Source organism: Rattus norvegicus, chromosome 8, assembly GCF_021556685.1.
Source record: "Rattus norvegicus strain SHRSP/BbbUtx chromosome 8, alternate assembly SHRSP_T2T, whole genome shotgun sequence".
NCBI lineage: Eukaryota > Metazoa > Chordata > Mammalia > Rodentia > Muridae > Rattus > Rattus norvegicus.
The window spans coordinates 129,628,451-129,755,000 of NC_141541.1; the positions used below are offsets into that span (position 1 = coordinate 129,628,451).

At 46.0% G+C, this 126,550-nt stretch overlaps 2 protein-coding genes and 1 long non-coding RNA gene across 14 annotated transcripts in view; 1 reads left to right on the plus strand and 2 right to left on the minus strand.

Moving 5' to 3' along the window:
* The window catches only part of Ano10 (anoctamin 10), a 120,743-nt gene extending 64,190 nt beyond the window's left edge, over positions 1 to 56,553 (minus strand). Inside the window, exons 1-12 of one of the 7 annotated variants that reach the window (XM_087561619.1) lie at positions 56,494 to 56,553; positions 55,584 to 55,641; positions 33,969 to 34,121; positions 29,341 to 29,538; positions 28,050 to 28,184; positions 18,768 to 18,887; positions 16,496 to 17,065; positions 15,126 to 15,181; positions 14,562 to 14,636; positions 12,949 to 13,131; positions 8,751 to 8,942; positions 5,162 to 5,290 (exon numbers count right to left, since the gene is read on the minus strand). In XM_087561619.1, the coding sequence (XP_087417745.1) occupies positions 5,162 to 5,290; positions 8,751 to 8,942; positions 12,949 to 13,131; positions 14,562 to 14,636; positions 15,126 to 15,181; positions 16,496 to 17,065; positions 18,768 to 18,887; positions 28,050 to 28,184; positions 29,341 to 29,538; positions 33,969 to 34,107 (1,797 nt within the window). In that variant the 5' untranslated portion in view covers positions 34,108 to 34,121; positions 55,584 to 55,641; positions 56,494 to 56,553. Of the gene's footprint in view, positions 1 to 5,161; positions 5,291 to 8,750; positions 8,943 to 12,948; positions 13,132 to 14,561; positions 14,637 to 15,125; positions 15,182 to 16,495; positions 17,066 to 18,767; positions 18,888 to 28,049; positions 28,185 to 29,340; positions 29,539 to 33,968; positions 34,122 to 51,130; positions 51,244 to 53,608; positions 53,959 to 55,583; positions 55,846 to 56,493 lie in introns of those variants that run through there. The other 6 variants (NM_001447084.1, XM_087561618.1, NM_001447083.1 and 3 more) reach the window with 6 other exon arrangements.
* A 2,125-nt stretch (positions 56,554 to 58,678) lies between these two features.
* Positions 58,679 to 93,416, minus strand: LOC102552874 (uncharacterized). Of its 2 annotated transcripts, XR_015628161.1 has the most exons (5): positions 93,218 to 93,416; positions 88,248 to 88,444; positions 88,013 to 88,040; positions 85,911 to 85,999; positions 83,592 to 83,719 (listed from the first exon to the last, which is right to left on the minus strand). It is a non-coding gene; the product is annotated as an uncharacterized LOC102552874 (long non-coding RNA). The 2 variants fall into 2 exon arrangements; XR_015628162.1 differs by lacking the exons at positions 83,592 to 83,719; positions 85,911 to 85,999; positions 88,013 to 88,040 and adding exons at positions 58,679 to 59,009; positions 61,394 to 61,588.
* A 156-nt stretch (positions 93,417 to 93,572) lies between these two features.
* Abhd5 (abhydrolase domain containing 5, lysophosphatidic acid acyltransferase) lies at positions 93,573 to 119,649 on the plus strand. 5 transcript variants are annotated; one of them, XR_015626760.1, is made up of 8 exons: positions 93,573 to 93,680; positions 103,004 to 103,089; positions 106,309 to 106,681; positions 107,685 to 107,855; positions 113,977 to 114,131; positions 115,999 to 116,110; positions 116,981 to 117,167; positions 117,654 to 119,649. XR_015626760.1 is itself a non-coding variant. In XM_087562572.1 (8 exons), exons 3-8 carry the CDS (start codon positions 103,080 to 103,082, stop codon positions 117,741 to 117,743), a joined length of 927 nt encoding a protein of 308 aa, XP_087418698.1. In that variant the 5' UTR covers positions 93,573 to 93,680; positions 95,483 to 95,597; positions 103,004 to 103,079; the 3' UTR covers positions 117,744 to 119,649.
* The last annotated feature ends 6,901 nt before the right edge of the window (positions 119,650 to 126,550 follow it).

Here is a 126,550-nt window from a genome sequence, read left to right on the forward strand (position 1 = left end):
CACCACCCTGTTTCAAAATGTTGGGGGGAAATCTAGCTCATGATTCCATCCAAAAGGACCCAGATTGAAGAGCCAGACCCCACAACACATGCAAAACAAACAAACAAAAAACAAATAACAAAAAGCAAAACAAAAAACAACAACAACAACAACAACAACAAAAACTTGGAATGTGGAAACCATGAACAGTACAGATGGCAGTTGGTTCTTCCTGGTCAAGCTTGCAATTAAATTATCAGAATTTAATACAGTCCACCACCACGAGTTTGTGCTTCTGAAAAGAACAGCATCAGCTGACAAATACCAAGTAGCTACTGCAGGTACTGCCATTTACCACAACGAGCAGAAGATGCATTTGAACTCACTAAAAGATGAAGAACTACAGTGTTGTGGGTGTTCAGGAGCTGCCCAGTGTGGGTGCTGAGAACTGAACTTGGGTCCTCTGCAAGAGCAGTGATGCGATCTTAGCCTCTGAGCCATCTTACTAGCTCCCACCTAACATGTTTTAATTTTATAGTATATCTTACAAATAATAGAATTTTAAGATTTTTGCCTAGAGGTTTTCTTAGCGTGCTTTCAAAAAGTACAGTCAGCAAGCTTATCAATTACAACTCTAAAATTCATGCTCAAATAACTCACAAAGAGCTTGGAGAGGGAAAACCTGTGACTCATTTGCCCTTGTACAAATTCTTAGTAAGAACTGTTTCATCACTTGAAACCATTCAGGCAGTGACTAGGCACACACCTGTCAGCCCTGGGAAGCTCCATCTTGGAGGGAAACAATGGAAATTAGACAGCTGTGTGAGTCCTGCTAACTGCGTGAAGGGTCCTTCAGTGGAACAGGAACCAGGGCAGGTGGAAGACTAAGGGGAAAGGCCTTGCTATCCACTGAGAGCCTGTCCCACCACAGAGGACAAACATGGAAGAATAGCACCAAGAGCAGACTGTGGATGTGCCATTACGTTCTCATGGCTGCTGACAGAATGCCTGAGGTAAAGGAGTTAACAGAGGAGTTTGATTTAGCTCATGGTTAGAGGGTTCAGTTCATGGCTGCCTCACTCCATGTGCTTGGGCAGAACATCCTGGCAGCAGGAACATGAGGTAGAAGCTATTCTCCACTTCTTGGTGAACAAGAAGCAGAGAGAAGGATCACACACAGGAAGAAACCAGAACATCCCATCACATGACCCCAGGAACCTATTTGCACTAAATTGGTCTCATCTCCAACCTTTCACCACTGCCCAATAAAGCCATTTCATTACAAACCTACTGTTTACAGCAGGGTCCTCCTGATCTCCTTATGTCTAGGGACACCCTCATAGACACACCCAGGAGTGTGGGTCACTAAACCCAGTTAATAAGGTTTAAGAATTACTCTGGGGCAGACGAGACAGCAGGAGCACAATGAGCCTGGTGGGGACCGGTTGTAAGAGTCCAGCTGAGGCGGCTAAACTGCACACTAGAGTCTGAAACCTGGAACTCTGCTTTCTTTAAAAACAGCAGAAACATTGTAAGGATATGTTTTGGTTTTAATACCAGGTCTGGGGATACAGGGCTGCTTCTCAGCAGCTGACAGGATTTGCCTCAGAGTCTTCAGCTGCATCCCCTAGTGTGCGATGCTTGGGATTCTGGGAATTTTTCAGAAGGTGTAAATGCCAGGGTCTGGAAAGCTGGGGTGGGTGGTTGATTGTTTGTATGGAGGTGGCTGCAGTTTGTTAAGTAGCCATACACAAAGAAGAAGGAAGGAAGAAGGGAGAAGAGAGAAGGAAGGAGGAAGAAGGAAGGAGGAGGAGGAGGAAGAAGAAGAAGAAGAGGAGGAGAAATAATCAGATATCCTCATTCTGAAGTCCAGACTTGCCCCAAGGAACTCAATGCCCTAATCAGCAGGAAGCAGTCTAACGCTGATGCTGCCCCCACTCACACCCCTGAATATCAGGGAGCTCTTCCCTCTCCTCTCTATCCTTTTCCTCGTCTCTGGTATTTGGGGTTGAAGGGATGGAAAGTGGGTAGAGAAGGGTGGAAGAAGGAAGAACCCATAAAGTAGCAAAGAACAGCCACAGCACACTTAGCCATGCGGCACGTGGCATGTGGCATGTGGCATGTGGCTGACGCTGAGCACAGCACAGATGAAAAGCGGGGACCTTGGCTCCGCCAATGCTGAGAACTCAGAGAGTCAGAATCAGCAACAAGGAGGGTGGGTAGGGGCCGGGAAGGATGGACTCAGGCATGGAGGCAAACCCAGCAAGAAAGGAGAAGAAAGAGGAGGAGGAGGAAACTACAATGAGAAGCAAACTGTGACACAATCAACCATGAAGACATGAGGCTGGGAGATGCGCCCATGGCCGGCACAGGCACTAATGCTGAGAGGTGAGATTCACGGAGGCCAGAGAAGGGAACCTGAGGTGCCCACTCATCTGCACTCTGCCTCCGACATCTCTGCCGTGCGTGAGGACTGCTGAAGAGCTGATGGTGACACGGATGGCATCACACCAGTCAGATCACACCTGCCACAAGGACTGTCACAAGGACTCTGTGTTCACTCTCTCACACAAGCATTCCGCCTCGGGTCTCACCATTACACGTGGGAGCCCTGCTCACCCCAAACACTTGTCCCTGCAGTGCAGGCTGATGTACCTCGATCCTGCAGAGGACAGGGTGAGTGCACTAGGAGGTGGCTCAGTGACAGACTCCACAGTAACCACAGTACACAGCAGTCTGTCACTGTGGCCCACCACACCCTAGAGAAGGGGGACACATTCAACAAAAATTCTAAAGTGAATCCTGAACAGTTGTCTTCAGTGAGCTTACAATTTTATGTCAGAAACTAGGAAAACCCCATCCACTCTCATGGCTACAGTACTGCATACAGATGACCCGCAGTTCCATTTCTAACCAGTAGGGGGCGAGTGCATCTTATAACTTACTCCCCCCCCCCCACACACCCACAAGAAACCATTTTTAAAGGATATTGTAATTAAACATGAACAGAGACAATGAACTTACTAGTCACTAGAAGCTAAAATGCAGGCAAGCTCCCAGCATGAATCGTTGGCTCACTTGTGCCTCAGGGGAACCTCCAGTGTAGAGGGGAAATGGCTAGCATTCGGCATGTCTGACACAACCTGACAGAAGCACACGAGATAACGGGACATCATTCCACACATGAACTTGGACTGTGTGACCACTGCTGTCTTCAGGAGCTTCACTTTTACTGTGATCCTGCACTTACAGAGGTGGCCCTCTGCTAGGACCGACATCAGAGACGACAGGATGTCTCAGAAATGAGGTGGCTTCTCAGGGAACTGTGAACATCAATTTGATCTGTGGGCTGACATTCATGGTATTCCAATATCGAACTTTAACCCATAAAACTGTCACACCCAGCGTGCTCTCCCCTCATGTCCATTCCCAATAAATCTATTGTACAAAGCCGTGTCGAGCCATGACTCTAAGGGCAGCACTAGGTGGCAGTAAACACACAGCTGCCAGCAGCATTCACTTTGGGCCCTTACTTCATTGGAGGGTGCAGCAAATGCAACTCTTAAAAGAAACCCAAGCATCAGACAGAAGTAAAAGCACCAAGTTATCTGGGGTTGGAGGTGTGAGGCCAGGGGACAAGCACAGTGGAGGACTTTCTAAAAGGTCTTTGTTCTGTGACAAATCTTAATCATATACATACACTTAGATGCTAACGACTTTGAGGAGAAATGTAACATTTTAAATTGCTTTTTTCCATCAATATGTTAAATTTTTATTTAAAACATAATTTATGTATTTTTATAATTTACTGTGGCTTTTTGAATTAGCAAAATTTTACGTAGAGACCATGAATAAATACATTAAAGAAAAACATGCTATTATCTGTGAAAAGGACATTTTCAAAAGCTAATAATAGCCAATGGTGAAGCTCCCTTGTAATCCCAGCTCCTGTACGTAGAGGAAAGAGGATCAGGGTTCAAGGCATCCTCAGCTACATGGATACTTTGAGGATAGCCTGGGCTACATGGGACCCTGTCTCAAAGAACCAAACACTCATTCTGTCCCCGCTGAATGGCCACTATGAGCCCAGGCAGCGTTCAGGTCTTTCCTTTGCCCTCTTTTCTATAGGTAATAAACCTCACAAATGGCTCTTCAAAATCCCGTTTTATACCCCAAATTCAACATTGATATACTGGCTCTCACCAGGGCCATCTTTCTCCCTCCTACTCAGTGGTGTCAAAAAATTATTCTCCTGAATGCACACTGTATACATGGCATCCACAGTGATCACATGTGCACACGGTGAGCACACACACACAGTGAGCGCACACACAGTGAACACACACATTCTCTCTCTCTCTCTCTCTCTCACACACACACACACACATTGAGCTCACACAGCAAGCACACACAGTGAACTCACACACACAGTGAGCGCACACACATTCTCTCTCTCTCTCTCACACACACACACACACACACACACACACACACACACACACACACACTGAGCTCACACAACATAGGACAGAAGAGAGGGGACCATCAGGATGGATCTTTAGCCTCCGAGTGGGACAATTGACCCAGAAGCCTTGGGTGTGCTGCTCTATAGTCTTTACCAAGTTCTGTTTCTGAACACTTCCACAAGTCTAACTAGTCACGAAATGGCACAATGCTCTTTGGTGTCAAATATCAGCAGCAGCGAGGGTAGCTCTGAGGATTTCTTGTTCATGTTTGGTCCCTGCTTAATTTTCCAGACACAGTGGGACCCCATAGTTCAAAAATGATAAACAGACACACATGGACAGAGTACCTGTGTCTTGTGTGTGAGACTAAGTGCCCTTCTACAAGTTACCAGAGTCTGAGGGTGTTACAGTGAATGCCACTGTAGCAGACCAGGTATAAAGCAAGAAGGGACATTTCCCAAGAACAAGCAGGAAACACATGTCAAGTCTGCAGATGTCTATTCCAAATGGAGATTCCAACAGTGTCTGGAAGCCCTCTTCCTGTGAGCTGGGTAGGGAGCAGCAGCACACAGGCCTTCATTCTCTAGTCTATTGTCCTAATGTAACATGCTTTCTTACTGCTCCAACATGCTTTCTTACCGCTCGGCACGTGTGTTACTACAGACCACAGCAGTTCTGGAGGACAGCAGAGGAGAAAGATAAACACTTTCACTTACCTCCACAGCCACCACGATCAGAACAAGGTCTGTTTTGGATTCTGGAAAGACTGCATTCACTTGTGGTGACATTCCGATCAGAGCACAGTTAGTGACCACAGATATAACACTCATTGTTTCAAAAGCCAACTGAAAGGGAAAAAGGTGAGGCATTAAGAGTAGCAAAAGTCACATCCCATCTCCATGTTATCTGAACCCCGAGGACAAGCCCTTCCCTAGGTTCTACACAATCTACATTTTAAACCTCCGTCCATCTTGGTAGTGTTTTCTTTGCTTAGGAAAGCTGTATGCTAGCGGGCACTTTAGATCCTTTTGGCTTGACGACCCCTAAGCAGTGTGGCCAAGCCTTCGAGTGTGGATGCCTGTAGCAGGCACTGTCCGTGACTCGTCTCTGCTTGTTTCTCAAGGGCGTGTAAAGACCATCACAGGAAAGCACTTTGCTCCCAAAGCAGGCAGTGATGTTTGGAAAGAAGTTAATTTACAAAACTGTACCACTTTGATAAGCCCCACGTTCCAGAAGGCTCATTATCAATGTGGTCCCTTCCTGGGGACAAGAACCAAAATCCTCTCAAAGAACTCAAAGGGCACTAGCAAATCCAGAAGCCAGGCTTCGGTGGGACTTACAGAACACTGACTGGGTCCCACGAGGAGGTCAATGTGTCCCATGGTGGTCGCTGGGTAACCGTGGAGAACCCCTGTGCTATTTTGTTTCTGTTTTCACTTAAAGCTCTTGATGGCTGCTGCCTGATAACTGAAGCCAGTCATTCTAAGGAGCACAAGGACTGCTCTCTGTCACTTCTTCCAACAGGCACGGATGAAAGAGCTGCCCAGGCCTTGCACTGATTTGCTGCGTTGCTGTACTTTTTGTTACTTTAGCAATTTTCTGGTTGATTCTCTGGGTTCTCCCAAGAACACCAATCTGAAACCAGATTTCCTCCAAACAGCTGTACCAGACCCTTCTGTTTCGTGTGTACATTCCTTTGCCTTCTCTGATTAACCAGCCTGAGCCGACTGAAACACACCCCTCTCCATTGGTTTGTTTCAGCTCCTTGGCCTTATGTCACTTGACGGTTGAACTAAAACTGATCTATAGCCTATACTGTGACTGTATATCTTTATGGTATCTAAGTTCGCACAGGGTCTGTGCATCTTTACATAAGTCCTCACATCTCCATGTCATTCTCACACAATAAACGTGCCTGGGAAACACAGTACTACGTCGCAGTGTAAGAACACTGGCACGCACACCCATCTCAGCTTTGCTTGTGCCCATCTGTGTACATATACTGTTCCACAGTTTTAGAACACAAATGGCTTCATGCTCTCTGCTATACATGAGGGATACTATTTGTTTCTTAATTCTCTCTGTGTCTGGTCTTACCATTATATTAATTCTGGTTCTTTAAGTATTGAGGGCTAGACTGACCCCAGATTTTCCCTGAGGTCCCAGTGTATGGGGAGGGAACGTAGCTCCTTCTCTAAGCCAGGAATAGTTAGGCAGAGCCAGTAATGGCCTGGGGCAGGGTCCTTAGGAGAGCTGCAGCTTTGGGTCCTGAGAACCCGACTCCTCCCACCCTCAAAGACTGGACTTATCGGTACCAGGGCTGCCGTGGGTTAGGTCTGTGACGCTACTGGGACCCTTGATCCCTAGGGCAGCTTGGTTAGCCTGTTGCTGACTCTACCCCACTTTGTGACAGTATCTGCTGGATGCATATTTCCCTGGAAACTGGATGTAAGATTCTGAACTTCCGGATAAGCTTGCTCGGCATAAGGCATTATTGAATATCCCTATGTACATGCATATGCAAGCCCCCCAGGCCCACCTGCTTCATCTCCTTCAGCTCTGATGCCCTGGTCCTTCCTCCTCAGAACCTCTCACTGAAGAATGAGCCCCTGGGTTCCGGTCTCATAAGATGATCTGGGAAATACTCCTCTTCCTCCACGGTCTCGAATTGTATAAAATTGGTATGACTTCTTTTTGAGTAGTGAAATCTGTGGTATAGTTATCTGAGCCAGATATTTTCTTCTGGGGATGTGGGCTCTAGACTCAACTTCCTTCACAGTCACAGAGATGTCCCCTCCTCCTCTCCCCCATTCATTGGCTGAGCTGCAGCAGGAGGCTCTGCCTTTGAAGGGAAGGTCCCCTCTACTAGTTGTCAAGCTCCTGTGGCCACACCCAGCCAGCACCCAGCAGCAGGTCCCCAGCACCCAGCGGCAGCAGGTCCCCAGCACCCAGCGGCAGCAGGTCCCCAGCACCCAGCAGCAGGCAGGTCCCCAGCACCCAGCGGCAGCAGGTCCCCAGCACCCAGCGGCAGGCAGGTCCCCAGCACCCAGCGGCAGCAGGTCCCAGCACCCAGCGGCAGCAGGTCCCAAGCACCCAGCGGCAGCAGGTCCCCAGCACCCAGCAGCAGGCAGGTCCCCAGCACCCAGCGGCAGCAGGTCCCCAGCACCCAGCGGCAGGCAGGTCCCCAGCACCCAGCGGCAGGCAGGTCCCAGCACCCAGCGGCAGCAGGTCCCAGCACCCAGCGGCAGCAGGTCCCCAGCACCCAGCGGCAGCAGGTTTGCAGACTCTGACCTCACTCCACTCCTGCTGGGCCCTGCTACTGTCTGTCTCTTCTCACTGACCATGTGTCTGCTTCACTTTCACTGAACTTGCTCTTTCTTCTTTCCTTTCTTCTACTGGCCTTGGGTTTATCTGTATTTTCTAGGGAGCGAACACTGAGATCCTTCCAGCATAAACGCCCAGTGCTGTGCGTTCCTGACGGCCCCTCCCTCATCAGTTGTGCCCCACACGCTTTTCCTCTGGTTTAGTATTTCTCATCTGAGAGCTTCTTTTCATGGGTGTTTGGTGCCGTCTGGTTTTCCCGTGGAGATCCTCTGTTATCTTCCGTCACTAATTACAGTTGCAACTCTTGAATGTGCTGTGTGTCCTGAGATAACTGGTGTCCTGTCCAACACTGCCTGCTGATGGCACCACCGAGCTTTCTCCACTTGTGACTTTCCTCTTCTATCTTGGGGAGGGGAGTATTTTCATCTCTAAGTGCAATGAGGGTTCATCCATTTCTTCTTTCTTGTCCTTTCTTCTGCTTCAAGACTGTTTCTGATGCATATGCCTTTCAGTTTAATGTTTTCTGAGAATGTGTCCCCCTTTTCATGGCAGAGTGCTCCTCTCTGGTACCTTTTCCCTCACAGTATCATAGCCCGCTCTGTTTCCCTCTTTTCTTCTCAGCAATGCTTCCTTTTACTTCCTTTACTCTCCCTGTTTCTACCAACCCATGTGGATTATTCTGTAAACAGTGCATACCCGGGCCACAGTCTCAGCCACTCTGCCAATCTCAGTCTTTAATATGTATCTTTAGGCCATTTGTAGTTAGTGTAACCATTGGTATGTTGGGATTTAAGTCAGACACTTGTTTTCTAGCTGATCCCTGGTTTTACTGTTTGCATTTCTTTCCTGAGTTATCAATATTACTCTTGAGTCTATTTTCTGGTATTTAGGGGTGTTCTGGGTATTACACATTTTCTGTTTTTAGAGTTTTCCTTTCCCCAAACTATGACCAGCTTTTCACATTGGTGAAAACACAGTTACCTGCCACACGCCAATACTGGCCGAAGGCTCTGAGAACGGTCGTTTGAAGACCCTACACATTTTCAAGGCATCTGAGTTGACTTCCGTGAAGTTGTTTAACACAGCAAAAGCAGCTGCTAACGGGTAAACGCAAGAGAAAAGGCTCACGTAGCCAAATTGCAGGAACAACTCCAAGTAATCATCAAAGGTCCCCTGAAATGTAGAGAGACAGCAGGCTTCGCTCAGTGTCCCAGGATAACCACTGCAATGCACACAAAGGGGGTCTTAGCTACTAAGGACTCAGGGTCTACGCCAACACTTTCTTCTCAACCACAAATTCATACAAATTTAAATGTGATTTTGCACTAAGTTGCTGAAATAAGGAATAAATTATTTAGTTGCCCATTTCCACAAATATAAGTCATTGAACTAATGATGTCCACTTTTACCAACATAAGACAAACAATGCCAAATCTAAACATGCTGTTCTTAATGATCCAAGAGCTGTATCCTTGCTAGCCATCTTTAATCCCAGCACTCAGGAGGCAGAGGCAGGCAGATCTTTGAGTTCAAGGACAACCAAAATTATACAGATACACACTCTAGAGGGAGGAGAGGATCCATAGCCACAGGCACTCAAGATGCCCAGACCTTAACTAGAAAGTGACGATGAGCTGGGAAGATGCTACACTGGGTAAAGGAGTCTGATACTAAGCCTGAAGTCCTGAATTTGCTTCCAAAATCCATATGGTGGAAAGAGAGGACCAACTCTTGTAAGTTGTCCTCTGGTCCATAGAAGCAAGCACGCACACACGCTCTACAGTCCTACATCTGACTTTTGCCCACAGGAAGGCTGAGGACGAGCTATCAGCTTGCTGAGTGAGCACCGAAAGACCCAACCAAAACAAAGATAGCACACCTCAGAGGATGGGTAACTCAACCACTGCCAATGCAAGACATGGCCCCATCTCTGTATGTATGAGTGTGTGTGGTGTGAGTGTGAGTGTGAGTGTGTGAGAGTGTGTGTGTGTGTGTGTGTGCGCGCGCACGTGTGTACATGTTAGGGTCCCCTGCTCAGAAAACCCCTTCCTTATTTCACAGTGTGCTGGGTGGCCCCTGGCAAGTGACAGTTCATTTCAAGGAGTCCATCCTCATACCCCACAGGGCTAGGTAGGGATGCAGTTCTAGGTGACTCTAGGTACCCACTGCTCACTGATAGTTAATCTACACTTTGGAGAGACTGAGAACCACCAGGCTTAGTTGGCACCAGGTAAAACCCAAGAGCAGGAAGAGAAAAATACAAATGTAGCCAAGCAAACACAAGCCCAAGGCACCCTTGACCTCTTAGGTGGAGGCCAGCAAAGGCTAACTGATGGCAGCCTTGAGAGTGCCATGTAGAGCGGTTATGGTATGTCAGTCAAAATCGTAACCTCACATTCCTAATTCACTGATAGCCTAAGACAAAGTTCAGGTTCCAGGGGCCCATCCCACCTTGCTCCTCTCTCACCTCGACAGGTTCCCTACGGAGTGTCTGTACCCAGTGCCAAACTGAATGTCAAGGGAAGCAGGCACAGAATGAAGGCAATAGGGTGGGGACTGCGGGATCGCTCGTTCTGAGATATTACATGTAGTGCCTGCTAGATGCCAAACCTATGCTCATGATGAGTAAAATGGGGCCTCAGTCTCATGACTGAGAAGGGAAGAGGGGTAGAATGGTCTCAACACAAAGTAAAGTCTTAGATACTCCTGATGAATATACAGTGCAGTAGCATGGTAAGACAATCAAGAAGGTAATAACCGCAGCAGAGAGAGAGCTCGATAGAGCTCAGTGCTGTTCATGACTCAAAACTCCTACCAAACAAGCATAACAGCCAACAGTGACAAGGTGGAGTCAGGAAGAAGGAAGAAAATGGACATAGCTGTCCATGCAGAAAGTCCAGCAAGACCCACGGGAAAGTGCTGGGAATACTAGGGAAGTTCAGCAGACCTGCTGGGTAAAGACAATGTCTGACACTGTCCGCTTGCAGCAAAGGCAGAGCCAGACCAGTGGCAGGGCACGGCTTTGGAGCACAGCTATGGTGCACGTGCCCACAGAAACCCAGTCACATGAAACAGAAAAACCCCTTTAAAATCTGCCACCACGTGAGCAAGTGGAGGACCCCACCTGCCACAGGACAACCCAGCTCACTGTGGCCAACACAAGCACATCAGCAAAATCACATTCTGAGGAAAGTCACAGAGGCTGATGCTGTGACAAGTGAGGTGAGGGAAGATTCTACACCTGCCTTCATCATCAAGCATTCTGGCCCCAACTCTTAAGTGTTATTGCAAATTCTAAGGCCATCCTTACGTGAGTTCTGTTAGAAATTAAGAATGAAAAACGTTTTGTTGTTCACTGAAATGACAATATATTAAATAAAGTATCTTTAAAAACAATTGCATTTCTCAAATGAGAAAATGTTTTCAGTGCAAGAGCGACGTCCAGGCACAACCCCGGCACGTATCCCTCCTCAGTCTGCTTGGTGGGGTGACTCTCTGGCTAGATGGCAGTGGCTGCTGGCTGGGGCACTGAGGGATTTCCATCCCTCCTCCCACAGCTACAAGGCTACAAAGCACTGGGTACAAGGGAGGGGTAGCAATGGACAGGGGCTCTCTGAGCTGGTCAGGTCAGGACACCCAGGGCTGCCAGAGGCTTCATTTTCCTTGCCTTCTCTGTCTGCAATTCCTCCAGTTTTCTGTAGTGATAAACTCCTTCCAGACTCACAGCAATACTTCAGACTCCTATGGCAGCCAGGGAACAACTGACCTCAGCGAGGAGCACATGGGTAGATGTTGACAGCACAGACTCCGGGCCAAGCAAGCAGAGTCTAGAATCCACTTTCTGGTTTGGTTACTGACCAATAACAGAACTGCACTGTCTATTTCTGCTCAGGATAATTCTAGAGCTTGTGTTGTCACACACAGGAGTGGACTATGGTCACACTGCTGTCTGTCATGCTTCATAAAGGAAGAAGTGTGAAAGCACAGGAGAGATCAGAGTGATGATTCTGGGCCATTCATTCTCAGATGAGGAAGGACTGATTCAGTGAGTGAATGTGAGTGTGAATGAGTGTGTGTATGTGTGTGAGTGTGTGAGTGTGAGCAAGAGTGTGTGAGTATGAGTGTGTAAGTGAGTATGAGTGTATTGAGTGAGAGTATGAGTGTGTAAGTGTGAGTGTGAGCAAATGAGTGGGTTGTGAGTGTGTGAATGAGTGTGAATGTGTATGAGTGTGTTGAGAGTGAGTATGAGTATGTATGTGTGAATATGAGTCAACTAGTGTGAGTGAGTATGAATGTGAGTATAAGTGTGCAAGTGTGTGTGAGTATAAGTGTGCGAGTGTGTGTGTGTGGTCTGCACAACACACAATGAGCCTAGAAAAAGCAACAGAGAGGCCTGGGAGGGTGGTAAATTTGGCAGAGTGAGAGAAGAGTTAGGTTTTTATGAACTAGATATTTTTATTACGAGCAACTAAACCTCTAATAATCCATGTTCATTTCCTCGAAATAACAGGTAAGTCCTCTAGAACTGTCCTGGGGCAGAGCAATGACTCAGCAGCAAGGAAAATATTAGGCTCCATGATCCACTCAATCCCCAAATTCACCCCACCAGGAAGCAGGATCCATGAGACACATCTGTAACTCCAGCACTCCAATTGTGAGACAAGAGGCAGGCACAGGAGGCTCGGAAGCTCTCAGGCAGCTAAGCTGGCCTGGGGTTTGCAGAGCAACAGAAACAAGAAATTCTGCCTTGACTGAGTGGGAGGTAGGAGCTGACTTCCAGAAGCTGTTCTCTGACTCCATGAGCACAGGCTCTCTCACACACAATACGTAAATTAGTAAGCTATACTGGCATTAATCTGATGTCCTAACAGTCATGGGTGAGCAGTTCTGCTGCTTCAGGGGCCATCTCTCCTGTGCACTGCCCCGCACCCTCTCTGTGAAGTGGTCAGGTAATCTCCACCCTCTGGTGTCACAGAGTCAAGTCAGAGGTATCATAATGTGTAGTTCTGTCCTTCTAGTGTCAAAGGGGTTCCTGCTGAGGGACCCACTGCCGAGGTCTTAGAGTGAAGCACACAGCACTTTGGAGACAATGAGCACACCGTGCACACACACACACACACACACACAGTCACACTCACTCACACTCACTAAAGTGTAACTTCGCAACACTGCACCTTACCAGGTAAGTGCCCATTTCCTTCTCCAGGAGGACTTGCTCATACAAGGTCGTGTCAACATCCGACTTCAATGCCCGCACTTTCCTCTTCACCCGCGCACAGTACTTCCGCTGGAGCCAGTAAGGAAGGAGAGATTCTACAACTTGGTTCAGGATCTGGGAGGTGATCAGGAGTGTGGCCAAGCTCTAAGGAGAGGAATGAGCGTCAACTCAGCAACAACAGAACAGAACCACAACATGCACAGTCTTCCAACACTCTAAACACCGCATGATATCACAAACACGAGCATTACAACGCTGGGTGTGAATGGAATGTTTCTAATTCATGAATAATATCAGAAGAAACCTGCTGGGCTAGGTGTGGTGGGACATGACTTTAATTCTGGAAGCAGAGGGAGGCTTGGTCTACACATGGATCCTACATAGTGAGACACTATCTGAGATAGATAGATAGATAGATAGATAGATAGATAGATAGATAGATAGATAGACAGACAGACGGACAGGTGGCCAGCCAATCCAGAATTCTCAGGAAGAGTAAGTTAACCTGACATTGTGACTGTGATCTTTGTCATCTTACCCAACTATAGCCAGGTTTCACAGGGTGGGGATCATGGCTGACTTAAATATTTTACAAGTGTGAGCTGTGGAAATGACTCATCAGTAAAATGCCTGCTGTGTAAGCATGAGGACCTGAGTTCAGATTCCCTGAGTAAAGAGATGGGCATGGTGATTAGTGTCTGCATCCAGTTCTGGGGAGGGAGGCAGAGACAGGAAGATCCTTGGGGCTCAGTGGGCAGCTAGTCCTGCTTAACTGACAAGCCCCAGGTTTAGTGAGAGACTGTATCTCAAAAAAATAAAGTGGAAAATAATCAAGAAAGACACTCAGCATTAGATGTGCCTTTGCATACACACGCATATACAGGAGAAATCAATACTCTGAAGGACTGTAGAGATGGCTACTGGTAAAAAGCATTAGCTGTTCTTCCAGAGGATGAGGTTTCGATTCCCAGCACCCACATGGCAGACACAGCAGCTCTCAGTCATCTGTAATTCCAGCTCCAGGGGATCTGATACCCTTTTCTGTCTCCCCGCCCTCGGCCTTGGTATCTGGTACTTGGCATATAGGCATAGATGTGGCCCAGAAACTCATACAAACAAAATACAAAATTTTTAAGAAAGAAATTAATACTTTGAATTCAATTTATTAGTCACTAGTTTTATATGATCCAGAAACTATGATACCATTAATGCAGGCAGGACTTTCCCAAACATTTCTTACATGAAACAGAGCCACACAGGATCTGCTACTCTCTCAGGTTTAACATGTTATTAATGTAAAAATGAAGTTTGCAAGACCTGATAAAGGTTATCCTAACCACCTACATCAGTGACCACAGATCACAGGCTCTGGACACCTGTGCATGAGAACGGCCTTGGGAGGGGTCGGTTCCGCTGCCTCAAACAGCTCAGTTGCAAGATCATTAGACTTAACTAACTTCTCCACTGAGCAGAAGACATTGAGCTAATGCTTATTATTTAATGGGGAACCAAAATAGACAAAATAAAAGCACGAAGCACCTGCCCCCTCCCCAGCATCCCGTTACCACACTCACCTGGCGCAGAAGCTTCATGTCCTTCAGGACAAAAGCAATGTAGAAGAGCGAGGCGAAGCAATTCAGAAAGTTGAACTGTCAAAGAAGACGACAGTGTAAAGAGCTCTGCAGCACAGCGCAGCAACCGCCCATCCCTCCTAAAACTGCTGCAGACAAGGACTTTGGGTGCTTCCCTGTCCCCTCAGGCCCAAACTCAACTATCAACTCTGGAGGTGAGAGGCGTTCAAAACACAGAGCGAAGGGCAAGAGCAGAGATGGGAGGAACTGCATGGGACCTCACACCCCACAGACCCTGCATGTAGGCTCCCTGCTCTTGTGTACAAAGCCTGCTCTGACCAAGCACCCTCCGCGCCAGCAGCACCTGCAGGGGCCGCAGCCCTCCTTCTCCTTCCATGGAGCTTAAGGCTGCCTGCCCCACGGAGATGCTGGCACCCAGGCGGCCAGAGCAGAAAGACCCTACTACACTGAGTAGCTCAGATCTGGAAGTCACTTTGTGCCCACGGACACCAGGAGGTAGCAGGATGGCACTGCGTAAGAGACCACGGCTTAGAAGATGCCACTTACCACCAACACTTTCAGAACAAGATGATTCTGGTAGGCAGATTCCAGTCTGTGATTCTCTATAATGTGAAGAGGAGAGAAGACTATCTCAGACAAGAAGCAATGTAGGTTGTCATGGAGCGGATTAGTGGGCCTGTGCTCAGAGGCACCAGGCATCTCCAGCTGTCAGTCATAGCCATCCAAAACATCGATAGGGCACATTCTCACCCATTGAAATATCACTGTGATTGGGGATGATTTTTACTAAATATGAGAAAAAGAAATCTGGGAAGTGTTGGCAACCCAACCACCCAAAAGAGGAGACTGTACTGTAATAGTAAAGTGGTTGCAGAGGAAGCCTCACAGCTCTGTATGGGGCCTTGGGCAGGATTAACCTGAATTGAGATTTTAGCCTTGAAATAGAGACATTATATAGTGGCCCCAAGACAACAGAAGCAAGAACAGAAAACATCTTGGAAGACTCCTGCAGTGAGGCCTGGCCTTCACTAGCACACACTACCTGATCTCAGCCCGTCCATGCTGCCTCTGGCTTCTCAGCCTCCTGCCATACTGTAGGGCTGGCTGCTACCTGAGTGGCTGTGGACATTGGAACATATGACCTAGTGTGGAGAAAGCCCCGAAAGAACTGGCTGCTGTTACTAGAGGACAAACAGAAACAACATTGGGTCCTTTAAGTTAAGGCCCAGACCTCTTCCCACAGGATAACACAACACACTGGCTTGAATGGACAAATACTGAATGACCTATGAACTCCACTTTTAAACTCTATCTGGGTTCTCTTTCCCACAGATGTATGCATGCACACCCACCCTTGAGCCTCCATCAATGACGGAGGGATGCAAATCTCAGTTGCTCTGGAGACATTTTATTTTTCCCTCAGCATGAAACAGGATGTTTTGGTGTTGGACAGGTTTTACACAGATATGTCTGAGCTACCCTGACTATACCGTATAGTGTTGGTGCCTGAGTAAATATCAATACCTTCTTATCCATAAAAGCACAGAAGCATAGAGGGGCACCCAGAACCTGGCATGTCACTATGGGGCCACAGTCTGGAGATGAGAGGAGGTCACAGGCAAGCTGTGTCTTAGATCTCCATAGCAAGCCCAGAGGACTGCTATCTATTCTGCTGTCATGTGAGCCCAAACATCTAAGCAACAACTTATTCATATGTGTGCATGTGTGTACAGGTGTGTGTGTGTGTGTGTGAGGCATGATTCTCTCCTTCTGCTATGTAGGTCTCAGGGATAAAACTCAGTCCTCAGAATGGAGGACAGTGCCTTTAACCAGCTGAGCCATTGCTCCCTGACCCTCTGACCTCGAGAAGCACATCTTAAAGGCAAAGAGACATGGGACAAAGTGTGGAGGCTTACCCCAAGACGTTAGGAACTCAGCAGCATATCGATAGAGACGGTTCATGATCTCGATCACAATGGCATAAACAATACTGGGCACGTACAGCAGGAGGCTGGTCCACTCAGACCCACTGTCCTCATGGAGACTCAAGGCCCAGTCCTCCATGTCAAAGTAGATCATCATGACATAGAGGGAGAAGTAGAGGCAGAGGCACACAAATGGCAGAGAGACCAGGTAGGTACGCAGTTGCCTCTTGTAGCTGGAGTAGACGGGCTCCTCCCTGCCAGTGACTGAATTGATGCCAAGGACTCCATGAAACCCTGGCCGGGGTTCCTCAAACTGCCTCTTCATGACCAGTGTCCCCCAGCGATAGGTCATGTTGGCACAGCCACGCTTCCACACCTCCAGGATCACTGTGGACCAGATGAGGTTGAACGAGGCAAAGATGACATACTTGTCGTAGTCTTCCCACACGAACAGGTAGTAGGGCAGCCCAATGACGGCCATGGGAATTAAGGCAAAGGTAAAGTACTCCAGGAACCCAAAGTACAGGGCGATTGTCTCCCCGAAGTAGCCACGAATGCTATCTGCAGGGAAAGAAGGGGGAACTGAGGTACAGGCCACCAAAGATGGCCACACTACTGCAGCATAAGCAGACGTGCACCTCCACTCCCATTCCGTGTGGGGCACCCACTGTCCTGCACGCAGCGCAGCCCCCCACCTGTCAGCACGGCAGCCTTGCATTTCCCAAGTTCACAGCTCAGGCATCAGCTGCCGGAGTGACTCTGTCAGGGGCTTTACCTCAGCTTCTCCCTCACTTCCCCTTCACCTAACAGATACTTTCTTCCCAAATCAAGACAAGGCTGTTCATGCACACTTTCATATAAACATTGGTCAGGAGGCAGCCTGGGCAGCCTGCTGACAAACCAAAGAGGCCGTTCATACAGTACCTCTGCCAACCTTGGTCACATGGGGAATCAATCCCTGGGCCTCAGAGCAGGTACAAGAATAGGATAAGGGGGAAGGGAGGGCGACAAGTGAGAGGAAATAGTTCTTAATTATACAGTGGATTTTATTAGGTATTAGGTTTTAGTTTTTAGTTTAGTTTAGTTTATGTATACATGTATGTCTGAGTGTATGCATATGCACTACATGCATACAGTGCCCACAGAAGTCAGAATGAGGTATCACAGATCCCCTGGGGCTGGAGTTACAGTACAGGTACCCTCAGAGGCAGGAAGAGGACGCCAGATCTCCCTGAAGCTGGAGTTGTAGGTGGTTGTGAGGCATCCAATATGACTAACTGGAACCAGTCAAGTCCCCTGTAAGAGCAGCAAGGCGTCTTAACCTCTGACCATCTCACTAGCATTCCATCTCGCTTCTTGTTCAACATTGTAAACAGTTGTTTGTGGAAATGAAGATCAGAAGTAAAAAAATAAATAAAGAAGGATTCTCTTAAAATAAAAAAGAAATGTCCTTTAAAGAAAAAGAGATGACAGCAACACTTAGTGAAGCTCCAACTTGAATACTGTCTCCATGCTTAAAATCTTAGCAAAGGCCAGGTGTGCTCGCTGGTAGAGCATTTGTCTAGCATGCTCAAGGTGTAATCTCCAGCACTGACAAGAAGGTTTACTCAAACACATAACTAAACCAAAATGTTTGAACATTAATATTGACGTAGCTTTCCATAAAGTAATATTAATATATTCTGCAAAAATTCATCTTATTCAGAGAAAATAGAGAATTTCTCATTGAGTCTGGCTCAACTCAAGCACAGCTTGGCCGCCATTCTGGAGATAGAAAATTTCAAGTACTAAATATTCCCAGTAGGCTGTCCTCACATGAAGATGTGGTTTGTCTTTGCTGGAGAGATCGCTAGGCAATTCAGAGTGCTTGCTGCTCTTTAGAGTGCCCAGGACCTGTGTTCACTCTGCATCCAGTAACTCCGATTCGCCTTAACCTGACCTGATGCCCTCTTCTGGCCTTTGCAGGCGCACATGCACATGCACAGCCTCAACCACACCGCAGTACACACACACACACACACACACACACACACACACACACACACACACACACACACCTAAGCAGACGAGATCTTATTTTAGAGGATATATATTCACAAGGCTACTCTGAGCTTCCTATGTTGTAGATCAGATTTAGCCAAAGCCTACATGAGATTTTAAAAGCAACAAAGCCGTCTTTTTGCCCACGCAGCTGCTAAGCACTGGCAGGAAAGTACTGAGCAGACAGTGGCTTCATCCATGGGACACAGGCAGTGACACATACCTATGGGCTGATACTTCAGAGCAAACCGAGTGTACCAGGTGTCCTCAAGCTTCTTCAGGGCCTCCGTGTCATGCAGTGGAAACACCTGGGTCACGATGCCAGATGTGAGCAATCTCCTCACTGCAAAGGAAAGCGTGAGAACTGCCTAAGACACTAGCGTAGCTTAGGATGCCCTCAGCAACAGTGCAACTTAATGTACAACCAGATGTCAAAACATAGGCTGAAAACTGTGCACAAATATACTGATGCTTAAGTACAGAACACCAATCGCCTTATACGCCTCACAGTGCTTTGATCATTTGAGCTGTGGGATATACAACCTTTTTTAAGATTCATTTATGTGTACACATGAGTGCTCTATTTGCATGTATGTCTGCAGGACAGATGAGAGCATCCGATCCCTTTATAGATGGAACCTCTGGAAGAGTACACAGTACTCTTAACCACTGAGCCAGCTCTCCCACCCCCTCTAAAGCCTTGCGGGGTAACTATGAGTGTAAAGGAATTCTCCTTGTACAGTTGTAGCATCTCCCTGCTGTGATTAAGTCTGGGTTGAAGAAGAATTGTTTCAGGGTTTTTTGCCATTATGAATAATACTGAAATTCTTCTTTTTCAGATTTATCTATTTCATGTGTATGAATGTTCTGCCTGTGCATTGGTATGCACAGAGGTCAAAACAGGGTATTGGAGTCCCTGGGACTGGAGTTACAGATGGTTGTGAGCCACTATGTGGGTGCTTGAAACCCAACACAGGCCTCTAACTGCTGAGCCATCTCTCCAGCCCCCCAAAGATCCTGAAATTATTATGCATACATTAACCCACTTCTTCATTTCTGTCTCACTGTATACACTTAGAATAGGATTTCCAGGACCAATGGAAATTTTTAAATTAATTTTAAACCTGAATACATCTTATAAATTTGCTCTCCTGCCCCAGTACTCTGATCTCTGCTGGCTACTTGTCCTCTCCTGAGGCACATGAGATGCTTCTGTGACAGCGGCGTTCTCACTCATGTCCATCTTTCCAACCCGATGACAATATGTATCCATAAACAGGAACTTCAAACTCACAGCACTCCCTCCTTCTCTATGCAGTTGGGTGACCAGCATGGCTGGAACATTCACACACAATATGGAAAAGAAACACAGTGGACCAAGTGCCTCCTCACCACACTCGATGGACCCAGAATCTCTTATCTGCTATAGGTACTGACGCTAGTATGCCGGATCTTCAGTTCTCAGGCCACACTGGGGGGCTGGGGTACTTTTCCCATGAGTCTTTGGGGTAGTTTCTTACTAAAGAGAATGGCTGCTTATACAATGGAGTCTGCATCAAAAAGGCAGGTCTACTACCTTCACACCCTGATGGGATCTCAGCTCTACTAAGTGGAGGAAAAGAGAACTCCTTACCATGGGTCTTCTTACAATCCATTACTCAGGCTCTATACAGAGGAGGAGAGGACTTAAAAGGCAAGGTGCTGCGAAGGGTCCCCTATCTTAGTGACTGGAAAAGAAACCAACTGAAAGAAAGTACCAGCTCTGAGGTAGAAAGACACATATGGTTTGAGGTCCACAGCATCAGGTGCTGTCAGCACCTTCTGCCAGTTCTGTATGCTAGGATTTCTAAGGACTTTTCTTTGGCTAACATGACTAACCACCCACAACCCGAGTCCTGGCCCTTGGTGTAGCGGTGCACAGCTGCAGCAGGGTCTTCTCCCTCACAGTGTTGTCCACTGCTGCCCCAGTGGTCTGAGCTGGCTTGTAGCACCGAAGTTTCAGGTTCTCCTACACAAGCTGACTTCACTATGGAAGGCGCTCCAGCAGGCTCAAATATATCTGCTTATATATCTTCAAAAATAGGACAGTGAGTGGAACCTTTACAAAGACTTCAAGTCTAAATTACCAGCTTCTCATCACCACCAATGCCAGAGCATGGTTCTGGTTTCAGCTCTAAAAATAGTGGCTGGCTTCTTTACAAACCTCCAGCCTCCTCGTGTCAGCTCCAACTGTAATTACAAGGAAGGACTCTTACCTTGAAAGGAAAATAGGATTGTGCTTGGGCCTAACAAAAGAAGGCAGCAACTCCAGGCAGATCCTTCCTTTCAGAGTGCTGACAATTCATCAATAGCCACTCCATGCTGGAGTGACTTATGAGAGCCACTGGATGGTTGGCAAACCAATTAATATCTCACCCAAGGGAATGAAGGGTGGCCTGGTCTGAGGAGCACAGAGCAGCAAGGCAGTGACACTAACACACAGCTGCCTCTGGCTGCCTGATGCACTCACCTCAAAAGGGAAGCCATCTCAGGACTCGGGGCAGACTCTGTGCAATGGGCAGCTGGCCACTCCTCCTGGATCTGACCAGACAGTAGAAAGCTGAGGAAGGGAGGGTTCCACAGCAATGGATGGTCAGCACAGCCCCGCATTCCCTGTGGCTGCTGATGTATGGTAAGCAGGCTACTTCCATCCAAACAGCAAGAGGGCTGCACCCAGAATCTATGTCTCCTGTGTTTCTCATTTGTTTTCAAACCTGTTTAACATGAAGACTACAAACAAATCCATGTGACCAAACACAGTGTTCATGAGCTTGTGTGCTTGTGTGTGCCATGTATAATCTAATGCACACATATTTCAGTGGTTGAATATCCTTGCATGCATTCCTGGTTGTGGTACTTGGGGTTCTAGGACAGACTCCCCTCTCCACCTTGTGTATCCGCACACAGAGGACGTCCTAAAGAAGATGCTGCTGCCTTCTAAAGCACAGCCTTGGCAGCCTTGTAATGGTAAAGACAGCAGATGTGTTAGAGCACATGCTACCTGCTCTTTTGTTACTGTAACAGAGGACCTGAGCTGGGTTAACTTTATAAGAAACAAGGTTTCTTCACATCACAGTCCTGGAGAATCCAGGCATAGTACCATCTCTCGGCTCTAGTGAGAACTCATGCTGCGTAAAAGGGGCTGTGATGACACTGACAAACAGGAAGCTAGGCTGGGCTTGGGGTACAGCATTCTCCCGGTGAGCCCTACCAGAGAAAGCGTGGAAACTCCAGGTAAACCTGGTCAAGTCTACCTGGTTGGCTGATTGGTACAGAGGAACAGAGAGTGGGGGGGCTTCCAGCAGCTCCAGGACCTTGCTTTTGTGCTACACAGGGGTGTCTGTACTATACTGTACTGGAACACCACCTAGAAGTATCTGGAACATGCCTCAGCCAAGTGAATGAGGAAGACTATGTGTACCCTTTTGGAAATGCATCAATCAACATTCTGTTGATACAGAATGTGGGAAGCTTAGTTACCTAGAATACCAGAGACAACAACACTTACTTGTTCATGAGACAAAATTAAAAACAATATCAAAACCAATCCAGAAACATTAAAAATAAGGTTTACAAAACAAAAATTTACAAATGTAAGACACAAAGCATGAAACAAAGCCTTTAAGGTCAACAGAGGGTAAAACGTCTATGAACTCAGGCAGAGCAGGCAGTCCGTGGCCTTGCTCCAGAGTTCCTGGGACGCAGGGGGGACATGGATGAGCCTCCAGGATTTGGTGCACATCTGTAGCGCCTTGCTAGCTACTACCAGGAGCAAGGCCATCAGCTTTGGTGCTGAGTCAGGGCCAAGCCCTGCAAGAACAGCACTCCCTAGAAACTCCCTACAGAGCACTGCCCCCAGGGGATTCACTGCAGGACAAAGCCTAAGCCTCTCACTATCACTGCCTCTTCCTCCCATGCCCTATTCCTCCAAAACTGCCAACCTGGGGAAGACAGAGCTTCATCTTAAATTAACTCATACTTGTCATCTCAGCATTGGGGAGGCTCAAGTCAGAGGATTGCTGCAAATCTGAGTGCAGCCTGGGCTATAGACTGAGCTCCTGACTCAAAAACACAACACAAAAAACAATAATAAGTACTAATCACAAAAAAAGATAAAGGTATGTGATGAGGAAACTGAGAGGACTGAGAAATCAAAGCAAAAAACTAGCAGACAATAGCAGGAAGTCAGTGTCAGGAAGTCACAGTGTCAGGAGTCACTGTCTCAGTCTCAGGAAGTCTCAGTGTCAGGAAGTCTCAGTGTCAGGAAGTCACAGTGTCAGGAAGTCACAGTGTCAGGAGTCACTGTGTCAGGAAGTCACAGTGTCAGGAAGTCACAGTGTCAGGAAGTCACAGTGTCAGGAAGTCACTGTGTCAGGAGTCACTGTCTCAGTCTCAGGAAGTCTCAGTGTCAGGAAGTCACAGTGTCAGGAAGTCACTGTGTCAGGAGTCACTGTCTCAGTCTCAGGAAGTCTCAGTGTCAGGAAGTCTCAGTGTCAGGAAGTCACAGTGTCAGGAAGTCTCAGTGTCAGGAAGTCACAGTGTCAGGAAGTCTCAGTGTCAGGAAGTCACAGTGTCAGGAAGTCACAGTGTCAGGAAGTCACAGTGTCAGGAAGTCACTGTCTCAGTCTCAGGAAGTCACAGTGTCAGGAAGTCACAGTGTCAGGAAGTCTCAGTGTCAGGAAGTCACAGTGTCAGGAAGTCACAGTGTCAGGAAGTCACAGTGTCAGGAAGTCACTGTCTCAGTCTCAGGAAGTCACAGTGTCAGGAAGTCACAGTGTCAGGAAGTCACAGTGTCAGGAAGTCACGGTGTCAGGAAGTCACAGTGTCAGGAAGTCACAGTGTCAGGAAGTCACAGTGTCAGGAAGTCACTGTCTCAGTCTCAGGAAGTCACAGTGTCAGGAAGTCACAGTGTCAGGAAGTCACGGTGTCAGGAAGTCACGGTGTCAGGAAGTCACAGTGTCAGGAAGTCACGGTGTCAGGAAGTCACAGTGTCAGGAAGTCACAGTGTCAGGAAGTCACAGTGTCAGGAAGTCACTGTCTCAGTCTCAGGAAGTCACAGTGTCAGGAAGTCACAGTGTCAGGAAGTCACGGTGTCAGGAAGTCACGGTGTCAGGAAGTCACAGTGTCAGGAAGTCACAGTGTCAGGAAGTCACGGTGTCAGGAAGTCACAGTGTCAGGAAGTCACGGTGTCAGGAAGTCACAGTGTCAGGAAGTCACGGTGTCAGGAAGTCACAGTGTCAGGAAGTCACGGTGTCAGGAAGTCACAGTGTCAGGAAGTCACAGTGTCAGGAAGTCACAGTGTCAGGAAGTCACTGTCTCAGTCTCAGGAAGTCACAGTGTCAGGAAGTCACAGTGTCAGTGTCAGGAAGTCACGGTGTCAGGAAGTCTCAGTGTCAGGAAGTCTCAATGCTATGAGCATTATGCAAGGAAAAGCTGACATAGTGAAGAGATCCCAGCAAACACTTCTCCAAAATGAAAATGCTAATAGGAGCTGAGAGAACAGAAAGAACAGCAATGCGAGAAAGCATGAAATAACTACAAATTCCAAATCAACAAAGTTACAAAGAGGGAAAGACAGAAATGCAGGTGGGAAAATTTGTATATAAGCCTAGGACTGTCGATGTTGCAGCGGGTACATAAAAGCCCACACATACACAATCCACTAGGACAGTCAATGATCCAGAGGGTGCAGAAGAGCCCCCAACACACACACACACACACACACACACACACACACACACACACACACACACATCACTACAACTATGGAACACAGTCAATACCACCAAGTCATCAAAGGCAGTTGTGAAAATGTTTCCTCAAGTAACAGCAAATCATTCTTATATGGCGACTGGATGATGCCCAAGAAAAGAACTGACAAAAACCAGTCTAGTCTTTCCTGTGGTTGGCAGCGCTTAGGTTGCATGATGTAAAACAGTAGGGTTTGTCAGAGTTGGGCAGCCTTCATCCAAAAGTCCAGGGAACTGGAGGTTCCCAAATGGGTGGGCACAGCTAAGTTGGCCAAGCACTAAGAGCTTGCTCCCTACAAGGAGAGCTATTTCCACACAGGACTTGTTCCCACAGCACTACACCTGTGCCTCCAAGGTAGTACTGAGGTCGGCTGCATGATCCAGTCTACAGAGGACTGCAGAGAAACATATCATGTGTAGTAGCCACTTTGGTAAAGCCTCCAAGAGTATGGCCCTCAGATCCTCTAAGCATTGGGTAGGGAGAGGTTAACATGGAGAGAGGACAGCAAAGTCATGGGAGGGGGCAGGGGACAATGACAAAATACCTCATATTTTTCTCATATGCAAATCTAAATTTAATGTGAAAGCAGAAGGTAGAGGTTTTCAGTTGAGGAGTGGCCAGGAGGAGGGGGTAACGGAAGGTCATGGAGGAGGGAACATGAAGTCAGAAATATACACATATGAAAATATCACAACATCTATTTTCTGTACAACTAAAAATTAATTAAAAAAAATACAAACAGGGGCTGGGGATTTAGCTCAGTGGTAGAGCGCTTACCTAGGAAGCGCAAGGCCCTGGGTTCGGTCCCCAGCTCCGAAAAAAAGAACCAAAAAAAAAAAAAATACAAACAGGTAGTCAAATAAATTAAGAAAATGTTGTATTAAACTATTGGATGTATTTTAATGTCATGTCAAACTTGATTGAATAAATTTTTAAAGTAGGCATTGCCTAGCCTTTTTCATTGAAAAGAGGAAAGGAATAAGACATATCATGAGGTAAAAGTTCTGTCTGAAGCACAGAAAAAGGCAATTTCAACATGAAGTATAACACCAACCCACACTGCCCAATTCAGAGTAGGGCAGACTAAACAGCGCACATCCAAATTACAGTGGGTGGGACAGGAGTGCCTAGTGTGTGTGGAGCCCAGGCCTTGGCCACCAGAGTCACAGAACTGAACGGCATCAACAGGGGAAAAAAGTCTGCAGATTGGGCTGCATGTAAAACAAATTCTAACACCGGATGCAGCTACAATGACCCTCAGCAGTGCCAAAAGCAAAGGGTAAACAGAAGCAGGCGCCTGGAGTGAGTTCAACCTTATCCAACACTAAGCAGTGAACAAACAGTGATCGTAACTGTGAAAGACGCGCTGCACTGGAGTCCTGCCAAAATCTTCATGCAGCTAAAAATAAAACTACAGGGCAGAGAGCAAGCACGTGCACAGCACACCTTACAGACAGCACAGTGCCAGACACATGACGGAATTCCCATAGTTAACAATCTCTAGGATTATGACTGATCAAGAAAAAAAAATACAAACGATTTTTAAAAGTAAATGGCAAAATTAAGTTGTAAGATGAACAGAAATAAACATCAGAAACACAATAAAAATAAATAAAACATTCCTATCATTTAAAAAAGCAGTAAGTGGTATTCATCAGGAGTTGTAAGATAGGTAGAGTCCACCAGCAGGGGGCGAGAACAGGCTCACACTAGAACACCATTGTCCACACGCTGATGACACAGAGCCTGAGCCTCACAACCTGCCAGGCACTGTGGAGTCTGACAAGCTCTTAAACATCCAGTCTAAGCCAGCAGCAGAGTGGGTGCTTTTCTAACCCTAATAAGGATGGCCTCGGGCAAAGACAGTGTGTGACGTGGAGACAACAAGCATAGGAAGCAGCTTGGTGTGTCCGTCCCCAAAGACTCACACACCTGTGATCTGACAGCCACCCCAGGCCATTCCTACTTTCTCTGTGACTGAAGCAATGGAGGAAATGTATTAGATATCCATCGATATAAAGACAGACTCACGGTGGGACAAGTGGCCTAGGAAAGGAACACACTGGAGTTAACTCAGAAGCCAGATGAGCAGAGCATCCTGCAACAACAGTTAGGCATCTATGTGCAGTCCCCATTGTTTGACAAAGTGCTCTCCGGACCGATGCCTCTCAGGAGAGAAATGCTGGGGAGATTGCAGCCTGGGACAGAAAGGAGGTCCAACAAGACCTCAACCAGTCTTCAAACTCAGACGCTGGAAGTTATGTCTCCCTTCTGCTGTGATCCTCCTCCAGGGAGAACAAAGACGAAATGTGCAAACTGCCCCAGGGAGTGTCTTCTTGCCTTATGGTGTACACAAAAACTGCTTGTCTTTCAAGACAGGGCTTCTCTGTGTGTAGCTTTGGCTGTCCTTGAACTCATTCTGTAGACCAGGCAGGACTCGAACTCACAGAGATCCTCCTGCCTCTGCCTCTGCCTCTGGCTCCTGTGCTGGGATTAAAGGTGTGTGCCACCACCACCTGAGCATGGTGTGTTAATACCATAATAAAAGTAAAAGCCCCCATTGATCTAGACACCTAGAATACAGTTTGCAAGACACAAGGACAACTGTTGCAGCTCACTTTGAGGGTGTGTATGGGGAGAAGGTTCCTAAAAAAAAAAAAAAAGTCAAGATAATTTATCCTAAGAAAGTACTGCAATATTTAAAACAAAAGGTCAAAAAAGATTAAATTTTGGAAAAATGCCATCAAACCAAGGCAAATCTGCATCCCACAGACAGATTGGGAGACAGAGTCACATGGGTTCAGAAACAGAGACCAAGGAGCGGGTAGGCAGAGACCCAGCACCTGACACAGTTTTATCACACGCAGACGAAAGGTGAAAGGCCTAGTGTCCAAATGCCAGTGAGAAACTGCCCTATCCAAAGATCCCAAAGGCACACAAAGGGCACACGCACGGGGCAGCCTCCACCTGGCCCCGAGAGCCTGCAGGCGCTCAACAGCACACAGTGGGCAGCCTCCATCTGAACCTTGCTTTGAGCACACAGGCTTCGAAGCACATAGGGTGGCAACTAGGAAATGTCAGTGGTTCTTGAAGCACTGCCCTCCTGCCTGGAGACTGAAACCAGGCCGGGTGTGGTGACACACACTTGTAATCCCAGCTCTTGTGAGGCAGAGGCCAACTTGGTCTACATACTGAAACTCTATGTTGGGAAGAGAGAGTGTGTGAAAAGAACAGAAACCCAGATGCAGGGACCCAGACCTGGGAGGCGGAGACCAGAGCTTAGGCCTTGCTGCTGTTTACACTGGTGCACTTCCACTCTGGAGCCATCGCCCGCCTCAAGGTACCGTTACACAGGGCCTATCCACCTTACCCTTGCTGCTAAGACGTCCTCAGTCACTCTGTGATGTCACTCGGTGAGCCCAAGGGAACAAGAGCAGGACTCTGGGACAAAGCCTCACCTACCCTTTCATGCCCTACCCACACTGAGTTTCACCAGGGTGTGTCCAGTCATAAAGTGAACATTGCTGTCAGCCTAGGTTTACACTCAACTTCAAGCTGACTGGATGCTACAAGGACCCAATGACTCCAAAACGGACAGAGCACGCGACCTAAAGGCACAGCACTCCAGGGGTGTGAACTTGCTGAGCAATCCAGATTCCTGGGCAATAAGGAGTGTTGAGAGTGGGCTCAGAGACGCAAGCCGACAGTGACTTACTCAGTGACTTCCCGGGGTACAATTTGGCCTGCGGGTAGCCGGGGATCATCTTCTCGTCTCTGGCTCTAAGATTCTCAAGTTCGTGTTTGATAATGAACTGACACTCAGCCATGGTGAGGAAGTCATCATTGTTACCTGAAACACAAGACTTTCTGGCTACTTTCTTCATAGCAATATGAAGTTGGTGATGCTTAGCTTTTATGCTTATGGTTATAGAAATGCCATAAACAGAAACAACCTACGGAGTGGTCAAAGTACAAACCTGGAAAATCAACAGGTGGCAAGGATGAGGTACCCCACTGAATTCTAACCCAGCCTTCAGTCGCTTCTATTCTTCTCTGGCCCCAGTCGTCCATCAGCACACACTGTCCCAGCTTTACATAGAGCCAGAGACCAGAGCTGTACTCCTTCACTGTAGGATGTTTTTAATGGGGAGGTAAGATGGTAGGGTGATGTTGTGTGAGCTCGCATACCCTTGCGCTGCGCCAATGCTTCTAACCTTTTGGGAAGGCTGACTTAGAAGGGAAAGCCCTCCAAACTGTCCCATGGCCTCACTACCCATGGGAACCAAGTATCCTGAAGAATAGTCTGCAAGAAAACAGCAGCTCTGACAGACATCTTTTTATTGAGGAAAATGATCACCATGTCACTGAAGGGAACATCCTACAGTAAGTTAGTACCAAGAGGCCTACTTCCATATCTTAACTCCAAAATTCTACCAGGAGCCAGTGTGCTTGAGACGCCTTCCTTCAGAGAGTCCAAGGCCAATTCTCTCCAGAACTCTCTCTCGAGATGCCGGTGAATTCCAGGACACACCCACCATCACACCACATCAGAAGGAGCCAGAAAACTCAGGAAGTGAGGTTCCAAGATACTCAACTCCTATGTTTGCTATTGAGAACATTCATTACTGAAATTAGAATAACGTAAATAAGGCTCACTCTGTGTTCATCTACTCCAGGGAGGGCCATGTTACGGCCCCAGGACCCTGTACACTGTGTTCATCTACTCCAGGGAGGGCCATGTTACGGCCCCAGGACCTTCTACACTGTGTTCATCTACTCCAGGGAGGGCCATGTCATGGCCCCAGGACCCTGCACTGCCTGGCCATTCATTTACTTGTGGTCAAGGGCTACTGCTGTGCCTCAAATGGCAGAACTGAGTAATTAAGTAGGGCGAAGGCCCACAAAGCCTAGATATTAACTATTTGGTGCTATGCAGCACCTGACCTAGGAATCAAACACTGCTCTCCAGCAAACACATTTGGGTTGGAAAAAATTCTGCTGCTTACCGTGGAAACCTTTAAAGTTGTGGCGGGTTCTGTAGGTGAAGGCCCGCATGGCGCCATCTGTACATTCCTTCACCAGGCCTACTGCTTCTGCCCCCAGCAACAGTCGGATGTTCGAGGCACCAACAAGGTATAAATTCTGGTTTTCTAGAGTTTCTTTCTCATACTTATTTAGCAGTGGTCTAAACAACAGCTGGGCACCTGTCAAATACAAGATTGTGCAGTATAGAACAAAACAGACACAAACTCTCAGAAAAACAAAATCTATAAAAATATAATGTTTATATTAGTATAAACAATTTAAGTCTATGATCCAAGTAAAAAGAAATATAAGGAAGTTGGAAATAGAATTCTTGTGTGTGTGTATGTGTGGATATGTGCACATGTGGATCACATACATGTGTACATGTTGATGCCCACTGTCTTCCTCAGTTGTTCTCATTTTCTGAGACATGGCCTCTCATTGAACCTGTAACTCACCAATTTAGCTAGGTTGGCTGGCCAGCAGCTTCCAGCACCATCCAGTATTTATATTCCCTGTTATGGGATTACAGACGAATACCAATGTGCTTAGCTTTTTAATGAGGGTACTAGAGATATAATTCCTCTTTACATGACAATCACTTCCCTCTCCCACTGACCCATCCCCCACACTGATCCTTCCCCCACCACTGACCTATCTCCCTGCCCCCCAATAATGACTATCTCCCCACCCCCACTGACCATTTCCCCCCCACTGACCATCTCCCCCTCACTGACCATCTTCCTGCCCCCCAATAATGACTATCTCCCCACCCCCACTGACCATCTCCCCCCCCACTGACCATCTCCCCCCACACTGACCATCTCCCCACCCCCAATGACCATCTCCCCACCCCCAATGACCATCTCCCCACCCCCACTGACCATCTCCGCCCCACTGACCATCTCCCTGCCCCCCAATAATGACCATCTCCCCACCCCCACTGACCATCTCCCCCCACTGACCATCTCCCCCCACACTGACCATCTCCCCACCCCCAATGACCATCTCCCCACCCCCAATGACCATCTCCCCACCCCCACTGACCATCTCCGCCCCACTGACCATCTCCCTGCCCCCCAATAATGACCATCTCCCCACCCCCACTGACCATCTCCCCCCCAACTGACCATCTCCCCCCACACTGACCATCTCCCCACCCCCAATGACCATCTCCCCACCCCCAATGACCATCTCCCCACCCCTCACTGACCCATCTCCCCACCCCCAATGACCCATCTCCCCACCCCTCACTGACCCATCTCCCCACCCCCAATGACCCATCTCCCCACCCCTCACTGACCCATCTCCCCACCCCCAATGACCCATCTCCCCACCCCTCACTGACCCATCTCCCCACCCCCAATGACCCATCTCCCCACCCCCCACTGACTCATCTCCCTACCCCTCACTGACCCATCTCCACAGCCCTCACTGCCCATCTCCCCACCCCTCACTGCCCATCTCCCCACCCCTCATTGACTCATCTCCCCACCCCTCACTGACCCATCTCCCCACCCCTCACTGACCCATCTCCACAGCCCTCACTGCCCATCTCCCCACCCCTCACTGACTCTTCTCCCCACCCCCCACTGACCCATCTCCACAGCCCTCACTGACCCATCTCCACAGCCCTCATTGACTCATCTCCCCACCCCCCACTGACCCATCTCCACAGCCCTCACTGACCATCTCCACAGCCCTCACTGACCATCTCCACAGCGCCACAGCAGCAACTCTCCACAGAGTTGGAGGTGGAGAGTAAGGCAGGTTCCTCTGCCTGATTCTTCTTGTAGAGTTGGGCTGTGTTCAAGGCTGCTCCTTGCACAAGCTTGTACGTCTTCACCTGGCTGCAGCTTCCCACAAATTCTGCTAGGCTGTGTGTGTCCTTTCCCAGTACACCTCTTATGCATTCAAGTCCCAGCTCTATCTTTTGCATAGAAAACCAAAGTTGACCCTCTGAGTGTGAGGAAGAGACTTGGTGTAACTTCCAGGAGGACATGATGCCAACACCGTGTTTTAAAAAGTACCGCCTGGCAGCTGATTCTTGTCACATGCTTTCATTCACTGAAGTTTCTCTTACCATTGCCTAGTCTACACTTAACAGTTCTATTCTCTGTGCACTGGCTAAGTCTCCCTCTGACACACTGACGTCCATAGTTTTACTAGTGAGCCTTTCTGTAGTTCTGCCCTTTCCACTGCTGGCTAGGTATGTCCAGAATTCCAGACGACAGCCTTTCCTTCAGAAACAGAGAGGATCCCACTGCTTCATTGGATGCTTCTGTGATGTCTGATCCTTTGTACTGGACCTAGCTTTGTTTTCTTTTTCCTGGAAGGTCTGTTGCGCTTAATCCCTAGGGTTCTGGAACTTTCTTTCACTGGTGCAGCTGGTCACAGGGTACGTCCTTTCCCTGCAAGCTGGAATGGGTCCTGAGAGTCTGCTTGCTGATTCTCCTTTTTCCTGCCCTCTCATTGGTGTGTGCCTCTGGGCTGTTCTCTCCTCACCCTCCAGCTTTGCTCTCTGTTCTTGGAGGCCTTGCCACCAAGACTGCTTTTCCCACAGGACTGTCTTCCAACACAGTCTTCACTTGTGGTGGCTTCTCTGCCTCCTCTTCACTGGTTCACTGTCTCCCTTGTGCTAGACACATGGCAGTCTTCCTTCTGTTGGCTCTTGTTTAAGAAAGGGCCCCCAAGGGACTGACATCCTGAGAGCTGAGGTGGGCTCATCCACATGTCCTTTAATGGACAGAGGCCTCAAAAGGTCGCTTCCTGGACAATCGCCTGGTTTCTCTGACTCGTTCTTTCGTCCTGAATGGATGCTCCTGAGAAAGTCAATGTCTCCTGGATTGTGGGAAGCCTTGCTCTTACACTTTGGAAAGTGAATCAGATGTGAGGCTGGGGCTGGGAGAGGAGAAGGGTGTCTTCCTCCCCATGGGCTCTCTATGAAGCGAGAGTGAGCTCCTGGGTGGTGGCTCCTGTGGCTGCTGTGCAGGACCTGCAGGTCCTCCGAGCCCCACCGTCCTCGCAAGCCCCACCGTCCTCGCAAGCCCCACCGTCCTCTCCTTCTGGGGTCTCTAGTGTGCCAGCCTGCTTCTCAGCCATCTCAGATCCTACAAGATTTTGTATTTTTAAAAATGGTCCTTCTGTTTGGCTTTTTTTTTTTTTGTCTTGGTTGGTTGGTTGGTGTTTTTCTTATTTGTTTTGTTTTGTTCACCATGGTTTTAACAGAAGGTGAGAGACAATAAAATCAAAAGTGGTCTAATAAGTACATATCCTTTCCCTGGGGTCCAAAGTGCTCTCTGCTACAACTGCCCAAGTGGGGCAGTGCAATTGTCCCTTTCCCCTCCCTAGTGTCCCTAAAGACACAGGATCAGAGTAAAAGAAGCTGAGGGCTCATGGCAGTCACTCTTAAATCACAGAAGTGTGAAGAGGCTCCAGTCCAACTGAAAATATCTCAGATTCCTGCCAGCAAGTCCTCTTTCCCTTTGGTTCAGTTACTTTTAAAAACATTTTATTTCTACTTTTATCCAAAATTGTTTTTTTTTTTTTTTTTTTTTTTTTTTGGAGCTGAGGACTGAACCCAGGGCCTTGGGCTTGCTAGGCAAGCGCTCTACCACTGAGCTAAATCCCCAAACCCCAAAAATGTATTCTTAAGGCATCATTCTACAGTGACCATCACTGACTTCAGACCTCGGCTGGCATGGCTAGTGACCCTGTGTATTCTAGGGGCCATCTGCTCATCCAAAGCCCTCAGCTTTGTTACTGGCTCAAGCTCCCACTGCTCTTCAACAGAGGACTGAGCCAGTGTTTGCCATTATCTCCAGCATTCCACTAAACCCTAACCCCTTCCTGTATTATAGCAGGCATAATTGTGGTTCACATGTGTGTACTGCATACCTCACATGTATACTGCATACTTCACATATGTGCACTGTACATCTCACATGTGTACTTCACACTTCATATGTATCTACAGCACATCCCACATGTGTGTACTGCACACTTTACGTGTGTACTGCATACCTCACATGTGTGTACTGCATACCTCACATGTATACTGCATACTTCACATGTGTGCACTGTACATCTCACATGTGTAACTTCACACTTCATATGTGTCTACAGCACATCCCACATGTGTGTACTGCACACTTTACATGTGTGTACTGCATACTTCACATGTGTGTACTGTAAACTTCACACATGTATACTACGCACTGCTCTGACAGTTCATCGGCTAACTGGATTGTCACTCAGTGTCTAGAAATTACTGTTTGTTTTCCCCACCTGGACAGTGTTCACATGCAGAGATCAGATATATCCCTTCCATAGCATCATAACAACCCAGCAGGTCCTGTTGACTCACAGGAGATGTATTTATGATGCTCCTATCATGTGCCAAGCTCCCTCTGGACACTGTGTTAGGCATGGCCTTTAGAAACATGTGGAAAGCCACTTACAGGGCTCATGGTCTAGTGTTGATTGGAAAGTCTCTTTTCAACCTCCGACAGGTCATACAGAGCCCAGAGATAGCATGTAAAACATGTTTGCAGACACAGATCAGCCAGCCACTATCATGACCAGGCTGGTAGAGTACATTTTCACTAACCTCCATCTTTCTTTGGGGAAATGATTCTGCTTTTGAGCCATTCTTTGGTTTCTTCTTTGACATCCTGGGCGAGCTCTATGACCACTAGAGGTGTGAAGGAGCTCTCACAAGTATCCACAGTTGATAAAATCCCTTTCATCTTTGACAAACTCACTGAAAATTAAGACAAAAACAAAGTCCAGTTATTCGTGGGGGGGGGGGGTAAATATGCTACCCGCTGCACTATGCTGGCTAAGCAGAGCCACTACAGGAACATCTCAAACTACACACGCCACAGTGATACACTGATGAGAGCATAAGCCTGCTTCTGGCACAGCAGATGAGAGATTCAGACAAACTCTTCTACTGCAGATGACAACACACACATGCACACACACGTACATGCACACACACACACACACACACACACACACTTTTTCATTATTAGTTTTTGAGACAATGTCTCATAGCATAGCTGATATCTCTGACTGGCTTGGAACTTGCTATGTAGATAGACCAGGATAGCCTCACACTCACATTGCTCTATCTGCTAGTGTGCTTCCTGAGTGCTGGGACTATAGGTGTGGACTATATATCTTCACATACACAGTTAGAATGCCACTGAAATGGTGAAATGAAAACGAGAGGCCGACACAGACTCTAGGTTCAGGCCTGACTCCAAAAGGAAAAGTCATCCCTTCCAGGAACTGACCATAACCCCCCAAGTCACCAGCTCCAGGAACTGACCATAACCCCCCAAGTCACCAGCTCTAGGAATTGACCATAAACCCTATGCCCCCAAGATGCCCCCTCTCCAAGTCATCAGTCCCAAGAACTGGGCCATAAGAACAGAACATAAATTCCAGGAACAAAGCCATGAAATCATTCATCCAAAGAACAGGCTGGAGATACCCACAAGGATGAGGAAATGTCTCATCTCAGGATTGGCCTTCCGTGTTGGACAGCCTTATATGGTTTGAGCATCTCATCATGTGGTTAAACGTTCATGACACAGGAATGCAGTCCACTGACTACCTAGACACAAGCCAATCAGAAACCGACCCATGTAGCATCCCCAGAACCCACCAATGAAGTTTTAGATTACTGAACCATAGCTAAAATTTCCCTCATTCCCTATAAAAAGGCCTGCATACCTTTGTCTGTCACTGTCACCATTTTTGTAAGTGGCTGACCCCTGCATGCAAGCTTTTTCCTTTCGTAAAATAAAAACTCCCTTGTCAATTACATATGTGAGTGGTGGTCTCTGTGAGGCGTTTTCAGACTTAATCTTTTTTTTTTTTGCATTGGCTGGGAAGTGCCTGAGACCCTCGTCACACTGAGTGTTTGAGCACTAGTCTGTGAATGCCCTGTCCCTGTGTTGCCTGTGCCCCTGTATGCCTAGACAATCTGAGCCTGTGAATGACTTAAGACAATTTCTGGAGGCCCGGGTGATTTAGGCGGATGCATTAATGGAACCCATGCCAAGTAAGTCGAGAGACGTTTCTGGCCTACCTGAAGGGGACTTGGAGGCCCTGACTGAAAGGAACTTCATCCTCAATCCCACTGGCAGTTCTGACAGAACATAGTTCACTCCTGCCATACAGAACCTACTTGTAGGACAGGCCTTCAGTCCAAATTTTGGTTCTTTTTGTCACACTGTACTGATACACTTCTGTTTGTACTGTCCTTTCGTGTCTCTGGTTGTAACTGTCTTGATTCTAGAAATGGGCCAAACCAGTTCCACCCCCTTGAGTCTTGTGCTATATCATTTCAAAGAGGTCTGTAAATTAGCACCAGACAAGGACTTTATGTGGAAAGGAAAAAGATGTCTTTTACTGAAACAACTGGCCCACCTTCAATGTGAGATGCCCAGAAGAAGGAACCTACAACCACCCCGCCATCTACAGGGTTAAGGATGTTGTCTATGGAAAGCCAGGCCACTGGGATCAGGTTGCCGACATAACCACCTGGCAGACCCTGGTGTAAGAGCCTCCTGCCTGGTTTAAACCCTCCCTTCCTCCCCATGGGGGCTATCATTGCAGAGAAAAGGGAGAAAAGGAGAGAGGGCTAGGCCATCAGTTCCCCTCTCTCCCATCCTGACCCCCTCAGGAGATTGAAAAGGAAGTTCTCTCTCCACCCTTTACTCCTTTTTCACCATCAGGAAACTGCTGTGTGTGGAAATCTAGGCCAGGAGGGAAGAGGCAGGGGGTTGTGGTGGAAAGCAAGAGAAGCTGTGGGGGAAATGGTAAGTCCACCACACACTAAGGAACAGCCTCGAGGTGACTACTACATTTCTCTGTGCACACCCTCCCTTCCCCCCCTCATGCACTGGAAAGGCAGCAGTTTGTTCACTGGCCTTTCCCCACGTGTGACCTCTACAATTGGAAGTTACAAAATCCCAAATCCTCTGAAAAGCCTGCAAAACTTATTGATTGTTAGACTCTGTTCTTTTTCACCCATCAGTTTACTTGGGATGATTGTTACCAATACTCCAGATCCTTTTCACCACTGAAGAGGAGAGAGGATCCTGACCGAGCCTGGAAATTGGTTCTGGGCCCAGACAGGACAACTGCAAACCCCACCATATCAAGAGGAGTTCCCCTTGGCCTGGCCTGATTGAGACTTCAACAAAGCTGCAGATAGGGAGAGATTAAAGGTCTTCCTCCAGACTTTAATGGGAAAGGGGAGGGGGCTCTGGGCAGCTGCGAGGTGGCCCACAAATTTGTTCAAAGTGAGCCAGGTACGGCAGGAACAGGATGAATCACCAGGGGCCTTCCCGAAAAGGCTGCTAGAAAGTTACCGAACTTGCACACCCTTAAACCCAGAGGCCAAGGAAAACCATTTGGCAGTAAATATGGCCTTTGCCAATCAGGCAGTGCCAAACCTTCACCAAGGTCAGGATTACAGAAAGATCAGCATGCTTATTGAAAGAAAGTAGGGCTTCCTATGAGAAAAGTGAATGCCCTGAGCAGAAAACCCCCACAGAAGCAAAGACGCTGGAGCTAAAGGAAATGAACAATTAGGGGAGAAAGGGCTTGACACCTCTCCTCAAGCCTTGAGTAACCTTAAAAGTGGAAGGGAAGTCCATCAAGTTTCTAGTAGACACAGGGGCATAACATTCCGTCCTAAAACAACCTCTGAGGCCATTATCTCAAAGACAGGCCTGGTTCATAGGGTCAATGGGGATGGACCAATGCCCACAAACTATCTGAAGACTGGTCCATTTCAGAAAGGGATGGGTATTCCACTCTTTCGTGGTCATCCCTGAGTGCCTGTACCCCTTGCTGGGAAGAGACTTACTGACTAAAGTGGGAGCCCATATCCACTTCAGTCCAACCAGGGTCTCTGTGACTCATTGGGAAGGAAAAGCCATACATGTCCTCAAATGGCCTTGGTAGATGAATATAAACTATTCACAGACACACATACACACACCCCCAACTCTGGGGAAGGAAGGGAAGCATGGGAGCCTGCTGCAATGTTGGATCCAAGAGATCCCAGAAGCCTGGGCAGAAACAGGGGAATCTGGACTGGCCAAGAACCGATCCCCTAAGCTAGTTCAGCTGAAAGTCAATGCAATGTCAGCCCCCATCAAACAATGCCCAGTGTCCAGGGAAGCCAAGCTGGGTTGTCCCCCACACCAGGTGCTTAATGGACTTAGGCATCCTCATTCCTTCCCAGTTGGCCTTGAACACAGCCCTGCTACTGGCTAAGAAGCCCAGCTCTACTGACTGTAGGCCAGCACAGGGCCTCCGAGAGGTAAACAAACAGGTTGGGGATATCCATCCTACTGTTCTCAACCTGCACACCCTGCTCAGCACCCTGCCCCTGAACAGGTATGCTCTACCACCCTGGATCTTAAGGACACGCTTTTCAGCTTACCACTGGCAGCCAACAGCCAGCCCTGTTTTCCTTTGAGTGGCCCAGATAAAGGCTACAATGTTCTGCTCATCTGGACACAGCTTCCCCAACTGTTCAAAAGCTCCCCTACCATCTTCAACAAGGCTCTCCATGAGGATTTGGGTGAGTACAGCAAGCCCACCCAAATGTCAGTTTGAAGCAGTACGCAGACGACTTCCTAATTGCTGCCAACACCATGGCGGCCTGTAAAGCTGTCAGAAAGGAACGCTCCAAAACATTGGGAAGACTCGGGTAATGAGCATCAACCAAGAAAGCTCAGCTCTGCCAACTCTCGGTAACAGTTACCTAAGATACGTACTCAAGAGGGATGGGGAGGTGGCTGTCAAAAGCAAGAAAAGAGGCAATTCAAAGGATCCCCTGACCCACCAATCACCAGTAAGTAAGGGAACTCCTGAGGTCGGTCACATTTTGTAGGCTCTGGATCCCTGGGGTTGTTGAACTTGCCCACACTCTGTATGAGATGACCATGGAGTAAAAGCTCCACTGGAATGGACTGAGCAAATGGAGGAGGCATTTGGAAAGTCAAAGCTGTCTTATTAGAGGCTCCTGCACTGGCCTTGCCAGATGTCACCAAGCCATTCCACTCATACATCAACGAAAAGTAAGGAATAGCAAAAGGGGACTTTGCCTAGTCTCTCAGGTGCTGGGAAAGACAGGGGCCCATTTGTCAAAATGACTGGACCCAGTGGGGACTGGATGGTCCCCATGCCTCTGGATAATAGTGGCCACTACCTTGCTGGTCAAAGACTCAGACAAGCTAAGTCTAAGCCAGACCCTTGAGATGATTGCCCCCTGTGCTGTTGAAGGGTCCTCAAGCATCCACCTGACAGCTGGCTGACCTATTCCCAGCTCTGCTCCTGAACCCTCCCTAAATTAAGTTTATCACCACCCAGTACCCTTAACCCAGCAATCCTACTCCCTGACTTGGACCAGGATGGTCCTTTACATGACTGCTAAGAGATTCTGAGTCACCTACAGAGACAAGACTGGACTGTAAGGACAGTTAATTCCTTAAAAAGCAGAATTAACATGGTACACAGAAGGCAGCAGCTTTGTCAAAGATGGGGTCCGTGACATGCAGGGGTTACAGTAACCACCGAGGATAGAGCCAAATAGGCAAAAGCTCTACCTTCAGGGATGTCCGCCCAGAAAGCTGAATTAATAGCTCTGACTAAGGCCCTACTGCTAGGTCAAGAAAAGAGACTCTGGAATATCTACCTGGAGAGCCAGTAAAGCCTTTGCGCCAGGCATGTTCATGAAGACATCTACAAGGAAAGAGGCCTGCTCACCTCAGAAGAAAAAAAACTGTCTAAAATAAGAAGCAAGAAGTGTGGCTTCCTAAGAAAGTAGCAGTCATACACTGCCCTAGACACCAAAAGGAAGATGGTGCCATCCCTAGAGGAAACAACTGGGCCCATCTGACAACCCAGGAGGCAGCACTCCAGGTCACCACTACCCTAATGGCCCAGCTGCCCCAGATGGTGGCACACACATCGTCTGAGGTCTCTACTTACACCAACAAGGAATTACAGAGGATCCAAGCCTTCTTGGCAACCTATAAAGAAAAGGACCCCGATGGGAGAATTAGCCTCCCTTCAGATTTCGCTGACAGTTAACCCAGTAGATGCACCAGAGCACCCACCGAGGGAAAGAAAGCTTGAGGACCTACTCCACAGAGTGCACCTTAAAGTCTTTGACTTAAAGCCAGAAACAGAGGAAACCATGGCCCTGTACCCTACCTGCTTTGTAGTCAACAACAAACATGAAGGGACCTCCGGATCAAGGTCCAGGGAGAGAGGAACTCGACCTGGAGTAAACTGGGAGATTGACTTCACAGACACCAAGCCTGGGTTGTATGGGTACAGATACTCGCTGGTGTTGGTTTATTCTTTTGGGATGGACAAATGCCTATCCCAACAAATAAGAGACCTCCTTGGTGGTGGCCAAGAAGCTGTTAGAAGACGTCATCCCGAGGTATGGGCTGCCTGGAGTCAGATAGTGGATCTGCTTTTGTCTCTCAGGTAACCCAAAAGTCAGTCGGGGCTGTGGGGACAAATTGGAAACTCCATTGTGCTTACTGACCCCAAAGTTCAGGTCATGTAGAGAAAATGAATCGTACCTTAAAGGAGACCTTAACTAAATTAACCCTCATGACTGGCAGGGACTGGGTGTACATCTTTCCCTTTGCTCTGTTTTGGGAGTTGGAATTCTCCCTATACTCTAGGATTAACTTCTTTGAAATTATGTACACTAGGGCCCCACCTCTGCTACCCAATGGAAAAAGCAGAAGTTCTAGCTGAATTTGATAATCAAAAGTTCTTTCCTGCCTACAAGTGTAATTTCAGGTACAGGAGCACCTCTGGCCCCAACTGAGCCATTTATGATTAACCCCCCCCCCGACTTCCCACACAGTTTCTGGCCAGAAGACCTGGTAATCATCAAAAGACACTGAAAGGAGACATTAGAGCCCAGATGGAAGGGACCATACCCTGTAATCCTGATCATACCAACAGCAGCCAAGGCCGTTGGGGTCCTGGCTTGGATAAGCCATTCCCATGTAAAACCTGTCAACCACAGTAAACCCAGACAACTATGCACCCAAGGCCAGCACCGGACTGTGGTGAGTTGTACCTACCCATGACACCCACTCAAGCTAAGAATTCAAAATTTCTTGCCTCACATACACCCCACGGAGCCCTAAACAATGGTGGGTCCTGAAAAGTCTCCAGAGGGTTCCATCTACCTGCTCCTTATACTTGCTGTGCTTGGAGATCAGACTTCAGGGGACACAAACCCTCCTGAAGCTGTTACCACCAAACGGATACCTCAAGGCCCCGAGAGAACCCCACAAACTTAGGGGGAAAGGTATAGACTTTAACACTGACGGATCCGGTGAGTACCACCTTTCCTGTTTTTAATCCAGATCTTTGCATCCTGGCCAGATACACGTGGAGGGATCTAGGTTCAAGAGGTAAACCCTGCTCATCATATCAGGAACTCAAGACTCTAGGGCAGCTTGTTGGAAGGACTGCCAAGAACAACCATCCAACTCTATCCAGGCCCAGAGACAAGTGACTACGGGACTTGAGGTGGTACAGAAAGCTTCTTTTGCCATGAATGTAGATGTGAGGCCAAGGCCCCATAGGTACATAATAATCAGGATCTTATCCAGATAGGCAGGACAACAAACTGGTCACTTGGGGGACTGGTGGGCACAACACCGGGGAGAACCTCCATCCATCTCCATCTCAACAACAGAAAAGGGACAAAGGGCAGAGGATAGGATGTTGGAAAGGTTTGGGCTTAGTGGTATATCATGGACACAATAGGAGGCTCCTCTTTCAGTTACAAAACCAAACAGTCCCATCTGGACATCCCCTGCCCCATAGCTATAGGACCAGCAGCACTGGCAATGCCAATGCCTGTCCTAAAAACTACAACATCAGCCTCAGCTTTAGATTCCCCCTCCATTATAAATTCAATCTTGCCCCAGGTCATCACACCCTCCCTAGGGCCTTCCACACCTCTGTCCCGTTTAGACTGCTCAACTTTACCTTTAATTAACTAACCCCACCCAGGCCCCCATACTATACTGGGGGCTACTACAATTACTTTGCACACATCCCTGCAAAGCCCAACAAGTTCTGGGGAAGGACCCCTTTCCTCACCCTCAGCAGTGCCTGGAAAGGGACCATGTGTAATAAGAAAAGGGGAACAACTAATCAGAAACCGACCCATGTAACATCCCTACCACCCACCCACCCATGAAGTTTTAGATTACCCAACCGTAGCTAAAATTCCCCTCGTTCCCTATAAAAAATGTGGGTGCACCTTTGTCATTGTTGCCATTTTTTGTAAGTGGCCGACCCTTGTATGCAGGCTTCTTGCTTTTGCAAAATAAAATTACACTTGTCGATTGCATATATGAGTGGTGGTCTCTGTGTGGCACTTTTGGACTTAACAAAAACAATGGAAGAGGAAACAGCGTTTCCTGAGAGCAGCTGTCAAGCTATGGTAAGGACAGAGAAAGGTGAGCAGAGCTTTGGTCGGCTGGGAGAGGCTCCCGTTACTGATTTCCCATTGCACCGGAGAGACTGGCTGAAATATCTACTTTCCTAATTCCACTAAATCCTCCTAATAGACACATAATTTATTACTTCCCCCTTCTTGTTTTTTATAAGGGAATCAATTTTTATGTATCTATGTGTGTGTGTGTGTGTGTGTGTGTGTGTGTGTGTGTGTGTGTACATGGATGCGGGCAGGTTCAAGAATGTAGCCCGGGCTGGAGAGATGGCTCAGCGGTTAAGAGCACCCGACTGCTCTTCCAGAGGTCATGAGTTCAATTCCCAGCAACCACATGGTGGCTCACAACCATCTGTAAAGAGATCCGATGCCCTCTTCTGGTGTATCTGAAGACAGCTACAGTGTACTTATATATAATAAATAAATAAATCTTAAAAAAAAAAAAAAAAAAAGAATGTAGCCCTTTGGATCCCCCAGTTTGTTACATTGTAGATGCTAGAGTCTGAATACTTTAGCAAAATTAAATGTTTCAAAGATAAGATAACAAAAGCTACAAAACAAAACAAAACCCATAAACAAAAATCTTCAGAAGCCACAAAACAACCAACCTGACCAGGGTCTCCACCCTCCAGTGACAGATCCTGGGGAACTGAATCAAATGAGAGATTCAACAGAACCAGGGAACTCTGGTGAAGGGCCTTGAAGTTTTTATTAGATAGGGACAGAGCAGCAAGGATAAACAGGGGCCCTCATCACTTTCTCCAGATGGGCTGAGAGGCAGAAAGCCTGTCTCACAGCATGGGACTGAATGGGGCTGTTTGTATAATGTCTTTGAGCTAAAAACTGGGGACTGGAAGCTTCTTGAGGCATTCCCTGGGCAGGAGGAGGCGTTCCCTTTTTGTGGAGTAAACAAAAGTGTATATGACGAAGTTCAGGCAGCAGGACACTGAAGGAAGTCTGTATTGTATGTAGACTATACTCAGCTGTGACAAGAGACCAAGGACTGAGAGAGTCCAGCGATGACTGGACAGTTCAGTTGTCTGCAGTTAAGCCACTTGACAGGCACTGAACGAACACTCCCTTTCTTCACCCTTGCACATGTCAGGACTGCATGTCCTAGTTTGCTTGTGTTACGTGGACATAGACTAAACTCTAGCCACTGGTATGTGAGAGATCAAGGACTACAGGCCAGACCACCCTGGGGAGGGGCCAGCCCTCCATGCTTTTCTCTCCTGTCCAGGGATCCTGGTAGAGACACAGAGTAGTCTGTTTCCTAAATCAGAGGAGGGGAGCTGCTCGCCCACCAGAACACCTCCCTTGAGCTGCTACTGAGCATGACCTTACGCACACAGGGAGCTAAGACATATGGCCTCTCACTACTGCACCCCTTTGTTTTGTTTCTGTGGTTGAGTTTTGGTGAAATGCAGTCTTTTCTTACATGCTGTAGTCGTCATTTTCCTCATCGCTGTCATAGACCGACAATCTAGTGAGAAACAAGGAAGAAAAGACTGGTTCTGGCTCAAGTGGAGGAGATACAGTCTATTAAGGTGGAGAAGACATGGGACAGTCCCCTCTACAGAGCAGGAATCTGAATGAGTAAACAGGAGTGAGCTGAGCACCTACATTAGTCAGTCTCTGCTTTTGTGACTTGAGATGACGTGTGACCCACTGTCTCATGCTCTCACTGCCAACCTCAGCCACGATGCCCTGTCTCCCTTCTTATACGGAGCTAGACCCAACTGTTGCTTTCTCCTGGCACCTCTAAGCCGGGATTCTCCAGAGCAAACCTGGCACTTTACTAACTCTTAAGGCTATGTGTGCCTCTGTCTTGTGTGCCTCCCTCCATCTTGTGTGTCTCCACACAGCACTGCCCCACTGGGCCACGGCCTCTTCAACTCAACACACACAGATTGCCTAGTTTGGACTGATCAACCTTTTCTCCCTGTCCTGAAAATAGTGTAGACTTTGTTTGGGTCTAGCCTATAACAGGCCTTTAAAACCATTATCGGGTTTAAATTATACACTCCCCACTAGAGTGGCCTTCTCCATCATATATCCAAATTCTAACTTCCATAACCCATGTGATGGTTGATTTTAAATGTCAATTTGACACAACTTAGGAGCTCTTTACAGAAAAACCTCAGTTGAGGAAGTGTCTGGATACTGTTGGCTTGTGGTTATGATGTTGGGAGGCAGCCTTAATGGTTAATTGGTGTAGAAGATGCAGACCATTGAGGGGGCACCTAGGTTGGGGCATGAAATGTACAAACGTGAAGAAAGATAGCTGAGCTTGAACAGTAAGCAGGCAAGCCGCTTGGGCGCATTTGTTTCTCTCTGCTTTTGGCTATGGATGTCATGTGATCAGCTGCCTTGAGCTCCTGCCTCTGGCTTCCCCTCCATGATGTACTGTAACCTAGAATTATAAACCTAAATAAGCCCTTCCTCCCCTAAATTCCTTTTGGTCAGGGTGTTTTAGCCCAGCAGCAGAAAGAGAGTTAGAACACTGTATCTTAAGATGCTTCAGATGCTGTGTGAAATGTGCTGGGTTCTTCATCCAAGCCTGGACCTGTTGAGCTTCTAAGACCAGACAAGATCTGCTGAGTTAGGAGTGGTTTAGCTGTAAACCAACAGGTTAAGTTCTATGAAGACATCAACTAGTCTTCCGAACAACTAATGGTTTCTTCGGAACAGTTACTCACAAGGCTTGGCCCTCAAAAGGGCCATGGCTTAGCTTCATAGCCTTCGAAATATAAACAATAACCTCAATCCACACAGCACGTGCTTGGTAGAAAGAGATTTTCTAGATGGGAGCAGCACCTGTGGAGTCCAAGGAGATTCAGGACTATGCTTATGAGCTGCTTCAAGTCAACAGTGATACAAAGCACCAGCTCAGCAGCAGCAGGTCTCTGAGGAGTCTGTCAGACACGGACTGCAACCAGAATACTGGCTTCCTGATGTACCTTCAGCTGACTGCAGCAGGTGTCCTAGTGGAGACCAGCAGGAAGGCAGGGAGGCACAGCCCTGTCCTGTGAACTGGGGGACCGTATCTTTCACAGTAGGAGGCCCGGAGCACAGAGCACTGTGGTGCATCTCTGTGGTATCTGCAGTATTGAGGCTGAAGAAAAAGAACCATGAGCTTGAGGCCAGCCTGAGCTGCCTGGTGAGCCGCATGGTGAGTTTAAAGCAGTTGTCTACTAAGGGAATGCAGAGGCTTGGCTTATGGCCTCCACAACATAAATAATACCAATAGACACCTATTATGTGTTTGCTACAACCATGACGTGATAGAGCCTAAAAGCAAAGGTGACAAGATAACAGCAAGAGGAACAGATGACATTCTCTTGCTCAGAGAAGCACCCAGTCTAGTAGCAGGGATCCTGGTATCAAGTCATCACAGAGCGGGCTCAGGGAAGAGGAACCAGGAGGCAGGAAAGGCTGAAAAGGGGACCTGTTTACTCTGTTAATGTGGCTAGGGAGTGACAACTTTCTGTTTGTCACACACAAGACATGACTTCCAGTTGGGGTAAATGAGAACTCTGAAGGAGAGAGCAAAGTGTTCAGAGGACAGACACCAAAGGTCAGCTCACTGAACACTCTCCATTGTCTGATGTGGCGAATAGTCAACCTTATTCATAATCACCAGCTCATAAAATAATCTTGCTGGGGAAAACCAGAACAGGCTTCCCTTCAAAGCAGTACATGAGCACTCCTAGAAACCCATGATGAACACTGCTTACTACCCATTCTCACTTCAGACTCTGTGCCATTCATTATCCAAGGCAGGCCTCAACAGTGTTGGCAAAATATGGCAACCAAGTGTTAATATCCCTCACCTGCGGAGCTCCTAGAAATTAACAGGAAGACAATGATAGCAACAGACAAACCCCACACACTAAACACAAAAACACAGCTGTCAAAAGAATCATACCAACCAGATCTGAAAAGACATTTAAGGTCACTGATAAAACAAATGGTAACAAGATACATCCGTATTTCCAATTTGCCAAAGCAAACCAGCAATAATACATAGTATTTCTACATAATTGTCTAGACAGTAACAACAGTGTTATTTCCATGAATTTACCCCAAGAAGAAAATTAAACAAAATATATCTAAACACTTATTACTGCTTTTAATGAAATTTGTCTCTAAAGGATATTTAAAGCAAATGTGAATATAAAAATCCATTATTTTATTGTATTTATTTATGTACATATACAAAGAAACCTAATATGGTGTTACCGGTATTACAGGACCACTCACAAAAGGAAACAGATAACTAATTTATTAAAAATTATATTAGGGGGCTGGAGAGATGGCTCGGTGGTTAAGAGCACTGACTGCTCTTCCAAAGGGCCTAAGTTCAATTCCCAGCATCTACATGGTGGCTCACAACCATCTGTAATGGGATCTGATTCCCTCTTCTGGTGTGTCTGAAGACAGAGCATTCATATACATAAAATAAATAAACAAATATTTTAAGACATTATACTTAGTTATTAATAGACGCCAACTCCTCTCATGTTCTTAAAAAACTGTACTTATGACTCCCTGTAAAATGTACACTAAATACATAGTAACACCAGAAGATGAACTGAGTTTAAATTCCCAGGACCCACATAAAATCCAGATGTGGACATGCACATCTGTGACCCCAGAGCTATGGAGGACAGAGACAGGGGCATCTCTGGGGTTTGCTGGCCACCATCTTAATTCCAGAGAGAGACTGTCTCAAAGGAATAGGCAGAGAAGGATAAAGTCAGAATCCCAGTTCCTCCTCTGGCCTCAGAAAGGGAGTGCACAGGAATGCACACCTGTCACACATGTGCACATGTCCACAAACACACAATTTTAGTTCTCCTATCACATCACCAGGATTGCTTGGGTACCACTGTGTACAATACAAACCATGTGAGGAGGGAAGGGAAGTAGGCAGGCCCTGGTGATCAGAGCCTGTGCAGACCAGAACAGGTTACCTAGAGAGCAGACCCACTCTTCTACCACAGACCCTCTCCTTCCTCCTCCCATCTACAAGTGCCCTCTACTCAGAGTATTTGTGTCCCCTCTGCAACAGCACTAAAATGTTCTCTCCTGACCCTCGTACTTCTTGGGTGGCCCTGTCTGGGGGGTTCCCATACCTCTCTGTGCTCTGCATGCAGCAGGTATGGGTGTGGCAGACTTACACATTATGGTAACAGGATGCTGGTCTGCCCCTGTCTTACCCGGCTCACCAGCAGCCCTGACAGCTTGAGTAAGAGGTGTGTGGTGAAAGCACTCTTGGCCTAAACTGAGTTCTATAACTCACTTTTGCCAGGGGTTGCAATGGGCATTTGCTCTGCCATTGCCACACAGAAGAAACAGAATGGAGAAGCCAAGATACCAGACAGTGTGGGCATTAGTGTGCAGCAGGCCTGGCCGAGGCAGGGGCGATAGACCAACCTCCAGGGCACCAAGGGGTAGGATGGTTTTCTCCTCTGTGTTCAGGACAACAGTTAGAGTGACCAGAAAGCTGAGTAGCCAAGGTTTCTCAGGGGCCCTGCACAGGCTCCAGAAAGCTGCAGTGGCTGTGTTCTCTTTCACCATGTGTTGAATTACCAACAGAGCACAGAAGCCTACTTGTAGATACACAGGTTTTTCACATTAGCCACTGGATCCTTGGCCCACAAGAGGTAGGTTTGAATGGTGCTTAAGATACAGAGAACAATGTTTACTGGAGGAAGTGGGGTGGGGCAGTTGGGCATGGAAGGGATTTTCTAAGACCAAGGAAAGGATGAGGGTGTTGTGTTCTGGGGAGCGTGCTCTCTGTGAACGTAAGCTAGTCAACGGCATAGTCACAAATGCCCAACTACAAAGGAAACCACACACAAGAGTTGCTATGAACAATCTGATTAAGTTGGAAGTGGTGCCACATATCTGGTCCCGACACTCCGATGGCAAGGTTGAGGCCAGCCTGGCCCACAGAGAGTTCCAGAACAGCCTGAGTAAGGAGTTGACACTTAGCACTCTGCTTTAAGAGAGATTCCTGGAGGAATTCCTATGTAAACCAAGATGTTAAGACACTTAGATTACTTATCAGTTCTATTCTGTGACTTGGTGGTGACATGCTCGATACTAAATGTAATGAAGCTATTCTTGTGGAGAGATAGTTCAGTCCATAGACTGCTTGCCACTCAAGCATGATGACCAAGTTCAATCCCCAGGACTCACATTATTATGCTGGGTATCAAAGCATTAGCTGGTGCTGTGCAGGCAGAGAGAAGTAGGACCTTGGGGGCCCCCAGCCTAGCCTAACTGATGAGTTCTGGACCATGAGAGACCCTGACTTAAAAAACACAAGGTGGAGAGCATCTGAGACACATCCTGAGGTTGACTTCTGTCCTGCATACATAAACACAAGAAAGGGTACCCTTTTGAGTGTATAATTTACTCAAATAACAGCTTGTGTGCTCTGGAAAGAAGAATAAGCATCCTTCCTAAAACACACCATTCAAGCGACGAAATTAAGACAGATGTTGCTACCTAGCAAGCTTGTTCTACTGCACGGCTCTGTACGTGGTCATTCTGCCTGGGAGGATGCCTTTGTTAAATGCTAAGGACACACCACAGCTAAGTACAACATTGCATCCTAATGCGAATATGAGACTGGTGTGCTCTACTAAGATCTCTATTAAGGTCCCTTAACGGAACTGTGTCAGGCTAGTTTCCTGTGTTCAGCAATTGTACTGAGAACATACGAGGGGGGGTTGGGGATTTAGCTCAGTGGTAGAGCGCTTGCCTAGGAAGCGCAAGGCCCTGGGTTCGGTCCCCAGCTCCAAAAAAAGAACCAAAAAAAAAAAAAAAAAAAAAGAACATACGAGGATCAGGGAAGCTGGCACACGAGAACTCTAATGTCTTTGCAGATACTTAAAAAATCTAAGTCATGGGGTTGGGGATTTAGCTCAGTGGTAGAGCGCTTGCCTAGCAAGCGCAAGGCCCTGGGTTCGGTCTCCAGCTCCGAAAAAAAAAAAAAAGAAAAAAAAATCTAAGTCATTTAAAAATAACGCCCCCTAAATCCTTTATTTTCCCCTTTCCAATAAGTATGCATAAAAATTCCAATGCATTCAGAACAATAGCTTCTGACCACATGTGACACTGTTGTGGAGTCTCTGTTGCTCTGATAAGCACCACAAACAAAAGCAACTTGGGGAGGAAAAGGTTTGTTTGGCTTCCATCACTGGGGAAGCCAAGACAGGAACTTAAAGCAGGAACTGAAGCAGAGGCTATGGAGGGTGCTGCTTACCAGCTTGGTCAGCCTGCTTTCTTATACAACTCAGGGCCACCTGGCGAGGGCTGGCACCACTGGCAGTGGGCTGCACCCCCCCCCATTAATCATTAATCAAGAAAATGCCCCCATAGACTTGAGCACATGTCAATTTGAAGGCATTTGTTCAGATGAGGATACTTTGTGTCAAGTTGAAAACAAAAAACAACAACCAGGACAAACGCCCAGCATTCTGAGCTGGCATCTTGTAAAAGCATGGGGTACTGTGTGTAAACACAGAGAACTACAGATAATCCATGTATATACCGTGAGGGACTGGCTCGCAGTAGCTTAGATGGCATTTAAACACTCCAATATAATTGCCTTGATAGGCCCTAATTCTTCACCTCCAAGCATGTATTAAACACATTACTGAAATACTATTATTAGTTTAGAAATGAGCGGCTGGTTGTTCGGTGTGAATTTTCAGGGATCGAGAAAATGATAAATGAGAAAAATGTTAAGTTGGGAAAAGTCACAAATTAATACTGAAATATAACTCCATTGATTATATAATGTGTTTTTATATACACAAAGGAGAGAACTGGCTCCCAATACTTGACCTCTGACCCCTACACACATTCCATGGTATGTGTACACCTAACATTCACACACATAATAATAAGTAAAAGACACTTTTAAATATACAAATTAGGAAGAAAGACAAAGTGTTACTAGAGGCATAGAGTTCGGAGCATTCCTACAGAGCATTTCTACAGGGCATTTATATTTTCAACTTTATCCTCTTTTCTGTGTTCCAACTTTTCTCTTTACACACTCATACTCACACGCACATGTACCTACACTACAGTCTATCCAAATGTGCACGGACTCACACACACGGTACACTTTGTCTATGCCTGCCTGTCCATCCTTCATCTCTCATTTCTCATCAAGAGGACCTAAATTTGGACTCCAGAATGCACCTTAGGTCACGGAGCAGAGTGCTTCTGTAATCCCAACTCCAGGTAACACAGGAGACAGAGCCAGTAGAACCCTAAGAAGCTGTAGGGCTGAATGGCCTAGAGTAGGCAGCACAGCAGCAACAATGAAAAGACAAAGACACTCCATCTCAAAGACTGTGGAAGGCAAGGGCCCACACCAGTGTCCTCTGTCCTGTGCAAGCCTGTGTGTGTCCATATGTATGACTGCACTCACACGTTAACAGGAACACAGAGACAAAATTAAACAAAACAAAACTATATGCCTGGTAAAGTCCCAGCCTCTTTGTCTATGTGCCCTTGGACGTTCATACCAAGTAAAGAGCAAACATCTCCTTCCCAGTTTATCCTGGTTAAGGGATGCATGGTTGCGCTTAACATTGTTTGAAGACAGAAAGAGTCCTTAGAAATATCTAGTCCTCTAAGGTTACTGTGACTTTAAATGGAAATTAGGCAACTCATGGTGCACCTTAAACTTTTAAGACTCCAGGGGGATTCGTTTACACCACCAGGGTTTAAGGGAATGCGATTCAACTGTGGAGTGAGAACGAACTTGAAGAGTACTTCAGTCAAGCCATCTATGCACTGTCTCAGCTATGGGAATAAACAGAGTTTCGAGTGGGGACAGGACTCTGCACCTTCGCCCGAGTCCAGTCGTGCAACACCTATCATGGAAAGTGCACAATGGGCCTGTTCAGGAACCTCAAACCGGATCTGTCCACAACCCTAGTGAGACCGCGAGGAGTGACACAATCAAGGCCACCAGGAGCCCTCCCCGAAGAATCAGAGCAGCCCGGCACCCGGTACCCAAGGCGTCCATCAGAGCGGGCCCTGCCCCAGGCCTGACACAAGTCCAGAGCCGGCCGACATCCCCCTGCCTCCGCTGGCTCTCACACCCTTGTGGATCTCTAGCCCCGCCCAGCGCTGCCGCGTCTCTTTTCCGGGTCCGAGGAATCCCCGGCGGGCCCACCGCAAGGGCTGTGCCCCTCCCCACTCACCGGCCGCCCACGCGGCGTCCTCGGGGGCGGCCCGAGTCGGGAGAACCAGGCCCGTAGCGCTAAGGCGGAGAGGACTGGGTGAGCGACCGGGGCGTGGCGCCTTAGGGGCCGACAGGAGGCGTCAACAACCGGGCAGGGCGGGGCCTTCCGGCTGTCATTCGGTCTGGGGGCGGGATCACAGTGAAAGGGGCGGTGCCTTAGCTGTTGTAAATCCGGAGGAAGGGGAGCGGAGGTGTCAGAGCGAAACTTGACTGGCTGTCGCTCAGGAGAGGGGCGGGGCCGCAGCGGGAGGGGCGGGGTATGAGGGCTGTCCTTTTGGTGGGATGTGGCGGCGCTGGGTGGGCGGGGCCTCGCCAGCTGTCATGAGGCGTGTTGAAGGCGGGGCTGTGGCGAGTGGGGTGGGGCTCTTGGCCTGAGGTCACTCTGGACAGAAAAGGAGCCCGGTCGGGAGGGTGTGGCCTCCTTGGCGGTCTTCGTGGGATGGTGTGGGATAGTTCTCTTGTCTCGCAGGGCAGGGAAAGGAAGGGACTAGGCTCCTTACACCTCCCTTTTCTTAACCTCTTAGAACAGAATCCACTTTGAGCACAAGCTTAGTTTTAGTTGTACCAGACTTCCAGGTGATGAGAAGCTCAGATCAGATTTATTACTGAAACCTCACCTCGCGGTGGTCCATAGTGTTCCCCATCCCCTTAGGCTTCCTAGAACTCACCAGACACGCGCCCACCTCTACCCTCTGGGTTCCTCGCCTGGACCTCAACCCCTGGAGGTGTTCCAGGTTGGAGGTTGTCCTAGCTCCCTCACTGCCTTAAGGAGCAATTCTTGGCTGTTTTTCAGCAGGGTCCTGAAGCTCTCTTCTCTCTGAAAACCAAGGCAAATCTTTCAGGAACTTTAACAACTAGGAGCCAACTGACGATTCAGTAGACTTCTGGATTTTAGTTGCAGAGTTCCTATTTTCCCAGCCCCTGAACTTACAGTCATCCTTGCATATAGCTTCATCTTTTGCTATTTGATTGGGAAGGTTTGAGATTTTTTTTTTTTTTGAAAAAAAAAAGATTGAATGGAATATTTTTTAAATCCTTTTTGCTCAGATTATCTTTATACTGGAGATTGAACCCAGGGTCTTGCACATCCTAGGGAAGAGATTATCCCAGCCCTCTTGGGAATAATCTTATCATAGCTGAATTAACAAAACTTAGTTAAGCTGTGTTGGTGGCACAAACTTTCGTAGTCCCAGCCACTCAGCAGACTGAGGATGGAAGATCACTTGAACTAAGCAGCTACAGACCGGCCCCAGCAATGAGTGAAACCCCATCGCAGAACAAAAAGTACAAGTTCTGGCCCCCGCAGAAGTGAGCCTGAGATATGGTGCCATGCTACTTAGTTTTTGTGAACCTGACACTTCCCAGGTGGGAAGAAATAACATTAAGGAATGGCCTCCATCAGACTGGCCTGTGGGCTTGTATGCAGGGCCATTCTCTTGATGTGGGAGTGCCCAGCCCACTATGGGTGGTACCATCCTAAGAGATTGGAACCTGGCTGTGTAACAGAGCAGGCGGCAAAGACCGAACCCCCAGTGAACGTGATTGTTGGGGGGAGGGCGGTAATGGGGGGAGGATGGGGAGGGGAACACCCATATAGAAGGGGAGGGGGAGGGGCTAGGGGGATGTTGGCCTGGAAACTGGGAAAGAGAATAACAATTGAAATGTAAATAAGAAATACTCAGGTTAATAAAGATGGAGGAAAAAAAAGAGCAACGAGGGGGGTGGGCAAGGAAGCAAGCAGTGTTCTTCTGAAGTCACTGCTTCAGGTCCTGTCTCCAGGATCCTCTCTTGAGCTCTTGCCCTGGCTTCCCTTGATGATTGATAAGCCAAATAAAACCTTGCCTCCCCAAGTTAGTTCTGGTCTGCGTTTTATTGGAGCATCAAAAGAAGCAGGCTAGGACAGGCATGTTTTAGTTATCCTTTGTTGTGTAACACCCCTCTCAAATCTCCATGCTCTCCAGCTCCCCAGAGTCCCTCATTCCAGTTGCTCCCTCTAGAACAGTGGTCTTCAACCTGTGGGCTGTGACACCTTTGGGGGGGTGTCAAATGACCTTTCAGAGGGTCACCTAAGACCACTGGAAAACATATTTACATGATGATTCATAACAGTAGCAAAGTTACTTATGAAGTAGCAGTGAAACACTTCCATGGGGGTCACCACAGAGGAGGAGCTGTATTAAAGGACGCTAAGCAGGTCAAGAATCACTGCTCTAAAAGGACCGTTTTCTCTCCCTGCTGACTTGGACCTGAAGCCTGACTGAAGTGGGAACTAACAATCGGAAATGATCAGGAAACAAGTCTGAGAAGCCTGAGCCTCTAACCACAATGAGCAAGATAAAGCGACCGCTTTCTTTTCTGAGGTTAGTGTGTTCAGGAAGCTGACACCTAAGACAGGGAGAGGAAAAGCACAAAACAACAAGAACAAGAGGGATCTCACCACCATGCACTGGCCTCTCTTCAACGTTGGGGTTCCCTGTCCAATCCACGGCTGCCATTGACTTCTTTGCTGTTACATTTCGCCAGATGTTTTAGCAATAAAAAGTGGGACATAGACCTTAGTGGGCTTCTTCTAGTTTGGTCAGAAACGGAACCTATCAATCCAATTAAAGTAGGTTTTAGGGGCTGAGGAGACCTCAGCCGGTGAGGTGTTTGCCATGCAAGCTTAAAGACTGGAGTTAGTCCCCTTCACCACAGGAAAAGCTGGGAGTGTAGCACCCACTTGTAATCTCAGCGCCTAAGAGGCAGCACATGCATGTAATCTCAGCACAGGGGAAGCAGGACATGTACGCAACCTATGTAACCTCAGCACAGGGGAGGAAGAGGCAGGAGGACCCTGGGGCTTGCCAGCCAGTTGAGAAATTCCAGGTTCAACGAGAAACTGTCTCAAAAAATAAGACGAAAGGTGAGTTATATTGACGTCTGGCCTCCACAAGCACACATACACACACGAGTACACAGACAGGAATTCACACACACGGCGTATGGGCTCATAAAAGCATAGAAATAAAAAAAAAAAGCAATGTTTTAAGTCACCTCTCTCTTATTCCAGGCTAATAGCATCTCCTCATGTGAAGACACATGTGTTTCATTTTCTATGGACTTTCTACACAGTGTGCCCAGTTTTCTTCTTAATATGGAAGTTCTTATATAAGAAAATATAAGGGTATATTCTATATAAGAGTGAAAAGCCCTTTCTCCTAAATATAAATGTCAGTCATTACTCAGCTCCTGCCTTGAGTTTCCTTATGCTTTTTGTTTGAGCATTTGTTGTTTGTGTCTTCTGCATGCAGATCCATTTCTCTGTAGCCCGTCTTACCCTTTTACTGACACTTCCTCCTACTGGTCCATTTAGAAAGGCATGTGTGCCTCGTGTGTGTGTGTGTGTGTGTGTGTGTGTGTGTGTGTGTGTGTGTGTGTGTATGTGTGTGTGTGCACAAGTGAGTTCAAGAGTGTGTGTGTGTGTGTGTGTGTGTGTGTGTGTGTGTGTGTGTTTATTCTGGTTGGGACCTGAAGTCTCCCTCAGAAGGCTCATGTGTTGAAGGCCTGGTTCCCAGTGCAGCAGTGTTCAGGGGAAGAGCTTTAGGGAAGCCACTGTGTCATGGCATTCTGGCCCACTGCATGGGTTCATCTGGTGGTGGATTCATAATTTGGTGGCATTATTGGGAGAGAAACAATTAGGAGGTGTAGAGTAGTTGGAAGAAGCAATGCCCTTAAAAATTGCACATGTCCCTGGCCCATTCCTGTCCTTCCCCTGTCTTCCTTTCTCTCCCCCCTCTTACAGATCTGCGTTTACGTGGTGAACAGCCTTAGCTTGTCTCATCTACAGCTAAATCCTAGGCTGTAAAATGTTACAGGTGCCCTTGTGGGCAGACTGAGACCAACCTACAAATGTGTGGTCTACGGACTTTTCTCAGCCCTGCCCTCGTCTCTTCCACCTCCAGTGTCTGCACGTTGCCGTCTGGCTTGGACATGGGTTGTCACCCTCCCTTCCAAGCTCTTTCACATGGACCATCGTCCATCAGCTGTATCTCGGACCAGCAACTGTGAGCAAGCCTCTCCCTGCCAGCCGACCCACTGGGAACCAAACCACTCCCTCCGCAGTTCCTGAGGTTTGAGTTTCACCTCGTGATGTCAAAGGCGGAGTTGGCTTTTCTGTTTCCCAGTGAGCTTATTCTTTCTGGATGTTTTCTTAAAAAAAAAAAATTGAGAAAATAATGTTTAATTTCCATCCTTCACAACCTGCCATTTCCAGTTCTACAAATTGAGGTTTTACTAACAAAAGTCGAGACAGGAATTCTGGCTTTCTAAGAGTTTGATACTTGGCACATTCTCATTGTGTAAGAATGACTCACTAAATGACCCCTGCCTATCTCCAGCGAGGCAGCTCTGACTCTGGGTGACTTCCAGCTTACCTCAGTCCGCATAGGAAGCCCTGGGTTTCTTTCAGCCAAAGAAGATACTTAAGGAAATCTGTAAAACAGAGACGATCCCTCTTCCTCTGTGCAGTGTTTATAGCTGCAATTTAAACAGGTTCTCTGTCTGTCTGCTCCTTGTCTTTCCCTCCCCTTTCTTTATTCCAGGAAGCTGGCCCAGCCTATGGACCACAGCAGCAAGCTCCCCTGTTCTCTGCCTCTGGATGCCTTTGGTTGCTGGGGTGTGGGCAGGAGCCCGGATGGAGGGAAGAGGAGGTCATAGGTTTTATTGCTTGCCTCTCTGTGCTGAGTCACTGCAGGCCTGGCAAGTTGGCTGTGCCATCCACAGAAAGCTGCAGTTGTGGCCAGGAAGGCTTCGTACAGTTGAGTAACTCTCTTCCTCCTGGCTCTAGACCTACCATGGTGGTGACTCCCAGCTGTCACTAGTAGATACTAGATAGTTACTAGTAGATATTGGATAGCTACTAGTAGATAACTAGTGTTCCATTGCTGCGAGGAGACACCATGACCACCACATCTCTTATAAAAGAAAGCATTTAACTGGAGCTTGCTTACAGTTACAGAACTTTAGTCCAATGTCATCATGGGGTGGGGGAGCATGGTGGCAGGCAGACAGTCATGGGGCTAGAGAGGTAGCTGAGAGTTCTACATCCAGAACCTTGAACATTTGAAACCTCAAAGTCCAATCCCTGTGACACTTCCTCCAACAAGGACACAAGGACACACCTACTCAGACAAGGCCACAACTCCTAATCCTTTTAATCCCTCCCCCAACCCCAGATGACTAATCATTCAAATGTATGAGCCTAAAGGGACCATTCTTATTTAGACCACTACAGCTAGGTTCAGGGTGCCAACCGTTCTATATGGTTTCCCGTGTTCTACTCACGCCTTTTGGAACGGAGTAGTCTCCTCTTCTTCTTCCTCCTCTTCTTCCTCTTCTTCTTCTTCCTCTTCCTCCTCCTCCTCTCCTCTTCCTTTTTCTCTTCCTCCTCCGCCTCCTCCTCTTCTTCTTCTGTAGACAGAGTTTCTCTGTGTAGCCTTGGTTGTCCTAGAACTCACTTTGTAGACTGGTCTGGCCTCAAACTCAGAGATCTGCCTGCCTCTGCCTCCCAAGTACTACTATTAAAGGCATGCACCACCTTTGCCCAGCTTGGAAGAGTGTCTTGAAAACTCTTCTCAAAGGGAAAGTGTTCTGGGTACTGGTTCTTTCCAGGACTGGCCATGTTTGCTACCCTGAACGTCCTCTACCATCCATCCCCAACGAGTTCTGCTGAGCCGAACTCTTCTCAACATGACTTAGATGTGACGTAAAATTAGATATCCGAAAATCTCAGGATGACATTAATACAATTTTTTTCTTTTTTCTTTTTTTCGGAGCTGGGGACCGAACCCAGGGCCTTGCGCTTGCTAGGCAAATGCTCTACCACTGAGCTAAATCCCCAACCCCATAAAATATTTTAAAAAGTAAAAAACCAGGGCTGGAGGGATGGCTCAGTGACTAAGAGAATCTGACGCCCTTGCAGAGGGACAGAGTTTGATTCTCTGAGCCCACGTCAGGCAGCGCACAGCCTGTAACTCAGGCTCCAGGGACTCCTGCTTCCTCATCTAGCATACACACACACAAACACACATACATTTAAAAATAATTAAAGGGGTTGGGGATTTAGCTCAGTGGTAGAGCACTTGCCTAGCAAGCGCAAGGCCCTGGGTTCGGTCCCCAGCTCCGGAAAAAAAGAAAAAAAATAATAAAAAAAAAAAAACAAACTATTTTTGATTTACAAAATGTTCATTGGTGCTTTGCTTGCCTATGTGTCTGTGTGGGATCCCCCCTTGGAACTAGAGCTACAGACGGTTGTGAGCCGCCATGTGGGTTCTTGGAATTGAACCCAGGTCCTCTGGAAGAGCAGCCAGCACAGTGCTTTTAACCACTGAGCCATCGCTCCATCCCCTAAAAAATAAATGCTTTTTAAAGTGAAAACTTAGGGCTAGGATATTGTCCAGTCAGCAAAGTACTTGCCTTTCAAGTATGAGTGCCTGGTTAATTCCCATAACTCACAGCGCAAAAACAGAGAGAAGAGAAAAGAGCTGGCACGGTGTAGCATGGGTAGCATGACAGAGTTCCAGGCAGGTTCCAGGCACAGTAAATAACATTTGTGGAACAACAGGTTGTTCTCTGGCCTCTGCAAGCACGCATGTGCATCTGCACACACGGGAACACACACACATGGGAACACACACATAACATGCAATGTAAAAAAAATAAGGTTCTAGAGAGAGATGGATAAAAAGTCTATATAAATAGCAAATGTTAGTGGAGAAGTACTATTCCGATTATGCAAATTTGCATTTGAAATGTAACGTCTGACAGTAACCTTTAAACCAAATCAATGATAGTCAAATATTTTACACAGTGTTTAAAATGTCTTAACAGATCAAACAGAAATAAACGGGAAAGAGAATGACCTTCAAATTTTCATTAAGATTTTTTTTTTGGTGTTTTGCACGTCGATACTGAGGAATGAAAAACAGAAGCCCATTTTCATATTTTAAAGATCTGTCCCATCTGTGTGGAAAGGAATAATGTAAATTCTTTGCATTCTCCCTGTAGTGTGGACTGCAAACCCCTCTTTGTTAGGGAGGGGGTGTATCATGTTAGGTTTTTTTTTTTTTTTTTTTTTTTGGTTCTTTTTTTCCGGAGCTGGGGATCGAACCCAGGGCCTTGCGCTTCCTAGGTAAGCGCTCTACCACTGAGCTAAATCCCCAGCCCCTAGGTTTTTTTAATACCGGGTAAACGTGCTACTTTAGTTCCACTGTGTTCTGACTGCAAGCCTGTCATGAGAATAGGGGCTCTTTCACATCTGTGCACTGACCAGAGACACAATTGGTTCCAGTTACCTTTTCAGTTTCTCATCTTAGCAGGGAACAGGCTAAACGGCTAACGGGTCTCTTTTGTATTTCTGTGTGTCTAATACATTTTTGGGCCAGAGCCATTGGTGCACTCACCTGAGGAGAAACCTGCTTGGTCAATGCTGGGTTTCAATCCCAATGGGTAACTTAACTAGCAGAGTCTGTTATCAGTAGGGCCAAGAGCTTTATTTACAGGGTTTTGAATTTTATCCTTTCGTGAGCTAACAAGCCAGTCTGTCTCAGCCTCACTGATGATGCCAAAAGACCTGAGTCAGAGACAAAGGACACTCGACAATGTTTCTGGTGGCCATCACCACTGGCTTTGTGATTGCATTGGTTCCTGGGGTTGCCCGTGGGGTTGGTCACGAGGAGATTTGGTGACACCCTGTTGGCTGTGTGAGACACGGACAAATGCACAACCCCTTGTTATCATCTTCAGCGGCCTGGAGACACCCCGGATTCTGTGAGGAACTGTATGCAAACCGAGATCTGCAGCTTTGAAACAGTAAAGAATTTCAGGGCTAGTCAGTGGGAAGCAAAGCTAAGGTTTTATTAACATTAGAAAGGGCTCAAGAAATGGCAGACAGGATCTAGAATCACGTACAAGATAGAGCCTTGGGGTGTCTTTGAGGGGTTGTCTAGATTAGATTAATTGAAGAAGAAAGACCCAGTCTAACTGGGAGAGCATGTTAACAAAAATAAAAAGGAGGGATTGGGCCAAGCACCAATGTTCATCTTCTGCTGTTCCCGAGTGTGGGTTTTGTGTGACCAGCGCCTCACATTCCTGCTCCCATCACATCCCACCCTCAGTTGCGAGCCAGAGTTTCTCAAGTTGCTTTAAAGTTATATATATCCATATATATCATTATATATATATACACACACATAAAACCATATTGTTTTAAAATTATACACACACACATATAAACTTACACACACACACACACACACACACACACACACACACACACACACGTATAATTTAACCATAGAACAATGTTCAGTAGCAAGGCAGTGTGACTGGGTGACAGACTGATGCTGGCTTTGGACAGATAGCAGTTTAAGTTGCTTTTGTGGGAGGAATTTAATCAGCGACGGAAGAAGCAACGATAAACTGCCCCAGATATATATATATATATATATATATATATATATATATATATATATATATATATATATATATATATATATTTAAAGGCATGAAAAGAAAGTCTGTCACCTTTTCTCCCTTGCAGCCTATCTGTTTCAGTCAGAGCCTTTCATTCTCTGCTGATGACCACTCAATGAGAATCGAGTCACATCACTGGCTGGGTCTAGGGTCTGGGGCACACACACACTTTCCAGAAAGAGGAAGGACACCGTGTACAGGGCCGCAGGAAGGAGCCTGTGGATGACGGTGAGGAAAGGAAAACCTCAAAATGGGTGCTAAGCCGGTGGCGCCCCTCGGGCTGTGTACAGCAACCGGATCTGTGCTCCTACTGCAAGAGAGCAGGGAGCTACACAGCATTGGGCAACCTCGCTGGGCCCCGTTCCTTGTCCCACTGAGCTTCACTGAGATCTAAACCAAAACCCAAAGCACTCAAAACCGTTGGGTGTTCCTGTCCTGAGTACTCGGCCCACTCTCCCTCCCCAGCTACTGGGAGTCTTCAAACCAGAAAACAACTGTTTTTTCTCTGTGTTGGGAGGGGCCCGCCCAGAGAGCAACCAACCGGAGAACCAGGGTTGCCCGGTAGGTGAGAGGTCCAGCATTTTTTCCTCACTGGGTACTGGGCGGAGTGGTTTCCTTCAGCGTGAAGCACTCTGTGTCAGAGATAGGAGGTGGAACCAGCTCAACTCCCCCCTGTGCCTACTGATGTCTATCCTTTGTGTCAACAAAAATTAAAGAGTGAAAAATAAAATCAGCACCATTGGATGGTAAACCTGGGAGTTACCATTTGTTCTGACTACATTGTACATTTAAAGTTATTGATGGGGTTACCTTTTGGAACTCAAGCTCCCAAATTACTCTTGGTGAGAACGGTTTCTTTTTCTTTTTTTTTTTTAAAGATTTATTTATTTATTATATATAAGTACACTGTATTTGTCTTCAGATACACCCGAAGAAGGCATGGGATCTCTTTACATTGAGCTCATGACCTCTGGAAGAGCAGTCGGGTGCTCTTAACCACTGAGCCACCTCTCCAGCCCACGGTTTCTTTTTCAAAATGGAATATTTAAGCAATCCTTGGCTAACAGAACTACAAGGTATTTATAACCTTCCAGTTCTCACCTCAACAGAGGGGATGAACTCAGAGTTACTCCTTTTTTATCAGCAGGAAGCTGCTATGTGTGGAAACCTCATTTTTTTTCTTAAAAAATGTAAACCTTTGTTGATCACAATTGAGAAAGTTAAGGGGAAGGCTCGCTTGTGATATTTTTATAGGAGGCTAATAAAAAAGAATGTAAATTGGAAATTTTTGAATCACAAGTACTCCTTTGAGAGCATATGCCACTGTGTGATTTTTAGCTGTCAAAAATCGAAGCAATTAACATGTCATGTGAGCTACTCAATCTGCTCGATGGGATATGAATGGGATATTGTGACAAATCTCACTATTCATGAAAATTGAATTGTATATTTAAGAAGGTAGAAAGTATTTAACTCAAGTGTCCAGTGACAGCTTGATGATGTGTGGGTTTGAGTTCGAGAGAGAGACCCTCCCCGCCATGGAAATGTTTCTCCTTTGCTGCATGAGGAGGCATTCATAGGCTGTGCTGCTGTATGACAGCGCCCCCAAGTGGAAGGGTGAGCGCAGTGTCACTCCACAACAGTTCCTGGGGCTTGACAAAGTCCTCCTAGATAACAATGTAACAAAAAAGCACATATATGATTGCCTTACCTATCTGAGAATCAGGACTGAGGATGGCTCTGCCTGGTGCTTCAGGATGAGGCTTTCCCACTCTGATGATCACGGGAGCCCGTAGTGGCAGAAGGCGGGAGAGTTCCATTCCATAAGGCTGGCTGGAGGTTTCTGTTTCCCACGGACAGCTCTGCGAAGTGGCCACCGGATACCCATGACATAGCCCCTGGCTGCCTTCAGAGGGAGAGGAGAGAGAAGAGGTAGCAAATTTGAATCAGCTAATCCTCAAGTCATATACCATCCTCTCTGCCCTTTTCACTTTGTTAGAAACAAAACAAAACAAAACTAAGTCCAGCCCACATTTCAAAGCTCCATTTTTTGAAGGGAGAGTCAGAGACTGGCATTTTAAACCAAGGCCGCAAGGCAATGCAGCTAGACACAGCTGATTCAGCAGGCTCCATTTACACCCTTCCAGGGTTCACAAGGGTTGTGGTTCTGATGTCAGATTCCCAAGGCCTTTCCATAACATACAAGGTGATGTGTCTGGGCTTTCTTGAACAGGAGGCATTCACAATGGCAGTCCTGGTCCCACAGGGGATGTTTATGTTGCTATTGGTGGCAGAGTTGGTTGAACTGGTGGCATGTCAACCTTGTGCTGAGAACTGAGTTTGCAGAAGTGAATACTGAGGCAGAGGCAGAATGACCAGAAGAGAGAATTTACAGGGACCTATAAACATTCCTGGACCGCACCTCAAGGTGAGCTACTGGAGAAAGCTTTGGCAACACGAAGAAATGCCAACCCTGAAGGCTGTCCTTTGACCTCCAGCGTTTACTGTGGCACTTGGGTAGGATAGCTAATCTTGGGTGTAACCTGGCAGATCTGAGAAGGAACCACCGAAGATTTGCCTCTATTGGATTGGTCCACAGGCATATCTGTGGAGAATTTTCTTGACGTGATTGGTATAGGAGGCCTAAGACTGCTGTGGATGGTACCATCTCTGGGCAGGAGGCCTTGGGTTATGTAAGAAAGCCATTAAATGGGGTTGGGGATTTAGCTCAGCGGTAGAGCGCTTGCCTACCAAACGCAAGGCCCTGGGTTCGGTCCCCAGCTCCAAAAAAAAAAAAAAAAAAAAAAAAAAGAAAAGAAAAGAAAGCCATTAAATAAACCAGAAGAACCAAACCCTTGAGCAGACTTCCTCCATACTTTCTACTTTCAGTTCCTGCCTTGGTTTCCCTTGATAATATACATCGAAATAAACAATTCTGAAAGTGCATTTTGCTCATGCTACTTTTGACAATAACAGAAAGCAAACTAGAACATAACCATACCCCCACACTCCACCCCCAACTTAGCTAGGGTTTTATTGCTATGAACAGACACTACAACCAAGGCAAGTCCCATAAAAGACAACATTTAATTGGGGCTGGCTTAGAGGTTCAGAGGTTCAGTCCAGGATCATCAAGGTGGGAGCATGGCAGCACCCAGGGTGCAGGAGGAGCTCAGAGTTCTACATCTTCATCTGAAGGCTGCCAGCCGAATACTGGCTTCCAAGCAGCTAGGATGAGGGTCTTAAAGCCACAGTGACACACCTACTCCAACAAGGCCCCACCTACTCCAACATGACCACATCTCCAAATAGTGCCACACCCTGGGCTGAGCATATACAAACCATCATACCACCTACAAATATGCAAGCAAGCAAGCAAGCGCACGCACACACACACACACACACACACACACACACACACACACACACACAGAGAGAGAGAGAGAGAGAGAGAGAGAGAGAGAGAGAGAGAGAGAGAAGGAGAAAGTGTAGCCTAGTTCATACAGTGGGGAGAACTACTTGCTGGAAGCTGCCCCATCTGCCCTAGTAACTCTCCTGTACGGTTTCTAAACCAGCATGAACCAGGCACAAATAGAACAGAGGTCATCCATCACTGTTATCACCTGGCGAGGGGCAGAAGACTTTCTGCAAAAGCTCCAGCTTGTTCCACACCCTGCACCGGCACCCCAGGCAGCACGAACTTCTCCCTCCAGCTCTAGGCACAGGCATTTTTGTAGACTGGCACAGATCCCAAGTTCCAAAAAGGCTCTGGAAGGTTCATTTCCCACTTTTTTTTTTCTTTCTCACCACATAGTAAAACATAAATTCACACCCACCCGATACAGGGGTGAAGTCTTTCAACAACAGCAGTCTACCCAACAAAACCTTTCCAAATGTTTTTCTATTGCCACATTACAATGGTAATTAATGCCCAAGTGATGACCTTGAAGGTCTGTCAGAAACTTTGGGATTCTATGGTTTTTGATAGATGGTTATGGACAGTTGTCTAATTCCCCAGTCGTGCAAGCAGACAGAATCCCCGTGTCTCAGAGACACAGCCATGATGTTTTCTGAGATGTAATAGAAGTCCTACCAGAACCAGTCATAGTGACAGGAAGGTGGGAATGGCTGGAACCATTCAGAACCTATGTTGGGCCTTGTAGATTGGAGAACAAATGTTTACTTAAAAAAGCATAATCAAAAGTATACTATTTTAATGGTAGTTGGTATATGTTAGTGATTAAAATGTGCCACACAAGTGCAGGTGGCTTACGTACATACATAATACAGAGGAGTGCATTGGGTCCCCTGGCACTGGAGTTACACGTGGTTGTGAGGCATACGATGTGGGGGCTGCAAACTGAACTCAGGTCTTCTGCAAGAGCAACAAGCCATTAACCACTGAGCCATCTCTCCAGCCCCCTCTCCCTCCAAATACTGTTCTTTTCCTCAAGGAGTCACGAGTTGAGCTCACCTGGACTTCAGGGCTCCTGTACTACTGTAGGCACCCCTTATCGCCTCTCTTGCTGCCCCTGTTACTTGGCAGACATGTTACCCAACTTGGAGAAAATTTCAAATCGCTGTTTACAGAGGCAGAAAATCAAGTCTCGCAAGCCTAATTTGGCAGTTGAAGAACTACGATCCAAACAGCGACAGGACTTGCCCTAAATTTATATAGCAAGCCAGTCACATGACAGCTGTGCCTCCTGGTTCCAGAGGAGACGCCTTTGCATAAAGTCCTGTGCCGCTCCAAAACCAAAGCAGAGCTTTCTACCATCAGAGCCAGGGAAACGAAAGAAGGGAAATGGTGGGAAGCGATATTTTTCATAAAGCATTCAACTGAAAAGGCTAAAGTACTTCTCGTTTTATTAAAAGCAACTCAGAAGGATTCCAACAGCCTTTAGCAATCGGCATGTGCCTGCCTTTGCTCACCGAGAAGATCTCTGCGTCTCGGGGCTAAAAAGATAGCTCAGTGGTTAAGAATTTAAGTGTCCATGATTCGCAGAAGACTTAAATAGTACATAAACACAAAGGGTGTTTTATTCTATAGAAGTCCAGCATGCTGGGGTTTCCCTATTACCAGATAGAGAGATACCAAAGGGAGCTCTCAGGCCCAATTTATAGCACGGGGAATTCCAGGGTAGGTGGGCTTTGTCTTACTCTTATCTCTAAGGATATTCCATTACCCGGGTGTGGGGACTGGCTGGAAACTGGTTGTCCTAGCTTCAGGCCAGGAGGTGGGGCAGTTTCTGATTAGCTGCCTGAAATCTGTGTTTTTAGGCCTAATCTCCTGAACTGCCCAATTTGATGTCTGTCATAGAATCAGCCTAGCCTTCTCAAGAACATTGGCTGCTCTTCCAGAGGACTTGTCCCATCTGACAGCTCCCTATAACTCCAGCTCCAGGGAATCTGATGATCTCTTGTGATCTCTATGGACACTAGGCATACATCTGGCTTGCAGACGTACATACAGGCAAAACACCCATACATATAAGATAGAAGCAACACTTAATTTAAAAGGTCTGTCTCAAGGACTAGCAGCACTGTCCTTCAGATCTTCCCACAGTGTTCTCTTGGCTTTGCCTTCACAAGGAAGCATGTGCACAAAAGAGGGTGTGTAACTCGGTCTGTGTCCTGGCTCAGGCCACACCAGGCACAGCCCATGGGCTGATCGGCTTGTGGCTCACCCACATCTGCAGGGCAGCTAAACCACTAGAAAATCAACCCTCAGTGGCTTATGGGAAGTCAGAGACACCTTTCTAGTTGGTGAGGAGTGAGGCATTGATACTGAGATCTGGAGTGAGGTGAGCTCACTGTCAATGCAGTGTTGTTCTTGTAGGCCCTTCCAGCAGACGGATCGGAGAAAAGTAAATGGCTTTTTAAAGAGATCGTTCTGGGTAAAATGGCTCCATTCAAATTTCATCTTATATTAGTGTATTTTAACTTTGACTTTAAAAGAAAAAAAAACCAAACTTTTTCATATATTGATCTAGGTCAGGAGACAACTCGAGGGGTTCCATGCGGGTCCCCTTGACTGAACTCAGGTTCTAGTCTTGGCGGCGAGTGCCTTCTGTCGAGCCATCCCACCGGCCTCCTAAACTTTGTTTTTGGCATTTATTTCTGGGTTTCTAATTACATAACATTTCTTCAAATTTGGAATCACATGCTTGTCTACTAGTTTAGAACTTTATTGCTGTATTAACAACAAAAAATGCCCTGGTTTTCCTTTATGCTTAACACTATCCCCTCCCGGGGTATACAAGGAGACTTCTGAAGTAACTCCTTTGTTAACTGCTGCTGCCACATTTGAAACGAAGTTAGGCTCATTGGTCCCAATTTGTTTTCCATTTTAGGATTTTATTTTTAATCTTCTTTAAGTTTTGAATATGTGAAATGTTTACCCAGTGCTAATTTTAAGAACTGTAAGAAAAGGTAACCGTATTCAGAGAAGCCTCTCTTGGTGATCCTCTTCCCTCACATCCCCCATCTCCACAGGGAGTTGTTTTTAGTGGAAATACCTAGATGCACTCTTATCTTACTTTTTTCCCTCTGTGATCTGCCGTATGCTCGCACCTTAAATCTAAAAATGAGTTCTGGAAACGATACGGTTCCCTGTGTGTTTTGTAGGGCTACCCATACATTCTACAGAAGTCTGGTGCCTCACTACAACAAACAGAATAGCTTTACACAACCTTGTGCAAATAACTGGTTATCTGTGTTGTGTTTTCAGGATGCATTCCTAGAAGTGAAGCTGCTTGGGGGTCAGAGGCTCCTGTGTACGTTGTGAGATTTTTTTTTTCCGGGTCTCTTTGTTTTCAGCAGGGATTCTGAGAAGGAAAAGTCCGTTTATCTTATTAAAAGAATCATTTCCTTCCTCACGAAGCTCCCCATTTTAAAGAACTCTTTGTGTTCCTGACCCACCTGGGAGATAATTTGCAAAGCTTCTTCCTCGTCTTTTTTCTGTGTGTTTCAGGGAAGGATTACATTGTGGGCTTTAAAAGGTTCACCTCATTCTTTGGACCTATGTCTTTTGTTCTGGCCAGACTTGCTGGGAAGCGAGTCCATTTCTGTGCCAAGTAGAGACTCACTTCATGCATTTCCAGATGGCCTTCCCCGTGTCCCTGTGCCATCGTTATGGGGCACAGAGGCTAGGGCCAAACTGGAATATCTACCTTTAACATAGAAAAGGCTTTCGGGACTAGCCTATGTATGAAGCAACATAGGGACTAATAAAGCTATTCGAACATAGGCTTAGAAACGGGGTTAAGAGAAAGCAAGGCACTCAGAAGCAAATGAGACTCAGAAGTCAGGGCGTGGGCTGCTCTGGGAGTCACAGAAAGTAAGACAAACGGGAGTGTGGGGATAGACTCTTCACGGGACCATGACTCGTTTGGTTTTTGCTCTGTTTTCTTTCATAACAGGGATATACGGGACTTTTTTTTTTTTTTTTTTTGGCTTTGAAGTTACTATCTGTAATGGTTTGCCTGTGCTCAGCCCAGGGAGTGGCACTAGGAGAAGGTGTGGCCTTGTTGGAGGAAGTGTGTCACGGTGGGAGTAGGCTTGGAGACCCTCCTCCTAGCTTCCCGAGGATGCCCAGTCTCATCCTGCATTCCTTCGGATGAAGATGTAGAACTCTCAGTTCCTCCTGCACCATGCCTGCCTGGATGCTGCCATGCTACCGCCATGATGATAATGGACTGAACCTCTGAACCTGTAAGCCAGCCCTGATTAAATGTTGTCATTTATAAGACTTGCCTTGGTCATGGTGTCTGTTCACAGTAGTAAAACCCTATCTAGGACATTATTCTTAAGGCTAAGAAACCTAGCAGCCATCATAGGAAGGTTCTGCTAAGTTTCAAACCTTGAACTAAGGCTGAGGTGCTATTTAACACAGCACAGCAGATCTGACTGCCTGGTTCTCCCAGCATCCTGCCTGTTCCTCCATAGGCTCTTCCCTATATAATGCAAACATTTTGGTTACACCCCCACCCCTCTCTTTTGTAGCTGAGGCCTCTTGTGTGCAGCACCTGACTCCTCTCTCCCGCTCCCTTTCCTCTCCCTCCTCACCATATGGTCCAGCTCAGCCTGCTCATGTCCACTCAGGGCTCTCACGAATGCTCCTGTCTCTGCCCCTGGCTATGCTCTCCCCTTTATCCATAATAAGGTCTCCCTTCACCATACCTAGGAGCAGCCATGTTCTTTCCTTTGCTGTTTATTTCTTGTTCTCACTCAGGTTCCTCAGGAACAGTTGACAGTGTTATAACTGGAAGAGCCCAGGATTCAGAAGGTCAGGAATATTTACTGAAAATGAAATGAACAGACTCTTTGGGAAGCAACGAGGTCACAAACACCCGGCCTTTAAGCCTGGCTTTTCATATAAAACACCTATCTGTACGAGGAGTAGAATTCTGAGTCAGCAGCCTTCATAGCAAACAACCATTGTGCTGGGATTCTCCTGTCCCTGCTGGCTGGCGAGAGGCTTCAGTCAGACTCCAAGGTGGAGGACTCTCCCTTCTCATGGGCTTTTTCTTTCTACCCTACTTCACCTGCATCGTCTATTACAACGCTCATCTTTGCTGGGCATGTGGGGCACACACCTTTAATCCCAGCACTCACTGGGGAGGCAGAGTCAGGCCACAGTGTGAGGCCAGTCTGGTGTAAGAGTGAGTTTCAGGACAGCCAGAAATACCCTGTCTCAAAACAAACAAACAAACAAACAAACAAACAAACAAACACCCAAAACCAAACACACACATGCACGCACCCACGCACCCACGCACCCACGCACCCACACACACACCACCACCACCACCAACAACAACAACAAAATGAAAGGAAATATAAAAACAGAAACAACATAAAACATCCTCACCTTGCCTCAGACAGGGAGAAGTTGATTTTTCTAAGTCATTAACTTGATATCATGGACCCAGAGACTCAGGAATAAATAACCAGGGGAGAAAGACTAACAAGAACAGGCTCTCCTCCCTCCCCTCTCTCCTTTCTTGGGTCAGGCACAGCTCTGTCTAGTGCTCTCTTCCGCTGGCCTCTCCCAAGCTCTCTGCTCCGGACTGCTTGGACTGCTTGTTGCAGGAGGAGGCTGATACCACAAGGAACAAGGCTCCTGGTCAGGCTAGCTTGGGGTTGCACAGTCCCATGGCTCTCGCTTCAGTGTTTTGCTCCCCCAGCCAGATGCAGCTCTCCCGGGTTTTGACAAGCTCCTCTTCCTCTTCTTTGCCCTTATGGGTCTGAATGGAGCAACTTTTCGCTTAGAATGCCTCTCAGACCCACATAGCTTCATCTTGCGCACACCTTGGTAAAGAGATCTCTTAAGGGGATGGGCTGGGAGGATGGCCAGATCTGGTGGCCAATGAGGACGTGACAGCTCCACGTGACTGTGACACGTGACCATGCCACGTGACCAAGCCTAGGTGTGGGTTGAGGGACATTACTGTAGATATGAGAGAGGACATAGGCAAAGGCATCTGGAAAATTCCAGACTGAATGTGGCCTGCAGAATAAACCCAGCCATGGGGGTGGGAGAGAGGCAAGTAGACCAAGAGAGATCCCGGAGCGGAGCCAGCCAGGAGATCAACGACTTCAAGCCAAAATGGCTACGTTGTATGGGAAGAGAGGTTGGGGGAAGAGAAAGGTAAATCTAACCCCTGGGAGGGAGAGGTTTAGGGTAGGGGGAGAGAGTTCGAAAGTTCTGGAAGGAGCCACAGGTACTGAGGGACACCTGGGAGCACTGGCCTGCATCACTTTGATATGCTGATAAGCGCCCCAGTTTCTTTGAGAATTAACCTTTTACAGTCTGACCCCTCCCCACTCTAGCTGTAGCCATTTTTGTTCCAGGCCTGCCAGCTATTTCATATAGTTGACATGCCTGCCAGTCATTGGCGCAGCGAAGTGACTTGGCTCAGAACAAGGACATGCTGACCACATAACCCTGTTTTGTGCTGCATGTTCCGAATGTTCTGCATGAGGTTTGCTAATCTTAAGAAATTCTTCTGAGGTCTACACAGGACCCATCAAATCAGAAGTCAATATCAACTGTTATGCCTAAAATGGCTTGAGTCAGAGTTGACCACCGGACAGCACTTCCTGTACCTGGGAATGAGGGACTTTTCCCTCTGTAAACTGACAGAAAGATATTTGGTGACAGAAAGATATTTGGTGTCACGGTCCAGATAATTCTGAGCAATGTCCCCAGTCTGACCAGTATTAAGGTGTGCATTCAATAAACTGTTCTTGCTTAGCTGAGATCAGTGTCTGCATGGCTTGTGTGGCAATTCCCAAAGCCCAACCAACCCTATTTCAGCTTGCAATCCCTGGTGGAGACAGGCTTGCCTGAAGCTTGCTGACCAACAAGCCTGGCCTAAGAGGGTGGCGCTTTCTAGGGAGTGACACCTGAGGTAGGTTATTCCCCTGGCTTCCCCACTCAGGTACACACCCACACCCACCACATGCATACCCACAGATATATGTGTACACACACACACACACACACACACACACACACACACACCACTCTCAAGTCTCTCTTGAGTGTGCCTTATTCTTTAGTCATACACTCTGTGCCTGCCAGAGTTTGACTCCAACAGTTGCAAGCACACTCTAGTCTTTTAGCATAGTCTGCGGCTCTCCCCACACCTTCTCCAAAACAAGACATTTACAGAAGAAAAGGGGGTGGGGGAGGTTCTCTCCCTAAGGAGAGAGACTACTGATTATTTATCGGTGATGTCAGCCTTAGCTATGAGTTCATTTTTTTTTTTTTAAATCTGATCAGCCTACAGGTCACACACTGTGCTCGGCTCCCCAAGGCCCTTCCTTAGAGGTGCCAGGCTGAACTGGGATATCAGAGATGCTGTTTTCTGCCTTGAGAACAGCCCCATCACAAGCATCTGAGGTTTTCCCCTGATGTTCTCTGCAGTGTGGTCTCATGTGTTTGCCAAAGAGAAATAGCCCGCCAGCCCTACACTTCATTCCCACCCTCCCAGAGCCACCCAGAGCCTCTCTGGGCTCTCTGCTGCACGGCTGCCTTTTCCTACCTCTCTGTTTGAATAGTGGAATCTCTGGCAGGCAGCACATGCTAACCACAATGCTGAAACCTGAGCAGCCTCTCACCTAATGTGTGGTTTCCAGCCCAGGCCACGAGAACTGCAGTTCTACATATAAGATCTGCTCTTCGCATTATCGGAGATTGTCTCTGTAACTAATAGAGCATGAATGAATCCTCGATGTCAATTAAAAATAAATTAAAATTAAACTCTCCTTCATTAAGACTCTCTTAGGTGAGCAGAAACTCAGAGACTTGCTCAATAGCGCACCTGCTCTATAATAAACGGGAAAGAATGAATCCTCAGCCTGACTGTTAGCAGCACTGTCTGTGATCCTGGGTCCAGATGAAGTACAGAACAAGGCAAAGGTGTAAGACACAGTACTCACCTACCTTCAGCTTTTAACTACTCTTCTCCAAGTTGTGGTGACTTCAATAGAAATGGCCCCATAAGCTCATATGCCTGAATGCTTAGTCATCTGCTTAGTCATCAGGAAGTATGGGCCTGTTGGAAGAAGTGCCTGCTTGTTGGAGGAAGTGTGTCAGTGAGGGTGGAGTTTGATGTTTCCAAGCCCATGCTAGGCCCAGGTCTGTCTCTTTGACTGTGGATCGGATGTAGATCTGTGTGCTCCGTGATAATGGAATAAACCTCTGAAACTGTAAGCAGGCCCCCAGTTAAATATCCTTTAACAGGAGTAGCCTCCATCACGTCTCTCTTCACAGCAATGGGACAGTGAATAAGGCACTGGTCTAAAAAGGTTTAAATGTGTTTTTAAGAGAAGAGGCTGGAGGGACGGCTTGGGGCTAAAAACACTGCTGCTTCTGCAGAGGACTCTGGTTCAGTTGCCAGCCCTCGCAAGGTGCTTAGCGCTGCTTCAGAGCTGTCTGTAACTCCAATCCCGGCGGCTCTGACACCCTCTTTTGGCCTCAGGGGCACCAGGTGCACAGAGGTTTATGTGGCACAGTCCGCTGAGCAGCTGACCTGCTCACCCTGTTGCACAACCTTCCAACACTATGAGCCAAAACAAACCTACCCCTCAGTAGGGATCTGGGGTGATATTAAAAACAGCACCACAAGGTTTTCCTCCACATAGATAAACATCATCTTGGGATTCACACCTCCCAGTCCAGTGCTGAGAATGTCACAAGAGTGTGGTGTGAGGGTGGGATGGCCCAGGGCTCCCCAGGTACAATGGAACCTGGGCAGGTGGGAGTGGGGAGGATGGTGGGTGGGGGTGGAGAGAAGGGTGGGTGGAAGTGGGGAGGAGGTAGGTGGGAGTGGTGAGGAGGGTGGGGGTGGTGGGGGGATGGTGGGTGGGGGTGGTGGGGGGATGGTGGGTGGGGGTGGGGAGAAGGGTGGGTGGAAGTGGAGAGGAGAGTGGGTGGTAAGGGGAAGGTGGGTGGGTGGAGGTGTGGAGGGCACAGCATTCCCCAGGTATGATGGAACCTGGGTGGGTGGGAGTGGGGAGGAAAGTGGGTGGGGTGGGGAGGCACTGAAACATTTTATGTGTGTGATATGGGGGAAAATAATTGGCTGAAAAGAAGCAGTTGAAAAACCCAGGAAATCCACAAGGGTACTAGAAGAGAATAATCAGATACCATGCCTGATTCCTTTTGCCGTGGTCAGAAAAGAGAATAAGAAATTAAACTTTAAAAAGGACACACAGTAACTTGACAGGGGTGGGATAAAACTGTGAAGAATCCCCTTTGTAGATGTTTAAAGTAACTGATTTGACAGCAAGACTATCCTCGGCAGGTTTCAGGTAGGGATTAGAATGGGGCTTCAGGAAGAGTTCACACCCAGAACTACATCACTGGACTGGTCTTCTCCAGGTTTGAAGCTGTGCCAAGCATCCCCCAGCAGCACTGGGTTTATACTAAGGCAGCTGCTGGCTTCCCCCTAGTTCAGCTTCTTTCCTTAGCTATGTGTGGCAGGTCGTATGTTGTCTTACCATCAATACAATGCGTGAGCAATTTAGTATCTTGGAAAGAAGTCACCAACCTGACACTGCTTGTCCAGGAGCACAGTGGCCTTCTTTTTAGCAGCCTTATTCTTCCTTAGATAAAAGGAATATCAAAGTGCTTCTCACATGCTTCCCCGCCTCTTGGATGTGCCAACAAGCACACATTCTCTCCCTTACCTGCTGTTTCCCAGTGACTATATCAGAGGAGAGGAAGTGATGGATGAGAAATCAGATTAAATTTGGGGTGAAATCACAATTCACGACGTCTTTCAAGAGTTCACTTATTCTGCCCAACCTGAGTGGACAAATAGTGTTCACCAAACTACGGGTCTTTAATACCGCCCAGAGGAAGCCCAAAATGAAGTGACTAATTAGGCATGTAAGCTCGCTCAAAGTCAAGGCATCAGGACGTGCCACCAGATCCCCTTAGAAGAGCACATGTAGCACGCACAGAGCCCACACCACATTGAAAGGGACATGGTACGTGTGGCACGTGCAGTAGATTCAGTCTTCTAAATGATGGGGACAAAATATCTAGGACAAGAGGATTTTTTTGACTGTACATAGGCAGTAGAAACGCAAGGGGTGAGTGGTATCACTGGGGTGTAGGTGGATGCTGAAATCTATAGGAAAACATCCTTCCTCTTAGCCAACAGGCTTCCTGAAGGCTCAGCCCGCTGGGTTGCGCAAATGAAAAACATTACAAAGTTCCCAGTCTCTCCTCCACTCCGGAGGTTCTATATGAATGTAACTTAGTAACACCCAGGGCAGACTTCATCCTGCACCTGGCTTTTGTCAAATCCAAACTTAGGTCACTTTCTCCTGGGCACAGCCTCAGGCAGAGCTGCACAGAGCCCATCTTTATCATGGGCTTCTCAGAGGTTGAGAGGGAGCCGGAGCAGCAGGGTGGGTGAGCTGCCTTCAGTGCTCCTTTTAAAGGTTTAAATTAAGGGAAAGATGCCCTACTTCATTGAGTCAGGAGGCTTGACTGAGAGGCCAAACGTACTTCATCTTAGAACCGGCCTCCATCTTAAAAGAAACAGAAAAAAAAAAAAAAAAAAAAAAAAAAAAGGACCTGGGAACTTAGCCCACAGCTGAACCCAGGCTATACCCAAGTACCAGGAAAGATCCTATGGCTTGACCTTGGTCAGAGATACTCCCTAGCTACTTCTTAGCAACAGTTAACCAAAGATTAGCAGATTGTTCCAGATGTCCTTTTAGACCCTTTGTGGTTGTATAAGGGTCTTGCTTCAGAGAATCCACCTGTTGGCTCACAACAGACATTCAACCAGATGCATGCCAGACTAGACAACCCACGCCTCCCCATCCCACCCCACATTTCCATTTGGGGCTGCTTCACCAAACCACCCTGTGGGCTGATAGTAAGCCCACACTCAAGTTTGTAATAAAGAGACCCTAATACGATTACATCAAAAACAGCTCCTTGGTGGTCTTTTGGGGTTCACGAATGCTTCCTGGCACAACGGACAATACAAGATGGGTATAACCTCAAACTTATCTGCAGATTTGGTGGAATGTAATGTTCATATGTGGCAGGGACAGGGATCCTGGAGAGCCAGCTTCCTTACTTACTGAGTCTTTTTTTTTTACATCCTATAAGATAAGGTCTGGTGGTTTGATACTTGCACATGATATATAATTAATAACCCGGGGAACCCAGCCCTTCCACCCACTTACACATCAATCATTCTGTGTTGGAAATCTTGGACATCTCCTTGTCTCTTTGAAATAAATCATAGATTGTTTGAACCAAGTTTACTCTGCTGTGTTACAGGATAAACAGAAGCACTTCTTCCTCTGGGGTCTTAGAGCCCCTTATTGAATCCCCTCTGCCCCTTGTCACCCTTCTAGGAGCTGGTCACCACCATCCCTTCAGTTCTGAGAGTAACACTTTCCACAAGTGAGTGAGAAAATATATTTACCATTCTGAGCCTGGTTTGTTCAACTTAAACTTTAGCTCCATCCATGATGTGGCCCATGACAGGATTTCATTCTCATTCATTCTCTCTCTCTCTCTCTCTCTCTCTCTCTCTCTCTCTCTCTCTCTCTCTCTCTCCCCCCCTCTCTCTGTCTCTGTTTCTTACAGATGAGTAATATTTCTTGTGTGTATGAACCATACTTTTTTTAACTGTTCATCTACTGATAGGCACATCAGCCAACTCTATGTGATGTGCTACAATAAACATATGTCACACAGGTATGCTTAGCGTGACGATATATTCCCACTGGTATAACTGCGGGATCCCATGGTAATTCTGAAAGGAATCTCCAAGCTGTTTTCCATCATGGCTGGATTAGTTTTCAGTCCCATCAGCAGGAAGAGAGGCTGCTTATCTCTGCATCGTAACCAGCATGAAACAGCTGACTCTATTTAAAAAGAAAACCAAAGGCAGATTGAAGTGGAAACTTAAGGGTTCTTTGGAAAGTTGGTTGGATGGTGTTTTGCTGGGGCAAACACATGAAGCAGAAGCAGACACAGGTGAAAAAGGATGTTCTTCTAAAGCTAGCAACGTGCACGTATTGGTCCACCTTACACTGCATGGTTGAGCTGCATTTGTCAGAACTCCATAGAGAGAAATGCACCAGAAAAACTTCTGGTGATGTGCTGCGGTTTCTCGCCACTTCCTTGACTGATTGGCAGAATGATGCCAGCTGAGACAGACACACTTGTTGAGATAGATGCGCACGGTGAGGCAAGATACGTGGAGGACATGTGATGTTTGGAGGGTGCAACTAGGACTCTCTGGGCAGTGACAGGAAGGAGCTGAGCTTGGCTTGCTTATAGAGCTAGATGTGCAATGCTTGTGGGGTTTGAGTCTTCATTAATCTTTGCTTCCTTGAGAGAGGCACAGCTGAGAACTCCTCCAGATGTCCTTTAGGGTCCCTCCTACTCACTCGAGCCAAGGCTGAGGTCTGGCTGTCTCTGATGCTTCTGATTCCTGTTTTCTATACTGACTCTACCGAACTGGACTGCTGATATATCCATGAAGTGTTTGCCAGTGGATCGATCTGCCACTGCTAACCTATGAACTGGACTGCCAATTTTCACACAACACAGATGGGAGGCACTCCAAAGAACCTCTCTAAACAGATCCACTTCCCCGTATCCTCTTTCCCACTGCCTCAGGTGGGTGGTGGGCTAAGGGAGGTTAAATGTTTAAGGATGGTTATTTAAAATAAAGTTAAAGTTACAGCAGATGGTTCATAGTTCCTGATTTCTGACAGTGGTGAGGTAGACACATCACGCTGGAGAATAGAAGTGAAGCTCCAGAAAAACCCTGTAAACCTTGGAGCATCTGACTTTCAACAAGAACGCCCACATGATTTAACAAAGGAAAGCAGGTTTTTCAGCAAGTGATATTCAAACTAGATATTCATAAACAAAAGGATAAAATTGGATCACTTCCAAACATCATACATACATATATATACATACATATATATATATATATATATATATCCATCCCACGTGAATCATAGACTTAAATGTGACATTTGGCATGATGAAATTATTCTAATTCACTGCCAACTTGTCACAGCTTGGAATCACCTGAAAACCTCAATCAGGTTAATATATAGGCATGTCTATGAGGGGTTGTTGTGACAGCTGATAGAAGAGGGTCCAGTCCTCTGTGGGCGGCACCATTCCCTAAGCAGGTGGTCCTGGGTTACATAAGGAAGCTCAGGCACAGCATGAGCCTGGTCTTGTCCATGAGCAAGGAACCAAGCAGCATTCCTCTGTGGCTTCCTTTTTTTGTGCCTTGGCTGTGAGTGAGTTCCCTGATCAAAGATAATACTGTGTGAAATAGCAAGAGGACCTGACTTCAGGCTCCTGCCTTGACTTGCTTTAGTATTGGACTGTGACCTGGAAGTATAATCTAAACAAATGTATCCCTTAAGTTGTTGATGGGTTGTTTTTGCTCTTTGTTTGTTTATTTGTTTTATCATAGCAACAGAACAAAAAAATATTCTCTACCTCCCTAATGTTGTGACCTTTTAATACAGTTCCTCATGTTGTGGTAAGAATAAAATGGTTTTCATGGCTACTCCGTAACTGTAATTTTGCTAGTTGTGAATCATAATGCAAACATCTGTATTTTCCAATGGTCTTAGGCAATTCCTGTGTAGTGGCTGGTGTTCGCTTGCTAATTGGGTTACCCAAAAAAACCTGTTTGCAGTGTCCTGCACACAGGGTAAAGGAAGCCTAGCACCAGCTGGAATTAATTGCAATAAAGAAATGCCGCACAGTCAATGGCTGGGCAAAGGGATACAGGCCAGGAACCTTAGGTTGTGTGGGTTAAGACGCAGGAGGAGGAAGGGAGAGAACCACCATGGCCTGGGAGAGACAGACAGAACAGATTTAGAACTGCAGAGGGGAGGTCATTCAGAATTGTAGTTGTAAAAAGTGGTCCCCGAAAGGGCTGCCCAGAAGCATCTTGGGCAGCAAAGACCAACAGACTTCACAGAAGATAACATGGCAGCAAAGTTAAAGGTAGATTTATGTGTTTAGCTAGGAGTTCCAGAGGGAAAAGTAAACTGGCCGTGGGACGCTTAGAAGTGCTCAGCCACTGAGCTAGTTAGGCGTGTTAAAAATAAGTTTGTGTGTGTGTGTGTGTGTGTGTGTGTGTGTGTGTGTGTGTGTGTGTGTGTTTTCATTTGAGGATCCAAAGATAGTTTGGGGTGGGGCGTGGGGTAAGTGCCTGTGACCCACCAGGAGCCAAAGCGATGTAGCAAAAACTCACTGCTACACTCCTGTGAAAGGGTTGTTTGACCCTCGGCCCCAGATGGGTCATGATCCACAGGCTGAGGAAGACTGCTCTTGGGCCTAGAAATAAAAATATACCCTAGTGTTGGAATACCAGCAGCGACAACACATACAGATCTAAAACTGAGGTGAAATTGACATTTATGTAACGCCGTAGATTAAAAAAAAAAAAAAAAAACAACACCCTGTGCATAGTAAATTATGGGAAGATTTTATGGTTTGTAAATTATAACTCAATAAAGCTTAGAAGGGATTTAGGGATTTACATTAGCTCCTAGAAGAAAGAACAGTTGAATATTTATGTTATCTGGTGTCAAAGGCTTTTTCTAACCAAGTCACTACAGAAAACAAAGAAAGCGTTACCAAAAGTATCAGGAAACTTGGTTACAAAGTATGCCTACAATTTCCATATTAAAATATTTAAAAAGACTTGCAATACATGTGAAAGACCTTTCACAATATTGCCTTAACTAATCTTCCATTGCTTTGACAAAATCTATGACTGGATAAGTTAGGAAAGAAAGAGGTTCATTTTGACCTATGGTTCTATTAGTCTAAAAGCTCTGGATCAGCCTTTACTCAACCTCAAGAGAAAGCACCTTCATTTAAAAAGGACAGACAGGGATATTTCTGGGATGTCTTAACCACATACCAGCTTTTCATATTCCTCCCACCTCCTGCAAAAGCAAACAGATTTTAAAAATCTCAACAGTGTTCTATTAAGTCTTAAAGAAACTGGACACAAGTCTCCCCCAGTACCTGTTGCTCCCCCACTGAATGTCTCACTTCGACCCCTACCATAAACCTCTCCGTGTCAGAGGCTAGGCTTCTGCACCCCTTACCCCAGTTCAGTCCCTATATAACTCAGCCATTTTGGCTACAAAAATCTCTAGGTCTCTTGGCCTAGGCTGCCTCTCTTACCCTCCCTCCCCCTTATTCCTCTCATGGTCTGGTTTAGACTACCAGACAAGCTCAGCCTGGACTCTTCCCTCTGCTTGCTTTCTCCCTTTTATCTACAATAGAAACTCCATACTCTAGGAGTGGTTATGTCCTTCTTTTATTTTATTTTATTTTTCCAATCTGGGTACAAATAGAAAATGGCTTTAGTTTTCTTCCTCTATTTTAAAACATTCTGCTGACATCTTGCCTCAACCCTCAGTGGGCATCTCAGTAGGCACCACAGATGATGGGGCACCTGGGAGCTTAGAAAAATGTACCATATTTTAATTCTGCTAGCCTCTATCCAAATAATAACACATCATCAGGAGATGTAATGGAGGGACGGTGCTCATGCTGTAAGCAATGTGGAGACCTGCTTGCTGTCAGTGAATGAATAAACAGAAATAATAAAGGAAAGGATATGGCTGTCTTGGGTTTCGACACCAGATGAATGGAAAAGGAGGAGGAGGAGGAGGAGGAGGAGGAGGAGGAAGAGGAAGGGGAAGAGGAAGAGGAGGAGGAAGGAGAGGGGAAGAGGAAGAAGAGGAGGAGGAAGAGAAAGAAGGAAAGGTGGAGGAGGAAGAGAAAGAAGGAAAGGTGGAGGAGGAAGAAGGGGAGGAAGAGAGGAAGAGGGAGAAACAGCCACTGCTGCAGGCTCAGCAGACCGCTGCTGCTGCTGCTAGTAGTGGTAAGGAAGAAAAAGGAAAGAACATGACTGCTCCTAGTTATGGTGGAGGAGAGATTTTATTGTAAATAAAAGGGAGAGCACAGTCAGAAGCAGAGACATCTAGAGAGTCCAAAGCGGACATGACCAGCTGAACTAGACCATGTGAGGAGAGGGACAAGGGGAGATCCAGGCCAAGAGGCCAGGAAGGTAAAGAGTAGACAAAAGGGCCAGGTAGCCATGATGGTTGGATTATATAGGGAAGGGCAGTTCAGTACCTGGGCTGGGGGACTTTAGGGTAGGGGGCAAGGTGTGCCAGCCAGGAGGACTCTGTAACAGGTAGGGATTGAGGAATGCTGGGAGAACCTGGCAGCCAGGTGCACTTTGGTATTTAAGTATGCCCCTCACTCAGCCTTTTGTCCCAGGTTTGACAATAGTCAGGTGTTAGGTTTATGTTACCCAACTTTGGGGATTTTTCAGCCCACAACTCCATGTGATTTTAGTATTGGCTATTTCTCATTGAGACAAGGTCTCCCATGATCCCGGCTGGCCTGAAACTCATTATGTAGTAGAGGACAGCCATGAGCGCCTTATCCCCACTCTGCCTCCACTCCTTGAGTGTTGGGATGATGGTGTACCCCCACTGTGCCAAGCTGGTAGTGCTGGGTAGGAATTTGTTTAGGAATGAGTATCACACATGACAGTAAGGAGGTGAATGTGGGTTTAAGTAGTTTACATGTTAAGGAAGGCTCATAATGTAAAATACCACCATATTTCTGTCGCACAGTTAGGCACTCTAATTCAAACCCTGATTTGTATGCCACCCAAAATGCAGACTTTGGCTTTGGAATTCAAGCCACATTTCAAACATCGTTCAAAGGGGAACATTCAATGTGTCTCCATTTCTCTCCCCTTGAGTAAAAGCTAAATCGCAGAGATGACTTCAGAAAGTGGAGAAGGGAACTGTATCATGACGGGCGCCTGGCAGCTCCGTCTGTGTCTAAGAGCTGAACTGGCTAACCTGAATCACTTTTCTGCAAGCTGTAGGAATGGCCAGAGTCATGTATACGCGACCTGACTCTAGGCAAAGCTCAGTTTGCTTGTGTGTACGTGCACATAGATTTACACATGCATGCAAACTGAATATATTTGTGGTGGTAGTAGTTGAAGGCTGTCGAAGGTTTGGTGTGTCTGGGCTGAGAATTGCTTTCCTATTGTCAGGCTTCCTCCTCAGGCTCCTGACTGCTGGGATTGCAGGCGTCAACAATGACATCTAGCTTGTTTCTATTGCTGTTGTTGATATAGATTTATTTTTAACCACATATATGTGTGTTTATGTTTGTAAGTGGATAAGTGCAAGTGAGGGTGCTTGCAGAGGCTAGAGGTACCAGATGCCCTGGACCAGGAGTTTCAGGCAATTATGATCTGACATGGGTGTTAGGAATCTAACTCAGGTCCTCTAAAGAGCCATATGCACTCTTAACTACAGAGTTCCTCAACTCCTCTTGGTTCTTTTTGTTTTGTTTGTTTGTTTGTTTGTTTGTTTGTTTTGAGACAAGAGCTTGCTGTATAGCTCAGGCTAACCCATGACTTGATCTGTATTTCATGGTGACCTGATACTATGATTTTTCTGCCTCACTCTCCTGAAGGGTGGGAGTTGCAGGTATACAAATGCAGAAAATCATGAAGTTGGCTTGGTCTACTTCACAATTCTTGGCATCCACCCCCCCCACACACACACACACACTCACCTTGAACATATAGGGTTTCACTATTTAGCTCCGGCTGGCCTAGAACTTGCTATGTAGACCAGGCTGGCCTTAAACTCACAGATACCCATCTAACTGTGCCTCATGAGTACTGGGATTAAAGGAACACACTACGACACCACATCCTTTACCCCCTCTTATTTAGTCTGAGACCCTTGTCCAAGATATAGTGTTGTTTACATTCAAGGAGGGTCTTCTCTGTCAAACTACTCTGAAAACGGAGTGATCCTGACTCTAAATCCAGTCAGGTTGGCAAGCACAGACAGACAGGAAGTTTCCGTATAACCTATCCCCTTACTGTACTACTTCAGCATGGCTGATGCCTGAGAAGGGAAGGTTCGAAGTGGCTGAGAAGCTCACTGGCTGGCCTAGCTGTAGTCTGTGTGTTACTTGAAGATTGACTTTGGTCCTTGTCCACTTGATCTGCAGAATCATACAGAATAATTTTGTTGCCTTAAAAATAGTCCGTGGGATGTTGACTAGAGAATTAAAGGTCACGTCCATTTTCCTCAGGACCAGCGTATGTTAAATTCCCAGGTTTGCAGTGCAGCAGTACTAGGTTTGGATTACCGGAACACCACACGGTGGTTCATAACTATCTATAACTCTAGTTTCAAGGGATCTGTCACTCTCTTCACGCCTCAGCTGGCAATGAATGCACGTGGCACACAAACACACTCAGGCAAAACACTAATTGTTTCTTGATTGGGTCAATGAAGGCAGCAGAAGCCAATCGCTGGGCAATGGAAAAAAAGGTGGGATTTCCGGGCCAGACAGGAAGAGGAGGGGACACAGAAGGATTGGGAAGTTGGACCAGGCTGTAGAGCAGGGAGGAAGCAACAGACCGGTAATTTGCAGCCTCCTCAATGGGCAGAGTCTGTGGAGGATGGGACAGGATATTCTTAGCCCAGTCATTGAGTTATTTGGTCAGTTTTAAAATATAAGTCTCTAGTGTTTTCCTTTCTTGGGGATAAAGGGAGCAGGAAAAAGGGCACAACCGTGGGGCAGTCATTGGCGGTTGGTGGAGCCAGCAACTGGAGTGGTCAGTCGGTTGATGGAGCATGAGTGGTAGCACCAGGTATTCTCAGGAGGGACAGTTGTTGAGCGGCTTAGGAGAGCAAGCTGGAAGAATAGGAGGCTCTCTCCGGAAAGCATTAGCCAGCCATGGGGGCTGAGTAGATGACCAGTGGGCAGGTGCCGATCCCAGAGCCTAGCTGGAGCAAGCGTGTTTATAAAATTACATGAAACACAAATATTGTGTGACTTAGATTGTGACTTTTGTAGTAAAGGGTGAGTCAGGACACACACACACACACACACACACACACACACACAGGGGGGAGAGAGAGGGGAGAGAGAGAGGGAGGGAGGGAGAGGGAGAGGGAGAGGGAGAGGGAGAGGGAGAGGGAGAGAGAGAGAGAGAGAGAGAGAGAGAGAGAGAGAGAGAGAGAGAGAGAGAGAGAGAGAAGAACATGGGGAAAAAAGGAAGCAGAGAGAGCCCATGGCTCCCTGCGGGCAGAGGGTACCAGAACTTCACTCAAAGCTAAGCCAGGCAAGCCTGGGTAAGAGGAGGCTGTAAGTTCTTCCCATAACTTCTCAAGCCTCAAGTCTGGTTGCAGGTTTTGGAGAAGAGATGGCTCTTCCGGTGGTTTGGTCAGCAGGGGAAAAGAGTTCTATTTTGCTGCAAGGATGACTCAGAGGCAGTGTCATATGTGTGGGAATCTTTTGTTTAAAACCTAGCTACCCCGAGGGCCTAAGAGCAGGAACAGTCACAGATGTCAGGAGCCTGAGGGCAGCCTTCACGCAGTCCTAGGGGAGAGCCAGTTGCAGGAGGGCTGTGCACCACGGCAGCGGCTCTGCTCAGGCAGTGACGTACGCAGGGGTGGCTTGGGGTTGATTTCATCACTTAAGAATAACTTTGGACTTTGATACATGAGCCGAGGTCAGCTGATGGACTTCCTGGAGTTGCCTGTCTGTCCTGAAGCTCACCGCTGTAGAAACAGAAAGCTCCCAAGATCCAGAGGACGCTTGGTTTGCACAGCTGCGCCCTCCCTCCAGCAGGGTGTGTGTTTAATGCTCAGCAGGCTCAGACAGATCTCAACCCAGTGGTTGCTTCTCCTACTCCCAGCACTGCCTACCTTCAAGCTAGAATATTAGCAACCACAGAGCATACAAATGGGAGGTTCTTGGAAGGGTAGGGGGATGTACCTAGCCCACAGACTGCATAGCTAACTCTGGGCCAGCACTGGCCCCTCACACTCAACTGGAGAAACTATTAAAACGAGGAAGACAGCTGATGCTTTCAGTCTAGGTTCAGCAGCAGCACAGACTGTAAAACAGGCAAATCTTAAACTTCAAATGAGGCCCCACAGGCCCATATAGCAGGACCCAATTTTATTACTATTTTCCAAAAATCAAACTTCATCAACTGATTATTGTTGGTTTTGGTGGTGGTGGTGGTGGTGGTGGTGTGTGTGGGTGTTGTGCCAGGGTGTGGGCTTGTGCATTTCATGGTTCACATGACTGTGGTGGTCGGGCACCAACTTTCAGGAGAAGGTTTTCTTCTAGCATGGGTTTCAGGGGTAGAACCCAGATATAAAAACTTTGCTTTTCCTGTCTGAGAGGTCTTAGGGGCTGAGCTCTCTGAAGAGTAGGCTGCTACCTGAGAAAAATTCCCGAATAAACCTGAAATGGGTATCAACCCAACAAATGTGCAGGAACATAAGAAAACGGTTGTGGGGCAAGTGCCTTTAATGCCAGCTCTTGGGAGGTGGAAGCAGGCAGATCCCTGTGACTTTGAGGCCAGCCTGGTCTTCAGAGCAAGCTCTAGGACAATCAGGACTAAGTAGAGAGACCCTGTCCCCAAAACAAACAAACAAACAAACAAACAAAACCAAGAAAAAAGAAGGAAAAAAAGACAGTGAAATATCAAGGAAGCATGACTTTAGTTTCTAATAATAATCTTAATACAATTTTAAACTTCTAATTACTAATTTTAATTAATTAATAAGTTTAAACTTCTAATTTATATTAGTAATTTTTAACTCCTACATTTCCAAGTTCAAAGCACTGAATTGGGTAAGATGCCAGATGAGCGATTTAAATTTTTATTTGAAAAAACTATCAATGCTTTCAAAGAGGATACAAATAAGAATACAGATGAAGTAAGTAAATCAACTCAGGACACGAAGATGGTCTGAAAGGTGAATAAGAAAGTCAGTCAAGAAATTAAGATTTTGAAGGGGGAAAAAAAGTTACAAATGTTTGGGTGGAAAAAATTAACAAAAGGTGGAAAACATCATTAGATAGACAGGAGGAAGTGTATCAGGGGGGAAGGGCCAGGTCAAGGGACAAGCAGTAACCACAAGCATGACCACAACTTCCAGGAATTCTGGGATATAATCATGGATCCAAAGCTAAGAATCCATGTCAGATGAATAACTTAACCATGCACCTTGAGGTCTTAAGAAAACAGGGGTGGGGGCTGGGGATTTAGCTCAGTGGTAGAGCGCTTACCTAGGAAGCACAAGGCCCTGGGTTCGGTCCCCAGCTCCAAAAAAAGAACCCCCCCCCCAAAAAAAGAAAAGAAAACAGGGGCAAGCCAAACCCTCAAACAACAGACAGGAAGAAATGGTAAAGCTCAAGACAGATATTAGTAAAATAGAGACAAGAATAAAATACAATGACTCAAAGAGTTGCTTCTTTCGGGCGGGTGGGGGTGGGGTGGGGGGGATGACAGAAAAATGCCTAGCAAGAAGAAAACCAAAGAATGGGAGAAAAGCCCTAACTGGGAAAAATTAAACAGGAGTAAAGAAGCATCACAATCACGTTCAATACCATCGACATCGGCAGTCACTGGGGAATAGTTTAAAAACCTATATTAGAAAAACTTGGGAAATCTGGGAAGATGGAAAAAGCCTTAGATACATTTATCCTACTAAAATTAAGGCAAAGTGATGCAAAAACAGATGTATTCCAGGCAACGGGACCAGGCTGATTCATGGACAAATTCTACCAAATTTTTAAAAGAAGACCCAATGCCAGTGTTCAACCTGTTGTAAAGTATAAATTGAAGAGACACAAAGTAACATATGAGTGCGGCACAAAGCGTAGACAAGAACGAGGAAGGCTAAGATCAGACAGGAGGAAGGACTGAATGCAGGTGATGATCATGACTTGTGGGAGAGGATACAAACTAATTGTTTTTCTGGTTCTCTGCCCTGGGTTGTTTTTTTTTTTTTTTTTAATTTTTGGTGGTGGATGAACACATAAAAATATATCATATAGTAAAACTGTAAAACCAGACAAGAAGCTCTACAGCTCCATAATGGCTGCTCGAACTTTCTACAAGGTTATCAAGTTACATAGGCTTTGGGTTAATTTCAGGGTGTGATATCCCTTATAATAAGGTTCATTAAAAATAAATATTTGAAAAAAAATTGAGCATGTTCAGCCACCAGGAAATGTAAATTGAAAATACATGGAGAGTCCGTCTCACCAGTGAATAAGAAACAACAAATGCTGGTCAGGATTGGGTGTGGTAGGGAGGAATCCTTATCCTTTATTGGTGGGGACTGTAACTTGGTGCAGCCTGTTAGCACCTTAGCATTCTTTCTAGGCTCTGCCCAACAGTTACCTGGCAACAGCCAAGTAGGCATGACTTGCTACTAAAGGGGCTATCTGGCCTCTCTGCCCCTTTTCTCTATGACCTCCTTCCTCTCTCTGACCCCCTTTTCCCTCTTTCCCCTTTCTCCTTCCCCTCTCCCTCTTTCTCTTTTTCTATTCTCGTCTCAATTCCCCTTCCCAAGCCCCCAAATAAAGTCTATTCTATACTAAACCCATCATATGGCTGGTGCTTCATCCCTTTGAGGCAATCCCTCTCACCGCACCATACTGCGCTCTACAAAAATGTATCCTTGGCTTTATAAAACACATCACAGCCACTATAGACATCGGGACGGGGGTTCCTCAATAACTGAAAATTTAGCTACCACATGGCACAGCTGAATGCTCCTGGGTACATACCTGAAGACTCTGAGATACTTACACATTCATTCTTGTGCTTGCCCACCATCTGGAGACCTTTTCTAGTAAGATATCTTGTGCCTGTTTCCAGTTGGGTGGTTCATTTTCTTACTGTTGTGGTTTAAAAGCTTTTGTTTTTTTTTTTAGTTGAACATACATATTACCTCTTTAAGAGTTTTTTTACATTTACAGTGTGTGTGTGTGTGTGTGTGTGTGTGTGTGTGTGTGTTAGCATGTTCATGCTGTGGTACACATATGGAGATCAGAAGTCAATTTGCAGGAGTCAGTTTTCTCTTCCCACCAAACCTAGGTCCTCGGGTTTGACAGGAATAGCCTTCTTCACCCTGCTGTCTCTTATATTTTTATATCTTGGCTCATAGTCCCTTTTCAGGTGTGTATTTTTCCAATATTCAGTCTATGGCCTGTTTTCTCATCTCATGAAACCATGGTTTGAAAATCAGAAGTTTCTGATTATTTTATGACAGACTCTCTTCCAATTTTGAACATAAAAATATACTTTTGTTTCCTGTCCTAAATAACAATGTGAATATTTGTGTGTATATTCTCTTAACTCCTAAAGCCCGTCTTAATGCAGAATCAAACACATCTGTATATATTACCATGTTTACTATCTTAAATGAGATAGTGAGAACCTGATTCCAAACTCCCAGTTCATCATTTAGTGACTGAGGGTGACCTTTAGGCTTCCCAACCCTTCTTTTCTCAACAGAGGTCACACAGGAGATGCCCTGCAGAGCCCAGTGCAGTGCAGAGATCAGAGAGAACCTCAGGAACAGCAGCCTGGGGCAGGAATGATTGTTTTTTAATTTAATTTAATTTTTAAAGAATTTTGATTATGTATACAGTGTTCTGCCTACAAGCCAGAAGAGGGCACTAGATCTCATCACAAATGGTTGTGAGCCACCATGTGGTTGCTGGGAATTGAACTCAGGGCCTCTGGAAGAGCAGCCAGTGCTCTTAACCACTAAGCCATCTCTCCAGCCCATGTTTTAACTTTAAAATATCTCATTAACAGATACTTTGATGCTCCAGTGCTATACTTGATGCATGTATACACTGCGTAATGATTAACAATGAACTTGTTACATTATCTCTCTCCACACTTATCAAATAATGGGTATCAGAGCAGACGATTTAGATTTTAATGGAGTTTGGCTTCCCGATTATTTTATGGATCGAGATTTTATACTGTATTTAAAAGTCACTGTCAGACACAAGGCCATCTGGGTTTTTCTGTTACCTTGAGAGGTTTTAGTTTTGCACATCACACCTACGATCTGTTTGATTCTCGTGAGTTTAATATGTCTGTCACCTCCTTGAATTTCCCCAACCCCAGGGACTGTCCTGTTATTCCTGTGTCATTTGTTAAAACTCGATCTCTGCTCCGTCGCTTTGCTCATTGCCATTGTCACCTTCTGTGACTGTGAGTTTATTTCTGAGCCTCCTTCTCTGTCCCTCCGATCTACTTGTCTATTCCTTTGCCACAAATATGCTGTTTGGATAGGAACTCAAACTTGAAGCATAGTCAGAAGCACACAGAAAAGGATACAGGCATGCTTAGTGCTCAGCTAGCTTTCCCCACTCAGAGAGTCTAAATCCCAAATCCGGGGAATCACACTGCACACCTTCAGGTTAGGCCTTCCTACGGACATGGCCTCACAGGCATGTGCCCACAGACCAACCTTGTCTAGACAATCCCTCTCTTCCTGAGACTCTTCCCAGGTGATTTTAAGTCATATCAATCTGAGAGTTTAAAAACTAACCATCACAGATGGGTTCATTACTGAATGCTTAATTATTTTGGAAAGTCGTTTTGGAATGATTCCATGCTACAGTGCAAAATTAGTTTACGCTAAAAACGAACTTTTATAATAATATAATGATAATCTAGTATAACTATACACATCATTTATCAGCATAATTGTCACTTTTGCTGAATATACTTCATTCCAGGCAAAGGATGCACATACATGAAGAAACAATGTATAGGCTTAGGATGCACATACATGAAGAAACAATGTATAGGCTAAGGAAATTCAGGAGTTAATAACACAAAAGTCACAGCAATACATTTCCTGTTTTACACTTCTGAACCTAAAGTACCTGACAGCAGCCTGTTCGTTCCTAGCACCTGCAGAAGAAATTACATTAAATCAGAGTCTACACTGAGAAAAGGGGGAAGGTAGCTAAGCAACACCTTCAAGTTTCAACGGAGAAAATGTTTAAAATAAAAGCCTAAATTTAGCCACCAAATGTATATTCATCAGCACAGCTAAAAATGTCTTCATGACTGATTTGCAGCATCTAATAAAGTAAAAAAAAATATCTCTGGGCATACCACACAGTTCAAGTGCAGAAAGTGAGGACTCTGTTCTGCTGGGAGGCATCCTCCTGCAGGCACGGCTGCCTGGGCTGCCACTCCAGTGTTTTCTCTCAGCGGTCTCTTTCTCCTTTAAAAACCAGCTAAACATCCTGGATGGTGCTTAAGGGAGTGTGTTCACTGAGTGATGACCATTATGATTTGTACTTCATTCTCTAATAAAAAAAAATGAAAGGAAGCTTTACTTGAGGCTGACTTTTTTACATTATTTCCACAAATGTGTAGTGTAATAAAGTCTCAATGTCTTTTGAATGCAGAAGGATGCTAATCCGTATCTTCCTAGAAAGATGTCACACTTGGTCCTCTGTCTCTTGTGTGTCTTCTGTTTACTCACATGCTCTTCCCTCCTCCCTGTCGCCTCCCCATCCTCCACACCCTTGTGCTGTTGAGGATGGAACCCAGGGCCTCAGGCATGCTAGGTCTGTATTCTACAACCAAATTGCACCTTCAGTTTCTGCCATTTACTTTTCCCTGTAAAACTTTCAGCTCTTTGCCTGCTGTGGCCTTGGTAATTTTACATCCAGACAGAGCAGACAGTGGTATTTAGAAATCAGACCACGAGGAAATGTTTTAAGAGCAGCCCTGGCTTGAAATGATTGACAATTACTGTGAACATAGGTGCGTACATCCAATTTGAAAGTTCCAAGGCTCAGCATGTAGCTCACACTATCACTATTCAACAACTGGCTCTCCCAAACATACAGACAAGCAAGCAAGCAAACAAAGAAAACCAAAAAACCTAATGAACAATTCTAGTCACACCAACAACGCAGCAGTAGAATGCGCCAACTTAGGACTGCATCTCCACTAACAGCTCCTTCACTCATGATACCGCAGAGCACCTCCAGCTGTGGGAGCAGGCAATATTTCCGTGTGGAATCCATGGCAGGTGAAAACTGTTCCATGCGCATCCCCGTGGGAGCTGAAGCTAAACAAGCCCGTTGTCCGAGTTACTTAGAACCAAGTACTTACCTCACTGACAACCCATTATTTTCCACTTGTCAGGGAACATAATGGAGTCAAGACAAAAAAAACCCTGCTTGTTTCCTGCCACAAGTGCAGGCTAAATATAATGGATAGTCAATGACCCATTTCAAACTATAAGATGGGGTTCCAAGGTGGTGAGGGAGAAGATGAGTTGACAGCATTGTCAGGGGGATTATGGGTGTGAGCACTTTCTCTTTGCTACTGTATAAACATATCCCAGCGAAAAACTGTTTGGTGGCACACAAGGTCTGCACAGATGAGAGAAGCAGTCGACACTTTCCAACACTTTTTTTTTCTGATTATTAGATTGTTGGTTATTTCAGCATGGATTTACCAGAAATTAAAAAGTCAGAACAAAAATAAAAAATAAAAAAGAAAGATAACAGATCTAAAATAGGGAAAACATAAAAGCATGGATTTCATTGAAAATAAAAACCCGGTCTCTTCTGTTGCTTCATGGGATGCAAAGCAGAGGAAAGGAAGACTCAGAGCCTCCTGCCCATCACCAGGACTTCAGATTTTCGGGGGTTGGAGGACACCAAAAGGAAGTTAAAGGTTAGCTCTTCTAGCCTCTTCATGTCTCCTGGCCAAACCTCCAGAGTCACCTGGGTTTGAAACTGGACAGTCACTTATGTGGCTTCCTTCTCAGAAAAATTAGCCCTAAAGCATCAAGATTATCTGGAATAAACTTGGATCTTGTGGTTTGCATTTTAAGTGTTCCCACCAAAGGCTGATGGGCTAAAGGCCCAATCTCCAGCCTGCTCTTCTGAGGTATGGTGCAACTTGGAGGTGGGCTCTTGGGAAGGTAGAACTTTGGTAGGTGGAACCTGGGGGAGATTGGTCCTCTGAGAGGTGAAGCCTAGTAGAAGGAAGATAGGGTGCTAGGGGCATGTCCTTGGTCTGCCCCACTCCCCTTATCTCTGCTTCCTAGCAAGCATGAGGTAAGCACATCTTCTCAGCTCCCACATGAGGTACTAAGTCGCCACAAGTTTATAGTGGTCTGACTGGAGCCATATTGTTTCCTCTCTGAGGCTGAATAATATAAATAAAATCATCAGGACAAATGTTTCATCTCACACAAAAAATTAACTTTTTGGTCTATAGGCTGGTTATAACCTGTAAGGTAGAGATTATCAGTTTTTGAAGACTCATTACAAGCTGTTAGCAACAGCCAAGAGTTCCTATAAAACTATTTTTTATAGGTCTCCATCTTCCTAAAATATCAGACAGAATGAGGCATATTACTTACCACCATGTTTAAGAGGTTATGGGTAGCTTCCCCTTCCTTTAAACCACAGACAATACCACAACTTCAAAATGCTTTTGCTGTCACGGAAACGGTATCTGGTAATATCCGTTTAAAAAGCTGTAAGCATGGGCCAGCAAGATGGCTCAGTGGAGAAAGGTGACTGCTGCCAAGTCTGGCACCTGAGGACCAATTCCAGCACAGCGTTCTCTGACTGCTACACACTAACCACAGCATGGGCACCCCGAACCCAAACACACGCTCATAAAGTCAGTATGATGATTTCTACGAAGCTGCCACCACTGGAGAAAGTCCGAGAACTGGGCTGGAGAGATGGCTCAGAGGTTGAGAGCACTGGCTGCTCTTCCAGAGGCCCTGAGTTCAATTCCCAGCAACCACATGGTGGTTCACAACCATCTGTAATGAGATCTGACACCTTCTTCTGGTGTGTCTGAAGACGGCTACAGTGTACTCACATACATAAATCTTAAAAAAAATTGAGAACTACAGGGAGTGGGTCTCAGAGATGGGAAAAAAAGATTGCAGTGAGGGAGGAAAGCCAGAAGTTTAAATATGTCCCCAGCGTTCTCATACTGGAAGCTCAACCCATGTAGTGGTATTGAAAGGCGAGCCCTAAGGGCAGAATTTGGGCCACAGTGATGCTCCTTTCATGCATCAATTAATGCCTTCATCTTGGGAGTCAGTTTTGGGGGAGTAGGTTTCTTATTGGGCCCCTTTCTTGCTGTATTTGCCATGAGATGAACAGCAAAGGCCCTCGTTGTATACCACAGAAGCATGGCAGTCCTCACAGCCCCCAGCACCACGAGAGACAAACCTGTCTGTTGTAAATGACTCGTCGAGGTGTTCCTCTACAGCGGCTAACGTGGTCTAAGATGGAGAAAGATGATGGGGTCTTAAATAAAGGGTAGCATGGGCTTCATGAAGGCCAGAGTCCTGTCATCCCAGCCTCAACACACTGCGGTTACAGAGTAAGGGTATGCTAACTGTGGGTAAGTATGTGGGAGTGAATACATCCTCACAAGTAGGTAGGAGCTGATGATTGGAGAAAGGTAATTTTAAATTAAAGTAATGAAGGGAATAAAAACGTTGATATTTACATCATCCATTTGCCTCCCCCCCCCCAAAAAAATCCAGAGGGTAGCGGGAGTGTTTCTGTTCAAACCCATATCCGCACACCTGCCCTTTGTTAGATCTCTGTGAAAGGGGCGCGCCACACATTTGTGGCCTCATTAGAATGATTTGGGGGCTCGAGTGATGGCTCAGCGGTTAAGAGCACTGACTGATCTTCCCAAGGTCCTGAGTTCAATTCCCAGCAACCACATGGTGGCTCACAGCCATCTGTAATGGGATCCAACGCCCTCTCTGGTGTGTCTGAAGATAGTTACAGTGTACTCATATATGAAATAAATAAATCTTTAAAAAAGAATGATTTGAAAACTCAGTCAGCGTACATCAGGCTCCTGAGCAGCCCCAGGCATCAGTAGCACCCAGGTGTGGCTGAACTAAGGAACCTATTACATATTCTCAGAAGTTCACTTTTTGGGGCACGGGGATAAGGGAGGTAATGAGAATTGGACCTAGGAACTGATGCATAGAGGGCCCACTGAGCTACACAGCCCTAGCTTTGAGCAGCTCATCAGGAGCACAAAGAGCTAGGCTACCTCATACCACTTTCTCCTGACCCGAGGGACCTGCCCCCAGCCAAGGGAAACATCCCTTATGCAACACTAGGATGCCTATATTGTTTAATCACAGTGAGTGTCATGGTTCCAAATTCTATTTTTAAAACACAGCCTTGGACTTAAACACTAGCCTTGCTAGCTGCCGGCTTCTATTTTCCTGTGCTGAGCTTCCCTCTCTGTCACTTTCACTCACTCGCCAACGTCCCTGAGCCAGAAAAGAATTAAAATAATCCCATGTGGGGTGGTGGTGGTGGTTTATGGTTTTAAAAAGATTTGTTTTTTTAGAATTATGTTTATGTGTGTGCCTGCTTGTCTGTATGTGCATATACATTAAGGTGCTCCGAGGTGAAGAGGGTGTTGCTCCTCTGGAACTGGTGTTACAAGCAGTTGTGGGGGCTGCACAAGGATGCTGGAAATAGACTCCATTCTCCTCTATAAGGACAGTATGCTCCCTCAACCACGGAGCCATCCCTCGAGCCCCGTCCCCTTTACATTTATTTATTTTAAAGACAGGGTCTCACTGTGTAGCTCTGGCTGGCCTGGAACTCTCTATGTAGATCAGGTTGGTCCAACTCACAGAAATGTGCTCGCCTCCAACTCCCAAGTGTTGTTGTGAAGGGCATGTACCATCACGTCCAGCTCACGAGAATATTTATTTGAGAATATTTTATGAGCCCTCAGACCTCTATCATTTCAGAATGGATTCTAGGAAGCTTCTCCCCCCGCACCCCTCCCGCGATCATGGTGGGTGGTAATGGTGTGTGTGTGTGTGTGTGTGTGTGTGTGTGTGTGTGTGTGTAATTCTAGTACCTACACATATGCTCTCAGACTTCTCATGTCTAGAGTCTGGCAGCGGGGAGTGCAGGTTAGGGTCAGAGCAGTGTCCACTCAGACTGCGGTTGGACTGTAGGGTCCAGTGAGCCGCCCTCTCCCAGTGGCCACCTCCTGAAAGGAAGGGCTGGAGGGGCCACCACCACGCTGAGGATGCGCACCTCTGCCTTGTGTCTCGGACTCAGGCTGTCTCTGGCTGGCATCTCACTTCAGGCTGTGGATGGCTTGCCTAGAGCGCCGTCCAGGGCAGTCCGGCCCGGCGGAATGACGCATTAATGGTCATTATTCTGATGGATGACTACCTAGGCTCCCGCGGCGTCGGGCTGACCTTCCTAACCAGTGCCCCCGCCTCCGCGCGACAGGCGACAGGCGGGCAGCGCATGCGTATCTGTGAGGCCCGGCTGCAGGGACGCCGAGCCTGCCGTGGCGCGGCCGCGCCCTCGGATCGTCCCGGCGCGCGGCCGACGCATGCGCGGGCGGCGCGGTCTTAAGGGCGGCCGCGGCCGGGGGCCGCCCAGTCGGCCTGTCAGCCGGCTTCGAGGTGCCTTCCTGCGCTTGCGCGGCGGCAGTGATGAAAGCGATGGCGGCGGAGGAGGAGGTGGACTCGGCAGACGCCGGTGGAGGGTGAGGATCACCCGGGAAGGGGGACGGCGTGGGTCTCGTGCGCTCTGGCGACCCCGGGCGGCCAGCCGAGGGAAGGCGCGGGCGTCCGCTCTCCCGGTCCGTCGGGGCTGACAGGCAGCGCCCGGGCCGCGGGGCTACGGGGAGGGAGGGCGGCCGTCCGGGCGGTCCGGAGCTCGGCGGAGCTCGGAACTCCGCGCCGGGTCCCGGCCGCCTTCCCTGGACGCGTGAGCTGGGCGTCGCCAGGGTGGGAGTAGGCGTCGGACGCGGAGTCCCTCGGGACGGCCGTCCGTCGGCGGTGTGGGAGCTCAGGACCCGGGGCGCTCGCGTCCCACCTCCCGCTGCCTTGTGCGCTCCCGTGACCCGGCGGTCTGGCTTCATTAGAAAAGTCGGCTGGAGTCTTCTCGGCAGCAAACTTTGTGAAAGTTGAAGGGCAGATGCCTAACAGGAAGCCCTTTAAGTTTTTGTTTTGTTTTGTTTTGTTTGTTTGAAAACCGGGGTCGCTCAGTGTTTGCCCTGGCTGGCCTGGAAATCTGTAGACCAGGCTTGTTTCAGATCTACAGAGACCCAATCCCTTTGCCTCAGCTGCCCAGTGCTGGGATCACAGGTGGGAACCACCATACCCAACTTTTTGATAGACATCTTAAGTTATTCTTTTCTGTCTGTCTTTGATATAACGTGTCCTTGTGAGTAGAATAATGCTTGGTGGAAAAGTTAAATTACTATGGAAGTTTTATTTCACTATGATCCTCAGAAGGCTACTTGTTTTGTATGGACAGGACTATACTTATAAATTAAGTACTTTCACAAGTTCTACTTCAGCTAGTTGGAGACATTTGCATAGGGAAAATAGATTCTGGTAATGTGAAAGCCAAGTATTTTGGAAAGATGTTAGGGGAGGAATATTTTGAAACATTAGAAACTACACTCTCCAAGTTTTGTTTAAGTGATAACTAACAGGTGGAGCTCACTGCTTTGGTCTGTTGTTGAACTTCCTAATTACATTGATATGAAATACAGAGTGTCGTGTGGTACAACCAGGACCTGTGTTTCTATTAAATTTGCCAGGACATTTTCTGGCTCCGAGAGTTCTAACTTGTGGGCCCTTTTGGTCTTGATACCGTGAGACTCAGGAATTGTGAGGCTCAGGAATCCGTAGCACGACAGTAAGAGTGACAGAGCATGGGTGATGGCTGGAGGTCACTGAGGGCAAGACTGGCCACAGTCCCTAGACAGAGGTAGACCTCCCTGGTATTTTTGGCAGGACCCTGGAGCAGTGCTGCACAACCAAGCAAGCAGAGAGAAGGCTAGGTTCCTGCTGGGTGCTCCATCAGTGTGGACATGATAGTCCTAGAGTCTCCCTGGTGTGGGGAATCTGACCACTCCCATTTTCATCTGGAGTTGCCACCTCCGAGTAGCAGAGCTAATTGGAGCCTACCTGCTTCTTCAGGTGTCTAAATTGAGCTTTAAGGCGTTTCCCTCACATTTCTTTCTAACTTTATACACATGGGGAGATGATGTTAATAAAGCAAGCCATTATAAGCTGCCAGCTTACAGCGTTTTGGAGCATATAATTCTTCCCCTTTGTGGCTCTTCGTGGAGACAAGTTTACTGGGAAGCTTTCAAAATCCTATCCCTTTCAGTTGCAATACAGTTGAGAAAGCCAAATATAACAAGAATAGGGTAGATTTCTGGGGATTGCTTTAATGATATCCCAGAGAGTTATGTACTGGTAGAGTGTGGGGGAAAACGCCATCACAGAAATTCACCATTCAGAGTAGACCAAGAACCTTTGTGGTTTTCAGGGCATGCTGGAGTTGATCTGTACCATTGCTGAATGTTCAGGAATTCTACAGCACCAGCATCCTGAAACCAGCCACCGTGGGAGTATTTATACCATGGAAAATCATACTTTATTAAGTAAGACCGATTTCTCTCTACTGCCTCAGTTGATTTTCCAGCATCCTGCTGGATATGTGTTAAAGTCTCTGTATGTTCCTGTGCTTTGGAGATTAAAGATGAACTTCTTTATTGTACCTCCTAAAACACTAAGATTTATACATTTCTCCTGCTGCTACTGCTCTGTAATCCTTGCCCCAAGACTTTAAAAATCATGAAATTCTTCAATACTAATCCCAATGCCTGTGCTTATTTGCTACTCTTTCACACACACACAGAAACACACCTCTCATACTCTCATACTCTCATACACACACACACACACACACCCTGATCTCAAGACCTCATGTGAGCATTGTGCCACTGAGCTACATCCCCCAGCCCTCTTGTGTCCTCTTCAGTGATCAGTACTATAGAGAATCTCTTATTTAGACAGCTAACTCATACTTGTTTACTCTCTTAACCGAGACCGGTAATTAGTTTTATTAGGTTCTATTCTTTTAATTATTTTCTAAATACAAGAATTCCCCATGAGCGTATTATAGTCTTTTTATTTTTTTTTAATTTATGAACAGTTCTTGAACTATCTTTTCTTTGAAGAACTGAGATCTCATTCTCTTCTGGACTGGAGTAAGGGTACTGTTTGTGTTTGCCAGCTGTTTGTATCTACTTTTTCACATTCAACATGGTTAGGCCATACCTTACTTATGTCTTCCTTCCTTTAATCAGTGTAAAGTGCACAGCTCACTCCTCTACTCTTTTTTGAAGGCAGTTGCATTCTTCTGGTTATCTACACTCTTAGAACTGGCTTCTGTCAGATTTGTTCCCTTTGTTGCCTCTGGATAGCAAATCAATTATCAAGTCCCCATAGAGTCTAACAACCTGCCCTTTCTCGTTCCACTACTACCCAGGAGCCACCTACTTCAAACACTCTTGTTCTTTCCTAGGGCATTTGTAGGGTTGGTAACACCATTGCCCGTAGCTCATTTTTTTACTTCCTTTGTTAGTTACGGTTTGTCCCCAGCCTGACTGCAAAGCCATTTGGAATCTGTGTGGCTTCCACTTAGGTCTGTGCACCTGACTCTAACTCTGGAAAGCCATATTCTCATGCTTACTAAACACATTCCTTGCTTCCCTTTGTTTTCCTTTGTTTTCTGTAACCCAACATTGATTGTTATCTTCTTTATATAAGGTCATGGTATTTTGTATGTTGGTGTGATGCGCGCATGTGTGTGCGTGTGTGTGTGTGTGTGTGTGTGTGTGTGTGTGTGTGTGCGTGTGTGCTGCATGTGGAAGCCAGATGAGGAAGGGCAGCCAGGCAGGTTACTCTCTGCCTTACTCCTGAGGCACAGGGTCTCTCACTAGGCCTGAAGCTTGCTGTTCTGGAGAGTCCGGCTCCTGGGATGCTAGGACGTGTCTCCTCACATGGGTACTAGGATCTGAACTCAGGTCCTCATGTTTGTACAGCAAGTGTTTTTTACCCATTGAGTGATCTCCTCAGCCCGCATGGCATTTCTTAAGTTTTTTGAAGTTGTGGCCTTGGACTTTTGAGCTTTCTGCCTCTACTTCCCAAGTGGCAGGATCGCGGCCATGCACCACCACAACCAGCTCTGAAGCTGCTTTGTCTCACATAGATTCTATTTAATAATACACTTATTTATATACTTATTTTTGTCAGATCAGAACAAAGCTTTTGTTTATTCAAATGTTTGGCAGAGTCCAAAGGGGCTTTATAAATGGTAATCCTCAATTTCTTATTAAACCTTTGGCATTTGGGAATGTTTGTGTTGGAATAGATCAACAATTAGAATCAGACATCTAAACTTCCCGGGGATATTGGAAACAGGATTCTATTTCTTGACCTAACATGAACCAACCCCTGGCCCTCTGTTCCTGCACCCCAGAGTGGGTCTGCAGTCACAGACCAGCAAATGCAGATATCAATCCTGTGACAAAAAACAACGCTTATAAAAATCATGGTGGGCCACACAATCAGAATGTGTGCTTCAGGACCCAAAGATTGATCCATACTACTTAACACCTGTCCTGAAGCTTCATGTGCTTCAAGAGCAGCCTTGACTAATTGTTAAGTGTTGTGTTAAACTTAATGCCCTGATTGAGTTAGAGAGAATGTGGATAAATACTCTTCAGAACTGACTTAAGGAGATGTTTCTCCGACTGTAGAGCAGTGAGTATGAATGCCCACACAGAACTGCTTCACGTGTGCTTGACTCTCCTGTGTGAGGGATGGTGGGAAATGCCACAGAGAGGATATGCGTGTATGCCTATGCTTGTGGGTTTGTAAACTCTTGGTTTTATAAGAACGTATCTCTGTATTGCCTTGACTGCTCTCAAAATCTCAATTTTTCTACTTGAGCCTACAGAGTGCTGGCATTACAAGCCTGAGTCACACCACTCAGCTTTTAAAAGATTCTAAATTAACATATAGGTGTATTAGAGGGCAAGTGCTGTCATGGATGTAACGGCCATCGATAACTTGGATCGTTTAAGCTTCATGTATCTAACAATGTGTTCACCACTTAAATCATACTTATATGGGACATATTCTTGCTCCCTCTTTCACAACAACAGGGTTTTAAATGTCTGTTTCCAAGAAAGGATCCCTTTAGTTGTGTTGCATTTCTTTCCAATTTGGAAGTGTTTCATTCTTTGATTGAAAAATTATTTTAGATGGATATGTATATTACCTCTGACTTGTATATTTATTTTAAAAAACCGAAAGCTTCATGGTTTCTTTAAATCAGATCCAATTCTTTGCTTAGATCACTTAACAGAGAACAATAGTAAAGCACATTTTCTGCTCTTCATTGTATCAGTAGAGGAATGGAGGCTATTTTAAGCAAAATTGTAACATAATGAAATCCTCTTTACTTATAACCTAATTAGAAATGTTACGTTAAGTGGCCAAAAGAGTGTGTGGAAATTGGCCAGGCTTCTGTATATTTTCTTCAGGATACTTTGAAATCTCTTTCACCATTTCACAATATTTATAGATTGTGCAATTCAGGTTTAGTAACACTATAGATAGTCAAATGTCTCAGAGAACAAAACAGGAATTACCAGGAACTTAAGTGTTTACCGCATAATGAACAAATACATTGTTAGTGATAGTTACACAAAATGAGATAGAAAGTTCAGGGGGAAATGCAGAATAATTAAAATCAAACTTTTTTGTAAATATACTCTAATATGTTAATCACAACTATGTAGCTTTCCTAAGAGTTATCACTTTTAGTGTGGTTTTCTATAATTTTCCCTTTTTTGTTTCCACTTGAGTGGCTATAGATCTAGATCAAGAATCTTAATTATTTTCTTTTTTAAATTAGATGCTTCAGGACTTGTATCTTCTTTCCCAAGAAAGCCAGTGCCCAGGTCACCCGACTTTTAGAGAAAACCCTTTGGCACACACTGGCAAATCTTCTGGGTGTTGTGTGTGTTTACTTTGGGACAGTTACAAGCGGTTACCATCTTCCCCGTGAATGGCGTTTCTTTGTACTGCAGTTGATACTCCCATCTCCTCTGACATTGGGCCTCGGCAGTGGGTAACAGTGCTTGCTGACTGTTGCTTAAATAGGTCATACTTTTCTTTTTCCAAAACTGTGGAGATGGCTATCTCTGCTTACGGGTCTACACATGGGCCTTGTGGATTTTTACCTTGACTCTATGACCTCAGAAGAATGGCTCTGAGTCTGACAGGCTTAGTTCCAGTCTCCGAATGCTAAACCCAGGAAATGCCAGACAACTGGATGGCCTCAGAGACCAGCGGAAAGACACACACAGTCTCCTTGGAGATGCAGGAAAGTTACCCCGCAGACAGAAGAGAGGATTAGCCAAATAATAGCAGAGATAGCAAAAAATGCATGAGGACTCCTAAAGGGTAGACAGATACAGCTTTTCACTCTCTATTAGGTATTCCTTGGGAGCTGGTGTATGTTTAGTACTCTGTCTTACAGAGACAGAATTAGAAGTCAGCCTCTGTACCCCATCTTACCAGTAACCTGGTTAAAGCAAACCTGGATAGGAGTTCTGTCCGGGCTTAGGGGAAATGCTTTCCTCACAGTTTATAGTGTGTGTATGTATATATACACATATATATTTGTATATGTACACACACACACACACACACATATATATATATATATATATTTCAAATATGCTATAGCAAAAGCTCACTTGTACAGAAGTGACCCTGCATTGGTGAGAAGGTAGCTATGAAGGTAAGAGATTTGTTGTTGTCCCTTCATCTTTAATGTAACCCACCAGGTTTACAGACACTAAATTGAACTGTTCATTAGGAGGCAAAAAAAATGGTAGATAATTCTAGCCTTTAAAGAAAGGTTGCTCTTGTAGGTCAGATGGAGTAGTTCTTACCTGTACCACCTGGGTGGTGGAGGCAAGCGAGTCAGAAGTTCAAGACCACTCTCAGCTGCTTAGCAACACAAACTTGGGTTTGCTGAGAACCTACCTCACAAAGAGAAATGTTTGCTTTGTGCAGTAGTGAGTCAGTGGAGGAAGACCTCTGTCTGTGTTACAGTTTACTTCATAACTTTTAAATTTCTAATCCCCGTACAAAGAAAGTTTCAGTCTAAAAATTTTTTTTAAATGATTGAACCAAATACCGCATTTGTGCTTTCTTTGCCCCAACTCAGTTATTTGGAGCAACAGTAAATTATATTTCACTTTATTTCAGTTTTTTTTCCTGACCTCTGGCAAATAACTGTGCTAGGATCTGAAGCATATCTCTTTAAGAACAGTGTTAGAAGGTGAGGAGATTCAGTTATAAAAAATTCCTGTTCATAACTTTACGATCAAATAAAGGCACGATACCCAGTCCAAGACAAAAGAGCTTCAATTTAATGATAATTTAAAAACAAGCAAAACCACGTTACCTTCTTTTTTGAATATTAAAAAATTGTTAATAAATTTAAAAAGTTGCTTAACCCTTATCATTCCCTAGTTAGTTTGTAGATAGATTTGCAAACTCAGGAGTGGACTAGTGCTGACATCTTCTTACCTCAACAGTTGGTCAGTGTAGCACTTTTGAGGGGTGCCCATGGTCTTCCTGTCTTGTCAGTGCGCAAGTATGAAACTGGCATTTTAATGCAGGCCATTGTATATCAAACAACATGGCTAGGAAAACCTGGCCAGATGTATCTGCTAATATTCTTGTCTTGATTTTTTCTGTTTGTCTACGCACGCACGCACGCACGCACGCATGCGCGCGCACGCACACACACACACACACACACACACACACACACACACACACACACTCACTCACTCACTGGCAATACTACTGAACCTATTACGACATTTTGCCTAAAGAAGAAGGATAATTACAGAAATAAAGGGATTGGCTCATATTAGAGTGTAGCTACTAGGGCATCATGCCTCCAAGCATTGTCTGCTGCATGCTGAGGACTCTTTCCTGGAGTCTCTTCTTTGTGTCAATATTTAGCTATCTTTTGTTTTGAACCTTCAGGCCTTTGCCCTACCCATGTACTTAGTTGTTACAAGAACCTGCGGCAATACTCGTGCTCTTTGCCTCTGGAGAGCCCACCTGCCCTTCTTCATCTCACTTTTCTTAGGCTGGTGACTGCGGCCTCTAGCTCCCAGTCACAGCTCTCAAGTGCTCACTTGCCCACCAGCCAGTTGGTGTATTTAGCACTGGACATAAGGTCAGCTTTTGAGATGGATTTAACTTTCGGTGTATTCACCATGCAGTAGGCAGATAAACATGTAAAAAAAAAAAGCCACTAACTACAGTAACTGTGACTACAGTAACTGTAACTACAGTAACTGTAACTGTAGCAGGGGCCAAGCACACCGCTACACCCTGGCATCGCATCAGGAATAGTTTCTCTGAAAAAGTGAGGCATTAGACCAAAGGAAGAGCTGGGTGAACCCCAGAGATATGCAGTATAAAGTTTTGAGAGGGGTGAAGCAAAGCAAGAGAAAAGCTGGGTAGGAGCAGACTGGACAGGTTGTAAAGTCCCTGCTTCACAGAACCGAGGTGTGTGGGTCATCTGTACACAACAGGCAACTTCTCAGCAGTTTCAGGGGGTAATCTCCCATTGACAATAGGGATTTGGGGGTCTTTCAGAACTGAAGAGTATCTACTTTTGTTACTAGCTGTGTGTCCTTTATTCTGGTGTGAACCAAACTCACCTTTCACATCTGTGAACTGGGCTTAATTTGGACTAAGACTACCCTAAATTGTAAGTGACCTAGTAATTCATCAGACATTAGTTACTGAGTACCTGCTATATAGAAAGGCATTTTACAGGAACTGTAGGGAGAGCCTACAAAGTTTAGGGAAAGCCAGAGGTGAGCATCCCTTCCCAAACAGCCTACTTCTCTACTCACACCGACTTTTTCATTTCTCTTGTTTCTTGCCTTTTTCTATTTGAAGCACAGGAATCAAATCCAGCCTCCAGCGTGCTGACTAGCAATCACCACAAACTGTGCCCAGCCCCTGTTTGAGTTTAGTGTGCTCTCTATCATGATGGTGGTGCTGAGGCAAACACAAGGAATCTTTATCATACCTTCCAACCACTGATCAAATTTAGCCTGTTTCAGGTTTAAACATTCTTTGGCTAAGTCTTCATGTCTTTGTCCCTCTTGCCAGTGCTTTGGTTCAGGCCCTGAACTTCCATATGGAATCCATCACTTTTCAAATTCATTCTTCATTCCTCAAGAATGTCTCATTACCTCACTGAAGCCTGGCCAGCTGCAGGTGGCTGCTGAACTCTGTATTTCATCTAAGCACTGCACTGGGGTTTGGTCGGCTGGCCGGCCTAACACTGAACGCTCACCCGGTTTGGAGTTGACTCTTAGCAGGAGTCAGTCACGGCCTCTCCACATCATCTGTTGTGTCAGACCTGCTCTCCTTGTTCTCTTGGTGCTGCTGCTTTCAGACAGGTGTGGTGCCAAGGATGTTCTATCAGTCAGTCAGCTAGCTGCTCTAGGCAGGTTGCACCCAGGCCAACAGCTCTTTGCACTTTTTCCTGATGTCTAAAACTTTTTTCATTTTTTTAAATGAGAATTTCTAGTAGAATTTTTCTTCTCACTTTAAACCTGTTGTTCAGGTGAGTGAACATATTCATACATAGTTTTTAACTTTTTGCACTTCTACCTGTTAAGAGAAGGCCTTACTTTGGGAGCGGTGTCCCTCCTTTCCTCCCTCCCTTATTTTTAGCCTTTCTGTGATTATTTGGAATTTGACTATCCTATAGGATGATGTAGCCTTTGTCACTACCTGTAGGTACCCAGTGCCTGTCCCATTGACCTGTTACTTGTAGCTTGCCCTCGCACTGGTGGGGGTTCCCTAAGAATTCCAGGACATGGTAGTTGATAGTTGGCAAGAGCATGGCCTTACTTATTTGTATTTGTTTTTGGTGTTTTAGGTCAGGATGGCTGACAGGGTGGCTTCCTACCTGGTGTCCCACGTCTACATCACACCTTAAAGAAGCTGAAGAGAAAATGCTAAAATGTAAGGTTTTTCTCTTATAAGTTTAAACCATTTACTAAAATAGACCTACCATAGTGCGTTGTCCAGAAGCTGAAGAGAAGATCCTGAGGTGTGCTGGTAGCTGTGGGCTAAGAGCCTTTTTCTTCTTCTTCTGTTTCAGCATGTGGCATGGGTGAGGGTGGGGCAGTGATTGTCAATTTCTTGTGTCTTAAGTCCCTGTTAAACTATTTAAGTAGTAAAGATTCCCAAGGAGCATTGTTTATGAAATATAATTATTGATATTTATTAGTAAAATTAAGTTTGAATTTAAAAATTTGTTAATTGTTTGAAAATCATAGTAATAAACTATTCTATGTTAAAAGAATATGTTTGTAAAAGCATTGCATACTTCCCAAAAAATGTTATTAGAGGAATGGCATTGTTTTCAGGATCAAAGATCTCCATAATGAGCTGGATTTGTACATTTGTTTCTGTGTACTCATTGTCACGTGACTTGGAAACCACTCCTGTAACACTCAAGAATAAGAGTAGAAGGGCAAATGGGGAGAGGAGGGGTGAGGGAGAGAGATCTGATGACTCTGACCATGTGTTGTGATGGCTCACACCATGTGTTGTGATGGCTCAGACCATGTGTTGTGATGGCTCTGACCATGTACTGTGATGGCTCAGACCATGTACTGTGATGGCTCAGACCATGTGTTGTGATGGCTCAGACCATGTACTGTGATGGCTCACACCATGTACTGTGATGGCTCACACCATGTACTGTGATGGCTCAGACCATATACTGTGATGGCTCACATTATATACTGTGATGGCTCAGACTATATACTGTGATGGCTCAGACCATATACTGTGATGGCTCAGACCATATACTGTGATGGCTCAAACCATATACTGTGATGGCTCACACCATATACTGTGATGGCTCAGACCATGTGATGTGATGGCTCAGACCATGTATTGTGATGGCTCACACCATGTGTTGTGATGGCTCAGATCATATATTGTGATGGCTCACACCATGTGTTGTGATGGCTCAGACCATGTGTTGTGATGGGTCACACCATGTGTTGTGATGTCTCAGACCATGTGTTGTGATGTCTCAGACCATGTGTTGTGATGTCTCAGACCATGTACTGTGGTGGTTCACACCATGTTACTGTGATGGCTCACACCATGTGTTGTGATGGCTCAGATTATATACTGTGATGGCTCAGACCATGTAGTGTGATGGCTTAGATCATGTAGTACTTTTGTAGAGGACCAGAGTTTAGCCTCAGCATTTATGCCACATGTATCACAACCACTTGTGACTTCATCTCCAGGGAATTTGATACTTGTCTTCCACACCTGCACTCACATGTGTACCTGAGTATGCATGTGTTTACTCACATAATTAAAAAATATTTTTTTTTCAGAGCTGAGGACTGAACTCAGGGTCTTGCACTTTCTAGGCAAGTGCTCTACCACGGAGCTAAATCCCTAACCCCAAAATAAAGTATTTTTAAAAGAATGGCAAACAAATACTTTCCAAGACCTTCCCAATGTGCCCAAACTATGTATTTGAGAGCAGATGCTTACTGTTCCAAAGTCTTATTAGTGGAACATATTCTGGACTGGAACCAAGTCTGGCCCAGACTGCTGAGACGTGTTACCAGCTCTTGGGCCAGTAACCTTGCTCAACTTCTCCTTCCTCAACTATGAAATGAGGGTCGGGCATTCCTTTATGTTCCTTTTGACTGCACTGTTCTGTAAATCCACATTCATATTGGCCCGGGAGCCTGTTGCTTTCTCTTATGAGCACTGGAATTGATCCCAACTTGTGGTATTGATTATATGGTTTCTTTCTGCTAATGGAGTCTGCAGGAGCTGATAAAGCAAAGACTCCGATATGTGATCGTTCGGAATGTTTATGCTGTCAGTCTAGGCCTGTCTATCGCCCTCTTTACTTTCTCTTTTGTACATTTCGCAATTCCAGAGTAAGTGACCATGACTGGTTCCATTATTACAAATGGGTAATTAGTCCTTTTGTGTGGGTTTTAAATAAAAAATGAATTTCTGTTCCATGTACCTGGATAATGTTGCTATATACAGAACTATTGGAATTTTAACTGTGGTTTGCCTAACCACACAAAACCTTTTGTTAGGTTTATTAAAATTGCCAGATGCCCAATGTGTGTACTAGTGTCTGACTGAGAATTGGCCTTGCTCTGATGTCTGACAGGGACATAAGTGGCTGAACACTGGAATGAGCTCTCTACCAGTTGGTACAGACGATTTTTATGGAATTTCTCAGTCCTGTTTCAAAAGCTGAAGAGATCTGGCTTCTTGCAAATCCCGGATCACCTCCTTTTCTAAGTGAGGGAATTTCTTCCCAGTTAAGGGCAAGGTATCTATTAAAACTCAAATGAATGCTGCCTTTCTATGTGCACAGTGGACATAGAACCTAAGGTTGGCTCTTTGACTGAAGGGAAGAGATATCCATGACTATGCAGATAATTAAGGACATTCCTGGAGTAGCTATTCAATTGATAATTTAATATAAATCAACTTTAGTTTTATCTTTGGTCAATTTGTGGGGTTTAAAGTATTTAATTATATGGGATTTTGAACAGAAGAGTTTTGATCTACAGAACTATATTATTTTTATTTTCTGGTCAATCACTTGAACTCTGGTTACCTCATGAAGAGGTGTTCATTCATGTCATGGCCTGTAATCCCTCTTCCACTAAGCTTTAAAATGACCTAACTCTCCAGGTGTGTGTTTACTGTAGATACAATTAATCCTTCTCCAACTTATTGATAACTTTCCATGATCCTTTCAAGTTTGACCTCCGTCTCAGATGCTTATCTGTCAAGTGCTCTGCAAATTCAAGATGGAATTCTTTTGTTGTTGTCTGCAAAGCTAGAGACCTTAAAATAATGGGTTTAGTGACCACCGAGTTCTTCTCAGTTCTAGGCATGTAATACCCTCAGTATGCTAGAGTGGAAAGAAGTCAGGAGGTCATATGACTTGCCAAAGACTTTGACCCCAGATACTTGAGGCTTATCTAAGGTAAGTCTTCCCACGTAGTTATAAAATATAATCATTTAGATTTGTTTGCTTCAGTCAGGTATATACTCCTTTAGGGGTTGATATGATAAGAGCTAAAATAACAGAATTAACGGTTCTTCACTGGTTTTGCTTTGAGAGTACTCAAGCAATGGAACTGAGCAGATTCCCTCTGTCGTCACCAGGTGTCCCCTGCACTTACAAGAAAGAACCTGTGCGCATATCCAATGGAAACAGCATATGGACACTGATGTTCTCACACAACATGTCTAGTAAGACACCACTTGTCCTCCTGCATGGTTTTGGAGGTGGTCTTGGACTTTGGGCCCTGAATTTTGAAGATCTAAGCACTGATAGGCCTGTCTATGCCTTTGACCTATTGGGCTTTGGAAGAAGTAGTAGACCTAGGTTTGACAGTGACGCGGAAGAAGTGGAGAATCAGTTTGTGGAATCCATTGAAGAGTGGAGATGTGCCCTCAGGTTGGACAAAATGATCTTGCTTGGACACAACCTGGGAGGGTTCTTGGCTGCTGCCTACTCACTGAAGTACCCGTCAAGGTAAGTGCCAGCAGCAGAGGGGACGGCCACCCAAGTGTTAGTCTGCGGTTCCCATTCTTGGTAGTTACTGATGAGCCTCACAAGGTAGACATTCTTTTACAAGACCCAATAGACAAATGCCACAACTGGTAACCACATTTATAGCTAAAAGAATGAAATCAGATTTTCTATTATGTGTACTCTATGTTGATAAACTTGACAAAAGATACTATATTTGTTATTTATAATTATACAAAATCTAATGTATAAGCTTTTCTGAGACAGAGTCTCATTGTGTAGCTCTGACTGGCTTAGAACTCAGTATGTAGACCATGTTGGCCTCCAGTTCACAGAGATCTGCTTGCCACTATGCCCCAAGTGCTGGGATTAAGGGCATAATACTTACCTAATGTATAACTTTAAGCCACCAGCAAAAATATCATGGTGTCATTGCTTATTTTTACTATCACAACTAAACCTTTGGATCCATCAGTCTTTTCTAGACTTTCCACTAAAGTATAGTTAAGTTGTCCTGGGAGCCGGCTAGGTCTCTGTGACTGAACAAATCTATAAGCTCTGAAATTCAGTTATCTTCATAGTGCATCTTCCATGGGTTTTGACTATATAATTCCCTAAACGTTTTTACTGCAGATCTTTTAATGGAGTAATTCTTTGTGAGACAGGATCTTGCAGGATACTAGGCTGACCTCTAACTCACTGTAACCCATGTTGACCTCAAGCTTGAACCTCCTTCCCCTTTCTCCCTGAGTGGTATTGTAGACTTGCCCACTGTGCTCAGCTAGAACTGTTTTTCAGTCTTGAGTCAGTGGGCATTTGCTTCAGGCTCTTTATTATTATTTTTGTAGTTCCCTCTGATTTCGCTGTTTTAGCAGGAGTCACATGGAAGTCCAAAGAAAAGAAAAGAAAGTTAGCTTTGCTTTTAGCCTCCTTTATACAAAGGGGGTATCAGTGTTTTTGTGTTGCTGATGTATTTTTTTCACATTGAACTGTGTTTTAAATCTAGAATTACAGAAACCATGGACATTGAAGATTGTGGGTGAGGCATGGGATGGCCATTTTCTGAGTGTCTGAACCCACCATGAGGCCACCTATTGCACAGCTGTAAGCGTGTGGTCTGCACAGCATTGGACATGTGAAACAGTGTGCTGTGTTTTCTCTGGCACAGCTCCTCATAGTGAGAATTTTGCCTTCTTTTTAAAAAAACGTAGACATATTATTAAGAATGTGGTTTTTCCTTTTTAATCCTGTGTGGGACATGGGGCTGCTTCAGACTGTTCACAGCAGCTGACTATGATTTGACTCATGCTCTAGTAGAGGCGAGGCTTTGCAGCTGCAGATAGTTCTGTGAGTGTGACAGAATTGTCACAATTGGAATTCTGGGGACGTTTCAGAGGGTATGTAAATGGTAGGGCCCAAGAGGCATGGGGGGTTGCTGGTTGGTAATTAGCCGTTGGTTTCAAGTTTTTAAGTTAGTTGTGCACAAAGAAGAAACAAGAAGAAATTAAATATCCTGACAGCAAAGATAGAACTTGCCCCAAGGAACTCAACACCCCCTAATCAGCAGGAAGTAATCTAACAATAGTGTTGGCCCATGCTGACCCCTCACTTTATCCAGGATCTCTGTTCTTTCCTCTCTATCCTTTTTTCTCTCTTATCTCATGTCAGGAGGTTGAAAGGGTAGAGAAGGGTAGAAGAAGGAAGAACTGACAAAGCAGCAAAGGCCAGCTACAGCATCTTTTCTCCACAGATTGGTGTGCAAACCTCAGCCTTCATACCAGAGTTTTGGTGGACTCAAAGTTCCTTATATGCTTGACAGTGACAGTCTTGTCAACCAGAAGACCTGTTCATAAAACAAAACAAAACCAACCAACCAACAACAACAAAACAATGAAACCCACTACACTTTCTTTTCTTACTAGGCATTTTAAAGCTGGCCTGTGATTGTATCATGCTCATAGTGACAAAACTTAGTGTTATTGGTGGAAAAGAGAAGAAAAGCATAGTTAAGACAACAGCACTGTTTGTGAGGAGGGTTGACTCTCTTGGTTTTAGTCTGCTGTCATTTGTGTTATGGTGTCTCTGGCTGAGGCTATGGGATAGACTGATCTTCAAACTTTACACCATAAGCTTGTAACCCTTCATAACTGGGCTGGCTGCTGATGAGAGGAGTGGGTGAGCGTTTCCTTTGCAGTGGTGAAATGCTCTGAAGAGGTAGAGCTTGGCGAATGCTTCAGAACCATCCGTAGGAGAGAAGAGCAACAACCGACCCCTGTGAAGCTGATCAGAAATGTTGTTTTGAGTGTTTGTGCCTAGCTCTGTGGGGACACAGAGAGAACCACTAAACAGTGGTCATGAGTGGGTGCAAGGGCATGTAGACTCGTTTGTCTAAATGCCTCCTCTTACTGCCCTCCACTATGGATTATATATACTCCACAGTGTTGAACACTCAAGACTGTATTCTTTTGTTTTGTTTTTTCCTTTCTAGCTTTATGTTACTTTATTTGGGTTTGGTTTATATTTTGAGACGGGGACTGTATGTAGTTCTGGCTGTCCTGGAACTCACTCTGTAGACTAGACTGGCCTTGAACTTAGAGAGATCCACCTGCCTTGGCTTCCTGAGTGCTGGGATTTAAGGCTGGGCCCTTTGAAATGCACCACTTATATTGACCTAATGCACCAAAACTGAACAGAACAAACTGATACTGTTTTCTGTAAGAATAATCTTTAAGTAAACACATTTAACTGGGGGTTTTCACTCTTTTCAAACTGTACCTCAAAAATAGTGAGACAGCCTGTATAAGGCACAGATAGGAACAGATAGAATGGGGTCACTCGGCCCCTTAGACAAAATGTGTTCACTGCTACCCCCATGCTTTTACCTAAAACTTTTAAAAATTACATTCTTTTACTTAAATTTTTTTTTAAAGACTATTTGTCATACCCAAACAGGCAAAGAAAAGGCCTTTAATCCCAGCACTCAGGAGGCCAGGGCAGGTGGATCTCTGTGAGTTCAAGGCCAGTCTGATCTACAGAGTGAGTTTCAGGATGGCCCAAGCTACATAGAGAGACCCTGTCTGGAAAATCCAAGTAAATAAACAAAAGATCAGAAAATGAATGGAATGTTGCAGTAGTGCGTTCTAGAAGATTGGTTATTTACTGACATTTAGTAATTGTGTGTTTGGCGTGTGTTTGGGGGCACATTTTGTTAAAAATTTTCCTTTTTAACATATCTGAAAAGGCTTTGAGTCACAGCTGCATTTTTCCTGGATGGTATTAATTATATACTATCTGAAGGAATGCTTCAAAATTCATCACACCTTATTGGTATGTCAGATGCATGTGCAGATGTGCTCTGTGCAGGAGGGGACGTGGCTCAGGACCACGTGAGCATGAGACTTATGATGTATCAGGAGTGCGGGGCAGCTGGGATAAGTGCTCTGCTCGGGAGGTGGGTAGTGCCGTGAGAATCTGATCTGGCTCTGGTCCAGCCATGGTCTAAAGAAACGTCTCTGGAGCTGAGATCTAAAAGAGGAAGCTGGTGGCTGGAGATTATTATAGGCAATAAGGTATACATTACCAAGGCCTGTGCTAGGCAGGCACCTGGGCTGTTTAGGAAACAGCCAATGGGCAGAAAAATTGTGAACTGGTTAGTAGATGGCTCCAAATGTAGCCACAGGTCCTTGTTCCTTCTCACACAGCAACCTCAGTTCTTGTCAGTGTTTTACCACAGTGTGATGAGTGGGGACGCCTCCTGTAATTGCATTAGTAGATTAATATTCAGGGTCACAAAAAACAGAACTGTTTGCTGCTTGAAGAGTCTTGAGCTGCTTCCCCATGTGGAGAGCAAAGCCAGCCAGTGTTGGTAGCCAAGATCCTTGCCCCTTCCCCTCAGTTGGATTTTCCTTTGATATTTCCTCCCTTTGCAAAGACATATCTATGTTACAGGTATCTGCTATACTAAAGAACATATGATCAAAACTTAGACAGTGGTTCATGAGCTATGTACTATGGTACAAACCTGCTGTCCCAGCACTTGGGTGACAGAGGCAGGGAGGGCAAAATTGGAGGTCACTTTGCAGCACATAGATCCTGTCTCAGAAAAGAAGGAAGTAGAAAGGAACAGCAAAGAGGTCCATTCTTGGTTATGACAAAGAAGCTATAACTTGTCTGCACCAATAAAAGATTGGGGATAATATTATCTCAAGTAAGTTCCCCCGCCTTGCCTGACTGCTTCCTGGCAATGCTGAGCAGCTCCAGAATGCTCTTAAGAACAGTGTTTGCACTTGACCTGGGACTGGAAGTGCTTTGGTATTTCCAGGCCCTCCCATTCTCCCCAGTGGTGTGGCACTAACAGGAATTCCTAGGGCTGCCTCCAGTGTGAGAATGCTCCTTTGTATAGACTGGAGTTCTTCCTACTCATCTTCCTTGTTCTTTCCTTGTTTCAAGGAGGCCTTATGGATTTCCTGGTGCATTTTAGTTCTGGGATTGATTGTTCTGGTTATGTCACTCCAGCTGGCAGCTGACTGAGTGTTATAAACATCAAGTGTGTACAGTCAACTGCTCATTAGACAGAGCACGGTCTCGCCCCAGCCTGTAAGTGAGGATGGGACCCATTGCTTTGCCTTTAGAGGTGTAGGCTGTTCATTGCTGCAGACTCAAGCAAACTCTGACTCGTGTTGAGAAGCCCTGTTTCAGAATGATGGGCTGCCCTCTTACTTCTGCTCTTCTGGCTCTGTGCTATACCTGTAGTTTAATCGCTCTCTGGTTCTTGAGAAAGATGTCCGCAGATAGGATGGCTCAGGTATGCTGCCTTCTCAAACTCATTCCCTATCTACATGTGAGGTGCCAGTCCTGTCAGGGTGGGACTAGTATACTAGCTCATGTCTGTTATTTCAGCTCTCAGGAGGCAGGAAGGCAGGGAGAGCACTACAAATCTGCAACATAGTGTCTCCAAAAGAAAATAAATGAGATAAAAATGTAAAATCCTTCAGTGTATCCTCTGTGGAACAGATTATGCTATGACAGTTGTGCTTAGTGGATACTTAACCTTGGTAGCCAAGTGCTTTGCATGGTCTGTTGTATTCAAAAGGCTTACAGTGAAAAACAGGGAAATTATTTTGTGAGGTCTTTTACATGTAGCTAAAGTGGATGCAGTCTAACTGCATTTCTGATGTTGGAGGTTTTGAAAATTTATTTTCAAACTTTTTTGCTTCATCTGTCTGGTGAAGAATTTATATGTGTGTGAGCCATGCTCATGCCTGTTGTGTTTTAGTTCTAAATAATATACTTTATTGAAAATAAATCACATTGGCTTTTGACCCTCTGCAATGACTTGTGAAGTTTTATGAGCAGCAGTGTGATCAAGGGCCGTCTGCAGGACAACTGCACCCTCACTAGACTGAGAGGAGCTTTCAAACACTTGGCTATTTTTACTTAGGACCAACACTGGACCTGCCTCTGCCACCTTCACCACTCTGGGTCCCAAAGACAGTCTTGGACAACACTGGGTCAATTTACTACTTTTCAAAAACAACCACCACAACAACAACAACAAAAAAGGTTCTTCATCCTAGTTTAAAATACTTTACACAACATATTAAGCTGACATTTTGCAGAGGGATGATATCTTGAAAATTAAGCAAGGCAAGCAAAAACAGCTTACCCCAAGCACAATTTAGACTAAGAGATCAGTTTCTCTGTTTAGGAGGTGTGTCAGCAATGAATATTGCTGGCTGCTTCCTTCCATGAATGTCTGTTTTCAGTAAGATGGCCCGTCCATCAGTTCTCCTCCTGTCTCTGGCATGTCTTTCCCACCCACTGAATTTAAAGGAGTCTTCCATTTTGTTTTAAGAAAAAAATGTATTTCTAATCTTTTTCTTATACACTAAAAATATTTTTAAAATGTTAGGTTTGAAAACACACTAAGTAAGCACATCTGTCCTGTGCCATTTAAGGCCCTCAAATCCACAGTTCTATCCCCCGAGTGGTCTCGGGGCCACCGTTTAGAGGGCAGTGCTGCGTTGGCACACTAAGATGAACCGTTCTCCTGCTGTGGTGCCTTCAGGAAGGAAGCCTACCCAGTCGTCGTTGTCCTCTTTCGAGAGTGGGAAAGGAGGTTCAGCCTTACTTGGCATTGACGCCCATTGCACACCAGTGCGTATCTGTGCTCTCAGTGTCCTTCCATCTGCAATAAGAGGTTGACTGAGTTTTCTCCATGGTCCTGAGCTCTGTTCCTTGGGACTGTGTCTTAAAGCTTTCTGTTGGGGAAAAATACCAAGTAAGGACTGTTACTCATCCTCACATGTGCTGACAAAAGTAACAAGGTATTTTTATGTCAGGAATAAAACCCTGTGGGCGTGGACGGTTTCCAGTTGCTCTGCCATTGCTTTAGTTATGACTGGGGAGGCCATCAGATGTCGTCATCTCATTAGGGGTTAGCCCGGTGTCCGGTGACTGCATTCCTTACAGTTGGAAATGCCTTCGTGTCAGGGGTGCTGTTTGCTCCTCAGTTACAGTCTTTATGATGAATGGAAGAAACTACAGTCACATGGTAGCAGTTCACACTTCTGATTTTTCTTTAATAAGTTTCCTAAGACCAAATTACACCCATTAATGGTGTGATGGGTCTGTTTGTATGAAATTGGAATGAAGAAGTTGTCTGGGAATGGATTAGGAAGAGAGTGTATGGCTAGTGTATCATGGTGTCACGGGCGTATGGCTAGTGTATCATGTATCATGGGTGTATCATGGGTGGAGTAGATAGACATGTTTCTTTTACCAATTCCAGGCGCCTAAACTAAAATGTATTTTTTAGCCCAGTTTATATTATTGTCATGGTTGTGGCGAAATCCTAATTTGCCCTAAAATTTTAGAATTTTCATAGGAGATTAACTGCTATGGTATTCGAGGTCATTTCCTGAGTTTAAAGTTCTCTCTCATCTTTTCTGTCAGCTTTGGGATGTGTAGAGCCACTGCATTTTTGTGGGTGTTCAGTGGTGGGTATCATTTGTACACACCTCCCCCTCTCCTTTCTCTTCTCAGAAAGCATAGTTATGTACTTTACTCTGGTGTCTCTTTTGTTACCAGAATTTACATAGAAGCAAAGCCTTCTTTTACCACAAACCCTTTAAATCCTTCCAGTCTTAAGAGTTAACACAGCAAAAGCATGATTTTTCCTGATTGACAATTAGTCTTCCCTTTAAGGTTCAGTCTATTTTGAGTTTGTTTACTGTTAGCCTTTTACAGATAAAGGGTGAATTTGCCAAGTGAACTTAAATCTGTTTTTTCCTTAACAGGGTCAGTCACCTCATTTTAGTAGAACCATGGGGTTTTCCTGAGCGACCAGATCTTGCTGATCAAGAGAGACCAATTCCAGTTTGGATCAGAGCCTTAGGGGCAGCATTGACTCCCTTTAACCCCTTGGCTGGCCTCAGGATTGCAGGACCTTTTGGTGAGTGCTCATGCCCTGGGAAATACAGTGTTTATAGACAGTAGAGGAGTGAGTGCTTCCTCCACTTAGGCTCCACAGGGCTGCATCCCCCACCAAAGTCCTACTCAGCTCAAAGTGCCTCCCTGACATCACGGAGCAGCAGCATAGTCAGAGCCCTTGTGCATGGCTGCTCAGGTGGATCACTGTTACTTCCTATTAGCACAAGAGTCTGGTTCCACATGTCAGCTCAGGAAACCAAGATTCAAAATAAGTTTTTACTGAACACCTATTGCTTCTCCACTGTCCTAAGTTGAAGCAGCATAAAATAGGGATCATCCGCGTTTCCTGCTCACTATTGTTAGCTAAAGTCAAAACAAATCAAGCTCTTTCTTTTCCTCCTACTCCCTTAATTCGTGTCAAGCTGAGGAACAGCATGGAGCCGGTCACTGTCCTAGAGAGGGAGCTTTTATATTGTAAAACATTACAGGTAATTATGGAGTAGACACAGAGGGAAATGGCTGGGGATAAGGTTGGTCTGTCTCAGCACCAGAAAACCCAAGCAAACACAGGCAGGAGCAAAGCATTGCTGGCCTCTCTGGTGATCTCTGGTGATTGTCTGAGAGGAAGGCAGAAGATCCCAAAGCCCACTTGATGGACTGTGGAGCTGACCAGGGTCCCCATACTCAGATCTCTTCTTTCCTCCTATATATCAGTGTGATGGAAAGTAAAACCTTCCTTTGCATGAACATTTTGGGACTTCGGCTGATTTATTTACTTTGAGTGTTTACTTATTTTGAGTGTTAGTGTTTAGACTCTCAGCTCCAGCATCTTACCCACAGCCATAGGAATTTCCTTCCCTTACAGACTCTGAAGATGATGATCTGAGCTCTCACTTTGTCTCCATACAACGTGTACAAGTTGGGCTTATTTTTAGCAATACAAGACTGAATATCTGATACATGGCTTAAACCAAGGCCCCTAACTAATTCCCTAATGCAAAGTCTGGGCTAGGGTAGCTCTGGCTTGTCTAGTAGCTTTCTTGGTGATGTTGGCTCCTGTTTCTATGCCTCTGATGATGATAATTCTCAGCTTGACACAGGGTCTCACTGTGTAGCCCCAGCTGGCCTGGAACCCAAAATGTAGATTAGGTCAACCTCAAATTCACAGAGATCCACCTGTCTTCTGAGTGGTAGGACTAAAGGTCTATACGACCATCCTGGCGTATGTCTGTGATCCTTTTAATAGTCTGGAGTCCTGGAACAAACACTGTGCCAACAAGAGGCCTCTGCCCTTCTTCCTTCTTGCTTTCCTTGAGGCCTTGTTCCATTAGTATGAGCTTCCTAAACAGAAGTTCTGAGTTTATCTTAGAGGGAAAAATTTATATATCCTATATATATTCCAGTATGTTGACTTAGACTTTAACATTTTGTTATCATGTTACTATAGAGGGAAAAAGAATACAAACTAATAAGATGATTTCGTGTTTGTGGTGCTCTATTCAATGTCCTCACAATACCAAGTTGTAGGAAGTGAATGTATGTGAGCTGGTAAAGCACTCCTGGAAGCCAGTGCAGCACGGCCTTCAGTTCTCCCACCTCTTCTCAGGGAGCCTAAAAGCAATAGCCGGGATGCACTCTTTCTCCAACCTAAGAATATACTTAAGACATGTATAGTGTGGGGTTGGGGATTTAGCTCAGTGGTAGAGCGCTTGCCTAGGAAGCGCAAGGCCCTGGGTTCGATCCCCAGCTCCGAAAAAAAGAACCAAAAAAAAAAAAAAAAAAAAAAAAGACATGTATAGTGTGTCTACATAGCACTTAGTGTATAAGCAAACACTTGTTCTGTGAGTAAACTCTAACTTAGAGGTGTGTGTGTTTATTTCTGTCAACAGGGTTGAGTCTAGTGCAGCGCCTGAGGCCGGACTTCAAGCGGAAGTACTCCTCTATGTTTGAAGATGACACGGTGACAGAGTACATCTACCACTGTAATGTACAAACCCCAAGGTAAGGCTTATGGTTCTGAATCTTTTTCCTTATTTTTATTCGTCCTTTGAGAATTTTTACAAACTATTTCGATCATACTTATTTTCCCCCAAGTGCCCCATGACTACCGCTCTACCCACTTCCCCAGCTTTGTGCAGGGTAAGAGTAGAAAGCAAAGTCTGAGACTGGGGCACCGGGAGGCAAAGGCCTGGAGTTCTCAGGAAGAACCTCAAGGAGGAGTGCGATTCAGGGATATCTCTGCTTCATGGGGAGTTTGAAGCCAGCAAGCACAGTGACTCCTAAGCTCAGATTAAGGCTCTGCCCCAGTGCTTCTAGGCCGCATCCCTGACCAATACTGAGACCATCCTAGCACTGCCAGGCCTCGGATGGTGCATAGTGCACTGCAGCATTGTTTCACTGCAGGCACCTAGGGCAGTGCACACACGGCTTCTCCTTCCTGGCCTCCCTGCTGGCAGATGGGACCCAGGAGAATCACTGGTAGGTAGAGCTGCAGCAGCCGTCAACACAGGGTAGATGCACTGCGCGGAGCAGTGGTAGGCAGAGCTGCAGCAGCAGCAGCCAACACAGGGTAGATGCACTGCGCAGAGCAGAGGGGCTGCGTGCTGGGCCTGAGAGATTGCAGTTTAAGAGTGGCAGCTGGTCACTTAGATCTCTGTCTTCATCTTCTTGTTAACAGCTTCTGCCCCTTCTGCAGAGTAACCATTAATAATGTATGGAATCCCCCGTTCATTAACTAGTAAATAGTTTACAAGTTTAAAGAGATTTATTTTTAATCCCTGGAAAGCCAAATCTGAGTGTTTTAACAGGTGAGGCTGTAGTGCAAACTCATCCCCAAGATCACTCGGTGTGGTTCTCTCCTCCTCTCTGTAGTGGTGAGACAGCTTTCAAAAACATGACGATTCCTTACGGGTGGGCCAAGCGGCCCATGCTCCAGCGCATAGGTGGCTTGCACCCTGACATTCCAGTTTCAGTCATCTTCGGCGCCCGGTCCTGCATAGATGGCAACTCTGGCACCAGCATCCAGTCACTGCGACCCAAGTCATACGTGAAGACAATTGTGAGTATGCAGATGGCTGTGGTTTCTGTTCAGGACGCGTGTTACTTCCCTGAGGCCTCCGGCTGGGCTCCACTCAGCCGCATTCAGAGATGTCACAGGGCTTTGGGCAGAGGTTGGGCGGTGCACACGTTAGTGTCCCTGTCGTGAATGCCCTTTCCGAGGCCTTCCCACCTCTCTGCAGACACTGAAAGGCTGGTTCAGAATCAGATCGGCTCACACCCACTTCCCAGCGCAGCACACAGTTGAGGTTTTTACCAGGTCCTGCATTAGCCCTTCAGTCTAGAGTGGTATTTCTGGTGGCTCTTGTGTGGTGGAATTAAGATTCAGGAGGTTTTTCTGTTGCTCTCAAAGCCTTTTGATAGAAATCCTAATTAGGTCTCAGATGAGTCTCTACCATCGTTTACATGTGCAGTGGCTCTTTGTCTCTGAGGATGGCTGTGTTTCCATGCTGCCTTCTTACCCGCATGGTGGTTCTCCCTTTCCCAGGCTATCCTCGGGGCAGGGCATTATGTGTATGCAGACCAGCCAGAGGAGTTCAACCAGAAAGTCAAGGAGATCTGCCACACAGTAGACTGAGCACACGGAACTGTGTAGGAGCACCTGTACCTGATGCCGTTCTCGGACAAGACCCAAGCCACAGGAAGAGTAAGACGTACAACCCAAGAACCAGGGAGCCTCCTGGACTGGACTCTGCAGTTTTCCATATTTAAACCAATTAGTGCCTTCTAGAAGAATGGCTTTCCTTTCTCCTGCACAAAATTCAAAATATACAAGACTCTCTCAATTTAATAGTAGCCTTAAATAAAGGTTGTCCTTCTGATGTACTGAAAAATTGTGATTTTTCAGCTGAGACTTTCACCTAACTTCTGGTTAGGTGCTTCTCATACTGCGGTCTGTATGCCAGTTTGACTAGCGACTTCAGGGTCTGCTACGTCAGATGCTGTGAAGCTGCACTTTATTTTCTTTGCATGTATTTACCATCTCTTAACAACTATCATAGTTAACCCAAGTATTTTTATGTAAAAAGATTTCAATGTAGAATACTTCATTTTGAGATGGAGTTTAGAATATTTCATTTTGAAATGGAATGAAAGGATAGGTTTGATGTAAAAGATGGGAGTCGATCACTAGTGTTAACGTTCCTTGTTTTCCTGTTTTATGATCAAGGCTGCAAAGCCATTTTCAGCATTTTAAATGTGTTCCATGGTGACCTACAGCTCACAGCAGCACAGCTCGGGAACCTTCTGTGTGAGATCTGCAGGGTTCTCTGAGAACATACGTGTAGACTCAGCAGTTCAAGTACCGAGTACTGAACCGGAAACCTGTCCCTGTCCTTCCCAGTGCTCCCAGGAACCAGGATCTAGTGAAGGAACAGGTCTCCTCACCTACAGGGTTATTCCGACTGTTGCCTCTCAGTAAACTGAGTCACACTGTGTTCTCACGGACAGCCAACTTAAATGGTGCTTAATTAGATTACAGTTTGCCACTAACATTAAAAATATGTGGTGCTGTTACGTCTCATGGCACCAGAAATGAGATAGAACTTGTGTTTATTTTTTATTGAATATTATGTTAATCTAATCACTTACATACTTGAAGTAAAATTATGAAAAAATCTATAATGTTGTTTGAACTGTTTGGCAGAAACCACCATTGAATTTATAACTTTCTGACAGTTTTTAAAATGAAAGGAAATTTGAAACTATGAAATTATCCATGTAGTAGCTGGATGCTGAGAAAGCCTTCTGTACAGAGAACAAAGAACAAAGAGGATTGTTACCAACATTGTTTGTCCAAGAGAAAGGCAGATTACACAAATAAAAACTAAACCTCACAAATCATGACTTGATGATTTGGGCTATTACGTTTTTAGTGGCTAATCAGGATTTTTTTGAAAATATAAAATTATATCACAGTTAATTAACTGCCAGAAAGATTAACTCTACACTATAGGAGAACATGTAAATCATATTGAATCGTGACAAACAGCTTCCCAGTGACCTTTATCTGACTCATTAAATGCTTTAGGCTAGTACAAGAAGCCACCATTGAGACCAAAAGTGCTTGCTTCTGCCACCTTGAGAATAAAAATGGCCTTCCCCCTTCATAGTTAGTGTTTTTGATGGCCAGACTCAAACTTGAGAGTGGTATAACGTTTGGGCTGGACTCTTGTTTGACACTCACCAGCCTCAGTCAGTCATAGTTTGCTGAGGGAAAAGTTTCTGCACAAGAAACCGGCCCACCTAGAGAAACTGACTTCCTCACTGACTTGCTTTGCTTTATTGGAACCATGTTGTGACGCTTCTTAAACGTGAAATTTTCTGTGGTGTATGTGATTTTTGTAAAGGTTGAAGTAGTGAAGTTTATAACCTGCGAATTCTTGAGAACAGTGGTTGATAAATATCTTTTCTTGTAAAAGGTCTCTTAACTATCTTTGGTCTTTGCTAAGTTATTGTACAGAATAAACTCAACAGTGCTAGCACCTGTGGGTCAGCTGTGTGTTTTCTTGAGTCTTTGGCAAGGACCCTTCTGTGAGAATGGCCACGGCAGGGCCAGGGTCTAGTGAGTTCCCATGGACATTGTGGTCCTGAGGATGGCTGCTCTGTGCTGTGCAAATTTTGTGGCAGTTGGCGCAGCTTCAGTCATGGCCACGCTGGTCCTTGAGAAGCTTCCTGCTCTCTTCACAGCAGGGTTCATCCCACAGTGTCAGAACTCATCATTCATGTGTGTCTTTGATTAAGCAGCCATGCCAGGTCCCAGCACATGTACCAAGTACAGGACTTAGGAGGCCTAGAGAGTAGGGAGGAGGGGAGACAGACTCAGTAACAGCTACAAGCAGAAGTCCAGAGAGTTGATAAAGGAGGCCCCTCACTGATGGGGAAACACGTGAAATGGTACCAGTGCAGATGGTCATGAGAGAAGTAAAGCCAGCTGCATTGCCCTGTGTGCAGGAGTAAAATCTGAAGGCATCAACGACCCAATCAGAGGAGTGAAAGCTTCTAAGCTCTGTGGAATTAAGTCTGGAACCAAACATGGTGGTTGGGCTATAACACTACCATTGTATTAATTTCCCTGTTGCTGGGGCAAAGTATAGGACAGAAGCAGCTGGAAGAAGGAATTACATACTCAGCTTTGTCGTAGGCAGGCATGACAACACTCGGGTGTCAGGGGCGGCAGGAGCAGCAGCCTACTTGTTCATATCTCATCGCTGGACAACCGTGAAGCAGAGTGCTCAGGCAGGAATCGAGGCCGGCTCTCAGCACTTACCCTGGTCCTTCATCTGACCCCATGTAACATCTGTATCAATAGCAGCCATACCCTGGACTATTATACAGCCTTACAAATGAGGTAGCTCTGTAATGTTTGGATTTTTTTTCAAAAACATCAAATTTTAAAAAACAGAAAGATGCAGAATATTCCATGTATATGTATGCAGGCAAGCAGAAATATGTGAATGCATGCAGTGTGTGCCTGAAGGTTTTTGAAGTTATGCTTAACACACATATGCTCATAGATATGGATAGGCAGTTTTTGGAAGAAAAACCTGAGTTTGTTAACAGTGGTTAACTATGAAGAGAGACGCTTCTGTTTATACATATAAACGCTGGGGCCTTGTACCTTCATGGCGTCTTAATGAAAGCCACATGGAAAACAGAGAAGAAGTCTTGCTTACTATAAGGTAGGTAGGAAGTAACTGTAGGACTTCACTGGCGGCACTGACCTCCGCGTGGCCGTGTAGATCCACACTGGGGCTGGGGTCAGACTCCGTGTGTGGAAGGCTGCATGCCACTTAGAACTGAGCTGTAGGGGGCTGGGGATTTAGCTCAGTGGTAGAGCGCTTGCCTAGCAAGCGCAAGGCCCTGGGTTCAGTCCCCAGCTCTGAAAAAAAAGAAAGAAAGAAAGAGAGAAAGAAAGAAAGAAAGAAAGAAAGAAAGAAAGAAAGAAAGAAAGAAAGAAAGAAAGAACCTGAGCTGTAAAGTCTAACTTGGAAGCACAGGATCTGTTTTGAAACGGGATCTCGTTATGTCACCTAGGCTAAACTCAAACTCGTGATCCCTCTGCCTCTGCCTCCCAGATGTTGGGATTGTAAGCATGTGCTAGCACACCTGGCCCTCTTTTTGTGACTTAGACTGGTCAAACGGGTCCCTGGCGCTAGAACACACATTTCTCTCTTTTATGATTTCTCTCGAGCTGGGAGGTGTAGCTCACTTCAGGAGAACGCCTGCCTAGCATTTGCTTATTTCCAGCACCACATCAAACCAGACGTGATGGCAAGTGTTGTCAATCCCAGCACTCAGGAGGTGGACGAAGGAGAGTCAGAATTTCAAGATCATCCTCAGCTGTGTAGTAAGTCTGAGATCAGCCAGGGCTGTATGAGAACCTGTCTCAGGAAAGAACAAAAGGACATTTCTTTCTTCATCTCATGTAAACTAGCCTATCTCTCATGCTCTTTTACCTGAAAATTCTCAATAGTCTTTTTTTAACATTACATTAACTTAGAACTGACTGAATTTATTTGCCCAGTTACATTGCAATGGCCTGGCTTTAAATCTGGAAGCTAAGTTAAGAATTTCTTTATCAGTTTTTTTTTTCCTAAGTGACTTAGATAAGTTTTATCACTGAACGTTTTTAATCCTTAAAGACTTGTGAATTCACTTTGGAGTTAAAATGTCTCCAATAAGTGCCTAGTAATTGAAGATTTAGAATAAATCAGGCCTACCTTTGTTCTTTCAATATACTGTATTCATTTTTGTGGGAAGAGTTGCTTGGCTGGCAAGATGAGAAGGCAGAACATTCTTTGTCACATTGTCTGGTCCTGGGTGTGAAAGGCCAGCTGAGCAACCCATTTCTTCCATAGAGGGAGGAAGTAGGGCTGTAGTCCCCCCACACTACTGCAGTGTCACAGTGCTCATGGTGAAACTGTTTGCCAGTTTTCACAGTTAGATGTTACAGCAACAAAAAAAACTGGGTGTCTAGGATGCCAGACACCAGTGGCTAAAATTATCCCCCTCTCAGGTACTAGCCAGCTCAACACGGCTCTGCTGCCTAAAATCCCAACAGACCTTTCACAGATACCTGTTCAAGGCTTGACGGTGCTGGTAAGGCCAAGGCATGTGGAGAGTTGAAGGCGGTGAAGAGAGGCCAGGGCAACATGAAAGGGCTACATATTGACTATAGGAGATAGCTGGGGACAAATGTCTGGTCCCTGTGTGACCCTTCCGTATCACAGTTTCGTGGCAGCTGATACCAGAGTCTCATTCTCACGCATAAGCTTCCTCGGTAGAAGTCTGAGCATGGCATGGGTGGAGACAACGCCCACTCGGAGCAACAGAGTGTGAACTCAGGCACTTCAGAGTCCTCACTGCTGTCGGCTACGGATGCAGAGCCGGGGTGCTACTCCCAAGAGGGTGTCATTCTGAAGCATTTTAGCAGGCACATTCCCCATGCCATGGAACATGGGAATGCTCTCATTTCAGTCAGTTCTTGTAGCTAACTCAAAGTTTTCCAGGATGTTCCCCTTAGCCCAGGACCCCACAGAGACAGGCAAGAATTCTATGGAGACCTCAGACTTCTATCATGTTCTCTCCATGATCCAGCTTCATTTCACTGTGAGCTGCCCCTTACTGTGTCCTTTGGCTCCTGGAGTCAGAGGGTTTCTGGTTTATTTCTAGAGTTTGGGGTCCCTCCTCAGTTGACAGAGTTGTGGATAAAAGGTATATGTAAAAATGCCCTTTTTGGGCTGGGGATTTAGCTCAGTGGTAGAGCGCTTGCCTAGGAAGCGCAAGGCCCTGGGTTCGGTCCCCAGCTCCGAAAAAAAGAACCAAAAAAAAAAAAAAAAAAGAAAAATGCCCTTTTCTCTTCCAAGTGTTGGTCCTTCCCTGAAGCGCCTCACTTTGTCCATTTTCCAGTACCTTCCTGTATCATTTCCTGATTCTGTTATGGGTGGGTGATTTGGCCCCAATAGGATCTCATTGACTGTCTTGGAAGATGGATTCCCGAATCTCTCTCTGCTAGGGTCCCATAAGTCCTGGCTGAGACGTACTGGCCGAGATGTACTGGCTGAGACATACTGAAGGATATGCTTGTACCCTTTCTCTGCACTTACCTTCTGGCTGTGACGCATCTAGCAAGCTGTGGCTACTCCAACTATGCTCTAGACATGGAACCAAGAACTAACAGTGCGGGGAGAACTATGGTTTTGCACTGCTTTTAGAGAACAGGGTTGACGTCAAAGGGTGGTTTACTGTCTGGAAGTCACCATTTCTGCTTCATTCCAAAGGAGCATCCATTTGAGGCTTTAGCCTCACAGGCCTCCGGAGACTGTAGCATCTGTTGGCCTGATGTCCCTGGGGTTCTGTTCACCTTGGCATGACCTTGGCCAGAGCTCTGTGTTTCATTGTTATCTGACAGTACTTGTACTTTCAGTTAAACTATGCGAACAAAAGCAAATGGTTACAATCTTAGACAATGCCAAATTCTTGCAAATTGGGGGAGGGGGGATTTGGATGTTCCTGACACCTTTAGATTACAATGTACCTCAATGTATCACTTAAAACAGGGATAACTGTAACCATGAACATGCCAAGAAGTCAGCAATGTTGACCAATGGGTGATTTTTAAACCTCTGTATTGCTGATGGAAAAAAAAATAAGACAGGCTAGGATGACATAAAATTAAAGGGACACGGAAGGGGGATTGAGCCACCTCACCCCGGAATCTGGAATGCGGCTTACATTTCTGATCGAGTCAGGACTTCCACACAGCTGACAAGATCATGGCTGGCTACAGAGACCTCAGACTTAGGTTGAACCAGCAGATAATGTTCATTGGGGCTGGAACAGACACACAAACGGTTGTGTTCATCAGAATCAATAGCCTTTCTTCCCCCAGTTCGAACAATGTGCCTCACAGTTCCTTTAAAAAAGAGAATTATCCGAGAGAAGTAGTAAGCCAGCTCATACGTTTTTACTTAATATTTAAACTTTGCAGTCTTTGAACCTGGTTGTAAATGGTGCATCCTCTGAGAACTTTAAGCCACAAATCCTATAGATACTACAGGACACTATAGACCAGACTCTCACAGGGGCTCGGTGCTCTAAAGGATGGTCTGTCTCATTACTGTCTCATGAGTTTATGTCTCATTACTGTCTCATGAGTTTATGTCTGCTTCACTCAGTCCTCTGAAACTCTTCTGTAGTAAAACCAAGCTCCCAGTTTGACACGAGTGGTAGTCTCTGAGGAGGAGAGTCCTCAGGTTACAGGTAGCTGCCATTTTACCTGTCCCAGTGCCCTGAGCCCCTCACCCCACTCATAAACCCAAGAGATGATGCTCCTGAAAGGATTCCTCCACAGCTGAACCAAAATGGAATGAGTGCCAGGTTTCCTTGGTGCTTAGAAGTGGGTGAAGCGGGATCTGTCATCTGAACACCAACACCCCGTGACCCACTAACTGCCACCTCATCATTCCTTTCTGACCTATGGTGGCGTCAGAAACCAGTCATTAAGTCATCCACACACCACATGCAGACCTGTCCAGCAGCTTTGGTCAGCAGACTTATCTGGGAACTGAGGCAGTAAGAACGAAGGAGCCTCGGGGCCCAGTGTAGGCTCAACAGCCATCCAGTAAGAACCTGTATCCACAGTGAGCCAAGAGACCCCACCGCGTGATGACCTGGACTCTCCTTGCTCTTCTGAAATGCTTTTTAGTCTGTGTGGTGGGTTAGAATCCCTTTGCTAAGGACATGGGACTCTTTTATGGGGGAAACAGTGGTCAGAACAAGCTGGTTGCTTTCCAGATGTGCACCACTGAAGTAATAGCGGTGTCCTCGGAATGACCTCAGAATGAGAGAAGCCCAGAATACATGGCTGGGCTGTGAGGAGTGGTCAGGTCATGTGAGATGATGGACGGGGGCGGGGGGGGCATCCTCACAATGAAGGAACAGGTACCGTTGCTGCCTCTCTTCTTACCATCCAGCTTGAGAACTCACAAATTTTGGATTTCATCCTGGGCGTGACATGCGTTTATGGATAAATCAGGACAGGAGAGCTCCTCCTGCAGACACCACTTCCATATCAGAGGGAGATGAAACCCACGGCACATAGCTGGGGGTCTGGGAACCAAAAATCTTCTCACTCCCTTTAAAATTCCCTCCTGTGTGGTATCACCAGATATTACAGACAGCAGGGTCAGGTTGGTGTGCCATGGGTTAAATCAAGCAGAAAATTATGGACATGACCAAGGTGGACAGCTTCACCATTGAACCAGGTTTTGATCAAGATCTTGCTGTGGCAAGAGGAGCGGGTTTGTTCAGAATGGGGGCAGGTGCTCTGCATTTGGAACCCTGAGGACGGCACATCCAGTAGTCTATGCCACAGACTTTACTCAAGAGAGTGAGTAAGATGTGGACACTTCCCTGCAGGATCCCAGCCTATATGCAAGCAAACAGCTGCCCCTAATTCCCTTGTGCGCTTCCTGTCAACCACAAGACAGACGAACTCCAGTGTAGAGGAGCTAAGATTGCATCTTGACCTGGTGATTAGCAAAACTGAGGCAAGAGGTGCCATCAAAACAGAAGGAGCAGGTAATTAGACTCTACTCACTGTGAGTAAGAAGCAACATCATGGGAGACACACCTTCAAACCTCCCACATTGTTTCCATTAACCCTTGGAGCAACCTGGAAGGCAAGGTAAGCTTATTTCAGTAGAGGACCCAGGGGCACAGGAGCAGATGTTGGTGGAGGTGGGTGGGGTTGGATGGTCTTTCCTGGGCTAGCTCCTGCAGGTGGCAGCTGCCTCTTGACTTCCACACACCTTCCTTCCAAGAGTCTTGCCTGCAGATGTAATCTGGATGACAACATCAAGGAAATCTCCTCCCTGACAGAGGCAGAAGGTCAAAAGCAACTGACAAGAGGTGATGTTAATTCCAAAGATTGGAGGAGAGAGAGAGAGACCACTGATCTGAATTATCATGGCCAAATTAATTAATTAAAGTTGGCTTTTTTTTTTATTCATGTGAGCTGGCTGCCTCCCCCTAAGGTGGAGTTCAAGAGATCAGCATTGGACCTGAGAAAGATTAAACTCAGAATAAGGAGTTTTCAAGTCAGGGGTTTGGGAAGTAAATAGGTAAAGTCACACAAGTTAGTTACAAGGTGGTTGGCCATAGAGTAGCGGTAGCAACCTTTGAAACAAAGGCAGAGTTGCAAGATGTTCATAACTTTTTGAAACAAAGACACAGTTTCCTGGAACAGGAAGTACAGAACCATTTGGAGTTAAGGTTACTGGTGGGGCATAGCCCAGTCTCTGAGACAGAGGTCTGATCATAAACAGGAATGAAACAAATCTGTCCTTACTATAAGGTGGCTTTTAAGCCTACAATGGAGGC

Coding starts and splice junctions, on each gene's coding strand:
- Abhd5 (XM_087562573.1), top strand. Junction 106,682..113,976: donor TCACTGAAGTACCCGTCAAG/GTAAGTGCCAGC, acceptor TTTCCTTAACAG/GGTCAGTCACCTCATTTTAG. Junction 116,111..116,980: donor TGTAATGTACAAACCCCAAG/GTAAGGCTTATG, acceptor TCCTCTCTGTAG/TGGTGAGACAGCTTTCAAAA.